This window comes from Argiope bruennichi, chromosome 6 (assembly GCF_947563725.1).
Source record: "Argiope bruennichi chromosome 6, qqArgBrue1.1, whole genome shotgun sequence".
NCBI classification, from domain to species: Eukaryota; Metazoa; Arthropoda; class Arachnida; order Araneae; family Araneidae; genus Argiope; species Argiope bruennichi.
Genome location: NC_079156.1, coordinates 130,880,722 through 131,024,900, shown reverse-complemented (window position 1 = coordinate 131,024,900; position 144,179 = coordinate 130,880,722). Strand labels below are relative to the sequence as shown.

The 144,179-nt window shown below is 29.8% G+C and overlaps 3 protein-coding genes across 11 annotated transcripts; 2 read left to right on the top strand and 1 right to left on the bottom strand.

Annotated features, from left to right (window-relative positions):
• Window positions 1–28,604: 28,604 nt before the first annotated feature.
• On the bottom strand, window positions 28,605–55,358 carry LOC129972510 (segmentation protein even-skipped-like). Its single transcript, XM_056086665.1, has 3 exons — window positions 55,195–55,358; window positions 32,150–32,301; window positions 28,605–29,752 (listed from the first exon to the last, which is right to left on the bottom strand). The coding sequence occupies exons 1-3, from the start codon at window positions 55,355–55,357 to the stop codon at window positions 29,276–29,278; spliced, it is 792 nt and encodes a 263-aa protein (XP_055942640.1). The 5' UTR covers window position 55,358; the 3' UTR covers window positions 28,605–29,275.
• Window positions 55,359–76,715: 21,357 nt separating this feature from the next.
• On the top strand, window positions 76,716–79,851 carry LOC129972067 (uncharacterized). The gene is made up of 2 exons (XM_056086047.1): window positions 76,716–77,236; window positions 79,701–79,851. Exons 1-2 carry the CDS (start codon window positions 76,716–76,718, stop codon window positions 79,849–79,851), a joined length of 672 nt encoding a protein of 223 aa, XP_055942022.1.
• Window positions 79,852–105,693: 25,842 nt separating this feature from the next.
• On the top strand, window positions 105,694–129,244 carry LOC129971516 (CUGBP Elav-like family member 4). Of its 9 annotated transcripts, none has more exons than XM_056085351.1 (15): window positions 105,694–105,967; window positions 108,826–108,908; window positions 110,888–110,936; window positions 111,128–111,253; window positions 112,089–112,168; window positions 112,605–112,748; window positions 114,301–114,427; window positions 114,508–114,555; window positions 118,181–118,288; window positions 120,552–120,605; window positions 120,682–120,744; window positions 120,823–120,903; window positions 124,384–124,527; window positions 124,968–125,104; window positions 126,609–129,244. In XM_056085351.1, exons 1-14 carry the CDS (start codon window positions 105,742–105,744, stop codon window positions 125,093–125,095), a joined length of 1,461 nt encoding a protein of 486 aa, XP_055941326.1. In that variant the 5' UTR covers window positions 105,694–105,741; the 3' UTR covers window positions 125,096–125,104; window positions 126,609–129,244. The 9 variants fall into 9 exon arrangements, with proteins under 9 accessions (XP_055941326.1, XP_055941325.1, XP_055941329.1 ...); XM_056085350.1 differs by having other exon boundaries at window positions 124,354–124,527; XM_056085359.1 differs by lacking the exon at window positions 105,694–105,967 and adding an exon at window positions 106,086–106,183 and having other exon boundaries at window positions 124,354–124,527.
• Window positions 129,245–144,179: the final 14,935 nt, after the last annotated feature.

Sequence of the window (144,179 nt, the reverse complement as noted above, 5' to 3'; positions counted from 1 at the left end):
CCAACCTGTATTTAGAAGTCAGTTCAGATTTGTGTTAGGATATCATTTATTTATTAATCATCTTTCGCTACTATCTAGTTGGCTGGAGATATTGACTGCCCTTCATTTCGGTGAAATCGTTTAGACAAAAACTTCATGGCATGGTTCTTTCAAATAGTCAGACATTAAAATTATGTGATTTTAATAGTCTTGCATATGCTCTGTTCATTATATATATATGCATGAACTTTTCTAACGGAGACCCATTTCATGAGATTACAGCTGTATAATGTTGTAACTTCATTTTGTTTTTATTCATTCTGTAAATTACTTGTGTTAATGTTAAACACAATTCTTCTTTAGCTTTCAGCAATGGAAAGAAATCATGTGATCAAAAATTTGATGAAATAGTAAAAGCGATTTCGATTTCATTCACAACAATGAAAATATTGTTGCGAAATATCTAGGCTTAGCTGCTAAATTGCATCATTGAAAAGATAACTCTTTTTACTTTAAAACGGTATAAAAGTCATTTTTGTGTGGGAATATTTTCAAAAGTTAAATCGACAAACTATCAAAATCTCGTTTACTTTTTAATTAATTAAAATCTCAGAAAACCGCCACGATGTGCACATTCCCACTCTCAAAAGTATATCGAAACCAAATTTGGTAGCTCTAAGTCAAACAGTCTGGCCTGTTGAGAACTCTTACACACTCATACATACATTTATCTTTATTATAAGCAGAAGAGTTTTAAGAAAGAAGAAACAATGCTTAAGAAACATGAAGGAAGAGCTTTATTCACAGTTAATACAACTTTAGTGTGATACAATACAGTTCGATTATCCGTAGCAGATAAGACTAAAAGAAAGTATCCAAAAATAAAAGATTAATTTTTTTTGGTCAAAAATTTCCAGAAAATTAACAGATAAACTAACTTGGGGTAACGTATGCTATCAGAATTTTTTTTTATTTCAATTTTCTCATATACTAATATAATGAAGCATGGTTTGTGTTTAGAATCGTTATATAATGAGTATGCCCTTGGGATAAAAAAATCTTGGGCCTTACTTCATCGGCTGTTTGGGTCCAACATTTAATATTTCATATAACAACATTTCCGTTGTCAAAATCTTATCGAATCTCGTATATCAAGCTGTCTTCGTTTTAAATATTGGCTGGCACATATTTTAAATATTGGCACATGCACTGCTAAAACATGCAGATAGACAATCAATTGTTTTGGCATAATTGCTCTAAAATGATATCGATTCACATTTCTGATGAAACCATATACCAAATGTCATCCACCTATTTGGTTCCTTGAAATAGTTCACATATACACGGAAGGCCCGAAACACATATTTCATTAAAGATTGCATCCAGAATTTTTCCTAATTCTGATTCTATAATTTTGCGTTGATCAAATAGTGTTGGTGGCCAAGTAGTAAGGTCTCTGCTTCAGGACCGGAGGGTTCTAGGTTAGAGACTCCTCTTCTCCGAAGGATCTTCATGTTATGGGTCTGGGACGCGTTGAATCCACTAAGGTTTATAGTCCTCCAGTTAGTGGGTGTGGAGGTTGTCAGCACATGTGTCCTGCTCCTCATCTGATGGCCTTCAAAGTAACAAAGTGTGTCCTGAAATAGCCTTAGTGTTGCTTTAAGGCATGACGTTAATATGCCTAAACTAAATTTTCCTAAGATAAAAAATGGGATTTGATTAGAATGCCGTTCAATTTCACAGTATTCAAATGTTCTTGTGACTGTCTTATAACGAACATAAAAAACTATGGGGTTAGAGGAAACTATATATAGTTATAGTATTATGAATCCCAGTCGCATAAGCCACTGTATCTAGTTTCTTTTAATATCGTTTTAATGATGATCAAGTGAGTCATGGAATGAGCTATTCAGTTACTTAATTACTCTGAACTTTAAAGAAAACCGGTGGTTTGATGTAAAAAGCGAATTTCAAGTTTCACCAGCCGAACTTACTGCACTTTTGTAATCTTGTTTTCGCATAAAGCCATAATGTTAAAGTTGTTAATTTCGGACTCAAGGGAACATATATCATATACATTCATCAAAATCTCTTTTATTTTTTTAATGGTGATTGTAATACATTTTCTTTGTATACGAGGTGCAGAAATGCGTTTCGTATACAAAGTATTCCTGAAGTAAGATAAAAGAAGAAAGATGAATACAAATCAACTTTTTTATCAATACCATGATTAAATTTCAAGATTTGTCTTCTGGACTGCATATTCTTTAATTTGATATTTTCATGCACTGGTAACCTCACATCCATGTCAGAAACGTGTCATCAAAATCAGTCTATGTTAAAAAGGCATAACAAGCGTTAGAATACTTTTGACGCATGGAGAGCAATATACTGATAAAGATATTTCAGCGCCGAGAGCATACAAAAGCAGTTTGTGTACAGAGGATAAGAGAAGGCGGCTCAGATGCTCAAAATCTCAAACATTTGGACAATTCATTAAAAAAGCAAGAGTCACTGTCAAAGATTTATTTATTATTCATTCTATAAAATAAACTGTGCTTTTATAGGAAGCAGCAGGATTCTCAATACAAATAGATCCAAAAGCACCCATTCCAAAGAAAACGAATCGTGCGGATAAATGTCTAATAACGACATCCTCTGGCAATATTTGCAGTCCACGTTGTCCGTGCCTCTGCCACATTTCACACTCTTTTGTCCAAGAAAACGAAGCCATCCTGAATTCTTTGAAGAAGGGGGAGGTTTGTTTGGGGGTGGACGATGAAGAGCTCCACGCGCCATCGGCCATTGTCCGTCCGACGGATTGCGTGACCACTGGTCATTGTGGGTGCGCAGATGGCCCGTGCAGCTGTGATAAGGGTGTGAAATTGAGATCTCCACGGCCATTGTTGCTGTGTTTGCTCACTCCTTCCCACTCTGCTGATGGCGCAACCACTTCCTCTTTGTGCGCGCGCCCCTACAGCATGAATCGGATAATCGGGTCGACCCCTCCCAGCGATACGCATTTACCAAGTACAATCGCTTAAAGATTTGTGCAATTTTGCGGGTGGACAAGTCTTTTAATTCAATGGGAAATAAGATCTCCGTGCAAAGATTTTATTTCTTCCAACTCTGGTTGCAGATGACAACCAACTACTAAAACCAGTACTCGTGCAAAGCTAGTATTAGATTCTATAAGTAAGATAATCCTTCCAGTTAGTATTTTTCGACACATCAGCATTCATTTTCAGATATGGGGGCACAAGACAAAGAAATGGCCTTTAAATTTTCCAGAGTTTTTTTCATTTTTTTATTGAATGGCACTTTAAGCCTGAAAGTATTATTTACCAAATAATAGAGGGCACATAGATATTAATAGCTCTCAACATTTAAAGAATTAAAACTTAGGGGGTCATGTTGGGTCCACTAGTTCTTCAAGCAAGTTGACAACCTTGCCAGTTCGCCACAGTCCTCATCCTTCTTTTGATTTCAATAAATATAGTCAAGCCATCATGTATCCGTATTGGCAACATGGATGTAACCTATAAACAAATAACATACAGGAGGTAATGAAATCAATTATTTGAACATGAATACCTTATCTAGGAAGTTTCTATGTAATTTTAACAAGATTAGATTTTTCCATATGAGCTTTACTCATTATTGGAGAACTTGCCTTCTTTTTTTCCTGATATATGATATTCTTTATCATCCAAATACTTCTTGATTAAATGTTCAAACTTTAAACAATAACGCATAGAACATTTTAAAACTGAATTCTATTACCAGGACGAAGCTCCTACAGAAAAATGTGAGTATGTAGGTTGCTAAATTTTGGAGATATTGCTATCTCTAATAAAAATTTTGTGACTTTTTAGCGTTTTTCCAGATATAACTTTCGAAAATATTTCAATTCAAAAACACATGATTTTAAGATTGTCACATTATTTTAAAATTTTAAAAAAAGATTATATTTTCAATTGTACCAATTTTTTTGCTCTGCAATATTTTATTTAATTTTTATATAATTTCAAATATATATCTAGCGCATTTTATAACGCATATTTCGCAATTGAATTAAAACTCGAATCATTTTCTTTTCTGTTGTTAATATTTCAATCTTTCTTTTATACCTTTGTTGATGATGTGTAGTTTCGGCTTATTTTTCCATGTTAAATAAATTTCAATATAAGGTATACCTATAACTTTTTTTTTGTACTTACAATTTAGACTTAACTTCAGAAACAAGTGAGAATAAAAATTTATAGTGTATGGCCATTATTAAATATCGCTTTTCTTTCTTGTGATATAATTCGATGCATAAAGATATTGACAGAAAATTAGGTTAATATATATAACACATTGAACAGTACAAAGCTCCCAAAAATGTATGAGTTATACATCCATCAACAAATATTGTCTATTTATTGATGAGATTAATGCATATAATATCTAAAAAAAATTGATATCTACTTTTAATGACAATATAGCAAATGTAGCATGGTGTAAAAAATTATTTTTCAACTTTATCGAAAAATGGCTGTAAATATTTTACTATCCATCCGATTCCGCAAACCAAAATAGATATATATATTACTCCAAAAATGTTGTTCTACGATTTTAGACAGTATTAGAGTGGTACAGTTTTCAGAAAAAAGTAGTGAAAATTAAATTCCGATGGAGAATTTTTCCACTGATTTTTATTAAAATGCAATTTAGAAAGAAAACATTTGTAACTAAGGGCGGACAAATTTAATTTGAATGGAAGGATTTTAAAAGCAGTACAAATATGCATTTACACATTTCGAATTAATAATCATTACGTTTTAAAATATTACGATTTAGAATATTTTAACTGCTTTATTTTAACCCTTTAAAGGGCCATTTTTTTTTCTAGTCATATTATGTTAAAATATTTTGAGGCTTGAAATTAGAATAAGAAAAGGGATTCATTTAGCTTATTAGATAAATTTAATTTGATTAATTAATTAATTTGGTTAATTAATAATTAAGTACAAATCAAGACACATCATTTTGTGTGAGAAAAAGAACTAAAGTATCTTAGTTTCTGGTTTACTAAAAAAAATTGTCAGAACTTATGCCAACCTACAAAATTTCATACAAAGATTGATAAATTTGGCGGGAAGCATACTTCCCAAGGCCCTAGAAAGGGTAAATCATAATAATTCCATTTTCCATCACGATAACTCCTATATTATTGAATTTCTGTAGTTAGTCTAGTTATTCTTTGTTAATGATTTACGAACTTTAAATGTAGAAGTTTTATTTTTATACTTTATATATGAGTATATTTGAAAAATGTTAAAGACTCACTGTAAGAAAAAAATGCCATTGGTTCTTTTAAAAAAATAATTTTGTTTCCTACTATTGAATACGTAATCATTATTCAATAAATAATATTTAATGAGTCAATAATGTTAGATATAAAGTTAATTTAGTACTAAATATTGAAATATGACAATTTATAAGTAATAAAATAAAATAAATGTTTTAAAAAAATCTCTTATTTTGGGGATCCTTTTTCTGCATAGATCCCATGGTACAAATCTACATAGACTTGCTTTTAATCTGCATGTGATGGCTAGACTGGACGCTTCAGATAATTTTTTGTGACTGTATGTGTTCGGCGTTTCTGTTAACAGACGTCACTTTCAAGTGAATCTACTAATTTGTTTGTAGTTTCTTACTTTTAAATGATTCATTTCGCTCTTCCAAGAGTCATGAAACTCTTACATCTCTGCAAATCTGTATTTTGATGAGGAAGTTGAAAGTAACCTGCAAGAAATGTCAAGCAATTTGAAAATGTTTAAGTGGAATATTCTAGGAGCTCTTGTATGTGTGGTAAAATCCAAAGAAAATAATGCAACTTGATTTTAAAATTATATCCTAATATTTACAAAAATATTTGCAAGGGTTTTTTTTTTTTTTTTGAGAAACAGTTACAATGTGATAATTGTTAAGTGTTAGATTATAAAGCGGTTACAAAAAAAAATCGTTAACAAGTAAATAAATATAAGTAGCAAATTGCAAGATTTGCGAAGATAAAACTGAAATGCAGTTAAAAAAAAAAAAAAGGATAGCCTCTTGATTTTTGGTTTCTCGTGATCTTATTTTTAAATTAATTATTTAAAAGTAAGAAATTGTAAACAGATTAATCACTTCCCCTGAAAGTGGCGTCATTTCACAGGAACGCTGAAGAGCAAATATATCAATTAAACAGAATGTGTGTCGTGTATTCTTATTCAGCCCTTGCTTGCATGATGCTGAAAGATCGTGCAAGTGCGTAACCCCTAGCAACAATCGTAATCTTTTTTGATTTGATTTATGCGTATACTCTTCTTGACTATGTGAACCTATGGAGGTGGTCTCCCTAAACTTTCTCATAAGCTCTTTAATAAAAAGATTTTCTTTCTTCGCCTGACACTACATAAAACTGTGGACCTCAGGCAAGGACATGAACGCCAGAAGTGCTCAGATTTTTATTTTGAATCCTACACATGAAAATTCGTTAAACAGTAAAGAAAGCAGATAAATAAGCTTTTTAAATGGCATTTTCAAACAATAGTTATGAAACATCGATCTTTAACATAAATCTAGAGGTTTTAATGAACTTAGTGAAAGATATTTCTTTATGTTTTTGGTGATAAATCTCTGTCATGCAGTTAATACTCAAGTAACATAAAATCAAATGTATATTTTGGATACTTTTTTCCAGTCGGTTGAAATTAAAATTTGAGCAGAGCTACAATCGCAACCAGACGACAACATACCAAATTCCCCTTATTAATATCTTTCCATTTTTACGTCATCTCATTTACATTCGTATAAGAAATAGATATACAGACTTTCGATTCTTCGACGGATTTGTTATTAAATTTAATATGGGTTTACAGTTTAGATTTTTAAATTTATTTATTAAGTTTTATCCATCTAGCTCTCTACGTTCTTTCAGCCATTTGTTCATTTATACTCGGGCAGCCGGCCAGATAGATTTCCTGCAAATAGATCGTTTAAAATTTAAAGGAAATCTACAAATTTGGAATGAAGTCGTGTTAAGTCACAGAAAGATAGACATAATTCCATAAATGTGTTTTACAAGGTCAGGGAGTTGTGAAATGTAAAGATTCGTCAAAATTTCGAGTTCGAATTTTTTAATGCTTACAATATTTTCTCTTTGCATGCTTCGAATATGAGAAAATAATAAAGCCATAATTTGTGCATAGAATCACAAATTTCAACTAAATAAATATTTTGAATGTAAAATGAAAGGTCATCTGCTAAATTGTCCTTCTCTTTAGCACATCGTTTTGCTGTCGATCTCATTTAAATGTTGTTAATGCTTTTTTTTATTAGATTTAAAATAATCTTTATAAGACATTCGATCTACATGTGCCCAGCCTACATTGAAAATGAATGACTTTGATCTTCCATTTTTGGGCATAAATAAGTTGGAAAGATTGAGAATACATACATTATTTCTAACATTAATTACGGATTTCTAACATTAAACTATAATTTAGAACACAAACTTAGATTATATGATTTTAAATTTATAACAACAAACAAATTTATATGATTTAATTTCGTATTTTTTTCAATTAAAATGAGAAAAAAAAAAGATATTTGGAAATTTATCGAAATGTAATTTTAAATCTAACTACGGAAGTTACTTAGAGAAGGACTTTGGAACATACATGCTGTTAAAGGCTAAACTAGTTTTGAAGTAGCAAGAAAAGACTTCAAGCAAAATAAGAAAGAAAAAATAATAAATTCTTAGAATAATTGTGAAAAGCAAACTACCCTAAAACGAAAAAATAACGATTAAGTTGAGTAATTATCAAAAGGAAACTACTCTAGAGAGAATGACCTAAAAAGAATGAGCGACTAAAAATGACTTGATAATCATTTTTAAATTCTATCTCAATTTTCAGAAAATATATTTTATTCAAAAAATGAGAATGATATTTTTTTACAATAAGATCCTTGAAAATATTTCAAGAAAGAAAGAACATGTATGTAAAATACCATTCATTTTTTTTCAGCTACATAAAAGGTGAATTTTTTTTATTGCTTAGATAAATAATAAATATATTATTAATCTAAGAAAATATATTGATTAGATAATTATATATTATTTGCCATTTCAAGAATAATAAATTGCTTTAATCATTATTAATAAAACTTATTTAAAAATAGACCAATTGTATTACAGTACTGTTAAAATGCTTCAAAACATTTTGAACCAAGATTCGATATTACGTTTTCTTGACAATTCTTTATTTTGGAGAATTTCTTTGAACCACTTAATAAAGAAGTTTTATAGTTATTTTTTCCTTTGATTTTTCACCATATTATTGCAATTTTTGTTGACATAACATTGCATAGAACATAGCAATGCGTATAGATAATTAGTTTGACAATTACAACGAGACAAACTCAATAAATATTAATAACGAATGTACAATCTAAACAAAGAAAAAGAAAGGGAATTGGAAAAATGCAACACTGGCAATGGTTTTTTTTCTGTAATATATGAAAGAAATATTTAAATCAAACTATTAATAAGTTTTGCTCCAAAATGTGATTATTAGACGAATAAAAATTCCTTCAATGGAGTATATTTTGCTAATCATAGACGTTGTGATGTATTAACGAGAGAGCATAAAAGAAATTTAAAGCGCTTTCCATAAAACGCCTCGCTAGTGGAACAGCAAAAAGAAAGGTCATTTTCCCGAAGCTTTTAAAATAAGTGATACTTAAAAGACTTTCATTAAATAAAGGAGAGAAAATTCTTCCAATTTTTAAACTTTTCCAACTTGGCAGCCAGAAAAATGATGGGCAATAAGTTTTAAGTTTATCTCAAATCATGAGAAATTACGCAGCGGAGAGACTGCGTCTTCTGCGCATGCGCCTGCCTCATTGATCCGGAGAGCTTCGCAATGGATGGAGTGCGGCGGAATGGGATGCGGGCGTCTCTATGGCAACGCTCCGCCCACAGGCCCCGCCCTAGGGGAAGGGAGAATGATGCGGAAGATCATCGACAGAAATTCTTGTAGAACCGCAGCGTCTTAAGCTCCATTGTTATAGGGAAATTTCGCTCTGAAAAGGCGGAAAAGAAGGAAAAAGAACATTTTGTTTCTGAAAACAAAAGATATTTCCATTTCTATATCTTTTTCACCTGTTACAAAGTCACACTTTTATAATGGTGTCTTTCGTATGATACTTTTTTGTCTTTTTATCTGGAAATTGTCTTATTGTGTCAGGAAATAATCGAAGGGTTCTTTTATTAATTTAACGTAATAATAGTAAGATTTTGGTCTATTGTTTTAGAAATGGAATACAAAAACGCATTCTAATTCAATGATTAGAATTGTGTTTATTCACGAATCAAATAATGAATTATTATACAATAGAAAACACTAATTTTTTCGTCACTAGGAATGTATAAATTTATCACAGAATGATGTTTCTGCTTTCTAGATTATATATAGTTTTGAAATTTTAACATTTATTTCGCTTTATTTGACTTTTCTCGAAAAGGCAGGGAATCTTGAAACATTTTGTGAAATAATAAACATCCATGATAAAATTTTAAAAGTATAACAGAATGAAAATGTTTATTTAGTGAAGGCTAACATATCTAAGTCTGAGTTTATTTAGTAAAGCTAACTTATATCTATATTAAATCTGAGTTTATTTAGTAAAGTTAACTTATATCTAAGTTAAATCTGAGTTTATTTAGTAAAGGTAACTTATATGGGTTTATTTAGTAAAGCTAACTTATATTTAAAATTAAATTTTCTTAAATTCTTTCATGAAATCTAGTTCTATTGGAAGCTTTATGATTTTTAAAATAATAATGGAAACGAGAGTAAAAGCTTTACATATTTTTCACTTTCAGAAAAGATGTTTTGAATCAGAGATAGGATTAAAGCTCTAAGAATTAAATGACATTTGTTCAAAAATGAGCGATCATTTTGATTGCTTGTTTTATATTCACAAATGTTTCCTTTGTAGCGTGATAGATAATTTCATGAAAGTATTTAACCCATTAACTGCCACCAACCCCGTTTGGAAATTTTGGCATTTTACTTACGCTACTTGATTCCAAAAACACTACTTGATGACAATTTAGATTCATCCTATAAATATCAGTCAATATTGGGTACAGCAAAAAGTGTGTATTCTGTATTTCGTTTCTTGCAAAAAGCGGCCAAATTTGAAATAAGTCTGTAAATTGAACGCAACAGAATTGTCAGATTTGAAACACAATATTTTTGTTTTGGTTTTTATATTATAAGGAAATACCGTACATAAGTATGCAATTTAGAGATTATAATAACGATCTGTTACTTTCTCGGTCTTTTGTTTTTGTATTGAAATGATTTTATTGATCATTTTATAAAGATACCCTTTTTCAAAAGTGTCAAATATTTTGAAAAAAAAAACATACGTTGAATATAATTGTACTGTTATAATGTAAGTTAGCTGTAAGTATATGCTTTTCCTGGATATATACAGCTATTCCGGCCAAAAAATATCCAAATAAGTGGGCAGTTAATGCGTTAATGGAGTCTATTACTTTGGATCTTTATTCTATTATTTCATCTTAGTTGCATTCAAATTAAAACTTTTTTAATTGTGCTGATTAAAAAAATCCTAGTAATTTAAGTTGTCAATTCTTCGTCCGTGTGAAACAAGTTAAGTCATTAAGATCTTAATTTGACAATACACAGAAAGCTACGAAGGAGATACGCAGAAAGCCAACCGTATCCCAGATAAGTCAGTTTACAAACTGGATAAAAGTTACAAATTATTTGCAATTTCATTTTAAGTACAAAGTTACATTATCAATAATAAAGAAGTTTGAAATTAATTTTTTTTCAATTGATTTTTATATACACTTTTATTTATATGAAAACATTTTCATTATCATTCAATTATCTTTTCAAATTCATTATTTCATCAATTATTTGATGACAGGATTTTCTTCCATTGTTGTAAGTTAAAAAGAAATGATTTAGTTTGTGTCGTTTCGAGACGTGTAAAAACGTAAAGCTACAATATTGTAAAATTTATAAGATAAATGAATCACTTATTGAAATTTTTGATACCGTTATGATCTTACGAGACTGTCCCCATTAGACGAGTTCAGGTTCACAAAAATAATTAAGACAATTAAGATAACATAATTTTAATGTCAGACAGTTTGGACAGTCAGTCATGGACATGAAATTATATCTAAACGTTTTATCTAAAATCAAATATAATCAATATTCCCAGCAAGTCAGGTAGTCGCCTGAGACGACTAGCTCTGCAATAAATGTGGAATTCGCTACAAGCTTTGAATAAGTTTTAGAAAAATAAATGCAAAGCATGTTTTAAAGATCGGAAAAGTTCAGAAATTCAGTACAGTTCAAGGAGATCGCTTTGAAGGAAATGTAATAAATACAGGTCATTAGATTGATATCTTTTGATATGACAATATTGCAAATACTTTTTTATCTTAATAGTAATAATTAATACGGAGAAATGCATCAATGGAAATTTTTCTGTAATATACAGAGAAAATAATTATTTTAAAATGTATCCTCAGAGGCTGGTTCTTAATGGCATATTACTCCATTTGGCATTCGTATTATCCTCCTTGCATGCAAACTTGGAAGGGAAAAATTTATTCTTGCCTATTTGGCGACGTAAACTGATAAGAAAACAAAATTGGAAAAGGAATATAAGAAGCCTTAATGTTCACAAATCGCCAATTCGTAAGTCTGAATCCTCTGAATTTTAATTTCTTCAGTTCTTAAGAAGACTGAATCTCATCAAATCATCCATTGTGAGCACTGCTTTAATGAATTACCGACCAAAAGGTACTTCTATTGTTCGAAACTGAAAGAAGGAAAAGGGAGGAAAAAGCGTGGCAACATTCTATCGTTTGGAGATGATCGATCTTCCTTTCGCATGCCGAAGGAGGGTGCACTGGAGGGTGTTTGCGGGCGATGAAAAGCTGCTGATCGTCCGATGACAACGGATTAGGAGGGAGTTAATTGTGCTGGAGGGACGCTCTGATCCAATAAACGTCGTTTTTATTTCCCCAGGGAGGATCCTTTGTCATGGTAATGCGCCTTTTTGCGCCTCCTGTAATCCTCCGACGGAGGCTTTTATGAGCCGCCTCCAACATCGGCTTCGGGCTCAAAAAACGGCTGGCAACAAGTTGTAGATGCAGATCAGGTAGGTTTTAAAGGACTGAAGACTTAAGAATCGCACGGATTTTAGAGGCTTTTTCTATTAGACTTGAAGAATAATAAACTTGGTCAGATTTAGAAACATCGGAAGCTTTCTTAAGATTTCGCTTACTGAATTATTTAAAGGTGGAAAGAGCAGAAGTAATGTATTTTTTTCCAATTGTCAAGGGAATTTAATACGAATTGGATTTTAACCCAAAAAAATACATCATGATTTTCTGTTAAGGGCATAATAAATGTTAAATTTCTTTCAACTGTGTAATTGACGTTTATATAATGCTATCAATAAAATCATGTGCGATAAAATTCACATAATCCTTTAAGAGAGACGTCAGAGAGTTCATAACTGTTCAAGCGAGGAACTACGGTGACTCAGCGATAAGGTCGAGGTCGAAGAGCTCCAATCTAATTTCACTGCTGATCTCTCATGTATGCGTACATGGTGGACACCACCTATCTCCCCACTGGTGTAGTGAAGAAGCTTGGTAAAGAGGTGATAGCTCAGGTGTCGATCCCGTTCTCTGTTCGTGGTTCAAAATCATGAAGTCTTTTACAAAGTAGCTCTAGTGTTGTTTCCAAATGGATGTTAATATAACTAAATTAAACCTAATTATTCTACTCACATGATTATTTCTTAGGACCTATGTAACGTACAGATGATAGAAAGGCTATAAAAATTTGACTTTATTATGCAGCTTGAAAATGATTTCGTCTGATGTCAACAAAAATGCTGAAGGCTAATTTTTAGTTGTACTGGCTCAATATGCTACGTTAAGTTTCAGAATATAATGGCGAATGCCTTTTTATGATTGTGCAATTTTTACCTATTATTTTTAAAATGTGTCTACGAAAATTTCATACTAATATACAATTTTGGCATCGAGGTACGCAATCCTAATTTTATATCCATGATTGCTAGTTACCACATTCACGATTAGGTAATCGTTCAAGTTTTTTTGGCAGTTTCATTCCAAAATTAGGTATAAATATACAATTTTGATTATAAAATTACCTGCCAAATATAATCCATCTTTACTGTCCCCGTATGCATTTTCCATTGACTAATAATTCTCTAAAATTTGATGAAAAGTCGATAATTTAAGCGTAAAAACTGCTTAAATGTCATCTTTTTTTTACTCCCTATATGGCTGAGTTTTATATTCACTAATAGTGGTTATCAGTGATATCCAAAAATGGTTATGCAGATCTAAAACTTGCAGATTCTTTAAAGTCTTTTTTTTTTTTTTAATATTTGCAATATTTTTTTTAGAACACTTTAAGCAATAGAAAATAAATGCAAAGCATTTATTTCTTTGAAGCAATTTTTTGCTCCTCATGTAACAAAATAATTTTTTGCAATTAAAATTTACTAAAAAATATTCATGTCTTATTTTCCATTGAGCACATTTCAGATACAAAACAGAGCCCACGGAAGCGCAAATTTATAAGAATGCCGGAGAACTGGAGTAAATGAATTACCTAGAAATTTGGTTGGCAAACAAATCAAGAAAAGTTCTCTAGTGAATTATTTTTATCTTCTGGCAACAATCTCCACATGACAAAAGCTTCATTTTTAGAACTGCGTTCCGTCATGTCGACTATTGCCACAACAGAAAAAATGAGCACAAAATTAAAATATCAATGAATTTGTCAGGCGAGCAGAAATAACAAAGTAGCAATTAAATATTAAAAAGTGGATTGATTTTTTTTAAATACCATCTCGTATACGAAATATAAAGTAGTGTGATCATCAAAAATTTCGGACATGAGACTTTGATGAATCTCTAAGTTTGAGACCTCCTTGAGCTCGAGAAACATATTTTTAGCATTATGTCTGTCTGTTTGTCTTTGAACACAATAATTCAAAAACGCTGTGAAAGAGACAGTTGAAATAAAGAACTGCGATCAAATTTGTGAATTTCTGTCACATATTGAACGAAATCCATTCACAAAAAATTGTCTGTCCGATTGTTTGAGTACAAATGAACTGAATAACTCCAGAATAAAGAACACTGATATACAGATTAGCTTATAAAATATGAATGTCTATCATATTTTCAATCAAATCCTTCAAAAGGTTGACCGTCTATTGGTCTATGCTTTCGCATGCATGTAAAAGTAATACCCAAAAACACAATGCCTTAAATAAATGAAATTCAATATATTTTCTTGTGAATATAATTGTAGTTATGTGTCCAATTTTGGGGCCAATTGGCCTACAGAAAAAAGAGTCAGAAATATCTGTTATCGCAACAGATTCAGTTAAAGTGCTAAATGCACGCCAAGGATCTGTCGTTCACCACTGCAATGCAGCTTATTCGCTGCCTTATCCAAGATCCGTATTTTTATGTGAAGGAAGATGGATACCTTTGTAAGAGATATGCATGAGAGTTTGGGAGAAGATAACTCCTGTTTGTTTGTATAGTTGTGAATAGCTTCTAGAAAAAAACAACAAAAAAAACTCCTGATAATTACCAAGATATTGCTATACAGTTTATTTGTGTTCTCTAGATATTTGACAGCTAAAGCAGACCTCAAAAGTTAGTCAAATGCAACTCTCCCTAACGTAGGGAAAAATTCTTAAACTTAATAGCTTTTTTTCACCACAGTTTTATAAGGCATTTAACAATTACGAATTTTTTTAAGTTAGGGAAAAAAATTATTATTTAAAATATATGTGCCAAAAAAAATCCCACATTCCATATAAACATGAAATCCCACATTTCATTGTCGGAGACAAAATTTGCTTGCGAGCAAAATTTTTGAGAATATAAGCAACTGTACTAACAAATGTTACACCAATTTACTGCCAAAGAACATGATAAATGATGATTAATGATAAATATTCTAATAGATTTACCGGAGTTTTTTTTTTTTTTTTTACTTACTTTACTTTACTTTTTTTTATGTTGTTAAAATATAATAACAATTTAAAAAAAAACATTTTTAGCATGTTAGCAAGTACTCTGAAAATGCAGTATTAAGAAAAAAATGGCTTTAAAGTTTAAAAAAAAAAAAAAAACCTCAATTAAATTTTTTTATTCACGAATACCACAGTCAAATACCACTGACCTTCAAAGTGAATAATGACCTTTACGTTTCTGAACAGAAAGTAGACAGTGACCTTTCTGATTAAAACGTCAGCAGCGACTTTCACGTTTTTGACTATATCTTTTAAACTAATTAGCATACACACATGTGCAATACCTTAAAACGTTTAGAGGGGTTTTGATTATCAAATGAAATCATAAAACGATTTCGAAAAATTGAGAGATTAAAGGTCTTATAGCTCCTTAAAAAAGAAAGAAAGAAAAGAAAACTGCAATGATATGAGCCCTAAAAATTTTGTAAAAACATATTTACCATAAAAAAACGTGGTAATAACGAGAAAAAAGATAAATATAATTTGTTTTCTTATAAAATAAAGATAATTTGTGTTGTTATAACTTTGCGAAAGATGGGTAAAGAAGTTCGTTATTGAACAGATTTTGCTCCGTCACTAATTGACCGTTTTATAAGATATTTGAACTAGCTCAACATTAACTAAAATTATTTAATGTTTGTTTACAATATTTTTACATGTATCATTACAGTTCAAGGTTTGAGACATTCATCAGGCTCGAATGTGCAGATAGAGAAGGTAATAGTAAATAGAAAAGGTTCAAATAATCGAGCTTTGTCGCAAGTTTGTGAGTTGTAATTAACGCGTAGATTAGTTCTCTCTAACAACAACGAATAATCTTCACATTATGATTGCGTTTTGGTCTGAAGAGAAAGAAAATAATTTAATCATCAAATTAAAACTCCCTTTAAAAGCCAAGTTTTAAGTAAACAGCATTACGTTAGAAATCTATGCTCCTTCGTCAACAAATCCATAAAAACAAAGGCAGAATCCCTTATAATCCACATGTTATTTCCATCCTAAACAGAAGGGTGATTATTCACTCTACCGCCGACTTTTCGAAAAGCAAAATCTCCCCATTTTCCAGAGTTAAAACTGAAAGTCTAAGCAGGAAACTAGAATCATCCGCACCCTGAACACAGGCGACGAAGCCAATAATAACAGCGAAGAAAGAAAAAACGGCAGCAGCAAGACGCTCATAATCAGGGAGCTTCTCTAATCCGTCATTAGGAGGCTCGACTAATTAATTAGTCTCTTAATTAACCATGTCGTTAATGAGCAATTAAGGGCATTGAGAGGGCAAATTTGCATTTCCTTCGGCGCCTTCCTTTGTCTCGGGTAATGAGAGGGAAGCACCGAAACAATGCTTCGGCGCGGAAATAATTGACACTGGGATCAGGGCTGCTTCGCCGTGTTCCATTCGCCTCTTTTCTTCTTCGCAACGTTTGAACTTTTGGGGAACCTGGATTTCAGTGCACGTGTGGACTCATTATAATGAATTTATAACCCCCACTTCGAATCTTGGCCCTTTTTTAATGCATAATTAATTAGAATTGCAATTTATTCGCAATTAAGGTAATAGATGATTTGGTAAAAAAATCTCATTCGCTTTTCTTTATATATATATAGATGTATTAATAAAATCGTCAGAAAAATAATGATGCCTTTATATGTATATTTTTTAGAAAGAAACTGATTTAAAGAAAATTAATTCGGTTTGGTTCGATAAAGGGGAATGGTATGTTTTAATTCATTCTGTATCTTAGTAGGTAAAAATGTATACTAATCAGTTTGCTTTTATTCTCTAAGCAAGAAATAATTGGTTTATAAAAAACAACACATTTTTATGTTTTCATATTTATTATAATATTGTTTTGAATAAATCAATAATCAATCAATATTTTGACTAATTTTGTTTTCAAAGAAATATTCGAATCAAAAGGGAAACTATTTTTAAATGAATTAATGAAACTAAAGCCAAAATAAGAATCTTTGAATGCACTCAGAAAAAACACATTTTATCAAATTCTATTTTTATCATCACAGAAAAATAAAATAAAATCATAATTTATGATATCTCATTCAGAAGTATTTATTCGAAAATTCTACTTGATGGCAGTAAAGATTTGTTTTCATACAGGGAAGACAAATCATTAAAAAAAAAAAGAAAATAAAGGCAATTGCACTTTTTATTTGAAGTTACACGATTTTCTGTTTTCCTCCTTTTAATTTAAAATTTTCAATTTTCAGTATAATAAAAATGGAGCAAATTTAGAAACAAAAGGCAAATTTATTCACTCTTTTCCAAAAAGTAACCGAAAAAAATGCTAAAAATGGATCAAGTTGTTTGAGTGATTGCAGAAACTGTCGATCTCACTTGAAGATTAGATTTGGAAAGTTGATGATATTGATATCAATGCACTATTCGGCTTTCGTGGTTCGATGAGCTCATTAATCTGCATAAGTAAATCGCCAATACAGAATCCCTTGCTTCAGATCTAAATCCGTCAAACAAAAATTGTAAGCCCGACAGAAGGTTTCAGTTAGTTAGAAAAAAGTTACAAGTTTTGGAGGCAAAAGATTTTAAGAAAAGAGCGTATTCTAGTTTCAAACCGAGATAACCAAGGCGAAGAAATCTGACCAATCCAATGCAATATAAAGCAGAGATACATTTGAGCCACTCCAACTCACCCGAAAGCAGGCGATTAAATTGAATGATGGGACCACCGAGACTATGCCTGAGTCATAATAGCCATTACCGTCTTCGGCACAACCTCTCCGTAGAAGACATGTCCGGTTATCGACAAGAAGTGACTCGGCCCTACACCGTTTTCTATACCCACCAGAGAGACAAGAACCAACCATCGTACCAAAACCATCCCATCCCCATTTTTTAAGTGCCCACAGATGAGATTTATACAAGCCAAAATATAAAAAGTACGAAATTCTTAAGAAAATTTTGCCTTTTGTTTTATTTATTTATATTCATATTACTTTGAAAAACATTATTTTACACACCCTTTTCTCTAATTAAAATTCGCATGCATGTATTTTCAAAATTAGACTTCGATTCATATTCTTCCTGTCGGCCTACATTTCACGTAATTTGAAGTACGCTGTGTATGTCTTTCATGACATTCAAAACGGACCGGAAAACGTAACTGAAGTTCCGTAAAGAATTTTTTTTTTAAATAATTTTTAAAAAAAGGTATTCTGAGCACCTGAAAGCAATCAACTTCATAGCATGAACTATACCTTTGCTGGAAATAATTTTATGGGTTTCCGCAATTTTATGCAGATCTGCTATTTTAGTGTTCATACCATAAGCTGAATTTCATCCAAACAATTTTTCACTTTTTTAACTTTTGTGCTCATGTAAGTATTCTCACAGACAAGCATAAGACTTCTAGAGCAGCGCAAGACTCACAGACAAGCATAAGATTTCTAGAGCAGCGTAAGACTCACAGACAAGCATAAGACTTCTAGAGCAGTATGGAACTCACAGACAAATAAGATTTCTATAGCAACGCAAGACTCACAGACAAGCATAAGACTTCTAGAGCAGCGCAAGACTCACAGACAAGCATAAGACTTCTAGAGCAGCGCAAGACTCACAGACAAGCATAAGATTTCTATAGCAACGTAAGACTCACAGACAAGCATAAGACTTCTAGAGCAGCGCAAGACCCACAGACAAGCATAAGACTTCTAGAGCAGCATAAAATCACAGACAAGCATTTTTAAGTCTGAAGAATTATGCTAATTCCGAGAACATATGTATCAAACTATACTATAAGGGGGCGGGGGTAGACGTTAGTCTTACGATATCTATATCAAGCCATACATATACTACATACACTGAAGAAAAGAAAGCTGTTATAGCTTCTGTAACACTCATGAGGGAAAAACTGAAGCAACCATCTCCAAATTATAAATAAATTCATCCTCTTTCGATAAGGGACTTAACCCTTCAGCACGTGCACTTTTTCTTAACATACACACCTTGTATTTAGACATTTTGACCTCAAATTGTCAGGCACTTACTCTTTATCTTATTGGCTATTTGTACAGAAATAAAATATGATTCAAAGAAGAGGAATATTTTTTCATGCAAAGATGTTCTATTTAGAAAGCTAATGCGATTTTTAATACAAAAACCAAAATTGAACCTAGCCCCTTTTCTCTATATATTTTCTGTATTTATTTCTTTTTTCCGCATTATATTCATAAAAAAACTTATTATTTTCAAAGTAGGTAGCTCTTTCTGTATAAAAATATTGAAAGTATAAGAAAACCGATATTTTACATATAATTTGAATTTGAAATTTTTTGGAAAAAGAAGTTGAAACATACAACTTTGAAAATTCATAACTTTTGTCCTTCACTTTTATATACATATTCAAAAACAAACGCTTTTATCGTTCCTCTTTTGGGATAAAATGAATTTTTAACATAAATTTCAAAACAAATTATTCATATTATAAGAAAATGCATTTCATTAAAAGATTTGCTACTTTTTCTAACGAGCAAGAAACGACTTTCGATCAAATTTTTTACAGTATTCAGAATCTGCGTTTTGTTCCAATTCTGTATCATGATCACTTTCTAAAATTTCATCAAAATCTTGCCGAATCTGAGTTGTCATCATTTTGTCTGTCAATAAGAATACTCGCGTGAAAATATCTGAATCTCTGTCGCTCGTGTTCGTACGTTGTCATTGCCATAACATTAAATCAACATGAAGCGCTAGCCCACGCAGGGGTCAATTTGACCCCAACCCTAGCGTAAAAAAGGATGAGATGCATTGTTCCATTGATTTCAGGTGTTCAAATCTTCTTATAGCTCTACCATGAGGACATAGGAAGTAACAAGTGCAAACTTTTATAAAATTCTTAAAATTTCTAAGCAAAAAAGAAATGATGGAGCCAAAAAGACCCCTTGCTTGTGTTGGCATGGTTCGTTCTCCTCACTGTTTAGGACTAGGACGAATCGACATGGCTGACCGGAAAGATGCCGAAGTGAACCAGGAACCAACTGGGGGGATCACACTCCAGCGGCGGAATTCACCCCATCGATCTATCCTCTCGCCAACGGCGGGGGCACTTGTTGATGGGGGACAAGGAGAAAAGCGCATCCGATAATCCCCCTCCCTGCCCAGATGGGGCTCTTCCGCCCCGACACACATCCCGGAGGGTCCATTAAGCAGAACGGGGAAGGGAGACAAATTATTTAATGGGATTAGGGGTGTCGTTTAGCGCCCCTGCCTGGCGCCTCGCGAGAGATTAATAGAATATCAGGCCCATCCTGACGTTTATGAAGTCTCAGCACTCCCCCCTTTTAGCTCGGATTCATTCAAAATTCAGCTAGGAGGATTGGAGAACCCCCTCTAATGCGAGCTCATCCGAAGTTTTTTTAAAGGGAAGATTACACATGTGATTTATACTAATCACTGCCATTGAAAAGTCGGTTCGAGGCAGAATAATCGATTACTTCAATAAATCTCATCGATGCATCTTATGGAGACCTATAAATACAGAAGTCACTCATGTTTTCTGAACAGATGTCTGTATAATTTTTTTTTTTTTAATTACAGAACTAGCACATTACTAAAAACAACAGGGGTTATTGTGACTAGCTGTTATGTTCATTAACTATCCAAATTTTGCATGAGAAAAAAACAACGTCCAACTAAATTTCAAAGAATCTTCAAACTGTTAGTAAAAGGCTAGAAATCTTTCCCATCATTTCTTTTAATATTTTTATATTCCCAGTGTCTTGTAATATTGTGTTAAAATTACTGTTCATAATGAGTCTTCCTCTAATTTCTTCGACACATTCTGTCATGTAGTGCTGGACAGAGCCTATTTCCCCACATATACATGTGTTGTCTTGCATCCTTCCGAATCTGAAGAAGTATTCAGGAAACCTTCCATGTCCCGATATAACTTGCACCATCAATGGGTGAAATGTTCGTTTTATAGTTTTTGGTTCCGGTTTTAATTTTCGTATGTTATGCGTCCTTTGCTCGATATGATCCATCTAAATCTGCCAATGCATAGTCATCTCTCTTCTAATTTGCATCTTAAATATTTGAAATCATTTTGGAACTACGATAACTATATCTTTCTGTGCAGCTTTTTTAGCATATTTCATCTGCTTTCTGGTTTCCACATATTTAGATGTAAGCCTTAATCCAATTTAATCTAATCCATTTGTTCTCTTTAGCCTTTCTCAAGTTTTCTTTCATTTTCCAGATTTCTCTATTTTTGGTGTTCGTGGATTGTATTGTCTGAAGGGCTGATATAGAGTATGTCTGTACAGATTACAGGATTTTTTTTTCAATTTTCAGTGCTGATAAACTGTAGCTCACAGCAGCTGAAGACGACGAATGATAAGGGATGTATCAAACATGCAATTAAATAATTCTGAATTTTTAAGGAATTGAAAATTATTACAATCCTAACTTGCTAATAAGTAACTGAAATATTGCAATAAAATTTAATTTTGAATACCAAATTATAAAAAAATTCTGCTTTATGAGAAAAGTGCACATGAAAATTGCTAGATACCAATGCTCAGCTAAAAGCTTACCGGTGTAGAAAGACACGTTATATTATTCATCGATTAAGCGTCAATTTGCAGCCTTTTCTATACTATTAATATCAATTGTCATTTACATAGAAGCATTCTCTGTTGACGTCATATAAAAGCAATGAAAAAAAAATCTGAAAATGGTATGGTACAAAACCTATTTTTGTTTAGCTTTCACTATTTTTTCAAAAATTTTGGAAAAATGTCTTCACAAAACGTTATTTTAGAACAAAATTTAAGAATAGAGGAATAATAAAAATCAATACAAAATGACATCTTATAATGAATTTCAAGAATAATAGTTGAGAAACTGGAGAAGGGAATAATAGTTTACAATTATTTAGAATAAGGGAGTAATGGTTTAGAATAAGTGAATAATACTTTAGAAAAAAGGAATAATAGTTTAGAATAAGGGAATAATAGTTCAAAATAAGAGAACAGTTTATAAGGGAATAATAGTTTAGAATAAGAGAATAATGGTTTTGAATAAGGGAATAATAGTTTGGAATAAGGGAATAATGGTTTAGAATAAGGGAATAATAGTTTGGAATAAGGGAATAATAGTTTAGAATAAGGGAATAATAGTTTGGAATAAGGGAATAATAGTTTAGCTATGGTACAAAACAAAGCGCCTGCGAAATTAGGGGAATCATAGAACAAAATGGGGATAATTAGTTATAAAGAAAAAAAAATGATTAAATAATTTTTCAAGAAAAGACAACAATTTAATAGAGAAAAAAACAATTTACTATAGGCCAAGAGGTCTTTTAGCATTTGAAGATCAATTTTTTTCATCAAACTCCACTACGAGAAGCAAAAATTTCAAGTGATGTTCAAAAGTGTTGATAAGAACCATGTAATGAAATTTATAAATATTTCTCAATTAAGAACAGCAATTACATACGACACATTTTTTTAAAAAGCCCAAATTCCAAAATGATAAAAGAGCAAGGTCAGAGGATGATGTCTCAACTAGTAAGACATGGTCTCTGTTAATTATACTCAGTTTTATACCAAAGTTGAAATGATTTAATTGGCATTTATATACCATGTATGTGATGAAAATTGATTTAATCCCAGTATTTCTCTATATTATAATAACAATTTATTAATATTTAATTAGTAAGCAAATTATCTTTACAGAATTTTAAAAACAGCGATGATTAATAAATTATATACCAGAAGTTTTTATTTCTTCAGCCTCGAAATAATAATTAACGAAATTTGGATGGGTTAATTGTTGAGCAGTATTTTTCCCCCTTCTTTATTTTGGACAAGTAACCTCATATAAGAAGGGTTTTAGGTTGTAGTTCTCTGTAATATGAAATAAAGAATTAGATAATAAAGACCTAGGATTTTTAAATATAAGTTTAATATTGCATATAATTCGGTAGCTACAGTAAGCAACTCGAAGAAACTATAGATCTAAATGAGTAGATAGCATTTATATTAAATCATATTTAACTTCAAAAATAGTCTTGTAATCAATTATTCGCCATTTTTGAAAAGTGTTACTTTCTTTTTTCAAGCCTGAGCTTAGAATTTAACTAATTATAACAATCAGATTTGTCTTCACTATTCCGAATAATGCTCTAGAATGATTTTTAAAAATAAAAGTTTTTACGTCATATAACGTAATTAATAAAGTTTTATTTTAAACTAGTACACTAACAAAAAAATGAGCAATTAGAACAATGAGAAACATGACACTTTTAAAAATGACTTTTGAGTCATTTTTAATTGGATCTTCATTTTTTTTTTTAACGATTGATATCTTTGAAAAACAGCAACAAATATTGATATCTAAAATAATCATTTCATTTTAGATAACTTTTTCGATGTATCTACGTGACAGGTAAAAACGCCTACATATCATTGAATGTTATACGGTCGTTCGTGGCTTTGATCGTAACATTAACTTGTATGCCTCTGTTAACAGTATATGGCATTACAGTATGTTGTAGTTTTCTTTGGGGAGAGAAAAATTTCCATAAAATGATAATCATAAAAATTATTAGTAGAAACCATAGATTGTTCTTTAGTATGATAACGTTTATTGTGAGCCATATAAGCAGAAATTGCATTAGGAAACGTACAATATGCAAAAATTATTCAAATTTTCTAAAGTGAAGACCGGTTATATCCAGAGTTACAAAATTTGACAAGTATGTTTTTCTTGGATATTAAATGCTCACTAAGAAAGTTGTATTCAAGTTTAATTAAGAATTAAACCAACTTTTAACATCTTTCCTCAAAGACGTCTTGGCATATATTTGTAAAAAAAGCCATTCCTGCACAGTTTTAAAATTCAAAAAGATGAACTTTTCTGCAATCTAAATTTTATTTCCGTACATTTTTTTCTTTAATTTTAATAATCTTTTAAAAATATTTTTACAATTTTCAATTCTGCTTTTCATTGTTTTGATCACTACATTGCCAGGATTTTGAATATATATATATTGTGCATCCATCAATGTTACATAATTAAGAGCAAGTTTTAATATCTATATATATTTCTGATTTCTCCTGTTTTGATTTCAAATTATTTGATAATTTACAAAGGAAAACAAGCTTTTTCATACAAAAATCACAAAACTAATTTTCCTGAATGAATAGTTAAAACGTTATAACAGAAAGGTATTTATTTATGAATTATGCCAACCAAACATTAAACGAAAAAAATATCCTAAAGAGAATTTCTGTCTTGCTTTTATTCATTTAAATTCATGTTTTCATTCGTTGTGACACTTTTTTTTTTTTTTTTTTTTTTTTTTTTTTTTTTTTTTTTGATAATCGTATCTTGAGTCATTGAAAATTTCATATAATTCTGTGTGTGTATATAAGTCAGAAGTAAAAAATGAAAATACAAAGATGCCTATCGCACTTTCACTCATAGAATTTTTATGAGACTTCATTCATAAAATGGTAACTACCTTTGGTTTTTAAACCCTTTGCACTTGAAAAAGTAATTCGATGTATAATTGTTCACCTAATACAAAGGCTTTGTAAATCGAATTTCCCCGAAAAATTAATCAACATCTTTTTTAACATTCTGTAGGTGTTTTAAACAATCAAAATTGGAAAATAAATAAATAAAACGTGAGAAAGATGCACCGTCTTGAATGGGAGGCACTCTCCGAGTGCAAAGGGTTAACTCATTCATGCAAGACTTCGAAATTTAAAACCAGCTTCAGATGCAATTTTATAGATGAAAGATTCAGATATTCGAAAGGATCCCTAATTGTACCATCATTCAAATTATTCAAATCTGAATTTTCTCACATTTCAGATGTCATTATTAGTTCACCAAGTATTGCAAGTGAACCAAGAGTAAAAAGATTGACTAGTGCCTTCTTCCGTACATCTCTTCTCAAACATAAGTGCTTTGACCCTATCTATTTTCCAGATTTACCTCATAAATTCTTCAACTGCAACGATAATAAAATATCAGTTATAAGCTCATTATGATGTTAAAATAAAAAAGAGGGTTACTTTGAAGGTCGCGGTCTTATTTAAATGAAAACATCTCCCGCCAGGATCAGTTTTGTTCGAATGAAGTGTCAGGCCTATAGCGGCAAAACTTTCTCATGTTCAACATGTATTCTCAGTATCTTCACATCTACATGTTATAATGTTTTCATTTATCTTTTTTCTAAGAAAATCTTTTGGAAAATGAATCCCATTAAGTGTAACTTAAGAAAAATTAATGATAGCTCTTGAAGTTTAAAAAAGAACGTTATTAACAGATATGAGTCAACTTTATCAAAAAATGCAAATTTATTTCTTCAGCTGCTTAAATTAAATAAGAACAATATTTGCAATTTTTTCCAATTTTATTAAGGGTAAAATTAACATTATTAAAATTGTAATTAATTTTACTTGTATACGAATATATAAAAACATGTAAAATCGACTCGAAAGTTTACCAAGATACTGTCGGTTATTGGTGCATTGAAATCTTTCAACTTAGATTGTTTAAAATACAATTTTTTTTTCATTAATAAAGTTTTAAATCCCATCAGCATTATTGATATTTTTTTCAAAACACTTATTAATGCTCATCATTTTCCCAAGAAACTATCGAAAAGAAAAACTAAATCTCATAACTCTATAAAACAACATAAGATGTGCCTTGTTTTCTTTTAAATTACCGTTGAAAGAAATCCTATTATCAGTTTGTTATTTATTTCATTGAAATATTAATAACTGCTAAAAAAGATCGTTTAAAATAATAATTTAGCTAATACTGACGATATCTTTCCAGAGAAGATTCTATCTTTGTCTCTCACTTTGCTTATAAATATTAATGAAAGAAGATGCCCACTGGAAGATTACTGAAAGATAAGAAATTTCGTGATCCTAATACTTTTCAGTAGATTCTACAAGACTATTGACTCAAATTTAAAAAGTAATATTTTAGAATACACTATTACACGTAACTCGAATAATTGAAAATGTTGCACAAAAATTGAGATATAACTTTATAAAATAACTATGCTTTGTGTTTTTACAAGAATGGAATTTCAAAACAGAAGGAATGTCAAATAATTTTAGAAATAAAAATTTAATCCGAATAAAGTGAAAATCAAGATGGAATGATCTCCCTGAAACTTTCTCGCATATTCTACAATACAAGTCTTATCCCTCTTACTCTACATAAAATCGTGGACCGTGGATAAGGGCATGATTTGTAAAGACAATTACCTTCATCACTGCTTAACATTAGTGAACAATAGTAACGAAATATATATCTTTAGCATGAATCAAGCCTTTTTTTTTTATTTAATCTGTTGAGATAATACATATTTTCAACGAATTTTTGCCTGCAGGTTGACAAAAACCTAAAACTGTAGTCATAAAATGGCATATCAAATTCCATTCATTGAGTTATTATACTTAAGTGTGTACGAAAGTATAGACCAATAAAAGAACAACCATTTGAAGGATTTGGTTCAAAATTTGATATCTGTATTTCAGATATTAAACCGTGCACTAAATTTTATTAACCAAAATCATTGCATTTTGTACCTATCGAATTTATTTTTAGTCGAATAGCCAGGCAGATTCTCTGGATTTGAATGGTTTCCGTTCAAAATTTGAACAAATTTGTTCGTAATTCTGCATTCCAAATTTTAACTGTCAAGCTCAAAGCATTTATGAGATCATTTTCGCAGACGTAATGCCAAAAATGTTGCGCTTTTCTTAAACTTAGGGAGGTTTGAAACATGAAGATTCGTCAAGATTCGTCATGGAGATTCGTCGAGTTCGAATTTTCAACCAATTACAACATTTCCTTTATACTTCGTGTAAGAGAAAATAAAAGGCAATCATTTCAATCGAAATGTATAAAATAAACAAATGTACAAAATAACGAATGGTTAATTATTTACATTGACTATTCTTTTTGTTTCCTCGTATGCTACGTATACGAGAAAGTATAGCAATCGTCAGAAAATTCGAAATCGAAATTTCGACAAAAATCCAAATTCTAGACCTTAATGAGTTCGACAAACACGTTTTTGAAAAATGCCCATCTGTCTGTGACAAAGATAACCCCAAAACGCTTTGAATCAAATGACTGAAATTTAGCCAAATTTTTTATTTGATTTCGGAATTGATATATAAAGCTTTTTTTTTTCCAAGTCCAGGTTTTATTCTGTAGAAACATATCATGTCAATCAAGATGATGTACTAAAACATTATTTAAGTGCACTATTCCACTTCCTGATGGCAAAAATCGAATTTTCGAAATTTTCTCAGCAGTTAAATTTTTAAGTTCTAAAATAATAATTTAACATTAAATAAGTTGTCTACACATTCATTTTGTCCCAGACATTCTAATATATAAAAAGTACGACAAGCCACTAAATACTGAATTTCTAGCATGATCTAAGTTTCCAAGTACATTTAATAAATGCTTTGAGAAATATCTTAAGTTATTTTATTTATCTCAGCAACATTACTTTTCCTGACTCTATTTTATTTTTCAACCATGAGCATTCACGTGAAAGAATATTATTGTTTAAAGTGTCGTTTAATAAACATTTCTTCAAATGACGTTTAATTACTTGTGGTTAAACAAATTGGTAACGAATTTAAAGAAATAAAAATCAAAAAGGGTTTTTTTTTTATGTTTATATTTTAATCGTTTAAAATAGTCTTCAGCGCCTTTTCTAATACTATTCATGTTAGATATAACAATGTATCTTTAGAAAAGATATGTTACAGAAATACACTCTTAAATATGTTTTTAACTAGGAAAATGTTTTTACACCCTAACTTATTATAAGTAAATAGAATCTCAAAAAGTAAATAATGATGATGTAATTAGTTGCTCAAGATGGAAAACTATAAAAAAAACTTATGTGAACACATCGCTGGTTAATACCTGAATATGTGTTTCTTTGCACGTCTGATCCATGAAATGAGCTACAAGAAATAAAATAATTTTTTGCTTTAATTAGCCTTATCCCTCAAAATACTGATTAATGGTATAAATTCTTTTCAAACATGTCAAATATTTGCATTATTATAAAATTTAGATTTATTTGATTAGATGCAATGATTAAGTGCAGAGTTTTAGTTTCCCTCTCGCCAGCACGAATTCCCAATTTTCGATTGCAATTAGATTCCCGGTTGATGTATAAAGAAGCAAAAAATCATTATGAATAAAACAACTTTTATTGGGTGCAAATGAAGACAGGAATACTTTCAGAGATGTACAGTATTTACAACCGACTCACCATTCCGGTCGATCCACCATGTGAGTTGACTAGGAAAACACTCTTTCTTGGGGGACGACCTCGTGAGATGACAAAAAGAGTTATTTGATACCAACAGGGAGCGAAGCAAATGAAAGAATTGTTGCCTACCAGGCATCGCGCTCAATCCTTACTGTTCCTAAAGGGACTGTTGGAAAGCTCGATTCAATAAAAGAAGATGCTAGAAGATAAGACGGAATTGAGGCTTAAGCTTCCCTTGTGTAATTGGAAATATAGACATCAGTCTTGCACAAGGCCTTTCTTCCCAAAAGAACTATTTTGGCAGATTCTCGTTACTTCTTCTCTAAAGGACGATTTACAGAAAGTCTGGCAAAATGAAAAGTTTGGAATAGTTAGACAGTAGAAGTCATTGTGTCTCAACATGCCCACTGAAGCAGTTAATTTCATCAGCTAAGTTATTAAAATCTGTCGTTTCCTTTCTAATATCTGTAGAAAATTCACAACTGCATTCAGGTTTGATTAAGATACACTAACTTCAAATTTCTGTTCAAATTCCTGAACTTCTCTTTCACACCCATTTTGCTTAAAACGTTATGTAAACCTTCTGTGGTCTGCGGAATACAGTATTAATTTTTGTACCAACTATGTTCGGTGTCCATGTGTCTTTTAGGAGAATGAGTAATCATCTGAAAGGGCACATGGCACGTTCTCGATTGTGATGACTTAACACACGGGGTGGTGTGACACACCTGCCTCCCCTCTGAGTCCTTACAGTCTTTTAGGAGATCATTAAATGGAAGAGTCCATCAGTGTCATCTTCAAGGTCTGTCGAGATCAGTCTTGTAGGGCTGGAAGAGCTGTGTTCTTTGCTGGGTGGTAACAGTGGTGCGAGGAGGCGTATCACCAAGGGGAGGGGTTGGCGTACCTTGAGGTGGTGCTACAGGTGGACGAGGTTGGGTGAAACCCACCAAATGGCACCTACATGGATCAACGCAAGGTCCAAAGAAGGGTGGACTACCATCTGCTCGGATGTATGTGCCAGTGGCAAGCAAAGGTGGTTGTGTCGGAGGTGGAGGCGGTGGTTGCGTCAGTTGTGGCCTGGCGAGATAAGCTGGGGTGCTGGGTGGTGCCGGATATCTTGCAGCGGCATAGTAGGAGGCGGCAAATGGTGGAGGCAAGGGATATCCGGCGTAGGCTGCATTTATGAGGTAAGCAGCAAAATGTGGGTCAGTATAGGGCCAGGAGAGAGCCATTCTTTGTCGTTTGTCCTTCATACGCCGATTTTGGAACCAAACCTGAGAAGAAAAAGATAAGATATCAATAAAGGTGCCAGTGTGGTATTGCTTCTCTTTACATTGAAAATTCAATGATGAATGAAGGACAATTTTTAAGTTATTATAACTAATAAAAATGGCTCAATATCGCCCATATTGATAGAATATCTTAACAACTTCCAATACATAGATGATACAATGATGATACTTCCAATACAATGATTTTTGCCTTAAAAAAATTTCAAAGAGCATATATAGTATCTTATTATTGACTGTTATTATCAACAATTGACAGTATCGAAGTTGGAAAGATTTGGAAGAATAAGTAGCATTTACACATTTACGTGCGTTAAGGGCGATTTAGTAAATGGCAATTAAGCAAAACTCCTTATATGCCTATTTTTAAAAATTCAAATGATTTTTACCGCTTTTTTTGTATATAATATTTAAAACAAAAATTAATTTATAATGCAAGAATAATAATGTTACTGTCCGACAATTGCCAGAAATAATGTCATTGGTAATTCCGGAACGATATATGTTGGTAGAAATTTCAACAATCTGTTAACTCCTTATATTAAGAATTCCTTTATACTCTTAATTCGATTCCACATTCTTTTCTGGATATTCTTGAAGTTCCAATAAATGCATTATTCTTACAATCCATGTCGGAACTTAAGGAATACCCGAAATGCTTTAGTGTCCGAGTCATTTGTCTTTTAAATTAATTATTGCTGATGATTCAAATATCAGAAATTCAATGCGTGACTCTTTCCATATTATTATAGACGAAGATAATTTAAAATTACATTGCTCTTTCGAATATCCTATGAGAGTTATTTTTGCAAATGTTCCAGGTTTTTCTAAGAGGAACCCTTTCGTAGAGCGCCAGAAATGAAATACTAACAGAAACAATATAACTACAATACCAATTCAATACAAATATACGTTTTTACAATACCAATATACATTTTACAATTTTTGCAATTAACAACTTTTGTATTACAGTAATTAATAAAGATCTTAATATAATTATTACTTTATTATATAATTATTATTATTCAAATAATATACCTTATTGACCCATTATTTACCTAATTATTTTACCATCAATTTTTCAAATTTATTTTTGAACCATAAATTAAGTTTTGGTACTGAATTAACACAGGAAGAAGAAAGAAAAAACTTTTTTTAATTAATAAAAATAATTTAATTAATAATAACAGATTTTTTAACTTTATTTTTAGTTGATATCTACTGTTTTCTATTGAAAATACGCTCTTCGTGTTCTTTCAAATACTGTTAGAAAAAATAATGATATTGTGAAGATATCAGCCGGATTTAAGCGGTACTTTAAAGTACCGTCGGTAAATAAAGGGTTAACATGCTGAATGCCATGAAGGTCACCGATGACCACCACTGAGTTCGTTCATAGCACCACGTTGCTTTTTGGTGACCAACGAAGCCAAGTTTATCAGAAACACACAGAGTAACTGCTCAATATTTATAACATGTTCAATTTTATCGTCACTATTAACACTAGGTTTACCAAGGGATCATTTTGACCCTTCTGAGAAAACTTTTCATTAATTTTCTTCAAGAAAATTATTACCGTATTTTATGAGGATATTTAAATTCATTTTTACTTACATTTATAAAACATATAATCGTAAATATTATCTTTTTCTTTTTTGAGTTTCAGAGGTATGCATGTAGTATAATACCTACTTTTACCTAAAGGGTCAATTTGAAGATTCGAATAAACATTGTTGAGAATACATACATTTATAGTTAAATACGTAACATCTTGATAAGGGCGCCCATAGATATAGGTATAAACGTAGAAATAAATATGTGTGAGTAAAATATATGTATACAAGAAGCAAGAAGATGTGTGAGTCAGCGTTTTGGTAGAAGAATAGATGATCTTGAAGACCTGGATTAGAAAATAAGCACTTTTTTAGTAACTAAACACAGAGGAATTACTTTCCATCACACAACACCTCAACAAATATATTGAAATTATAAAAGTTTTTTCTGCTTTAACTTCATAATGGATAGATCAATTGATATTTCGTTTTTAATTAAATACCGAAAGGGGTCCTTTAGACCCCTCTCAAGAAAATAGGTATATGCCAACTTATGGTAAAACTAGTGTTAAGAAGGTGTGAAGAAATGAATGCGATGCAGAACATACAAACATAACATACGACTGCATTTCAGCGCTATGGAGGATGAGGAAATCATCGGTGACCTCAGTAAGACGATTGCACAAATTAATTTGTCTGTTGCAATTAATATTTCACCAAAATATTCAACCCATAATGCTGGAGCACGCCGTATGGAATCAAAATGATATTCAATAAGTTAAATCAATCCAATATCTTGTAAATGATTAAACGAATCAATCATACTCACCTTGATGGTGGATTCGGGCAAGTTGAGAGCGGACGCAAGCTCGCACCTCCGCGGCCGGGAAACGTAGTTTTCGCGGCAGAACTCTTTCTCCAGCCTCGCCAGTTGCTCCCGAGTGAAGGCCGTGCGGTACCGTCGGATGGAGCTCAGATCGTCTGAAACACACACACAACCGTCAATATTCTTGCCTAACAACGATGAGTTTTCAAAACTAATGAGAAATTATGATAAGAAGATCTTCTCTGTTACAGTAATTACGGCAGATGATTTTCATAATTAATCAACAGTCAACCTTATTACATCTTGTTTTTAATCGAATTTTGATTAGGCACTGGCTATTTTCCATATATTGACAATGGTGCAAAAAATGACTATGATGAATGATTGATTTCGAATTTTTTGAAAACTCAGTTTTTGTTTAGATGAATTATGGTTCACTGGGGTGTGGTGATAGTTGACATTAAACAAGATATTCACTAAATTTACGGTTATATAATTTTATTCTTTTACTTTTTATAGTATTCATTACTTTATAGGTTTATTATAGTTTTATCTTATAAGTTATTTATTATTTTCAGTACTTTTTGGAAAGCTCTGTACTCTTTCTGTTAAAGAATGACAGTTAATTGGGATATGATGGCACTTAAAATTTTTTTCAAGAAATTGTATTGTTATATGAACTTTCCTTTTATTCTTTTAGTTTTTATAGTATTTATTATTTTATAGATTTATTATAGTTTTATCTTATAATTTGTGCTTTATCTTTGTGCTGGCGAATGTCAGTTAATTTGGATATGATGACATTAAACCAGATAATTCCGAAATTGCACAGTTATATGAAACTGCCTGTAATAGAAATTAAAAGTTTTCTTCAGTCAACAAGATGAAAAGTGTCCTATACTGCTATTAAAGTAAAACTCTCATTAATTGGGAAGTATTGAGCAAACTGGTTAATTCTGATTTATTACACCAGATTAATTTGCTTTTTGATATATACAAATTTGCGTGTTGATTCTTATGGCCATCGTCTATTTTTTCCACCCATTTTTACGTTTCTTTTTCCTTCTTTTTATTTCACTGATGTATTCTGTGTGTATGCTGGTCTGTATTATGTTATTGCCATGCTTATACGAGTACCTCTGAATTTTTATGAGCATTTACTCCAGATTAATGAGTATTTTTTTACTTTTGTATTTCATTTAGGTGAGATACCTAATCGAAAGAGGAATATTCAAGCACTATATCGAGCATTTTTTTTTTTTTTTTTGCCTTTACCATAACCAACAAATATGCATCTATATTTTCATCTTCATCTTTGGTCTGAAAAGAGCACATGATTCTTTTAAAAAAAGGATCTTAATGGTAAGAAAATGACTATTAATGAATTTGATTCAAATGTTTCTCTAATGTCCTTGAATCGGCTTGGCGCCATTTCTGCCAACCTCCAAATTATCATCAACCTTACTATTACTGTTTTTCGCAGCTTGTTAGACTCTTTAATACAAGAAATTCAAACCCTTACCTCCCCTAAAACACTGCATACGAGTAACAAATTTTCATAAAAAAAAGAAAAATGGAATATTCCTCTTTCAATTTAATAACTTGACAACATGATATTGACATAGCATGACTTAAAAGCAAATCCTTTAATTTTCCAATCGAGCTTTTATGTGGCACAATTTCCACTGTGTTGAGAATTTCTGTTTTACTTAGTACGGTTTCGATACAACACCATTAGAATTCATTTTGCTACAAAAGTTATTCAATATTTAACCAACCCAGCATTTTAAAAGTTCATAACTAATTTATATGGAAATTTTAGTGTAATACTTTTAAATAAATTATTATGTGCATGCCAGAATAAGCCCTGTAAGAGCTCTGAATCTTTACAAGTTTTGTAATCCTCTTTCGCCTCAACCCAACCACCAAAACTAGACATTGTTTTAATTGATCTTTACATAAATAACAAAGTAACTAATATGAAAAGCTAAAAAAAAAACTTTTACTAAAGATCAGTATTAAAAGAATTCAATCCAGTAAATTCGCATGTAACATTTGTAAGTATTTTTTTAAACTAATTTAATTTTTTTTTCATACTTTTAGCACAGTTTAAATATACTAATACAAAGTTTGCCAGCGCATTTGATTTGTGAATCAGTCAGTTTTTGACTGATTACATTGATATATATAAGCAAATTTGAAATATATTGATATATATAAGCGAATTGAAGTAAGCGAATTTGAAAACATACGAGAAAAAAATCCCAAGAAAAATATTCTGTAATTTAAATGGTTCTTATTTTAAATTTGAATAATCTCGAGTACATGGCACTTGTAAATACAATGTAAGCACAACATTAGATTATCCAAAAAAGCACTGCAATCAAAAAAACTTTCAAAACATATCAGGGCTCCTCTAATTCTAATTCTTCATTTATTGTTATGGATATTAAAGCTTTTTTTTTCTGACTAATTGATCCTGATAATGATATCTTTATGCATTTGTTTATGATACAAACATTCAATATTTACTTATTAAACATACTTGAATGTTGGAAATATATTCTAAGAATAGAAAACAAATAATTATCTTTTCCCTATACCACTAAAAAGTCCACTTACACTTCATATTCCGAAGCAGGAAAACTGCTAAGTAAACTAAAATATCAAATGTTTTATATGATACAAAAAAAATTGTAAACAATAATATTTTTAAAATTTTAAAATTTTTTTAAGTGATCTAAATAATTTTAAAAGCTTACCTTACTGTACTCTATACCGAATAGGTAATCAAATATTTAATTTTCATTTTAAATTTATCTATATTTTTTTAAAAAATATTTCTGTTTTTTGGTTTTTGCTACATATGAGACAAGTAGAATTAAAATAGTTTTTAATGATAGATTGTACGATTAGGGATATTAAAACATCGTCTCTTTATCCACATAAATTTTTAAAATCTCATTTATTCATTTATTTATTTTTATTTTTTATTACATCTCCATAGTGACTTTATTAAAAACAATCGCAAATTCGAATTGTCGAAAACAACATATTAATTTGACTCTTTAGTAAAAATATTATAATTTTAAAATCAGAAAGGGTTGTTCAAAAGAATTACCTAATTGAAAAGAAAATTTCAATATTATGGGGATGAAAAATTTTAGAATCATTGCGGTACGAGGTGGGGCAGTTTACGATAAAGTTTTAATGCAAAATATTTATGACAGGTTTTCCTGTACATCATTATTCAAATTATATATAATTAAAGAGCTGATTAAAAGGCAATTCGTACACTAAACATCCTTAATTTTAGTATTTAGTATCTTTATATGATAAAAAAGTGACACCAATTAATGATTTGTATAATATAAATGATAATTTCTACCCCTACACATCTCAATGTCTTTTTTAGAATATTTCAAGTGTGTTTTTAAGAAAAATATTTATACACTATAATTCCTCTAAAAAAATTTGAATGATAATTAATGGATTGAAATGCGCACATTCATGAGTGATGGAAATAAGAAACTGCTCATTGAAATAGAATAGTTCCAGAAACGTAAATTATTTCAAAGTTCCCTACTATTTATTAAATTAATCTGTATCAATGAGGTGTTGAGGAGAACTTTCAGGATTAAAGAAATGAGTTATATACATTTTTAAAATGAGAATAAATAATACAGTACACTCCTGAGTATCCGGCCTAATGTGGCGGAATGGCAGGCCGGATAACAAAAAAGCCGATAAGCCGGAGATCTATGAACTCATTCCTTTGCCCACCAATGCCAGAAGACAAAATTTTTATACCAAAACTCAATGTTATAAGATGTATTTTCTCATTTCTTAGTGAGGACTAGGCTCTCCATTTATCTCATTTTAGCCGTAGAAGCCACGTAGAATGTGAACGCGGCCGCGGCACGGTGAATCATAGAAGCAGTTGCCGATAACGTGTCGACTTAAAATGGAAGGCTCTGTACTGATAGTTTATATATGTTTATATAAACTAGCACGTTTGAAGAATTCATTAGAGAAAAAGTAAGTTAAAGGAAATAAACTTTTCACATCTTAATATCAATTCTATAATGCTGAACTTAAATGCAGGAAACATAAACGAAACATTAGCATAAATCGTAGGCCTAGTTCTTAAAAAAATTGACTCAAATTGATTTTATTTTTCACTGATAAAAGATACACAGATATGAAAAGGTAACCCAAAGATAAGAATCAAAACTTACAGTTTTTAGTCTGAAAAATTAGGCCGGATAATACAGAAGCCGGGTAGTCGCGAACAGGATACTTTGGAGTATATTGTATTTCATATCACCATCTTAGATATCATTAATTTATATTCTATTATAGAATTTTTTTCATTCTACCATAAAAATCATCCTTATTAATCTTGATGCTAGAATACTATATTTATTTTAAAGTGGAAGTCGAGAAATATTCTTAGTTTACACCTCAGAAATTTGGAAATTTCGGACAGGCACATTTTACTCTCTTTCCCCTCTCTTGTGTTTTCCGGGGTTCTTTTATATATGTTCATTTTACTGACAATTTGCAGGAAGCTTCCGACCGAAGTCCACAATCGGAGGAGGTCATAAAATGGGTCAGTTGGCAGATTCACGACCCTATCCATAACACTAACAGGCCGTCGGAACAAGGCTTAACACCGCTGCTAATTCCAATTTTCTTATTTTTAAGAATAAACGTTGATACTCGTAGTAAAATTTAAATTGTTGTAAGAACAATGACTGATTTTGAAGTTCAAAAGTTTGCCAGCTTCACAGTATGCAATTGCAACACTTCTCCCATCCTTCAGATTCATAAAACTGAAACTCCCACGAAAAAAAAAAGGGGGGGGGCGAATGGAACAGTGGATGTGCAGGGTCGGGTGCAGTTTTATCTCGCAACGGAAGCAGACGATAAAAGGGGGATCTTCTTTCCGAAATTCTGGAGATGCATTTTACCAGATCGCCTAATTGAAGACGACAGCAAATGTCCTAGTCGGGCGTCGGATAGATTTGCATCTCCTTTTTTTTCTACACGGCTTTTTCTTCCGGGGAAAAGGGAGTATTTCCGGACAGACATGCAATGAAACCCCTAAATTATACGGTAGCATTATGAGGTATGCTATATTCAATTCATCTATCGGACATTACTTTTTTTTAAAGTAAAAACCGAATTTTCCTCCATTTTTGAATTTTAATGGATTTATGAAGTTGACGGTTTTTTAAATTTTTCCCCCCTAGCCTTCAATCAGATGTAAAGAATTCTAGCTACTATTCAGACAAGCAAATTTTTACAGAAGACAAAATTTTTATACCAAAACTCAATGTTATAAGATGTATTTTCTCATTTCTTAGTGAGGACTAGGCTCTCCATTTATCTCATTTTAGCCGTAGAAGCCACGTAGAATGTGAACGCGGCCGCGGCACGGTGAATCATAGAAGCAGTTGCCGATAACGTGTCGACTTAAAATGGAAGGCTCTGTACTGATAGTTTATATATGTTTATATAAACTAGCACGTTTGAAGAATTCATTAGAGAAAAAGTAAGTTAAAGGAAATAAACTTTTCACATCTTAATATCAATTCTATAATGCTGAACTTAAATGCAGGAAACATAAACGAAACATTAGCATAAATCGTAGGCCTAGTTCTTAAAAAAATTGACTCAAATTGATTTTATTTTTCACTGATAAAAGATACACAGATATGAAAAGGTAACCCAAAGATAAGAATCAAAACTTACAGTTTTTAGTCTGAAAAATTAGGCCGGATAATACAGAAGCCGGGTAGTCGCGAACAGGATACTTTGGAGTATATTGTATTTCATATCACCATCTTAGATATCATTAATTTATATTCTATTATAGAATTTTTTTCATTCTACCATAAAAATCATCCTTATTAATCTTGATGCTAGAATACTATATTTATTTTAAAGTGGAAGTCGAGAAATATTCTTAGTTTACACCTCAGAAATTTGGAAATTTCGGACAGGCACATTTTACTCTCTTTCCCCTCTCTTGTGTTTTCCGGGGTTCTTTTATATATGTTCATTTTACTGACAATTTGCAGGAAGCTTCCGACCGAAGTCCACAATCGGAGGAGGTCATAAAATGGGTCAGTTGGCAGATTCACGACCCTATCCATAACACTAACAGGCCGTCGGAACAAGGCTTAACACCGCTGCTAATTCCAATTTTCTTATTTTTAAGAATAAACGTTGATACTCGTAGTAAAATTTAAATTGTTGTAAGAACAATGACTGATTTTGAAGTTCAAAAGTTTGCCAGCTTCACAGTATGCAATTGCAACACTTCTCCCATCCTTCAGATTCATAAAACTGAAACTCCCACGAAAAAAAAAAGGGGGGGGGGGCGAATGGAACAGTGGATGTGCAGGGTCGGGTGCAGTTTTATCTCGCAACGGAAGCAGACGATAAAAGGGGGATCTTCTTTCCGAAATTCTGGAGATGCATTTTACCAGATCGCCTAATTGAAGACGACAGCAAATGTCCTAGTCGGGCGTCGGATAGATTTGCATCTCCTTTTTTTTCTACACGGCTTTTTCTTCCGGGGAAAAGGGAGTATTTCCGGACAGACATGCAATGAAACCCCTAAATTATACGGTAGCATTATGAGGTATGCTATATTCAATTCATCTATCGGACATTACTTTTTTTTAAAGTAAAAACCGAATTTTCCTCCATTTTTGAATTTTAATGGATTTATGAAGTTGACGGTTTTTTAAATTTTTCCCCCCTAGCCTTCAATCAGATGTAAAGAATTCTAGCTACTATTCAGACAAGCAAATTTTTACTCTGTAACTCCAATCCGCATATAAATTTGAATATATATATATATATATATATATATATATATATATATATATATATATATATATATATATATATATATATATATATATATATATATATATATATATATATATATTATTTCAATGAAGCAATAATTAAGGATAAACAAAAAAAATCAAGTGCATATAACTTTTACCTTCCCGTATACGAACTAAAAAAATATAGTAACCGTCGAAAAATTCGGACTCGAAATTTTGACGAATCACCACGTTTTAGACCTACCTGAATTCGACAAACACATTTTTGGAAAATGTCCGTCTAAAATTCTTTGAGCAAGATAACTCAAAAATTCGTTTAGCTAGATGTATGAAATTTGGTATACTGTCTTTACACCAAATTTACAGATTTCCATCAAATTTTAAGCAAAAATTCGTGCAGGGGAAGTCTGGTGTCCAGCTATTCGAATATAAGTTAACGTGATAATGACGAAACAAAGAGAGCTAGATAGATAAAATTCGGTACACAGATTTACCATTTATAGTACAGACATATATAAAAGTTTGATCCAAATCCAATATGGCGTTGACCGTCTGTCTTTCTGTTCTTTTAGAAACATGCAAACGTGATAGCTCAAATGCGCAAAGAATTAAATATATCAGATACGATTTAGGATGTTCATAGATGTGCCGAATAGATTGGGTAAAACGCTTCTGAAACACGAATTAAATTTTTGGATATTCATAACCTCATGCCAGGGATTAATCACCAAATAACTTGCCAAGGATGACACGTTAGATTCAGCAAAAATGCTATATTCGCACCCAAGGTTTATATTGTATGCCAACGCCATGCAAGGCGTTCTCTAAGATAATATCTTTATTAGAGAGTATGAGAAAAAGTTCTTATTAGACCACTTCTGCTGTTTGAAATGCCTTTGCTTGGTATAACTAATAACAATTCTAATTGACTATACATTGAAAACTGAGTATGGCCTAATCTGAAATTAATAATTTGATACTTCTAAGCGACTCATAGAAATAGAAAAGGGTTTAATTTTAATACTTTTAATATCAATGTAGGGTTACAATAATTTAATTTTGTTTGAATATAGAAACTATTTTTAAATATGTTAGGATCATATTTAGCATTTGACGTAATGATATTTTCCTGAGCTTTGGGACAATTGTGTGTGCTGATTGAGTAATTTCGTGAGCCTAAAATTTATATTCATTTCTCTGACGTGACAAGAAAAGAAAATAAACTTCTCTGGCAACAGTTTTAGGGAGAGCAGAAAAAGCATTATTTTTGTGTAAATTAAAACTTCAAACGTCAGAAGTTAATAGAAGTTCAAAAAAATTAATATTGTGCCTGTGGTGTCATTTGTCCTCTCTATACCATAGACATTGTCTAATTAAAATTTGGTACCGATGCCTTATGAAGTACAGCCACAGTAAAATTACTTCAGATTTAAAAAGAATATTATGTGATTACTGATATGAATATTAAAAAGTGGCATGCGAAAAAGTTTCTAATCTGCAGTAGAATTTCGTTTATTTGAATTTATTGAATAGCCAGTCTTGTAAGAAAGCAAATTTTTAAAAATGTTCTCTACTTTTTCTGACCTTAATATCTGAGAATTCTTTGAAATATGTAAATCCTAAAATGAACTTATTTAACAAGATAATGCCTATTTATAGGGCAGTTACATTTTACTTTTATGAGTAACCAAATCATCCATCCCCCCCCCTTTTTTTTTCTGCTTTGTATAGGAAGTGAATATACAATGTAAAGTTTTTAAACAATTTTCAACTGACGCGCATTACCCAAATAACAATATTTTGAAGTCAAAATATTGTCATTGTGAAATTCCTCCACCCCCCCCCCTTTCTTTTTCTTTGATTTGATTCTGTAACAATAAGAAATTAACCGTTATTTATTTATAATTTTGATATTTTATTATATATTTATAATTATATTTTTCATGATTTTTTAACCAATTTTTCAATATTTCTTAAAATTTTAAAAATGGTATTGTTCGAAAATATTATTTCTAACCCTTTATGATAAAAGTTCACATTTAGCATCTATATAAAGTAATGAAGCTGATTAATTCATTGCACTTTTATAAGTCAAATATATTAACTTAAACAAGTTTTAAAAGTTGATATTATTAACTAAAAATTAATAATTAAATTAAATATTATTGATTAAAATGTATTAATACATCAACTTTATTGATTAAAATTGCATTAAATGATAATTACTGGCAAATGCAAATAAATTTAATGAAGTTTTTAGGTTGAAATAATTTTATATACTAATTTTATTGAATTAAAGTAAGTTTTATGATTTTTTAAAATGAATTTTGATTAATAAATACCACTTGAGATAGCTGCTAAAAAACCCTTTTATCTATTATCTCAGAACTGCCCTTATTCTTAGTAATATAATATATCTCGAGCATAAAGAAATAAGTCATACTCTCTCTGCCCTAAAATAACATTAGCAAGTGAATATTTAAACTGGGATTATTTTGTCAATGCAAATGCAAACTATGCTTTAGCGCACAATTACGAAGCCTTCAATCAAAACTAATGTCTCTTGACGGCTGTCATTTGTCTTAGCACATATTTTTTAATTTTTGATTGATTTAATTTTTGATTATTTTTTAATTTTGATTTTTTGATCGTACATTATAACTATTTTCCTAATATTATCAAATGGATCAAAATCAATTGTTTTATTTCAATTGAATATTAATGCAGTGTAAAAGCAAAATAAAAAAAGTTTTTTTCAAGCAAAGATCAAATTGCGCACTTGTCCAGTTCCTGATAGATCAAAAGTAAAACGAAAATTTGCAGAAAAATTCAATGACATCAACTGCAAAACAATGCAAGTGCAGTGAAAAAAATCATATAAAGAATTTAAAAACATTTTCCCGAAAATAATTACAGACTAAATTTTATGTTAATGTTAATTTTTTACAAAAAAAAAAAAAAAAAAACTATAAAAGGTAAGTTGCAAAGATTATTAAGAATAACTTGAGAAACTTTGACTCATTGATGTTGTCGGTAAACTGGATAAACATCAAAGCACCCCAGAAAACCGCAAGAGGGGTCGTAAGGGAAATACGTGGCCCGCCTGCCGTCCGGACCGGTCGTGGGACCGCCGCTTTAGCAGAAAAGGCACCATAAGGTTAGCAGCTCATACCAGTGAAGTTCTCAAATCTGCATTATTCCGAATTTCGAAAAAGCGAAAGGAAAAATCATAAAGCGGCTATCATTCACTATCAAATAATTTCTCACAAAAAAGAATAAGCAAAGCAAAGCTCCGCAGACATGGGATTTTATCTTGGCCTTACAAGTTTAAAATCCAGTAACGAAATTATTAAAAAAAATCTATAAAAACTATCTGAACCCTCAAAATAAAAATTAGGAGTAATTTTTTAAATTTCTTGCTTAATTTAATCTAGTTTTTGATAAAAATATCGTATTTTATATTCATTTTCTTTTGCTACTTTTATTATGAAACAAATTAAATTTATCCATTAGCACTATTGTAGTGGTCTTGAATAGGGACCTAATGTATTTTAAAGTTATTGATGCGTCTAAACATACTTAACATTAAGTATCAATAATTGATGGAAGTTAAAATTTAACTCTACATTTAAAATAAAATTTGTTAAATTTTATGGAACCTAAAAATGTTTAAAAATCTTTATTATGGGATTCTGAACCAATAAACCGTCTTTTGACAGTTCGGTTTCCTCTTTCTGTAAATAAATCTGCCACGGCTTGGAGGATGAATGTATTGAAAACGAGTTGAGAATATTAGTTAGGTATACTAGTTAATAATTATCACTCCTATGCTCGATCTGACAACCATTGTGCATGGTGCATCATTTTCACATTCTTAAAAATAATGATAGTATAAAAGGCGTTTAATAGCCAAAACTTTCACATTAATTTTTAGAAATTATAGCAAACTTACAACTATTTTTGAGATTTCTAAGCAACAAAAGAAATTCTTTTACTCACACATATATAATAATGCCTCTCATTACTTTTCGGAATTCTAAGGATTGGATACCCTCATGTATAATATTTTTAATGTATAAACTAATTATGTGTAATTAATATAATACACACAATTCTTTTGTTACACCACATCACTTTATTAAATGCCTTTGGGTCTTGGTTATTTAGATTCATTTGAAAATGAAAGGAATATCTGTTGCTTCTTTTAGTCCTTTTAAGCTCTAAAATAATTTAAACTTTATAATATATTCTCTAATAATATGCTTTCTAATAAATACTTTAACCCAATAAAAACAATTCCAAAAGAATGAAATATAAATTCCAAAAAATAGTGTTTGAATAGATCATAGTCTTGCTGCTACTATATTTGAAAATCATCTGAATTAAATTTTAAAAGAATTAATAAAAATCGAAAAAAAATTCCACATGTAGGAATTTGGTAATCACAGAAAAGGTAAAATTTTGAATTTTTACATAAATTAAAATATTTATAATAAAATAATTTGCTCCGAAGTTACTACAGGAAAGCAGCCAAATAATTTCTAATTGTAAACATCTTTACCTTTCATCTTTCCTCTCATCCGTAATTTGTCGAGTTAAACCCATCTTAACGCATGCGCAAAAGCTATTATATATATAGGCACGATGACTTTTATTATGATGAAAAGCATGTCAAAGTGTCCTATTGTATTGCATTGATTTCAGAGAGGCGTAACTTCTAGGCGGGGGGGGAGGTATCTCAAAGTTGCCACTTGTTGATAGACTTGAAAGCTGAACTACGGTACTGTTCAGTACAAGAAAGTTGTAAGAAAACAAAGCAAAGAAGGTGGGTCTGTCATGAAGAGCGATTTCAAGAACTGGAGTAAGAACAAACATTATGATTTAAGAACTTTAAAAATCCCCCCAAAAGCATTGCACTTGGAGCCTCAGGGTTTTAGCGCTAAGAATGCTTTTCGGGGAAAGTGCTCAAACAACATAAATTCCTGAGCCGAAATTCTACCTACCTGTACTCCATACTGACCACGCAACGTATTCAATGAACTCAGTGGGTGTATTTTTATGGCTCCTTGCGCTGCATTTCCTACTCCAGAGCTGACCAGCGGTCTGTGGCCAAAAACCACAAAAATCGTGACCACCCACTTTGAGATGACTCCCCTTTTGGTATTTACAACTACTTTTAGTGGGGTTGTAAAAAGATCAGAGCGTATAATTGCGCGAGGGGTATTGTGTTACGACAAATTGTTCAATTCTTTTCTTTATCCATAGTGACTTCGACTTTCCTCCTCTTACCCCTCCTGAGGGAATCGGCAGAAAATTGGTTCTTAACAACTATGATAGGGAAGGAGTGTAAATTTTCAGAAAAGAATGACAGTATTTGCGGTTTCTTGAATGGGAAGATTATGTGACAGGCGGCATCCTGCGTCGCATGCGACCTTGACGGATGGCTACAAACTGGGATGGGATGATGGCGTGTTACTCACAAATTCTGTTTTTGCAGATAACGAAACTATGCATTGAAGAACTATGCAAAAATCTAAACATATAATATTTCATGCATGAGTTTGTATTTCGTGCAATAAGTTAAAAAAAAAAAAAAACAGATATTGTCTACAGTTTAACAATACAGAAGTAGTTCAAAAACTTAATAAAATTATTCTTAATATATGCTAAATGCGTTTCTTAAAACCTTTGCATGCAATCCTCGTATTAAAGTTTAGTTATCCTAATTATCTAATTGTTACAAACTTTAAATTCGATCAATTAAACAGAATGATCAAAATAAACTTCCCAAATAAACAAAAGTTGTAATGATGTTAATAATTCGATAAATGTTTTGTATATTTGCTGTTAAAGCATACTCAGTATCTTGCCATTTATTGCTCTTTTTTCAGTAAGTTGCTTCTTTTTTTATAAATGTATCAACGATATATTTATTTAGTTTCTGCTAAAAATATATTTCTAAAAAAATGTAGCTTTGTTGGGCGTATTATTTACTCACAAGGGAGATGGATTTATATTTTTTGGTTGGGGGTGGGGGTAATTATATATCCAGACCTAATGTTTACATAAGGTTTAAAATATTTCAGCTTTTATATTAATAAATAGCATTTTAATTTGCATATAGTCACCTTAAAATCCAAGCAAAATGCCTCAAATTATAACATGTAGTAAAATAACATAAAAAATGAATTTTGGATAATAAGAATTGATTTTGATGTTATTCAATTGATTTGGAGAGCTCTGATACAGTTAAAGTTGTGTTTTCATCAAAAGTAAGAAATTTTACAAAAATATAAAAGTAAGAATTTTACATGAAAGGCTTGATTTGAAAAAACATATTTAACTCTAGATCAGATATGTGACTTGACATCAGTTCATATACGATTCTTCTAAGAATTATTGCAGTTATTTATTTAAGAATTAACGCAGTATCTCGCGAATAAGTGGATTCAAATGGAAACATTATGCCAGCAATTTCATGGGCTTATAAAAACGCCACTATACACATACACGTGGATATATATTCTTATAATTTTTTTAAGCAAAAGTGAGATAATTCGCCTGAATTATTTGCAATCTAATATCTTCACATTCCTTAGTATTGAGTTCATTCAAGTGTGTAATAAATTATTGCAGTTTATTTTAAATGATATAAATGCATTTAAAAAGCTGAATCCATTTCTCTTGAAAATGAAACTATGTGTTTTAAGTTGGAAATAAATTGTCTCCTTGATTTTTTTTTTTTTTTTTTTTTTTTTTTCCACATTCATATGACAATGTCATTCGAAACCTACCGTCAAAAATAATTCGTGTGTTGAGTTTGATTGTTTTTTTTTGTTTGTTTGTTTGTTTTTTTGACAAAAATAAATAATAATAATAATAATTTAAAATGACGATACGAATTCAAAATAAGAACTGTCTCTCAGAAAGATTAGCAAATATAGTTTTATTAGTCTACAGTAATAATTATTGTACTAATTCAATTTGGTATGCTTTGGTTCAATTTGGTATTTTGTAATATATGCTCTTTCTTTTCAGATAATAGAGTCCTTTTATGGCAAAAGTTTGACTGAACTTTAAACCACCATTTTACCGGTTACATGTGTCAGTGTAACTATTCAAAAAGATAAACAGCAGTGGCATGGAATTTGCAAGTCATTCTAAAATCCTCTTAGAAGTCAGCTGAATCAATTATTTTCAACTTTTAAAAGCGAATACCATTAAAGATATTTCAAAAGTAAGAAAAAGGAATACGACAATTTCTAAATAAAACTAGGAGAAGTTTCCTCGAAACGTTTTGTAAGCTTTCTATTCTAATACATTCCACATCTCCTTGCCTTCGCATAAAATTGCAGACCAAGAGTAGGGTCACCTTGCATGGCATTGGTGAACAATAGTTACGAAATATAGATCTTTGGTGTGAATCTAGCATTTTTACTGAATCTTTCTTCGAGAGTATGTATTTTGTAAGCCTTTTTGCCGACAAAATTTGAGACGAAATTACAATTACAGACACAATAAAGTACACCAAATTGGTTTATATTATTGCGTTTACATTTACTCTAAAGTACAGACGTACAGACTTATAGACAGCCTACAATTTGATGGATTTAGTTCAAACTTTGACAAGTATGAATAATTTAATATTAAACTTTTGTACCAAATTTTATGTACCCAGCTCTGTATTTTGTCATCGAATTCTCTTGTACTTGAACAGCTCGATATTCAAAACTTTCTGTCAATAGATTTCATTTAAAATTTAAGAGAAATTTTCAAATTTGGTTGTAAATTCATACACCAAATGTCAACCACCTAGCTCAAAGTGATTTTGAGTTATCGTGTTGACAGACATAAGGCCAAAAATATGTTTTTAGGGCTGAAACCTGGAAATTCGTAAAAATCTCAAGCTCTATTTTATTTATTTATTTACGATGGTTCAATAATTCGTGTACGAAAAAGTAAATATCAATATTTAAATGAATTAAAAATACGATAATCATTGCTTAATAGTTATATTTTCGAACATTATAACAATATAGGTTTGTAATAACAGACAATTAAATTAAATTTATTGATTAAAGTATGAGTTTGAAATTATCCCGAGCAAAACCTGGTGATAAAGATGGCCTATGAATTTTACAATATGAATTCAATGTGTCTTCACTTAAAACAAAATAAATGATTTCAAGCGGAAACAAAGCAACTTCAGTCTAGCCTCAATTGGACATTATAATTTTACTTTTTATTCCTCATTTACCGCAATCGATAGAAGTTATAAGCGCCGCTTATGAATATCATGAAGGAGTGGAGTGTATCATTACGCAATTAAGGGATGTATCACTCACACACAAACGGTTGTGTACACGAAAAGAACGTTTTTATTGCACGAAAAAAAATCCGGGTGGGGGTGGATGGAAGTGTTCGGCGAGGCAAAGTGAGACGTCAAGGGCGAAAAGGCAGCTGAAAGGCGTCAAGAGGTTAAGTAGGCGATTAAGCCGAGGGCTCTCCAGATAAAAACCGCTTCTTCTGAAAAGAAGTGTCCCGCACGCGCCCTTCCCCTTTCTATTTGGACAGTCCTCAGATGTATTTATATTTATGACACAGCTGCAGAAACGGAGCCCGGGGGCGGACGAGGCCCTCTTGCGAAGCCGCACAGCTTTTCTTCGGAGATAATTGGTATTGTGGAGCATCAGGTGGTTTCTTCTTTGCATGTATGCAATATGAATAAGAAGTGATGATATTGTTACTATTATAAAAGGAGTACTGAATCGATTCCTATAAGGAAAATCGATCTAGATTCAAACAAAAGATGATTTTTTTTTTTTTTTTTTTGAAAAAGCTACTTAAACTTAAGATTAGCAAGAAACAAACTGCTTTTTACAGGAAAAATATTATGAGTATTAATTAGTTTTTTATAACTTAACTGTTATTTTTAGTGACAATACCAATCCTCTAAATTGAAAACTTTTTCTTCATTATGTAATTCGAGTTTTTTTCATAGGTTTTCACTACAAATCATTAAAACCTTCTCTTAATCGGATTATTTATCGAACTTTCTCAAAAGAAAAAAATTTGTATTTATTTATTTAATAGCATTGGAAACGATCTGGTATTTTTAAAATAAAAGTCATATGATTTAAAATGAATCGATTTCTACCGAAATTCTATGTCGTAAAAATAGCCAAATATTACTGAAAAATTACGATTACGATATTACGATTAATTAATCGTATTGTTATCGTATCTTATCGATATCGTAATTAAGAAATTACGATTTTTGCAACTAATAACATTTTCGAAGTTATGTAAAAAAAAATATAATAATACAAGAAAAATTATTGCAATCTAAAAATTTTTCAACTTATTATAAAAAAAATATCATTGAATTTTTTTAGGAGATCAAGAGAAAATTTGATTGAAATGTTAAAGAAATAACGTAACAACCAGTACTGAATAGTCAACTTATTATATATAAACCCTATTACAAATTATTATCATTCCGCTTTCATATGAAGCAATTTACAGCGACAAAAATGGGAGGAAAAAAAAAACAATATTAGCAAAGGAATTGAGGAAAAAATAAAAAATATAAATGATGATACGTAGAAGAGAAACAACACTAAATATTTGTTTGAAAATTTTTAAAGTAATTCATATCAAGGCTATCTTTTAGATTTCGCAGGATTTGACGAAATCTGGTTTTGAACTCATTTGAAAATATTTAGGGAAATATATTACGAAGGATTTCTCACTCTGTATGTGGCAGCACTGGTCAAAAAGAATTCATTAAATATTATCATCGGCTTCTATTTCCTAATTTATTTTCCTAATTATACGTGGATTGCAGTTATTATTGTTCATTTCATGTGAAATCATGACATGGTTAACTGGGAATGGACCAATCTGTACCGCTAATTAAAATAGATATACGTGATCAAAAGAGATTTAAGAATCATCAATGCAATTTTTTAAGAACTTCTATGACTATGTGTATTTCTATTCTTCTTCTAGTAAAAAAGATTTAATGGGTCTCTAGAAAACATTTTCCACATCCCAAAGTTGGAAAATAAATAATTTGATAAAGCATCATGCAATGAAAAATAAAACTAAATTAAATTAAAATTATCTACTCTAATTAGATTTTAATGTAAAGTTATAAATCAAAGTGGTTCGCATATTATTTTTGTTTTAAATTGATGAATCTCATTTGATAACCAGCAGGATATAACTTTTACCACCTGGATCTTCAAACAGGTTCCAGGCATAATTAAAAACCATTTTGTTTAAGTAAATCTTACATTGAAATATTGTATCCATTATTATTATGTATAAAATGTCTTGGAATTAAAAATATAACGGTTCATTTGTCATGCATCATTCTTTTGAAAGGATTCTTAACTGTGGAACGATTGTTTTTAGATACAAATTTAGTATTCTAAATTGAATCATTAAGAACTCTGAATTAGATAGTATGTCTATTTCTAAATAAAATTATTCAGCTCAGCTGTTATTTTATTGATGAGAAATATTAATTCAAGTTTATGGTATCAACCCCTTGATTGGTAATGTCCAACCGACCTTTGAAAGAATAGGAGAGAGGAGACAGAGCAAAAGTTAGTTGCTTTTTGCTATTAAAAGATAACATTTCGACAGAATACATCTTTTATAATAATAATATCATTATATTTTTAAAGATTTTTCCAACATTACGATTAAAATGTATCACATTGTTTTCAGCATTTCTAGCTCAAAGTGCAAATGTAAAACAGAACTGTCTTAAGTTGTTTCGTGCTTTTTTTTTTTTTTTTTTTTGTATTATGTTTCAAATCAGCTAACAGAATCTGTATTGTGCAATAGAATCAAGAACTTTTAGTTTAAATTGACAAGCCTATATGCACGCATTTAGGCATTAAGTTTTTAATTTACTTTTAAATATTCCAGAAGTGAAATTAAAATTTCCGGTAATATATAAAAGTATCATTTTGACTATTTTAAAAATAAAGTGTCCGACATTTCCGATCTGATCTGATATTTATTTGATTTATAAAAAGATAGGAATTAAATTTAAAAGAATATGTATCTCATTATTGAATAAACAGAAACAACTCAAAAAATTCAGTTTTCAAATAAAATTAAAAAATTTCTTTTTAAAATGTATTCCAGTTTTCGTTTTAGAACTTCAGTTAGAGAATTGGGCATAATTCAGAAACACAAATTACTAAAATATATATATATATAAATAAGTATGCCATAGAAAAAAAATGCCTTTTATAATAAATGCCATTTTTATACCTTACTTAAAATAAAAATATTAATGTATCTAATAACAGGATAATAATCTTTTATTTAATTTAATTTCAATAATGTATCCCGTTTTAATAATTATCAGTTTTAGAAAGCAATGATAATAACATGGATTGCCCATTTAAAAATCATTTAATCAATACATCACTTTGAATATCAGTTAAAAAGAAGCTTAGAGTTAAAAACAGATAATTTTAAAATTAAGTTGAAGGATATTTGTCCTTCTTTAAGTATATTATCTCTACAAACAAAAGAATAAAAAATTTTAAATATGCATTTAATAAAAACTATACACATTTTTTCAAGATACTATAAAGGACACATTTTCAATTATTTACAAGGATTAACATTAAAACATAAACTCTATAACCATTTAAATCGCAGGAAAAGAGGAGAAAGAGTTACTTTTCAGAGAACGAGTATTATTATTGTCACTTTGAGAAGTTACATATACATTAGTAGGTTTGCAATCATCAGGCCTTACATCTGCATTCTTTTCATTAGTCAATATTTAGAGTCACTTGCACAAGAAAAAAAAGTATTTCCCATATTGTATGCAGCTTTGCGGTACATTGCCCATATGCTACAAATAAGAAATATATCGTTTGAAAACGAGTTTGAACCATCTGGTTAACAATTGTTTTTGATAATATAATTAGGGATAAAACTAAAAAGCAAGACACAGACTTCTCACTATTATTTGTCTAAATGTGCTAAAGGATAGAAAACTCGCCAAATATCTGTTAAATAATACAGTTAACTTATTATATTTGGAGTTTCAAAAATTACAGCTTAGTGATTGTACCGTATTCTTTAGTTTAGCACCTTTAAGAATGTAGAGTGAATGAGAAAGTAGAAATGCTGGTGACAACTGTGAAAAGCTTTATTTAAATTCTTAAAAAATAAATGCATAAACTTTTGTTTTTATGTCAAGTGAAAAAATAAAATATCGAATATATATTTTCAGAAAGCTACTTAGCAAAGCACCAATGTTGCATATATTACGCAACGTAACAAATGTTCCGATTTTTTAAATTTTCCACATTTTACTGACGATAAAAAAAGGAAATAAAGATGATAATAAAGAATTAATAAATAATAAAGTTCCGAAATGAAAGAAATAAAGACCTCAATTACAAATTTGTTCGCCAAGGTGTGAAGTATCTCATGATAATTCACTAATGAAATGCGAAGATCAAATGAATTATATTCTTCGCTTCTTCCATAAAGAGCATAATTATCACATAAAGTATTACAAATACCGAAAATCTTCAATTAATCTTAGTAATTACTATTCCATGCAGCAAAAAATTATACCCGTCCTTCAAGCAAATTTCTTTTTCAATTAGTGTAATTAAGTAAAAAAAATAAAGGCTAAAGGATGTCAAATAATTATCAAGATTCTTGCAAGTAAATTTGATTTAAAAATTAGAAAGTTAACTAGTTAAATTTACTAATTAGTTACTAGTTAAAATTACTAGTTAAATTTGAAAGCAAAAATACAAATTCTGATATTAGAAAATGGCATGCTAATAAGGTTTATTTTCGGGCAGAAGTTAGGAAAGTTCCTTAAATGGAGATGAAAATAAAAATTCTGTGAGCCAGAAATCTGTAAAAATCTCCTTTTTGGGACAACTTTTTCTCCTTTTAAAAAAGAAATGCAGCAAACAAAGGTGAAAAACAAAAAACTTAACACGACAAGGACTGCATATCACATCTTCTGAAGTCAAAATAACAAATCTTTGGCTGACATTTTTATAAAGGTACATTACAAAATGTGTAATATATTTTAAGACATTAAGAAATATAAAAAAAAATAATAGACCGTAGCAGGTAATTAAAACGAATTGTTTCATTTTTCTTTATCATTATCATTACTTTAAAACTCTACAATTTTCTATTGTCCGTTGGTTAAACGCAGGGCTTCGTCAGAGAACGCCTCAATTCGATTATTGAAGAGGCAAAAAACAAATTTGATAACATTCTTTTATCGTTTCGATTATAAAAAATATTGATTTTCAGAAGATAACGGAATTGATGCTCTAACAAATCCCATCGGTCGCTTATAGAACTGAACAACAATTTTGCGAGTAGCAGGTAGTTTATCAAATTTTGTGTCACTCATTGGTGATACGAAAAAAGTAAAAAATAATTGAACGTGTCTATTTGTAAAATTTCAAGTAATGACTTGAAAATTAAGATAGAATTGTTTTCATTGACTAATATTGAAAAATCTAACAAAAGCAATTGCTGCAAAGACTTATCGCGATCCTTCTGAGGATCGGGGTCCGAAGTTTATGAAATTCTAATCGAAATTTTTACAAGCTAGCATAATTAGAAAATGCATCATCTGTGGTGTTAAAACTTCCAGGGCTATGGTTTGTATGGCTTCTTTAGACAAGAACAATTCTAAAAATTAGCCGGATTAACCCCTGTAAGAATTCTTAGGCATACACGTTTCATGCAGCTTCAAAAATAAAAAATTAAAATGTATTGATGTTCTTGTAAACTATCTGAAGAGTTAAACTAACTGATTAAAACTAACTGAAGTAAAACGAATTTAATTGAGGTCACCTTCAAGACAAATGGATTCAGTAACTGTAAGTTTCAGTAGGATTCAAGGGACTGCAAGTTTCAGTAACAAACAAAAAACTGAATATAAAAATAATTTTTAAAAAACTGTTAAAGGATTATAAAATATTTTGGGAATAATCTAATTAGCCTAATGCAAAGTTTGCCCGAACTATTGACGTGTGAGTCAATGAATCAACTGCAAAAAAGTTTATATCACACTAATAGAGATTCAAAAGCATGAAAAAAAAATTATTGCTTTTAATTTGAATAAGTTTGAATAAAAGATATCAAATGAAAGCATGCAGTTAAATTATCCTGAAAATACTATATCCAAAATAATTCCATATATCCATGGGGCCTACAAAAGTCGGGAGTGTCCTAGGTATTTATCTACTTTATTATTGATATCCGGTTCCTATATGAATTCGATTTGGTGGTATCATAAAATTCGTTAAATATCAAACAGATTTTATGATTAGTTATGTTCATTTCTGCAATATAAATAAAGTATTTTATTAATAAAATATTCGAAAAGATAAGAGAAAATTTTAGATGACGAACATATTCATTTTACTCTGACACTGGTTCCACATCTCTTTAACTCCCCCTCCCCCCTATCTATTTCTGCAAATGATGTCTTTTATTTCTAAAATAAATACTTTCATTTGATGTTTACAGCGCACTTAAATTTAAAGTAATAGGAAGATATAACAACATGAAATATACATATCACAGACATAATTTAACACAATTCGAAACACAAAAAACAGCGATTTTTTCTTATTGAATATTTATAATTGATATATCGTTTTTAAAATCTTTTTGATTATTATGCAACTGAACAGCAGAATAAGACATAGTTTATTATGAAAGGTCATATTAAATTCATAAAATGGATTTGAACAAGTATAAATATCGCCTTGGTTTCAGATTAACAATAAATATTGATAGTTCATACAAAGAAAGGCAATAACAGCATTCTGGGGTATTATGTGAAAATTTCAGATATTTGCATTACTTTTCATTGAAGATACGCTGCTATAATATATCTGCAGAAACGAAAGAATGCTGGAGACTTCAGTACACACCATGAAAAAAAGAACTTTAATCTGTCTGAGATATCCAATTGTAATTCCGTAGGTTAACTTATGTCATTCAAAAATTCTCGGATTCCAGTTCTATACGGGCTCACGCGAAATACTTCAAACATCATGAAAATTCTGACAATATCTTCATTTTTCAGAAATTAGACAGCCATCTTTTAATTTGAAAAAGTTCGTTAACGTTTAACAAATACATTTTTTAATACTTAATTACATAAATCAAGGAATAGTTTTTTTTCCAAATGAAGTGGAATCGCAGGAGAAATTTGTAAGTTTATTTTATTTTATTTATTTATTTTGCTATGACATTATATTTTTCATATAATGACACAAACGGACCATTATAATATTTAACTAAATAATTCTATGAAAAAAGGAAAGAATTTGCAGTGGAAAAAAAACATGAAAAATTAACCATTTTAACAACAATTTTTAAAATGACCTTCATTCTCATACCATCGATTCACATTAATTAGTTATTAAAATTTTCTTAATTTGTAAATGGGTCATTATAATAATTGGATTATGTTAAAAATGAATCACCATCCCTCATCTAATTTGCGAATGGTGTATAACTGATGCAACCCTTTCAAGGGCCATGGGAAGCATGTTTTACACCAAATTCACTAATCTTTGTATAAAGAAGTTATGTGGGTTCGCATAAATTCTGACAAAATTTTCAATAAGATGGATACAAATTGTTTTATTATAAAAATTCTCAGTCCTAAAAATACTTCATTCCTTTATCTCACTCAAAATGGTGTGTCTTATTTCATTACTTAATTATTAATTAATGAAATCGATTAATTAATCAAATTAAATTTATATAAGCTAAATGAATCACTTTTCTTAAGAGATTCACAGTTCTAAAACTATTTTAATATACTGTGGTTAGAAAAATATGGTCTTTTAAAGGGTTAACTGCTAACTTTTCCGCGCTTCTACTGATGTAATATAATTGTACATCCTTTAAGCTAGATCTAGTCATCTCTGACCATCTTTTAAACTCGAATGCACATAATTCCAAGGGTCTTTTTTATACAAAGAATTATTTATTAAAATTGTATAGAACTCTAAAAACTTTCGTTATGTCTAGTAGCAACAAAAAACAAAACAAAAAAAGAAACATATGATATCTCATCGTGCATTTGCATTTCTTATACATTTCTTGTCATTCATAAATTCCACTCTAAAAACTTACCTTTTCTAGGTTTGTCATCTTTAGGATCATCCTTTATGGGAGAGGACTTTCTGTCATCTGTTCTGAACCCGGTTTCGGGCCGGTGCCTCATCCTGAGCTCGAACTTGGGTTTCTCGAGGTCCTCATCCACGAGGCAAGCGTCCCCTCGCAACCCCTGCTGCATGGTGTTGCTGTGGTTTCTTTTTTTAAAAGTCAGAAAGGAAGGCTACGTTCGCGGGACGATTTGCCGGTTAGTGATCTGACGATCCGAGTGATGTTTCTGGTCCTCGCCTCCTGCTGTCACGCCCTTTCTCCTGACTCCGCCTCTCCAGAAATTGGCGTCGATATCTCGTCGCCAAAAATGGCGTTACTCCCCTCAGCACTTCGATCACACTGCATTCCATGACAATAAAATTTCTGTTTCGTTCAAAACACTGCTTTTAATAATAATTAATTCTATTATTTTTTATGTTAAATATATTTTGTTTTTAAATGTGCCATAATTTTTATTCTTATATTTATTTATTAAGGATGGTTTTATGCTCAATGTTGACAATAATTAATGATAAAAATGGCAAGGAATAAAATATGATATCTGTTTATTGTGAAAAAAATGATAATTTTGAAAAAAAAATCTTTTTGCTGTGATGAATATTAAGCAAATAGTTTTGAATTTTTTTATGTCAATTATAATAAAAATGGATGGAATATACGTAAAAGAACATGAAAAATTTTATAATATTCTAATCTCAGCAAACATTTAAATATCTCCGAACTTTTAAATATCTTCTGCATTATTGAAGTGATTTTTCAAATTATACAAACTCAACTTCATTGGAATTAATCCTTTCTTTTTGCCTCAAGTTGTTTTCATTCATTTTTGGCAATATTCAAAACTCTTGAGACTAAAAATAAATCATGACAGAAGATAAATTTGCAAATAATGATTGCACGGGAAGAAATTAGAGTTATAAGCAGAGATACTGTTGGTCATTAACGGAAAGAATAACTCCCCATCGTTTTCTTTTCATAATCAGATCGTGAAGTAAATTTCTGAACAAAGAAACTCTCGTTAAAGAATAAATTGCCCCACTGCTTCTCGACTTATTTTAGAGTGGAAGTGTTTACCCTTTACTGAAACTATGACCTAAATTGAAAAATGTTATCTTTCGGAGCCTTAACAGCTTTAAATAAGCCTTTACTATCTTTTTAATTGTTTGTTTGTTTACTTTTTCATAGAAAACTCTTTTAAAGCCAATGAGATAAGCTTTATTTAATATGTCATTTTGTTTTGAGTGATGCTTCATAGTAAATATTTCAATGATCCATTTCTCTTCAGTTCCGTAAGCTGACCGAGCTCAGATAGAGAATGAAATGCACGCGAAAGACTTTTATATATCGAAATGTGAGATCGCGTTACCTGTTTAATCAAATAAAAAAGCAGCATTTTAATTTTACTACGACGCCTTGCACTTGTTTTTTTTTTCAGAGTAACGAGATTTTTAATCAAAATGCGGCAATACTCTGTAACCAATTTCTTATTAGGCATTTTTCTCTGATCTTTATTATTTTTGCATTCATTTTGACAAAATTCTCTGCTTATTTATTATTTTTGCAATGAATCGAAACCTGGATCACTGCAACTTTTCCATACAGTTGAGAGAAATACACAGATTTAAAAATTGGTTTTAATTGAAATTAGGCAGAGATATTAAAAAATAACTAAATCCCCGCATTATTCTTTCTTCATAAAACATATTTTCTGTCATGGAAGCGTATTTGTAAAATTGATGGGATAGTAAATTTCTACCAACATCTTTAAAAACAATTTTTTAATGAACAGAATTAGAACAAGACAGAATTTCTAATTTAAATTTTTACATTGCGAACAACTAAGTTTACATAAAATCGTGGTCTGAATATTTCTAATTTGGAAAGCATACTCTTAAACAGGAATTCTTTTTTATGTCACTTATAATTGCAAAATGGGACATTAATAATCAGTTTTATGAAAACGATTTTGCAGACTTTCATAAGATTAAAATTTTACTAAAAGTGAATTGATGAAATAATTTTTTCAATAAGGCATTGCTGTGTAGTTAGATTTCTTAGCATCTATTGCAGAGCACTGGAAGAATGAAAATTAATCTCATTTATTGAACCAGCTATGAATGGTATCACTACTAATAGTTTAGAATCCGTTATGATCTTCAAGGAACTGCAATGTAAAATGTATTTTTCTTCCTTGCCTCATAAATGGAAATAACTGAAAACACATGATTAACCTTAACCGTAAACCAGTCCCAAAAACAACAACGGAAATGTGCCAATGAGGCACTGAAACTGAGTTTTGACCTGTCACATGCTTCCTAATTGAGAAAGATATCTCATATATATGTATATAAATATATATCTCTAGGATTCCCTGTCGGTTGAAAGGATATACGTGGGAGTACTTCAGATATACCACCTCGGTGGGTATAGAAATGGTGTGGGGCCAGCTAGCTCCTACCGATGAGGGGAAGTGCCTCCAACGGATGGGGTTGTACTGTGGCCGGTGATGTCCCTTAAAACTCAAATTCAGTTTCAACTGTGCTGTCATTAAGATTTATCGTTATGTGTTTTAAAAAAATCTTTGATAAATTTTATTATTATCCATTAATTATGTTTGAATAGTACTATTATTGCATAATATTACTTAAGCTCTACTGTTTGTGCCATTCAGACCTCCTCTAATTTTTTTTTTTTTTTTTTTTTTATGGGGAAGAGGAGCTATTTTCAGCTTCTTTTGCACCTAGCACATATGTGTATAAAAGTTCTTTTTGAATGGCTAGTCTTTTGACAGTAAATTATGTTCTATTTTTTTTTAATTTTAAATAATTAGTTATTTACAATACTTTTTGTACACACTTAATTATTATTATATTACTTAAGTAAAACATTCTTTTTAAAAAAGGCAATGAGGTATTTAAAAAAAAATTATTATTTATAGTTTTAAAGAAACAGTTTTTATCTTTTTCAAAGCCATGATGAGGGCAGTGCAGAGAGCCGATTAGGAAGGTAGAAAACAAGAAAATTGACCATGCAAGAGCATTTTGAACTTATATAATTTTAGAAGGGAATTTGTCTGCACAGCGTTTAAGTTCTATGGGAAAATAGTAGCCCACGCAGCATAGAAGTTACAATTATAAGGAAGCCGTAGTTCGAGTGATTAGAAAGTTATTTTCAAAATTTAGATGAATTCAAAATCATTATTATTCTCCCTCTCCTTGTTTTAATAACAGCTTGACCTTTGTTCGCATAAGATTCTACGAAGACGAACAACTTGAAAATATTTAAACTAAATAAATAAATAAATAAAAAAGCTAGTTATGGCTTGAGACAATTATTTCAATATGCAAAAATACAGCAAAATATTTACGAATGTACAAAAATTCAAATGAAATTGTATGAATATCATGAAGAAATATTATAACAATTAAAACATAACATTCTATAAAATATTTTGATTTTAATAAGATTTACTTAATATAATGCCCTACAATAATTTAGCTAAATTATACGATTGTGAGAAAAAGATAATGTTCACTATTGTAACTATTTGATGCCAATAATTTTTTTTGATGAAAATCAGTGATAAGCTGTATACAAATCGCTTCTTGATTTTAAAATTGACTTTATGTCATAGAAGTTTGTTTTATGAACAGGAATTGTCAATAAATCTAAACAAAAAGGGAACATTGGCATTGTGTTTTGGGCCTTGCACTCTTATAAAAGAGATTATACAGGAGCGAAATCACGAACTGCACAGAGTCAATGGAATTTTTCTAAAAAGTTTTACAATTTTTCTTCTCTGAGCAATATCATCAACAGAAATAATCAAGTAACAATCAGTTGCCAAAGGGGAAATAATTTTGAATAGACTGATTCTTAAAAAAGGGTAAATAATGAAATGATATTTTATGAGTTTGGTGCGTTATTTTTTAATATTATTTTTTCATGACTTTATTCGTGGCCCAGTTTCAATTTTCCTGGTTAATGCATTATTTGATTAGGTTGTTAAGCCAATAATGATTAATTTTCATAAACATCTTCAAACATTATTTAATTTAATTTGTTTTTATCTTTAATCTATACATATTTTCTGGGACCATTTGAGGTATGAAATTTTTCCACTCACAGCTTTGAGAAAAAAGGAAGTTAACATTTTTATTTTAAGAATTATGCAAAAAATATTTTTATTTATGGCTGCCATTTTTCCAAATACTTAATTTTTTTTTTCTTTTTTTCATAATTAGAAGGTTGCACCTCCTACTCACATAGCTCCGCACTTCAAGAATCAAGAAATGATTCCTTTAAAATCACTAGAATCCCAATTTTCTTCGTCGCTCGCCATTAATTATGCCTTTTTGACATAATAAAAAATTATAAAGCAAGTTTACATTTTTTAAAATTGCCCGAATTTTCTGGTAGCAAAGAAATACACTCCAGAATATCCAGCCTAATGTGGCGGGAAAGTAAGTCGGATTGGCTGGAGTTCTATGAACTTATTCTTTGGCCACCAATACCAGAAAGCGAAGTTTTTATAGCAAAACTTACTATTATAATATGTATTTCCTCTCTTCTTATTGAGTGGTAAGCCCTCCTTTAATCTCGAGCCACGTTGAATGTGAACGCGGCCCGGTAAATCATAGAAGCCGTCGCCGGAGTCGAGTTAAAATAGAAAGTTCTGTACTGGCAGTTTATATTTGTTTATATACGGCACTGAAAGAATTTTTTAGGGATAAAGTAACTTAAAAAATATAAACTGTTCACATTTTAACATGAATTCTGTACACTTCACTGTGATATACTTAAAAAAACATTAAGCTTTATCCAAGAACATTTTACGAATACTGTACGTAATGTGCAGTTATAATCAGGAACAACTGAAATCCGTTACACACTGACGAAACAATGAACAACCAGCAGAACGCTGCTCTTTTCCTGTCACAACTTGTATTTTGTACAAGACATGCAGGAGTAGCAGACGGCTGTTTCTAATGCCTTGGTAATGTTGCCAATGCAACACCTTGCCTTCCTCATTTGATTACGATAAAAGAAAATCAGGCCGTAAGTACGGAAGCCGGATATTCTCGAATCGGATACTCGAGATTGTATGTATATTTAAATGCTAGGAAGCAAAAATATTGTTACAAATTTGTAGTTTTGCTTGCCGGAATAGATAGTTTCATCGTAAAGAAAATAATTTAACAGATAGTTCTGACAGTTGGTGTATGGATGATGTGAATTGATCGGTTGCTGTTGCACCTGATCAATGTCTCCCGATTTTGGTGACAAACTTGGCTACCATTCGGTGCTCTGAGACGAATTTGGCGATTTTGGAAACAAAATAGAAAATTTTGGAATCTTCAGGAATCTTTTTTGGAATCTGAAATGGACCCCTTAATCGAACTACAATCAGATGATGTGGAAGGCACTGGTGCTGGCAGGACCTCTTCAAATTTCAGACAGACAGAGGAATTTCATCAAAAATTTGCTAGAAATTAACAAATTTGATGTCAGGGATATAAACCAAATTTCATTCTTCTAGATCATAAGTTTTTCATTTATCATGTTCCTAAAGAGAGACAGAAAAAGCAATAGAGAGACAAGCCGACAAATTGTTGATGGATATCTTCTATCTTGATGTAAAGGGGACATATAAAACTTCATTCATTTAATACTACTGTCACATGAATCCGCGATCTTCGACGAAGCGAGTAACAACTCAACTCCGTATTGAAACAACAACAACTTGGAATCAAACTTGAAAAACGGAACAGCGTTGTGATCAGCAGCTGAAAAGATACTGAACTGTTTACTTTCGGAAATGCAGTCATTTAAACTTAATATTTATATAGAATAGCTTGTCTTGACGTAGAAATAAATGTTATAGTTTATTTTTTGAAGGAGAGTAGTTTTTTTCAATCACAGTAAAAGAACCCGTGTACCATAGGCGAGTACACGACAACTACTTTGAGGTTCTTGTTCTCAGACATAATTCTAAACACAGATAGGCATGATTCGAAAAATGAGCTTTTCGGTTTTAGAATTATCTAAAACGAAGAGATATATGAAAATCTCGAGGCTGAATTTACATGATTACAATGTTTTCTCTTCGTATAATCGTACAAGAGAAAGAAGAAAAAAAATGCTGCACGTTTATATTAGAAACTAGTCGCTTCAGTCAGTCACTTGATTGGCCGAAAATATTATTTGATTTCATATAAATCCTTTAGATATAACTTCATGTCCATGATTTCGCTAAACTGTCTATCATGAACACCATGTTATTTTAATTGTCATACTAAGTTTTAGTTATTGTGTAAATGAACTAACGGAGACAGTAACTTAAAATTATAGTACTATTAAAGATGCAAATATCGGGTTCATCTATCTTCTGAATTTCGCGATACAATCACTTTTTTATTTGTCTTGGAAACGTGCAGACATCAGTAGGTTCTTCTTTTGCTTTTAACAATGGTAGAAAATCACGTGATTGTCTACTTCATTAGATAATGAAAGCGGCTTTTGAATTTCTGGGCAACAGCGTAATCTATTGTTGAAAACTGAGGAAAAAATATTTTTTTAATTACCAAAATTCTGGAAAAACTTTCATGACTATTTTGTTAGTATTATTAAAAAATATATTTTTTTTAATTTAAAAAAGTTGTAAAGTTTATTTCTGTGTCGTGATTTTTTCAGAAGCTATCGGGAAAAAAGTGGTAAAATTTTGCTTCATTTTTAATGTATTAAAATTTCAAAAAAAAATCAATCCGAAGTACGTATTACCACCTTCCTATGTGTATATATGCTTCATTTGGTAGCTGTAGGTCAAACACTCTGATCTATACACCGCCAGTACACATACATATTCATCTTTATTATTGGTAAAGATAAATCGTTCCAGTGATCATTTTTATAAAATTTAATAAAGCCTGAAATTCATTAAATACGCATAATTCTAATGTCGCAAGTTATTCAAACAAAATTCTGCAGCTGTAATATATTTATTAATATATTTCTTGCACTTTTTATACTTTCTTTTTACAAAGTACTGAAATTTTTAAGAATTTCGACCCCAGAATCTCCTTGTTTTAGGCATAAATAAGTCTGATAAAAACAATTCTTGGAATTGGTGTGTCTAGATGTCTGTGAGGACATTAATACTAGAATAGAACAAATAAGGTGAATGAAATTTGGTATGTATGCCTTCATGCTAAATCTACAGATTTGCATGAACAAAATACACTGTTGAAACATTTTTGATCTGTTGATTCGTGTACCAGTGGAAATGAAACAGTAACTCAAAAATGTAACAGTTAAGTGAAATTTAGTGTTCGTTTTCATAATCAGAATTGCATATCTGTGCCAAATTTTGAAACCGTTCACCTGTTACCTATCTATGGGTCTATCTATACATGTATGTGAGAATACTAACTTAGAAATACAACAAAGTAGAAAGAATGGTCCTATTATCAAAATTAGAAAATCTAGAAACAGTTGAAAGAGGAAAAATCTAAAATACGCTCTTTGCAATACGACGAAGCTAAACAAAAATTTTTTTCCATATCGTGGAAGTGTACAAGTCGATTGGAAAGCACTTCTGCTGGTTGCGGGTTCACTTAGGTATTTGAAAGTTAGAACTAGTGTTACAATTTTTATATGTACTTATTCAGTGAAAAAATCTTCAGCATGGAGAAGAGTTTAAAGAATCTTATAATAATGCTTAAGCTGCACCAAAAAGTTCTCTGACTAACATATCGCTTCAACTTTATTTCGTCATCTATGCTTAATTTGGTTAAATTATATTTTTTGATTATCAGAACTTTCTATTCTGACAAGAACTTAGAGCTTGAAAATAATAAATGGAAATGAATTGTGTTCACTAAACAGATTCGAAAATGTGTCGCGCCTTTTGGATTTTCGAATCCATTGTTGCGCAGCTTATAAGAAGAAAAACAGCATAGTGTGACTACATAGAATTAAAGATTTCAAGACATGCAAATAGATCTCATGGATTCATGCAAATTCACTCTATTGTAAACTGTTCTCTTAATGCAAAGATTTATATCAATGAATGATAATGCATTGACTTATCAAAAATAATCATTCAAATACTTATGAAATATACTTGCTGTACATTTTTTATTTTGTTACTGCGTTATAAAAGAACGCGTTATTTTTAAAATTTTTAAATGTGTTACTTTTCTTATCGATAAAATGATACCTACTTTAATTTCTACAAATAAATAATGATATTTTTTTAGAGAACAAAGAATTATCGAAACAAAATGACACATATACCGCATCGATCCACTGTCTTCATAGCACTAGCGTATGGCGAGAATATATCCAATTAAATACTTCTCTTCTCGCCAAAAGGGATGATTAAGCGCCAAATCAAAACAAGCATCATCTCTGCTTCTCTAACAGCAAATGCTCTTCTCTCATTGGCTAACGTTGATGGGCGGATTCGGGAGGCTGTGGCGACCGAATGGCGAGAGAGGACGATGATAACTCTCTGATGAGAAAGGGAGGGTTCTTAATGGTGCGTGGGGGGGGATTCAATATCGGCGTGCGGTGGGATAGGGATGAGGAGGAGGGGGAGGATAGTTTATGAGCATCCCCATTAAAGAGTGGGGAAAAGCTGGCGCTGGGCAATTTCGAGGGAGCCATTGTTCGGGGAGTGATTGTAAGAGAATGGCATAATGAAATCGTTACGATCCCCACTCTCCGCCTCCCCACCCCTCTTGCAGATGAGCTCTCGGCGCAGAAGGGATGTCATTGCATCGGCCATCTGAGACAAATAAGCCGTTATCGAAGAGAATCGAGATGGCGGTAGCATAATGAAGTTTGGAGGGGGAAGGAGCGATATCCCAAGCCGAAAATAACCGGCATTTTCTCACTCAAAAAGTCACCATTATGTGATATAAGCGCACAATGGCTTCGGACTGGGAATTTAGTGGAACGAAATTGATAACTACTGAACAAGACCCACAAGTGCCTTGATATGACAGCGTTTTTAGTTACAATAAACTAGCCATATTTTTTGGAGTTAATGTTCTCTTCAGTGAATTCATTTCTTCCCGGGTTGCAAAGGATGTTTTAAGAATGATTTAATATTTATATCCTTCCTTTAATATGAAAATAAAATATAAAATCTGTATACGGTTTCCTTCGTTAGTGCTCATAATATTTTTATGATGAAAATAATAAATGTCTTTTAGCCCTCTCATTCCTATAATCATTTTAGTTTAGGTACCTCAGAATATTGGAGCACTTGAGATTCTCTTCAGCCGCATTTTGATGGCCTGTGTCCTTTACGTTTATGGTCCTAAATCTGCCATCTGACCTACTGTTGGAACACCCCTGCCTGTGAGCGTCGATCGGGAACTTCCCGCAATTTGTCGTTAAAATGAACAGGCATTAAAGAACAGTGGAAAACCACAATAGAGGGCAAAGAAGACAAATGCGTCGGTCTCAAGGTGCGCATAGATCGTTGCAACGTGGCTTTTCAAGTATAATAAAAATTCTCCATTTCCACTAAATTTGCATTGACAGCTGACGTTCTTAAGAGAGTGTTATATAAAAGAGATCTCCGCTTAGCTGATATCTATCAAACAAATGCATATTTGGATATTCTTCGAATGTTCTGAGAAAATCTCTCTGTCCTTCAAATTCATCTGGGTGAGCGTCTCTAACGAACAAAGCACGTGCCACGGGTATTCAAACACTTAATGAAAAGGCAAGAAATATTAAGACTGCTCGGGCGGCTTCCGGAACATTATTGAGCCATCACTTGCGGCTTTTTCATATTGATAGAGTTTTTTAAAAAAAAACGGCATTAATTTTTGTAAGTTTTCTTATTTTAAGAATTGCTCATATTTTGAATTATGTCTGTTAGTATTGAATAGATAGAATTCGTCACAATCCGTTATTAAAATTATGTAAATTTGGAGTGGCGTAAGGTTTAGTATGCAAGAATTTGATAAAGATTGGTCAATATCCATAAGTGCTTGATATGGCAGCAGCTTTAGCAATAAGTCTCAGTAATCTTTTACTATTAACTCTCTTTCTGTAATGTCCTTATTTATGAAATTATTGTCCTTCCGCACGAAAAGGAATGATAGAAACTACTGATATAGTTTTCTGAATTTGTATTCTTTTTATTTACTGAATAGATATCTGCTCAATTATCATCAAGGATACCTAGAAATTAAGTTTTGTTGTCAATTATCAAACCTTCCAACAGCTACGGATTTGTGTAGTTGCTACGGAAATTAGGTGAAAATGAGTGGAAAACTACAGTGAAATACAAAAATTACCGAAAATATCCTATTCCCGAATCTTCTCGCTCACAGCAGTGCTGATGATAAGTGAAAACATTTTTAACATGGTTAAGGGAGAGAAAAAAAAGCGGAAGCGTGTTAAACTGAACAGTACTGATTTAAAAGATGTTCAATTGCTTGCTATTTATTTAAAAAAATGCAAACGTCTAACAGACAGTGTTCATTTGTTAGATTAACAAAACAGTATTGTGGGTTTTTTTAAGTAAAATTTTTTCACCTATATATTTAGTCAATAATAAATGTCTATTAAATAATTTTAAGTAATATTTTAATTAATTAATTTTTTTGGAAACATATATTCTTCAGTAATTTGTGGATATTCGTTATATGTAAATATATCTGTAAGAAGTGATACGGATGATTAGGTAACTAATGTTGATGAGCATAAATTTTTGTAGTGAGAACGTCACGCTAATGATTTCACATACGCATGTGCACTTTGTTAATTCGGTGGCAAACAGTAAAAGTAATTTTTTTTAAAAATCTATAAGTATTGCATCAGCTGTATGTTGAGTATTTAAAATGTTTAAAAACATTGAATATCTCGCCACAGGTGAGTTACGCTCTGTCATCCGCTTTCTTAATGCTGGAAACACAAAACCGATTGAAATTCACAGACAAAGATGTGAAGTTAACGAACAAAGATGAATGATTCGGTAGTACGAAATTGGGTGCGAAGTTTCAATGTAGGACAGGAAAATGTTCATGATGAAGGAAAAAGTGAGCGAGGTTCTCGTATTGATGATTATTTGTTTATAGAATATTAAAGAGAATCAAAGATTCACCATTACTTCATTGCCAATCCGTTTTCCTCACATTTCCCATGCACATCTTCATCATCGCAGCGGCATCTTTCTACGACAAGGGTATAATAAAGCTTGTATCCTGCTAAGATAAATGTTTCAACAATGGTTACAACTATGTATGTGTGGGGGGGAGTCTTATCATTGCATTTCATTATGCAATAAAAATAATTTTCTAATATTAATTTCCTTTTTCTTAATCCCTCAACGGAACTCTGTTCCTTGACATCCCCAGAATAAATATTATTTCGAATTTCTTTTATTTACTCAAAAGAGCCCTTTCCTTTCATATAAAATGAAGTTTTAGAGAGGTGGAAGTTGGCCTAAGTGTCAAGTTCACAAAATTGGTCCTAAAATAGTTCTTCGTTGCTTCAAAATGGGATTAAATAATATTAAACAAAATTCAAAAACAAAGTAAATAGACCTTTGAAATTTGGCACCAGATGTTTAGTTTACACTTAAACATTATAATTTATATCGAATCCTAGAAGAATCTACATCAAAGTTTCGGACCTTTTTGAGTTTCCCAAAAATTTTTTGGCATTATGTCTGCCTGCTTCTATGTGAATTCGGCAATTCAAAAACACTTCGAGTTCAAAGATTGACATTTTGTATAAAGACTTTTAAACAAATCAAGTTTTGAACTATATTTCTATCAAATTTTGAACGAAATCCATTCACAAATAGTCTGTCTTTTGACTTTTCGAGTACAATAGAATTTGATAACTACAAAATACAAAGAGCTAGTAAGAAAAAATTTAGCACACCTGTTTAACATCTAAAATACAGGGTGTCCCAAAAAAATGTATACACATTTTAGCCGCTGATAACTAAGTTATTTCTTCTTTCATAACAGACTGAACCCATTGAACCGAGTGATGGCAGACAGACTTGAATTTGAAGAAAGGAAATTTATTCTAAAATGCTACTGGAAGTATGAAAATGCAGTAGAAGTGCAAAGACAATTTAAGAGGGAGTTTAACAAAGAACCACCTACACGAGTTACCATCACTCGAATTAGAGATAAGTTTGAAGCTGATGGAACTGTTCAGGACGTCCATAAAACTGCAACAGTTATTCAATTGAGGGCAACCATTGAACATGAATGTACGAATATCCCAAGGGAATTTTTCCATCATGTGTGCTATTCCATCGCTTCGCATTGTCAGCAGTGTCTGGAGCAGAACGGACATCAGTTTGAGAACATGCTTTAACAAGACAATAGAATGATATTTGTAGAATCTTTTACATGTTGAAAATTATTCGAATTATAATAAACCCCAAATTTACAATTATTTAAAGTGTGTATACATTTTTTTGGGACACCCTGTATATATGCTTATCAAATTTTGAACCACAGCCATTGATCGTCTGTCGGTCTGTGTATTTTCGCATGCATGTAAACTCTATATTACTCAAAGATGCAGCGATTTAAATAATTTAAATTTGGCATGTTGTTTTGTGATAACAACTCTAATTTCGTGTCCAATTTTTTTGTTAATCGGCTGATAAAAAGATAATCATAATGGCTGATATTCACGCTATATATTCAGTCAAAATGCTAGATTTCTGCCAAAGATCTTTATTTCTTAACCATCGTTCACCAATGCCATTCAAAGCACTCTTAGCCTTATTCAAGGACCACAATTTTACGGCAGAAGGATTCGAGTTTTACTAGAGAATAAGAAAGAAAGTTCCCAGGATATCCTCTCGGTAGTTGTGAGAAAGTATTCTTGAAAACAGAATCGGCTAAACAATTCGTATTTGTTATATAAATTAATTGTTAATTATCAATTTCAATAGTTAACCCTTCTTTGGGTGATAATGGAAATTTTCATCATAACATTTAAGGAACAAAAAAATTGTACTCTAAACAGGTATACTGAAAATGGGTTGTTTCTAGCAACTTTTTTGGCGACTATTGCGTATTAAGGAACATATCTGTCAAAAAAAAAAAAAAAAAAATCAAATGTCACAATCATTGTAGCGGATTTTGAAATGATCATTCCTCTGTTTGTTGTGGTTGAAAGAAATGGCGATTTCTTGAATATTTTTTAAAACAAAACCGACATTTTTTTTGCTAATAAAAGCGATAATGAGCTGAGAAATTTAGAAGAGAGGAACATTGAAGATTTTGTACTGACCTTAATATGCAAATTTGCATTATGATGGATATTTCCATCAAACTGTTTTTTAATTATTTCATATATTATATATTTTTACTAGAATTTTTTAAAACATTTTTCCTTTAATCTAAAGCATGAATTATATCACCCTGCTTTATTTCATAAAAAAAAAAAAAAAAATCATGCAAAGAAGGATTAAGTCATAAGACAAACAGTTTATTTCTAAAATCTCTTTACCCTTAAATCTCTGTATTGCTATTGAGTATCATAAAGGAGACGGTGAGGAGACGCGGACATTGCAAGGGTTTTTGGTGGTTCCCATTCACGTTGTTTTCAATGATTGTCCATAAAAAGCCCCCCTGAAGAAGCACAGATATAAAACGCTTTGTGAGCCCCTTTGCGGTGAGTCGCCGTCTTGAACAGGGGAGGGGAGAGCGATTCACTTTCTACCTCGAATGGGACCTTTAATCCCCTGTATTGCTGGGCCATAAATCACTCTGCGGACGGTCAGTTCTCTTGCGAATGATTGCATCTCTCTGATGCAAAATGTTCACTGTCAGCGCACGAAGACGCTTACAATCTGAATAAAATAAATAATTATTATAAATATGATTTAGAGGCTTTCGAAGATTTTTTTTTACTTTCTGGTACACGAAGTTTAGAGAAAGTATTATAATTATCAAAAAGTCTCTGTGTACGGAAAACAAATTTTTGGCGTTGTGTCTGATTGTCTGGGAACACAATAACTGAAAAAGGCTTGAGTTAGATGGCTGAAGTTTGGTATATAGAATTACAACCAAGTTTGTAGATTTATGTCATATTTCGAAAGGCATTCATTCACAAAAGGTATGTCTGTCTAGCTATTCGAATACAAGTGAACTCAATAATAACAAAAGGAAAAAAGCTAAATAGATGAAATTTGTTACACAGGTTTAATATCTAAAATCTATATACTTATCAAATTTTAAACCACATTCATCGAACGGTTGACCATCTGTCGGTCTGCATTTTGGTATGCATGTAAATGCAAACATTCATAAACGCAATGGCTTACATAAATCAAGGAAATTCGGTGCTTTCACGTGATTACAATACAATTACATGTCTCATTTTGATGTAAATCGGTTGGCAAAAAAGGACTTCCGAAATGCATATTCTCGCATTAAATTCGGTAAAAAGGCTAGATTCACGCCAGAAATCTATATTTCTTAACTATTGTTTGGCAATACCATGCAAGATATTCGCGAGCTTACTCAAAGTCCCCAATTTCATCCGAAGGAAGGGGCATTAAAACTTTATTAGACAGTATGAGAAAGAAAAGAGGGAAGATCACTCCTGTTGGTTTTTTAAAAGAAATACAGGATAATTCAAAACAATTACAACGATTATAAATTGTTGCAATTGCTTTGTAAACAGCGGAAGAAAGAAAATTTTTGAACATAATGAAGAAATAAACTTAAAAATTGTTTTCAAGTAAGTAAAAATTGCTCATTTTGGTTCCTCCAGTATGGCTCCTTATGGGTAACACCGATATAGCATTACAAGTTAAATACTGTGAATATGTTTAGAAGCCGTTGATTCGCGTTTGATACGCACGTTCTGTATATAATTAATTATTTAAACCTTCTGAAATAACTGCTTATGTCTACCTCGAATGGAACCTTTATTTGAGACGAGTCGTCTTTGGAGACCAGCGGGTTCACTGACTACATTAATTATATTTCATTTTAGTTAAAACGTTTCTATAAAATGTAATACCCATGAATCCGTCAGGCTTTAAAGCCGAATTAGTTTAATTTTCTTATGTATATTTAGGTCATTATGTATATATGCTATTAAAAATGTAAATATCATGTTCTTCTAACTTTCGCAGTGTTTCTTTTTCTTTTTTTTACTTCATGTTTTTATGTTTCTTGTGAACCGCACAAATATTAAATATAGTCCTTCTTTTATAGTGGTCAACAATGGTAAAAAATCACGTCATTAAATATTTGATGAGGTAATGAAAATGGTTTAAATCGCAGGGCAGTGATGTAATCTGATCAGGAATCTCTAATTTTGTAAAATATGGATATCTTTCAAAATGTCGGAGCGAACTTTTTGATGATTAATAGGCTGTTTTATTATTCTACTACATCTAAGCTTCTATCTGTATGAGAAAATAAATATTGCCGCATTGAAAAGCGACAGTCGACTCTCCATGGCCGAATGGTCATAGCACTGGTCTCATAATCAAGAGATCGGAAGTTCGAATCTCGCTAGAGACAATGCGATTCACAGTTTGGGTAAACATTTAATTCCTTAATTTTATGTTTTCCTTTACTTCATGTTCCAGAAGATTCTGGACATTGCATTAGTTTACAAGTCAAGTGTTCTGGACTTTTCTTACTGTCTCCAGAAAAGTATTCTGTAACTTTCCCTGCTTGTATAAAAGCAGACGATCTGTTAGTCACTGTGTTCAGAGTTGAGTTAATAAATTGGTTTAGCTCTACTTCTTGTGTGTGTGTTATTGAGTTCCACACTAGAGTACCTACGTGGCAATATTAATTCAACTTGTTTATTTAGAGATGATAAAAAGCATTGCCATGCTAAATGATTTAAAAATACAGAAGTCAATGGTGTCTTGCAGAAAATTCATTTATCCACAAAATTTTAGATTCAACAGAATTTAATAGTTTCATATGAACATATATTCAACCAAAGAAAAATGAGCGGATAAACTAGGCATTCTCGGAATTTTTGAAAAGAACTAGAAACATTAGTCACGAAATTAAAGGGAATTTTCAAAACATAATTGATTGATTGATATGAGGAAGAAGAAACGCAAGATATGTTCAGAAGCTGATAATATGGAGGTGGTGGGGGTGTTGGGGGACCCTCGGCATCGTTCTTTTCTCCAAAGAGCAACATTTTTCTTCTATAAATGAATGAAATAATGGGTTCCAGTTCTATTACAAGAATAAATTCAAAAGCATTTCGAATAACAGAAATTCGAATTTTTGAGCTCGCACTACATAATTTGAAGAATAGAAGAAAATTCAAAATAATTTTATCTAAAGAGGGTTTGTTCGCAATAATTATATTCATCTAGAATCAGTTGCGATCAATATGAAAAACCAAAATCGTACCTTTGCTTTCAAACATGCCATGGATTTTGAAAAAAAGGCCGAATTTTATTATCCTTGCTTTTCCCCGGCCACCCCCGTCTAAGTAGTGAGGCTTATCTCGGCTTTAAATCACATGACACCAAACACATGATGGTCGAGCCAACAACCGAGTATCCCTTCTGGTAACTTTGGGCTAAGAACTTGAGCGCTTCTTCTATCCCCGAAGATGATCTTGTCCGGCCCCCTCCGTTGCCATCCCGCGGTGTCCGTCAAGTACCATAAAAGTCACCACTTCGGGCGGCTAGGTTAAAATCTTTTTGTGTGAGTTGACCACTAATGAGAAAGCAATTAGAAAGTCGTTTGTCACCAGTGTCTGGGTGGTCTCGACGCCTTCGGGAGGGGGGAGGGGAGCTGTAAAAAACACTTCAAGTGGCTCGTGCAATGATTCGCAATTGAATAGGAGATCGAAATCGAATTATATGATGCCGGTACAAAGCAAAATAAGATTTGTATGATGGTAAAAATTTGACTGAAATGCTAAAGGGCAGCTTTCCAAATTTTTTCCCAGTTGTAAAGATGTAAATGTTCCAAAGTTTTTGGAACATTATCTTCTGACATTTGATCTGTTATTCCCAATGTATAAAATAGAAATTATTCCAAAATGTATTAATCTAAATGGAACAAAAATTTTAAATCAAATTTTGAATTCAATTCTTCAATGAGAAAGATGCTTTTCTTAAACATAACTTTAAATTTTCTACACTGTAAGAAATTTAAGAAATTCAAGAGGAGTCAGACCTTTATTGGAAATATGCAAGAAAGTTTCTTGTAGATCACTCTCTCAGGTTCAATTTCGATATAAATTATAAACCTTTAAATTGCATTAGCTAAAGTTATTGACAGAAAATATAAAATTTGCGAATAAAATAACAACAACGTGCAGGATTTGAAATAAATATCCTTTTGAATGAAATTATTTTTTATTAAGAGCAATCAATATCCGAGCAAAACTCTTCTTTTTATCACAATTTTCATGCAATATCTTAAGCGGAAATCTGCGAGAAAAGTCAGAAAGAATAATGAAAATAAATATTAAAAATTTGATTCTAATCATACGTATGTTGTCTCAAGTTACCTGGTTTTTTTTTTGAAAAAAATATTAGTCATTAAATATTTTGTCTTAAATAATATAGAATGAATTGTAATTATCTTTCAAAAAAGTATGAAAACATAAGCAGAAACAAAAAAATTAAAAAATGACGTAGTTTATTAGCATAAAAAGGCTCATTTGAAATATGTAGTTTACAATATATCGTTTATCGTTGCTTAATGGAGGTTTTAACAATGATCCATCATTAAAAATGCGGCGTGGAATCAATGAATTTTGGTATTAAAAACTGAGTAAAATCATTTTTTTTATATAAAAGTAGGTAAATTATCAGTATGTATAAGTAGTGTTAGTAATGACAGAAAGATGCACGGAACAAGGTTTGTTTGAAATATTTATTAAAATTTATAATAAACATGTTAAAGTTAATTTTATTTTATTTCCCACTAACAATGTTTCACTTGTTTATTTTATTGTTCTATACAAAAAATTGCTAAATTTTTTTAAAATTTATTGCTCTAAATTTAAAAATTATTTTTAAAATTTTAATATTCTATATAGAGGAATAAAGTTATTTTTAAAAATTTTATTGTTCTAAATAATGAAAACTTATTAAAATGAAAAGATATCTTTAAAATTTTTATTGCTTCATGTAATCAAAAAATGTTCTTTTTATAAATGAAAAAGATTACAAGAATCCTTGTTGTACGAAACCTGGAAGAAAAGTTTGAGGTTAAAAGAATATATTTTTCGCTGTTTTTTGTTTTTTTTATGTGTGTGTGTGTGTGTTTTTCCTCCCTTTTTTTTTTTTTTTTTTTTTTTTTTTTTTTTCATGAACACGTTATTATGCTTTAAATTAAATTTAGTTAACTATAATTTTCCTTCAATAGCGCTCAGAAGATAATAAAATTTAAAGGAAAAAATGGCGAATATATTTTTTAAAAGTAAAAAAAAAAAAAAAAAAAAAAAAAAAAAACATGAAGTAAACTGCTCAGTGGATGCATAAATTCCTTTGAAAAATTATTTGAGCTATTTTGTTGAATGTATGAGCTTTAAGTCATACATTTTTCGCATTCGGTTTGAATTATGAAACTTAGATATAGAAAATGACAATTCTTATTTATTTGTCGATATTCTTGATATTTATAACTTTTGAGTCCTCTGAAGACAGATAATATCAAATTAATAACAATAAATCATATTTTTCTTAAATATAAGCAAAATATTACATAATAAATTACCATTTAAAATTATGAAATAACCATCCACCTTTATCGATCAATTAGTTCGCCTAAATTATGGTTGTTAAAATTTTTTATTAAATATTTTATTTACTGTATCGTAATGGCTTATTCAGCAAAATATCATTAAACTTCAAACTTTGATAGTCACGCAACTCATATTATTTTAGGAACCTTATATTGCTCTGTTCATTGTGCTATGCTGTACGCATTTCCTCTACACATCCAATTACATTATATGAAAGAGCAACAGCGTTTAGAAAAGAGTGCACTTTAAAACTTATTTTCTTGATTCTACAATTAAGCCTTCATTTTAAATACTATAAATTTACAAAAATGTTATTAAAAATATATCTTAAACAGAAAATCTCAGCGTGGAAAAATAAACCGAATCTTCATATCAACAATGGAAAAAAAGAGTCAGGTTGAAAATGTTAGAAACAACCAGGAAAACGATTTGAATTTCACTTCAAACGAGCAATATATTGTTGTAAAATCTACATAAAAGTTCTTGAATAATTGATTAAAAATAAAAAAAAATTATACGACAAAGAAAAGGAATATCACCAAAAATATAATTTTTTAAACTTTAAGATGATGTAAAAATCATTTTTATTCAGCAATACTTTCTGAAATGATCACGGAAAAACGCCAATATTTCATTTACAGTCTATTTAATAAAATTTTAAATTTTAAAGCATCGCTCTTAGGTACATATTTCCATCTTTAAAAGCATATATTCGGAAACTCTGGTAGCTCTACGTCAAAAGATTTGGCCTGTTCAACAAAAACGCGCATGCATTTTCCTTAAAGTTCTTGTGAGTATAAGAAAAAAAACTTTTTTTTCTAATCTTTTGTTCCTGAGTATAGACTCTACTTTAGACTAAGCCAATGTATATACTTATTATTTTTTCCCCATAATATTACTTCTTTTTTCTTTTCTTTTTTTTTTCATTTATTTATTTATATTTTTTTTTCTTTTACATTTTTTTTCTATTTATTTTTCAGTTTTTTTAAGCTTAAATTGTCTATATTTGGTAAATTTTACTATTTATAACTATGTTCAAATGATTCGATTCCTATGAAATATTATGTAGGCTCTTATGCTTGAGCCATTTAGAACTTCTCAAAATTTTCCTTTTATGCTTGCTCCTTTATTTTTTGTTCTGGCTTTTTTATTTCCTTTGACAGTCTTGAGTGCTTTTTGCATCTAGCACATTTGCGAATGAAAGGTTTTTTTCTTCTTTTGGGTGGCTTGTCCTTTGATAGCTATTTTCTTATTATAATCATGAGCTTTTTACTGGTCTAACGCCATTTTTAGCACACATTTAATCATCATCAGAATACATCAAAATCCATTTTCCTTTATTATTAGTAGAGAAAAAATGCTGTTGAAATAAATGCTATTATTTTTTTTAATTGCTTTCACTAAATCTTGAAACATTTAGATAGATTATTAGCTTGTATTAACTTGTTAAAAATTGTTCAACTGCGACTGTACCTTATCAAGGTTTCATAAGTTTTAGATTTAAGGAGCAAAATGGATCTGATAGAGCAATTTCCGAAATTACAAAAACTATGACCTTCTTTAACATCTGCAAACAAGAATTATTAAGACGAGCATTTTGATTTATGGCATCACAAAAAAAATCAATTTGAATGGAATTTCTTTGACTAAGTATAATCAACTAATAAATTCTAAATTATTTGTCTCTAAATTTAAGAAACTGTTACGGAAGAAGATGGGGTCGTTAAATCCCCCCCCTAATTTAGACTGCAACTGAAAGCATTTTAAGAATGTATTGGATTATTTCATGACCCCATTATTGAGCATAGTTTTCATTATATCATGTAGTCGGGACAGTCATGCATCCAGAACATAAAGATAATTAAAAGTTATAAACAGTGTATTAAGCAAGCGTAATAAACAAGAGTAAAAAGAGTTAAAAAGAAATTTAATTTCATCCAATTATATATTAAATTTAAAAAAAAATTTAATCAATATTATTTCCTCGCTAAATTTGCTTATTTATCCTGAGCAATTGGCTAGGAGCACTTCAAACCTCATTTTAAAGACCCCATTTAGTAGAAAATTGTTAAAGAAGACTTGTTATATTCCCGAATTACAAAACCGTGAATATCTACATATATAAAACGCTAAAGTGGACGAAAAATCAGGCCAAATTTGTTATTCGCCGTTTGGCAACACTTCGACCTCATTCGGAAACATCAACACGCAGTTTGATAAGATTTCAAGCGAATGCTATTCTTGCATCAGTTTGAAAAAATTTTAAACAAAAAATTAACGGTCAAAAAACGAGAAAAAAAAATTTTACGATGAGTTTAAGTCGTGTCGTATCGATTTTAAAACGAAATCGTCGTAAAAGGGAAGACAGGTCGAATACAAATGCTCAAGAATCTTTCATAAGAAGATCCAATCGTAATGAACGAGATAGGGTTAAGCGTTTATGTGTACGGAGCGAAATTTCCGAACTGAAGGAGCAATAGTTGTGGGACTATGTCATGACTCTGTCCTTTTTGCCAGGCACGTTACTGGGGAAAAGAAGTAAATTCAAGTGACAAATACACAAAATGTTGCCATGATAAAAAAAAAAAAAAAAAAAAGAAAAAAAAAAAAAAGTTTTGGAACATCTGTTGAATCCACCGGAACTATTGAAAGATTTGCTGATCAGTGATTCAGTCGAAGGAAGAAACTATCGAAGGCATATAAGAGAATATAATTCTGCTTTAGCTTTTGCTTCCATGGGAGCTCAAATGAAACCTCCTCCTGGAATAGGGTCATATTGTTATAGGATTCATAGTAAGATATACCACATGGTTTCTCCTTTATACAGTGGTCATAACAAACCAGGTTATGGTCAGTTATATGTGTTTGATAGCAGTGAAGCCAATGAAAAACGCATGGAGAGAAATGAAGGATGTTTGTTCTCTGTGATGGAAAGATTGGATTTTATGTTGACAGCAATCAATCCGTTTATCGATTGTTATCTGCAGATGCATCGTATAATTGAAGAAAATCATGCTGCAAATATCAGGATGGTTTTCAGGGAGACAAGAAATTTAGATATACGGAGATATAAACAACATATTACAAAAACAGAAATTGCTGCGATATTTGCCGGAGATAATGGCGTACCACCTGTTAATCGAGACATCTGTATTTATCCTGTAGGTAATAGCAGTAATGGTAAAAATATTTCTCCATTAAACCAATGTTGTGATCCCATAGTCTATCCCTTACTGTTTCCAAGAGGAGAATTAGGGTGAATTTTCGAGAGTAATTTTTACTTCACGTTTTTTATTTCTTTCATTGTTTTAACTTATTTTGGAATGGACTGAATTTGAATATGGCTGCTTTCAGGCAATTTATTGTTTTGTAAATATCAAATTCTTATTCTGTTTTTGTTGTGTAGCTTCTAAATTTGAGCGATTGTGAGAAAAGCACGATTTTTTTAAATTTGTTTCTTTGTAAATATCAATTTTTCATTCTGTTCTCGAATTCGAAAAACTGTGAGGAAAGCACAATTTTTTTTTAATTTGTTTTTTTGGTGGATGTATATAGATTTTTAAATGAAAAGTTATTTGTGTTAACAAAGAACTTTGATGCAGGACATTTTTGGGAGTTTTCTTTACATTTTTTTTTTTATTTCTTTCAATGTTTTATCATATTTTGGAATAAATTGAATCTGAATATATCTGCTACTAGACTAAAGTGATTTAGAAGATGGCGAGCAAAGCAAGCTAGGATCGCGAAGCGATCCAAGAGGAACTACATTTCCTGAGGGGATTGGAGAGCACAAGCGAGCAGGGAACGAAGCCAACCCCCTGGTGGTTAAAAATTCCTCCAAGTCTAGGCGTCAGAAAAGACCAATGAACAGATGGGCTTTATCAATTGGTGAGCGCCATCTGTCGGAGGTTCCCACATCCCTTCAGTCATGTCATTATCTACCCTTTATCTTGTCCCTTTTACTGAAACTCACTCAGTTTGTGATGGCTGAGATATTTTGGATATCTAACAAGTGTCTCATAAGATGCACAAAACATCTCTTCTGCTAGATTTCGGGTATATTCAGTTTATAGGATAGTTGAAATTTATTTAATTTTAATAAGATTAATTCATTGTTTCAACCATTGATCAGACATTGATGGATTGGTCCCTTTCAGCATACAAAAATATTGGATCTCAGAAGAAAATATTTTTTAATAATCTTATTTATTATTTGTTGAATGCAGGTCATAGTAAATGCTTTTGATCCGGCTTGTGTTTGTTTTTTAATTCTATTTACTCTTTTCGTATATTGCAGTCAACTATTTTTCGATTGAATCGTAAAAAGGAATAAAAAAAAAAAGATCAATATTTTTTTAAAAAATGAATTATAAATGACTCTATATCAAAAGATCGTAATAATATCAAAAGGTCCTTATCAAAATAATATCATAATAATATCAGAGATTTTAATAATATCAATATCTCAAAAGATCGAAATAAACTTTTCTTTTCATATATTACAGTTAAGTACTTTTCAGTTGAATTGTAAAAAGGAATATTAAAAAAAGATAAATATTTTTTTAAAAAATGAATTATAAATGACTCTATATCAAAAGATCGTAATAATATCAAAAGGTCCTTATCAAAATAATGTCATAATAATATCAGAGGTTTTGATAATATCAATATCTCAAAAGATCGAAATAAACTTTTTTTTTCATATATTACAGTTAAGTACTTTTCAGTTGAATTGTAAAAAGGAATATTAAAAAAAGTAAGAAAAAAAAAAGATGAATAGTAAGAAAAAAGTTTCATATATCAGGACTATTATTTTAGTTGGTTTACACATATCTTTGAGTTTTATGCAATTCGTTTCAAAATAAAATTGAAGAGATTAAAAATATCATCAACCAAGAACCTGGTCAAATATATAAATAATGTGGATTCAACAAATGAATTAATATCTTTATATAAACTGCTTAGAGCTTGAAACAAGGAAAATGAAGCGGCTTTTTGTCAACATAATAGAACCTGTCTGTTATCATTTCGAAGAATTTTCGAAAGTGATTAGTTTTTTTTTTTTTTTTAATTACAGCCAGTCATCCCATTCATACAGAACTAAGCCGTATAAAGAGGACTTAAGTGATTAAATTATTGGGAATATTTTTGGAAAACTTTGTTCACATTTTTGAAGAATGAAGCAAATTAAGCCTGATACATTTCTGCAAAATATTTTTACTGACAGATATTAGTTACAGTGAACGCCACTTGTAGTGATCACTGAGGTCCAGATCAAAGTAACCAATACATCCGAATGATCAGTACAACCGAAATGACTACAAAAGAATAGAATTCTGTACGAATACAAGGACACCGGAAAAAAACAGCCGCAGACATTATTCGTATTATTCCTTTATTTTAATTAAAAAGAGAAAAATCGATCCAGTGCACAAGATAGAAAAAATTCATACGTATTTAGTTTTGTTTAACCGTCTTTAAAAAATATCCAGACTATTGAGTGAATGCATACTAAGAAGCCGTGATTAATGAGAAGCATACGCTAGATGTACAGCGAAAGATTCAGCATGGCATTTGATTTAGTTTTTAAGAGTCCAAGAAGTTGCAGAGTTTCATGGTTTGGTGATGGTTTCTTTTCTAGTTCAAATTCATTGTCATTGTCTTCGTGGTGCATGCCTCTCTTCGATTCATCAGTGCATGATAAATTGTTCCTTTTGTAGTTGTCTTCCAGTTACGTCCACTTTGAATCAGGCATCACAATCTTCTTCTGGATGGTCTGCTGACTTTTTAATCAGGGCCATCTTCTTGATTTGTCCTTATAAAGCATTCGTGCCAAACCACCGAGACATCGAAAGTGATCACTGCAAATGAATTGTTGATCACTAGAACCGGGGGATTTCTTTTTTATGTTTTTTGAGACAGGGGATCCGTTCATCGTTATTTTGATAAACTGAATGATCGTCACAAGAAAAGTCTACTGTATTTCAATGCGAATACTACAATTACTTATTAAGCATTTAAAAAAAAGCTACACTTCGTGATTTTTCCCCTTTCATAAACTTGTTTTTATGATTCATTTATTATGAAAAGAAAATCTTCAATTTTCAAATTAAATCATTTAGAAGCAAAACTGCTGGGACAGCTTTTCCTTCTCTATTATAAATCAATAGACTCATGAACAAATCATAAAATACAATGGAATTGATGAATGCTCGCGTGATATCCATAAAGTTTAAAGTGAGATCAGGTCGTCATGTCGTCTATTTCACTTTAGAATTTATTGCTCATGATTCATTTAGATCTCGTAACATTAAGAACTACTCCTTTGCTGTTTGAAATAATTCTTTACTTTGTGCTTTATAATCTTCTTTGGATAGAAAGTTCGTCTTACCGGAGAATACCTCAGACATGGGGATGAGAAGTTATTGTATAATAGTTGGTTCTTTCTAGTGATAACAGAAATATTGTAGAATCATCTACCCACTACGGATGACGGACAGTTCAACCCCTCCCATAGGAGTGTCTCCTATGGGAGGGGTTGTACTGTAGCCTGTGATGGCCTTTAGGTCTCAACCTTAGTTCTCGCCTATCCAATCGTGGCAATCATTCAAGTTTATGCCTTCAATGTGCTTTCGGGTGAATCTTAGTGGCTGCCAATGTAAGAAGCTCCAAAATCTATTCCATGGAATATAAGCCAAATATATGTACTTAGTGCACGTTAAATCTGTTTAGAGGCTGCTATCCTGCTACTGGTATGGAATGGAAACTTGAAAATCAGGTGCCATATGAGATGTAAAAAAAAAAAAAATTTTTTTTAATGCAAGATCAGTTACAAAAATTGTCCTTGTGTAACTTCAAGATGGGACTATAGTTTGTTTAAATTAAACAAAGTTTTATAAAAATCTAGCATCAGAATTTTTGTTTTCTATTGCTTTTTAATTTATACTTAATCTGATCATCGTCGTTTCTTATTTAGATTATATCAATTTGTACACTTTTGTATTAATTATAATAACTTAATGCAAGTTGTACTTCTATTTTAGATATGTATTGTATGCTTTGTTAATTTTATTTTATTATAAGTAAGTTAATAAATATGTAACCAAACGTGATTAATATACAGTGCAATGGGTCGTAAGTTTAAAATGTACCTTAGAAATTTTTAAAATCCATTTTTACAATAAATCTGGATTCTTGCGACGGAACTTGAAGAACATTTTGATACACCAAGAGTCTCTCGATTACAGCCAAGAGCCAAATATTAATAATTTATTTGTCTATTCGAATAATGCAGAATAATAGAATAGTATCAAAATATCTTTTCATATCCATAATCAGCTATCATACACAGTTTGCCCACTAATAGTTATGCTTTCAAAAGTCTGCGATGTCGAATGGACGACTCAATTATGTTACTCCTAAATATCTATTCTCTTCCCTTTTAAATACATATTATGGTCCTTTCAATTCTTTATGTTGCAAAAAACACGTAGAAAAATCGCTAACGAAAAATTCATATTTTTAAAATAAAGAAAACTCGATTACCCAAACGAATTTCGAAAATCGCTGCTGTGCAACTAATCTCCTCTTTATGGAAACTTCATTCACATCTTCTTTCCAAGGGACGAATGATTCGGATCGGACGGTAATGAATCAATCGGGATCAAAATGAACAGACCACTGTCACTGAGAATCAGTCGTAATGTCTGAAAGAAAAGGTCGCGGAGGATACAAAGGGGCAGCCTCCAGCTGACGGTCAGGTGCCTCGTAAATCACGCCTCGGGGAACCCTCTAACCCTTTGGGGCCCCTGGACCGTAACGGCATCTGCCGGGGACTTCTGCACTGACCAGAAAGAGTCCATCAATGTTTGCAGATGCTTTCCGTTCTTATTCTGCGAATGTTAGAGCTTCTAAATTTTAATTTGGGATTTTCATTATCTGAATTGTGGGCTTTTTAAACTGCAGGCTGAGATGTCGAATGATAAAGGACATAGAGCATAATATTTTTTTATTAGCCCTTCTGTGCCTTATTAGGCTCCAAAAAGAGTTAAAACGCATTTTCCTTGGCGACTTCCAAGGTTAATCCACGAAATTTTTATCTCTTTTTTACTTTCTCGTATGCGTACTATAGAGAAAATATTGTAATCGTCAAAAAATTCGAACTCGGAATTTTAATGAATCTCCACGTTTTAGACCGTCCTGAGTTAGAAAAAGACATTTTTGGAAAATGTCCGTCAGTCTGTCTGTGACAAAGATAACTCAAAAATGTTTTAAGCTAGAAGGATGAAATTTGGTATACTGTTTTTACAACTAATTCGCAGATTTCTATCAAATTTTAAATCAGATCTGTTCAGAGGAAGTTCGACTGTCCGACTGTTCCAATATAACACGATAACTACATAATGAAGAGAGCTAGATAGATAAAATTTGGTACACAGATTGTAAATGTATAATGTAGACACCTGTTAAATTTTCAGCTAAATCCAACAATGGTCTCCGGTATATACTTTCGGAAACATGTAAACGTGATAATTCAATAACGCAATGACTTAAATATATCAAATCTAATAAGGGATTTTGTGACTGCAAGTGCAATTTTGTGCCAATTTTTTTATTTCAGTCGATTGGGAAAAACATGTCTAAATCACATATTCGATTTTCGAATGCTGTTAATGGCATTGGAATAAATACCCCCCCCCCCATAAAAATATCGCCGAGGACCAGACGATAGAATCAGTGAAATCGCCAAATTCACGCCAAATTTAATATTTCCTAACTATTGTACTCCAATGTTATCCAAGGCGTTCCCTGTCATGACAACTTTATTTGAAAGTATGCGAGAGAGTTTTAGGGAGACCACAGCCCCTGGTCAATATCTATGCCTCTACGCCTCCAATTGCGTATTACCAAAGCAGTCGCAGAATTGTCACCCTCCTCTTCATAAAAACCATTGTGATCTAATAGCAAGGTCTTGAATTTAGAACCAGATGGTTCCAGATTCGAAACATGCTTTTGCTGAAGAATCGTTTTGTAGACATATAAGCCAATTGTGCATTAAATTTGATGTTGAGGATCAAACACTTTATGGCCGGGGTGATAGAAACGTTTAAATAAAGAACTTACACAAATTCCATTATCATCATCTGATCATCTTCCATCGGACATAACAAGGTCCGATTAAAATAACGCTTATCGGAATGGGACGCTATTAAATCTAGAATAAACTTCAAATTTTTAAGGGCTCATGAAAAAGTAATAGTTTGTGTCATCACAAAAAGTAAGCACATTTTTTTTAAATATAAATGTAGAAGCATTGGTGGTATCCAAATGATTTTTAGCGAATGAATATTTATAAATGTATTGGGAACTGTATTTACAATTAGGTAATTCCAGGGGATCGCCTTGAGCCGCGTAACAGTGAAGCATTTGTCAATCAAACAACACTAACATTTATTCGTCGGGCTAAAATCTCCTCATGATAAATATTTAATTTCAAGACTTATTTAACTCTGCAATATATATATTTAACTATATTATGCATTGTTATTTATATCAATGAAATGTTGATGCTTTAAAATGCAAATACTAAAAATCATTTTGCCCTTCTCCTTAATATAAATATTTCATTGGAATAACAAGGTTCAATAAATTTTTTTATATCAAATGTGTTTATATTGAACTCCGTTATCTTTGGCTATTCGTACGTTAGTACATATTGATAAGGTATATATTTTTTTTTCTACTTTTTTCAAGCAGGTTCTCTCTGCACCGACTCTATTTGTATTAAAGGTATTATCTTTTCCTTCAAATGCTTTATTTCATATTGCTAATATAATAAACTGAATGTGTGTGTGCGTGTGTGTGTGTGTGTGTGTGTGTGTGTGTGTGTGTGTGTGTGTGTGTGTGTGTGTGTGTGTGTGTGTGTGTGTGTGTGTGTGTTAGTGCTCTATAGAATAGACTGTTTGAACTTAGAGCCACCAAAATATGTAGCACAGACATACTTTGGAAGATATGAATTTGAATTTCGGAACTGTTTTTTAATTTTAATTAATTAATAATTGAACGAATTTTTGGCTTTTTTCCACGTTAATTTTCAAAAACGTTATGATTGATTTTTTACAAAAATGGCGTTTATTGACATCATCTTAAAATTCAAAAAATCATCAATCTTATAATAATAAAATTTTTTGCTCTATAAAATTTTCTATTTTTTAAAAATCAATTTTTAAAAAAGATATTTAAAGTATGCTTTCCAACAACATAGTTCATATAAAATTTTAAAAAATTGACCTCCACAAGAACATTACGCATGCCTGAAAAAAAATGAGCACTTAGCAACATGCTACCATTACGCCGACAAAAGATAAAATTAAAAGATTGAATTAACTCGCTGCAAACTAAACCTAGAAAAGAGCAATTTTTAAATGCGTTTGAACAAAAGGGATTAATTATGAAACATATTTACTAGAAAAATGAATGCAACAAAAACTTTTCTATGACCTTCTGAAACATCTTTTTGACTGATCCAATAATTCTGCGTTATTTAAGGCAAACATTTGCTAACATATAAGAGATATCCACTCTAAACCGGGCCCAATTCTATGAGGCCAATCTAATAATATATTTTTGCGATATTTATATAGATATATATATTTTGAGATATATATATATATATATTAAATTTCTTTTCATCACAATATGATTTGAGTTATGAGAATCTGAATGCCACTATTTTATAGAAGCGTACAGTTTTCAGCCACTTCATTGATGGTCTAGAGGAAAATAAGCCAATCAACACTTGGAATTTTTCCAAATCTTATTGGTCTGAAACGAGGAAACTGCTGATTGTTTTAACCTAGCGATATTCAAAGCAGGATGGCAGAAAATTGAAATGTTTTTTTTAATTTTTCTGAATATAATTCAGAAGATCGAAAGAAAAAAAAATCGACTTTATAATTTTTTCAGAAGGTCATTTATTGACAAACAAAATGAAATATTATTATTTACAACATTCAAATGCTTTTGGAGGTAAAATTGAATTTTGCGATAAACCAGAGAAATTTTTACTGCATAATTTTTGAGATATCCCATAAATTATAAAACATATTCTATAGCACACATAAGAGGTCAATGATGAATAATTTTATTTTCTCACTCATATTTTTTTTTAAAAATATATTTGATTTCAGTAAGAGATTTTTTGTATCAACTGAAGTTTATTCCGTTTCAATTAGCTCAAGGAGATGGAAAGTTTAGTACTACAGAAAATTAGTAGATGTACAAAATATAGTAAGACTTCAAAATATAGTAAGACTTCAAAATAATATAAGTTATATATCTATCAAAATTAGAGAATCTTAGCATTTCTGAATATAATCCAAGATTTACTAGTTCTACTGTGAAGTTGATATTACCATATGTCAAATTTCATGTATATGGTTTATAGCATTTTCAGTCAATCAGATTCATATTTATAAGAACAGACTGACAGACTTCCCACAGACGAATTTCTTCCAAAATGAGATTTAAATAAATCCTACAATATTAGTATTTATACTGTATTCAAGATTCAACTGTCTTGTTCGCTGCATTTTTGATTTATCTTACTCACAAACAGACATAATTCCAAAAATGGTATTTTCGAATTCGAGGCCGATCTATTTCACATTTGTTTTTTGCTTTTTGCTCAACCTGCATTTTAAGGTAAGGCTTTCTTATAGCTTATGATTGAGTTTATTTAGAGGAATTTTAATTCCCCTTTTTTTTTAATTGTATTCATATTGTCAAAGTTTCAGTAATAGTTCAAAATTGTAAGTAGTAATTTGTGTGATCGGTGATAGATGGCAGCACCGTTCCCACATATAAGTTGAAACTAAAGACAAATTTTCCTAGGTAGCGGTTTTTTTTTTTTTTTTTTTCCCCTGTCGTCTTTGTATTTTTGTAATTTTCCCCAGAAGAAAGCATACAAAGAAAAAATGGATTTCTCTGATTCACTCCACTGTTAGAATGATATCTGTTGACCTATGAGCACGATAATTCAAAGATGGAATAAATAAAACAATTGAAATTTGGTATGTAATCTTTTTATTAAAATAATAGATTTCTTTCATATTTTGAATAAATGTGTCAGCCGTAGTTCATGTCTAATTTTTCGATGATTTCTGTATTTTCTCTTTATATTCCAAATAGAATTATAAAGATGAATGTGTGTGTGTCTCAATATATATTGGCGCTTTCCAGACGATCCACTTGACTTACAACCTCCCAATTTAGCTCATGTAATTTCGAAGGAAGTGCGCTACTCGAAACATTATTTGTAGTTTTAATTAAAATTTTGATAAATTAAAAATTAAGCGAAATTTTGAAGTGACTCCTTGATAACTTCCAAAAATATTGCAGCACGAAATTTTTTTTTTACATAATCTGAAAATTCTAAAAATTATCATTTTAATTATAAGGATTTTATTAGGTATAGTTTTTTTCTCCATTTTAATCAATTTTTAAAATATATTTTAAGCATATTTGACAAAAAATATTTGAATGTTTAAGAGAAATTCAAATTGTTTTCATTGTTGCAATTAATATTTCAGCCTGACTTCTTCATCCATCGTTCATGATCAAGATATTAAGATTCGGCTTAATTTAAAATTGAAAAAAGCATTTAAGCATTTACAAATAGAATAATGCGGTTTTGCATCCATTCCTAGCTATGAAATGATACATTTCGGATTGCAAAAAAAAAAAAAAAAATAAATAAATAAATAAGTACAGTATTTTAGTTTAAAAACTTTCCGGAAGCAGTTACAAACCTGAAAATGATGATACATAATTTCATAATGAATCTTCTTTAATAAACCATCCTTTGATTATCTTAATATAATTTTTTATTAATTATTCGTATAATAGATAGTTAATAAAAACACTAATTTTTATTTTCTATGTTTACCAATGCATCTAGATAAAAATTAAAATGAAATCTACGATCGCAAATTTCAAGTTATCATGTGAGAACATTATTATTTTTAAGTCATTATTTGTCTTAATTAATTTAAGTCATTAACCAGTTTGAAACAATCATGAGACTTTTCTATCGGTCTCTAACCCTATATATATATATGTGTGTGTGTGTGTGTGTGTGTGCGTGCGTGCGTGTGTATATAATGATAAAACTTTTAAACTTTTGTTTTCAATTTTTCTAGCTGGCAAACAAAGTTTTGGAGCTCGACCGAATAACAGCTATGATGTCATAGTTCTTCGCCAACCTTTTAAAAACGCATCTGCTGTCAAAGACGCATACGCAATAACAAAGCAGTACTGGTAAAAGCAGGTCAACCTTTTAAAAACGCGTATGCTTTCAAAGAAGCGTACATAATAATAATGCAATACTGGTAAAAGCAAGGTAAAAAAATATATGCGATTAAAAGATGATGATGAAAATTGCCATTTATACTTTATTCATTGCCTACGCGATTTCGAGCTTCAAAACCCCCTAACCAAAACAACATCAGGTTGTCACATGATAAAAAAGTACGTTAACTATAATAAATAAATATGGGCAAACTTGTTATGCTTTTCTGGAAAGTATGTTGAATTAATTCATGATAATAGTAGGTCCTAATTACAGTAGCTTAGTTGAGTTCAGTTTTGTAGATACATTTTATCAGACGTTTTTACTATGTGATGCAAATCCAATTTTCTTCACCTGGTGCTATGCACTCCCAATATCATAAGGCTTTGAAACGATATATGTGGTAACTAGATGCATTGTTTTATACATCAAAACTCATTTTATATCCTAAAATAACCTATAGATGTCGCCACGAAGTCAATATTATAGCTATTTACAAATTGAGAGATGAGCAGAAGTCAAAATGAGAACTTTTTGAATCACGGGAAGAATAATAAGAAAGTTTGAAAATATATGTTTAAGAATATCAAAAAAAAAAAAAAAAAATTATTCTAACTTATCACTTTTTCTTTTATTGTTATCCATTTGTATTACTATATTTGAATTAATACATAATAAGTTGGATTTATATGCTAATTTATCTTCCATTTAACAATCATATCAAATACTGTCAACATTGCTCCAAAGTATTTCTTCATATAACTTGTACATTTATATATTTATCAGACGATGACAGAACATATGACAACTTTAGAAGGATAAAATCTGCAAGGATGAACATCCGGTCACGAATATTTAAGACAGTATATTTGCTCGATACGTTGTTCAGGGTCGTGATATTCTGATTTGAATGCTTATTTATGCAAATTTCGTAATTTTAGAATTATTGAGTAAAATAATTTAACAGTATCAACAATTGTAGTTGTCTAACGACTCATTATAATATTAAAAGTTTATCTGTAATTCGGTTCAATTTAGCTGATTCGGACGTTTAAATTCAAATTCATCGATAATTCCGATGCATATTTATTGATATTATTATTACGAATTACAGTATCAAAAGGCGTAAGTGGCATGCTTGTATTCCTTTTCTCATTATATAATCTCGTACTCTTTTTACTCACTTTTGTAAATAACTTCAGTTAACACGAAGTTATTTACAAAAGTATAGTTCAAATGTATCCGTTCTTAATATAAATAAAGTGAAAACGCAGGACTTCTGCAGAGTGTGTATCTCCTTCAATTGTTTATCTAAAATATATTTTTAAAAATAGAGAGTCTGAAAAGTGGAGATTCGTCCAAATCTAGAGTTTGGATTTTTTTTTTTTTTTTTTCGATTTTGATATTTTCTTATTGTAACTTTGTAAACGAGAACTGTATTGTAACTTATTATAACTTTGTAAACGAGAAAGTAAAAGTTATAAACAACAATATTCAAATCACATTACGTGAGTTTATGGAAAGGAGCTCATATTATCTGGAAACAGATTGCGTCGAAATATGAAACAGAATGTAGTGTCTGTTTTCAGATCCGGAAATCCACTTTTGCGCATGCGTCAGTCGTCATTTATTTTACCAAAATAATGGTGAGTCGAAAGATGCAAGAGGTGGTATTAGTTTTCGCTAAGTAAAATATAGGTATTATACAATTTTCGAACTAAAACAAAATAATAATATTGGAAATAAATTGGAAAATAATATGAAAAAAAAAATCAGGATTAACAAATAACTTTGTAAAAGCGCCCTTCTTATTCACTGCATATCACCCCCTTCCGGAATAAAATAGTCCGAAAGTGTTAGGAGCGGGTTTCATAAACGAAGTGTATATTAAAAAAATCTGATTTTCTCAAATTTATCAATAAAGCGAGCCTCACAAATGACACCTGTTAAAATCCTTTTCATAGCCTACATAAAAGAAGAAAATAAATTGAATTGGTGAGGTGAGAAAACATATATGTAACTATTTTGTATGTATGAGCTGGAATTAAGCAGGAATTATTCAGCATACGTTGCCCTCTTCAAACGCCCTTGTATCTAAATGCAAAGAATTTTCAAACGCAGAATTTCCATTCCGATGCTTCTTTTTGTAGTAACTATCGAAAGAGGAATTATCCAATGCCTCCTTTTGTAGTAACTATCGAAAGAGGAATTAAAAGAGCCGCGTAAATAATTACAAAATATACAAAATCAGCCAACTTGCGCGACCAGCTTGTCTGCCCAAAATATTGGCTTTTAAACTATTAATATGAAGTGCATTTATTTAAAATTTCATTTTGTTATCTTATAAGATTAAAAATATTGATTCAGTACACATCAGAAATTAATGCGCGTGCAAATTAAAAAGCCTATACATAACGAAATAACTTAATTGAAATCTTATGTCGGAATTAATATTCAAAGTAAGCAATTTATTATTTTATTTCTAACAATTGTCAAAAGTAGGCTATTGAATCATTTGAAGGAAATATGTAATTAATTGACTTACATTATAACAATAAAATCATCATTATAGATTATACATTAAATTATACTTTAAAATTCTTTAAATGGTAAAAATGTTATATGAAACGAAAATGGTATCATAAAAAAGTAATATTTTGAATTTTGAAATAAGGCAAAAACCTTTTTCGTGAAACTGCATTTTCGAAAGAAATATATATAAAAAATAAATTAATTAAATTTAAAAAATAAACAAATAAACTTGCTTAATTTTTTATTGTTATATTTTAAATAACTTCTGAACTTTAAAAAAAATCAGCAGGTAACTTTTGTTTTAGATACATATATATATAATATGCATAATGACGGATCAAATTATTTACATTTTAACCCCTTAACCATCATGCCCGTGTCTCGTACCTCGAATTATTGCATCTTAAACATATGAGTTGAGATTAAATTCACTATGAAAATTATGCATAGTCCACTAACACCTCAAGTATTTTATGGAATCAATAAGATTGAAATATATAAAATGGAATTTGTAATCTTATCAGATTAAAAAAGGCAAAGCAATTAGAGAATTAAGCAACTTCATCCAACTGAAAGAGTTTAATAATAACCACCTAATATTTCTCCGAGTACAAGACAGAGATCTCCACCCCCCCTTCTCCCACCCAACTCTAATCCTTACAATATCATCCGATGAATTCTGCGTGTATCTTCTCACGGAAACCAAAATACTGCATGGCAAGTCTATTTAGTTCCAATGTAATGACATTACATTTGTTTCCCCTTAAAATATCCCTATCCTTGCAAATATTGACATATCCAAGTCAACTTTCTGAACTTTCCTATGATTGAACTGAAAGTATTTTTTTTTCCCACATGTTATTTTTTTTTTTTCAGCAATGAGGTTTTTTTGTTCTCTTTGCGCGTTTTAAAAGCGAAGCCTTGAAGCTAGCCTTGAAGTGGAAGTCTAAGGAATCGTTACCAAATAAAAACATTATTTCATTTAAAGTAAAACATGCTTTTCACTTATTATTTAGATACAGTACCGAGAAAAACGAGCTCCGCTAGGCAATATTTTTTTCTATAAAATTGAAAATAAAATCCTATCTTATGGTTCGTTTAAAGTTATAAGCGAAATCTAATTGAATTACAAACGCGGTATCGAGCATAAGAAAAAAATGCATGGGAGTTCGAAGTCCTAACCATCACCCATCACTGATACGCTTATGCGGGGCATGCATAGCCACAAGTGAATATTTAATTATAAAAACAAAAAAAATGTGTGTTTTTGTGTGTGTAAAATCGCGTTTTTTCAGGATAGATCTATATAGATAAGCTTGAAAAGAAAAATCTTATCTAACTATAAAATTTGTTACAAATCGTAAGAGCCGTTACCGAGATACACGAAATAAATTTTTATATATACCAGAATTTCTCGTTTAAAGTTATAAGATATGTGGTTTATAAACACATGCATTTCATTCCTGAAATTTTATCATTTTATTTACATCTTAGTAACGTTTAAAGCTAAAAATAATTGATCACTTAAAAAAGAAATAATTACTATATTTTAAGTTCTTAAATCGCTTAACTATTGCATTTCAAGAATATCTTGTATAAAATTAATCATTAATTATTTATATGAGAAATAAATATTAAATAATATTAAAAAAATTAAATCATGATATTAATTTTTAATTTATTTCGATTGTTTGTACAATTCTGTATAAAATGAACCGAGCAATAATACATAGATTCAATGTGAATAATTGTATTTACTTGATCACATATAAATTTTATTTATTTCAATCACTGCGTTTTGAGTTGTGCGAAATGACATACAGACACATGGTCAGACAGACATTGGGTTTAAAATTGGATATGAATCGACATTTGAAACGCTAAACCAGTGCACCCATTTTTATCTATTAGTTCTTTACATTTTATAGCTATCGAAGTCACTTGTAATCAGACAACCGGATAAACACATTTAGTTTGAACGCATTTCATTCAAAATTCAATGGATATCTACAGATTTAGTATAAAGTCCATCTATCGCATTTCATCCATCAAACTCAAAGCGATTTTGAGTTATGCTCACAGACAGATAAAAAAAAAAAAAAATCAGGCTCGTGGAAGTTAAATAATTTTTTTTTTCCTCTTTTTTACGATTAAAATAACATATGGAATAAAACAACATAACTGTCTGTGAACAATATTATGAGATAAAGTAAAAGAGGGAATTTGAACTTCCAGTTCGAAATATCGAAATGTAATAATGTTTTATGCTTCTTTTTTATGCTTCTTTTGCCTTTATAACATTTTTTTAAAATTACTTTTGATTGTAACAACGATAATACACGACTAAAAAATAAATAAAAATAATATTATTGCAATGATTGAGTAAGTCAACACGGTTACTAAAATAAGAAAAAATATGGTAATTTATGATCATAAATATATTTAAAAAACAAATTAGAGAAACAAATTATACGGGGAAAAACTGTATCACTGAAAAGGTTTTTTTTTTTTTCTCTCCCATTTTTAAAATGGAATAAAAATATTTTTGTGGATTTTATTGATATATTTCAAATTTATGAAGGAAAAAAACGTAACAAATTGGTTTTTCGTGAGAAATCTGATTAAAATTTTGCAATCTATGCACCCTTTTACTGCTATATATCAAATCTGATAGATTTCTGTTCAACGTTATTCCCTGTGGAGCATTTTGGACGACATTTTCATCATGCATATGGCGATTTATAAATAATATGCTCTCCTATAAATGTTATCATGTTAAAAATATCGATTTATCAGTTCTCCATCATTCTCTTGTTTCCAACGATAACCTATATATAACTGTAACGATAACCTATATATAACTGTACATAGTATTGGTATAGCGTGTTTTGTCAGTGTTTTCAATAAACATCTGATTGGTTTCCCATCAGATATTTATCGTTTAACTACTATCGATATTTACTTATTTATAGATTATCGTTATTTCAAAATCGTTTGCTCAAATAAGTTTGATTCTTTACTAGTCGTTTTTGGCGATCGACTGGTTAACAAAAAGTGTCGATTGCATTTACTTTCAATTAAATTTGTTTTATATATATATATATATATATATATATATATATATATATATATATATATATATATATATATATATATATATATATATATATAACAAATCTATATCTAACAAAATTTAAACAGATTCCTTCTCTTCCTTAGCTTTTAATAAGGAAAGAAAATCACGCAATTAAATATTTAATGAAACAATGAAAACGATTTGAATTTCAGGGCAGCAATATAAACTACTAGCAGACCCGGCCACTCGTTGCTGTGGCTAAGGTTTTTATTATATTACATAGTAGTAAACTATTCAAGGGAAACGGTAGGAGAACGCCAATCATGGGGACCACCATGCTTTTTTACACAGATGCCATTTGTAAAAAAAAACATGGGGACCTCCATGATTGATTTTCTACTACCGTTGATATTGAACAAAAATCAATACAAAAAAATAAATTTAAATTTCTTTATTTTTTGTTTTCAAGTTTGTAACAAATGAGTACATTACAAAGTTGTTAGTAAAAAACACGTAACACTTAAACTTATAAATGAGGTAGGTAGGGTAGATAGTTTTAAATCTTTTATTAATGTTTATTAATAAAAGATTTAAAACTATCTTAATGTTTATTATTTTGAATTATAAATACTTTTAATTTCAATTTAATTTAGCCCTAATCAGTGCACAATATTTTTGGTTAACCTGTCTTTAGCTAACTCAAATAGATTTGACGGTTTTCCTACACGTGAACATGCAACATATAGTTGCCCATGAAAAAAACATGGAATTTCCAAATCTAAACTACAAATGGACATTGTTTGGCCTTGAGACTTATTTATAGACATGGCAAAAGCTAAACGAATTGGAAACTGTAACCTTTTGAAGGGTATCGTAGATTCTGATGGTATCATCCGAACACGTGACAACAGGACCACTTCTCCTTTAAACTTTCCAGTTAAAATGGTAGCTTCAAGTATATTTCCGGTGATGTTTTTGATGGCTAAACGCGTACCGTTGCATAATCGAGATGGATTCAAATTACGCAGGAGAATAATAGGTGAACCAATCTTTAATCGAAGGTTATGTGGTTAATTTCGTCAACATCAACATTTTTGGCTGCCAAAATAGCCCGATAACTGAGCCAGTTATGATACAAGTAATTACTCTGTATATCCAGAAAAATACTCTGAATCAATTCATTTTTCCCTGAAGAACAGTGCAGAAATTGTCTGGCAGTTTAATGCATTGCGTATTTGGTTGCAGTTCTATTTTACCGTTCCCAATATCTAGTAATTGTTCAGAAAATATTTGTGCTGATGGATCATTTTGCAATTGTACGCTCATGTTTATGGTCAATCGAAGTGTTTCAACACTTCGCCATAAGGATGATTGTTTTAAACATGCATTTTAATTAAAGATTGTTGAACAATGAAGCACTAATAATTAAAAAGCAAGAAGAATTGCACTGTATTACTTTTACTATAATATGAATTCAATTTATACTTCAGTCTAAATAACACGTGGTCGGCTATGCTAATACCAAAAATTGAAAAAGAACAATTGAATTTCATTGTATTGCGTTTACTACGAAATAAATTTAACTTATACTTTAGCCTCAGCAGCACGTGGTGGTTATGCCATTAAATTGTAGCTTATGTGAAACGTTGGTACTTTTAACACAGCGCCATCTGTTAGAATACTTACTCAATCCAGTCAACAGATACCGCCATCTGTTAGAATCGCTTGGAGCTAACAGATAATTGTGACTGTCAAATAATGAACAAATAATTTGTTCCTTCTTAAAACCTTCCTTCTTAGTATAAACCCTTTATGATGTATAATAAATCCTCTAACTTCAGTGATACCGATTCTGGCTTCCTCAGCTTAAAGGAAAGATTCAAAAAAAAAAATTCAATATTCCACACATGAAGTTGCCATGAGATTTATTCCGTCATTGATACATTTGTCTGTTGCAATAATTCAGAATTCATTTACAAAATGAAATCAGTTTCAGAAACATTTATTAAATAATGATAAGCATTGTAGCTGAAGTGAATGATAGCTGAGTTGATGATAGCTGACGTAACTTGATACGTACATGCAGTTTATTAGTAAAGAAATGAAAAACTGAAACGATTATTGTAACCATTTTTTATTATCATATCTTCAATAATTTATATAAAAAAGATTAAATTTCATTTAGCATACAAATGAGTTAATATTTTTTTATTATCCGATTAGAGGAACTTATTATTGGCTCGTTCACTTACCTTTTTTACGATATGCTTAACAGAAGAAATAAAATCATTTAATTGAAAATTCAATGAAGGTAACAAATGTTATTGACGTACATTTTTCTTAGTAAACAGTCAAATAAAGAATCGGAATTCATTCAAAACGAAAAGTAATAATTATCCGTGTGCACCTCCAAGTATTTTTCCAAACTTCTTTATAATTAAAAAAAAAGCAGAATTTTAGTATGTTATATTAATCAGTGATCCGTTAAAACGTTTGTAATTAATCATTTTCAAATAAAACATCTTATTTCTGAGAATTGCCACCGGGCACAGTGATACAAAATTCAAACATAAGATCGTGATACTTTATCCGTTGCAACGTATCAAATTTATTGTATGCATTAAAAAGTAATTGTGGAAAATGATATCTTATTCCTGAGAAACGTTTTTGGATAGGATCATAAATAATTCGAACATTCGAAACGTAACGCAAATGCGTGAGTTTTTCTACGCCAGTTTTGGTAACGCTATGCAGATTAGAAATTTTTAATTTCCTTTATTCTGTTTTATTTTAATTCAAAAGTACTTAAGAATGAATGTGAAAGATCGATTCATTAACAATGTTTAATTTTAAATGCATCAAACATTAAAAAAGTAAATAGAATCGTTTTAAATAATCAGCCGAAAAATCTTAAGCCTAGCCTCATGACTGTTGGGGAAAAAAAACTGAAACCGTACTCATTTGGCGGTGGGGAAAATGAAACGATTTTTTTGGCGGGAAAGTTAGTTTTTAATTAATAATTAAAATTCTAATTAAAAATTCAAAAAAGGGCTATCCTATCTTTTAAGTTAGATCAAACTGCACACGGTGTGCAAATTTGATTCCAATCGGTTGAGTAGTTTAGGAGTCCATCGCGGACAAACAACGTGACACGTAATTTATATATATTAAGATTGTTGATTTAGTTTAGTTTAGCTCAGTTATATTAACGTCCCGTTTTAAAGCAACACTTGGGCTATTTTGGGACGGACCTTGTAATTTTGAATCATATTCAGATGATGAGGACGACACCTGAGCTGCTAAAATTAAAAATACATTATTTTGAATTTTAAACTGAAGTAAAAAATAGATTTTATTCAATAATATTTTTCGAAATGATCACAAGAAATAAACTTTACTCATTAAAATCCCAATTAAAAAAAAAAAAACGTTTCTAGGCACATATCCTAGTACCTTTGGAAAGTATCCACCAAAGTATATTTGTTCCAAATTTTGAAGCTTTAGGTCGGTTTTAGAGAACAAACATGCACAGACATACACACAGTTTCTTTTATTATTAGTACAGATTATATAGAACCAAGATATAAATAATCTTGCTTAATGGAGACACAGAAAAAATTTTTGGTTTTAAGTTTAGAGGTATTGCATTAGCTGTTACATTCAATGAGATGACGTCGAGATATAATAATGTTATAAAATTATAATAGTAACATTTCAAAATTAGGCAATTCAAATTTCTATTTTTCAAAATTATTAAAAAAATTTATATATTTAAAAATTTGTTAAATTTATGAGAAAAAATATAAAAAAATTGATATCATTAAAAAGACAATATTTTGAATTTTAATCTTGTGTAAAAATAGTTTTTATTCAATAATAGTTTTCGAAATAATCACAACAAAACTCCAAAATTTCACTCAATGTTTTATTCATTAAAATCTTAATTAAATCTCAGAAATTTCAGATGAATGTTCTCAACCTCCAAAGTATATATATCTATATCTATATATATACCAAATTTTATAGCTTTAGGTCTGTTTTAGAGAACTAATATAAGCAGACAGGCACACAGTCTCTTTTTTTACTTTTTCATATACGCAATACAAAAAGCATAATAATCGTCAAAAGATTTGAACTCGAAATGTTGACGAATCTCCACGTTTTAGACATCTCTGAGTTCGAGAAACACATTTTTGAAAAATGTCTGTTCGTTCGTCTGTCTGTCTATCTGAGATGAAGATAACTCTAAAAAGCTTTGAGCTAGACGATTGAAATTTGGCCTGCGGTCTTTACACCAAATTCACAGATTTCTATCAAACTTTGGATAAAATCTGTTCAGAGGAAGTCCGGACTTAACAAGATAATTACAAAATGAAAAGAGCTAGGTAGATAAGATTCGGTAAACAGATTCCACACCTATAATGTAGACACCTTGCAAAATTTGAACCAAAATCAACAATGGGTTGACAGTCTGTCGGTCCGTTCTTTCAAAAATGAGATATTCAAAAACGCTAAGCCTAAATATATCAAATTAGGTATAGGATTTCATGACTAGAAAGGACAGTTTTGTTTCAAATCTTTGTTCCAATCGATTGGGAAAAGCATATCTAACGAACAAATTCTATTTTCGGATACTATTAACCACATGCCAAGGATGACGTGATAGGTTAAATAAAACTACTAAATTCACACAAAACGTTAATATTTTGTAACTGTTGTATGCCAGTGCCATGCCAGGCGTTCTCTGAAATGACAAGTCTTATAACAGAAGTTTTTAGGATTTATTAGGAGCAGGGTTGGCCATTTGGAGCGGAAGGGGATACAGCGGATGCTATGTACTGGTGTCCCGCCGTTGTGGGGGCCCCAACACAATCAAGTAGTAAAATAATGTTCTGAATAATAATAGCGGGTTGGAAAGAAGAGTGAAAAAATTTAACTGAAAAAATTGACGGGTTTGTAACTATATGAAGTTTATAGATAATTTATTACAAGTGTGCAACATAAGGTAAGTACATGTACGGTCATTTACCTAACCGAATAAATTAGGTTACATGTAGCATTTTGAAAATTCACACGATAAAATGCTTGATAGTGTTACGTCTTATCATGTCCCTGCCAGGAAAAATCCCTGTAGGTGTCAAAAAAAAAAGAAAATTAGTAAAAAAGGAAAAAAAATGAAGAAAAAAACGAAATTTTACTAGGTCGTTCAAAAAGTAAGTTACACTCAAACATTTAGGTCATAAATTCTTTATTGACAAGTCCTCTATAATGCAATATAACACACATACTAGCTCATTATTTCTCTACGTAATCTCCTAGTCTCTGGAGACATTTGTCGGAACGTAGCACTAATCGTTCGATGCTCTGATTACAGAAAATCGCTCCTTCTCCATCGGAATAAGGAACCCATCGTGAATACAATTTATGATAATCCAGTTGGTGACAAACGACGGAATGAGCACTGCCAACGGATATTCCCAAGTCATGTGCGATGTGTGTGATACTCACTCTGCGATTGCGGAGAATAATGTCTTCCACCCGTTGCACCATGTCTGATGTGCTTACCATTGTTGGCCTTCCTTGCCTTTCCACATCGGTTAAGTCTGTGCGCCGTCTTCGAACTGCTAACACATTTTCACAATGGATGGACGTGACATTGCATGTGGCCCATACACTCCCAATATTTCACAATGAATCTCCGTACACGTTAAAAGTTTTGCCTTCAAAAAACGTACTGTTCCGCAACATTGGAGTAAGTTTCCAGCTGACACGCCGTTTTTTTCTCGTACAAGCAGCAACGGTTTTCACTATTTGAATGAAATTGCTGCAGTTGTAAGTCGTAGAACTCAATTATCATCTGAGTGAACTTAGTTTTTGCTTCGCCATGATGTCATCTGTGAGGGAACAAGTGTAACTTATTTTTTTGAACGCCCTTTGTAAGAAATCATGAGTAGGTCTGTTTTCTTGTCTCCGAAGTAAAGTTTGGCAATGAATGACTTCAGAAATTACAGTTCAAGCTTCAACTGAACAAATTCCACAATTTTACAATAAAAATGTGGAAACTGAAATTTGTTGAAGAACTGTAAGTTTATACAAATATGATAGAATTAGAAAATAACGACGAAAATGACAATAATAGATATGGTCAAGTGAAGCCAGGTTTATGACCAAAAATTATAACCGATAAGTTTAGAATGTTTTGTGTTAAAACCGGATCTATACAATACAAAGGAATTTTTGCTAAGAATGTTGAATGTAGACCATTTTCCACTACATGCTGCTTTAAAAAAATGCCAAATGGTGAAATCCAGCTTCGCAACTGGTTCAAAATTACAAGATTTCATATTTTGGTTTTGCTGTATGCTATTTTGCAAAAGAAAAGGAAATGAAAATCTGCACGACTTATATGCGGCTAGAATAGCTGGGAAAAGTTGCTAACTGTAATTCGAGATCATGAGATTTCTATTTCACTTTTATTCGTTTATTGATTGGAAAGAATTATTAAAAGATTAAATTTATGTTCGATTATAGATAAAACAAATCAAGTTAATACAAGTAAGGAAACGGTATGGCTCAAATTACTACTTCAAAGAATTGTAGATGTGATTCTATTTTTAGCGTGTAATAATCTTCCACTTCGAGGAACCCACAAAATAATAGGTACGCCTAATAAAGGAAATGTTTTAAGTTTAATCGAATTATTAAGTAAATACGATCCTGAGCTAATGGATCATATAAACAAAATCATAAATTCTAAAAATAGAATTGTGCATCATTTAGCACACAGGTCACAAGAACAAATCATTTCTGCGTTAGTAAATGAAGTCATTAACGAAATTAGAGACGATATGATAGTACCATAGTACCCAGATACAAGGATCAAACTTCAGTCGTAATTAAGCATGCAATTTTTGAAGAGAAAAGATGAACTATAAATGAGTTATTCATAGGGTTTATTGAAATAACTGACGAAAGAGTAGCAAAGACTCTATTGAAAAGGTTAAAAGAATTTGATCTAGATATTATAGAAAAATGAATTTTTGAGGGAAGGCACAAGGCTATGGTAGCAGCATGGAAGGGAAATACAAAGGTGTACAATCTAGAATAATTGCTCTAAACCTTGAAGCAATTTATGTGCCTTGCCTATTAGATGTTATTTTTTTTAACATTGTAATTAATTGTAATCTGTTATTGTACAGATAGAAAATAGATTTAAAAGTATTTCAAATCACTAATAAGAAAGAACTTTAAAAAAATAGGAATTAGAAAAATTTCCCAAAAACTTTGCAAAGTATATAACAAGGATATAAATGAAAATCTAACCGAACAAATTGGTTTGCTAGGGAGTTAGATTTTAAATGAAAGGAATGTAAATAACGCACAAGACATACTGTAATACTCACTAAAAAAACTATAATGAATTATTTCTAAATGTATTAACTGTGTTAAAACTTTTCTTTACGTTGCCAGTTACTATAGCAAGTGCTGAGCGACCTTTCAGCAAATTAAAATGAACAAAGAAATGTGTTAGGTCAAGTTAAGTAAAGAACGCTTAAATGCACTTGCTATTATATTAAGTACCCAAAAAGAAATTGCTAGAAATTGTAATTTTTCTTAATATTTTTCTGTGATTAGTAACAAAAACAAAATCACGCATTAAATAAACATGCAATAGTAATATATCTTCGTGTTTGGTTTTTTTTTTTTTTTCCTTATCAAAAATTTATGGCCCCAAATGGTTTCTTTCACCCAGGCCCCTTTATAAATAAGGCCCGGATCTGATTAGGAGGTTATATGGAATCAAGAAATAAATATTCTTTTTTTTTTTTTTCATGAACAGACATAAATAGTTTTGGTTTTAAGTTTAGAGATATTGCATTAGATGTTACGTTCTGTGCGAAAATATTCAAGTAACTAAAGTTAGCCCAAAATAGTATCGTTTTAGTAACATTCTAATAGTAACTTCATTTTTTGAAGAAAAAAAAATGGGATGTCAATATTAGTAGTAATTAAACTTGTATGGTCAGTATTTATTCACTCCAAGAACAACAACAAAAAAACCTTTTATCTGTTAATTTAATTTGTGGAAAATATTAATAATTTGCTTTGAAAAAAAGAAAAGAAAGAAAAGGGAATTCTATCAATCTTCCTGAAAACGGTTCCGCATTTTACAATTTTTACGAAATGAATTTTAATGAATAAGGAATGAAATATTAAATATTTATTCCATTTTATCAGATACAATCATGGTTTCATGTGTATCGAATTAATCTGAGCTAACACTTTTACCTTTCTCCCATGATGCCAAGGGCGAAATCGAAAGACATCGACGAAAACACTGCACGTAGGAATATCAGTTAGTTATCGTGAAGCTATTTAGTAACCTGTATGATTTATTGAGGCACGTGCGGCTGAAGTCCTGAGCAGATTTGATTCGTTTTTTTTATTATTTTTTTTTCTCCCTCAACAGTTTGAATGTTTTGATATGCCCGTGCCTAGGTGGAACCACAATTTAATATTAATTATAGTATATAGATAATTCAAAATTCTCCGAAAATTTTACAAACTTTGAAAAAGTTTCGCTCTTATCTTTCATTTACACGTTAAGATTCGGTTTTGTGAGGTAATGGAGATAATGTGCTAGTGATAATATGAACTACTTCATTTTCATAGAAAATGGACTCTAAAATTTGATACCGATCTATAATTCTGAAGTCAAAATGACATATTAAATTTCATTTATATAGTTTATGGCAATTTTTCTTGAGTTCATATTAATACAAATAGACAGATTGACAAGCAATCAAAGAATGATGCGATTCACATTTCTACTGATAAAGTCATGTGTTTAATTTCCCGCATCTATCTCGTAGAAATTTCAGAGTTCACTCGCGAACGAATAAATAAACAGAGTCATCTTTGAGGGATTTCGTCCAAAATTCGATAACAGTCTACAGTTTGGTGTAAAAGTCGAACATATCTCCACCCTGATGAGTTGGAGTTTGGCTTTCGACTACAAGCAGCCGAGTCCATTTGCTGAAAGGGGGAGAAGTATGAACCGGAGGGCGAGTAGTGGAGAAATAAGAGATTCTAATAAATATAATTACATTGAATTCAGCGACTGGCATCATACAATTCTTATGTCATACTCTCCAATTCGCCAAAATCAGATTATGCATACTTTCATTTATCCAGCTCGGTCAATTTTTGAGTTAACATACAGGTGATTATCAAAATAATGGAAACACCTGTGAATAAAAGTGACGTTTTTGAATGCGCTTCGTAAGCATCAAAATATAATAATAGCCACCAGTTTATAAATAGCAATGTATATATTCTGGTAGTCTGTGTTACCTTTATTGAAGTTCTGTAATTCTTGGATTTTTTTTAAAAGCTTAAAATGTTGGACCTCTCAGATTTTCGAAGAGTACAAATTGTAGGATTCCCTCTTCCTGGGGCAGTGTGACCTAAACATCCCAACTTTTAGGCATTTCTAGAGGTACGGTGTCTAACGTCATGACAGCATACACACAGCGTGGCAAGACAAGGTTGGCAAAGCAAAATAGTGGGTGGAAAGAGAAACTCCGTGAAAGAAAACGACGAGTATTGAAATGGATTATAATGTCTAAAAAACGAGCAACTGCAGCAAAAGTGACCGCAGAACTCAATACCCATCTGGATTCTCCAGTGTCAGTGATTACAGTTAGAAGAAACCATCATAAATAGAACATTTATGGGCGAGCAGCAATTCCCAAGCCACGTTTCACATATGTTAATGATAAACGTCGTCTACAGTGATGTCACACTCATAAAACCTGGTCGATTGATAAGTGGAAGAAAGTAATATGGTCTGACGAATCGTGTTTCACACTTTTCCCTACAACAGAACGGATGTACATTTGGAGGACACCTGCACAAACTTATGATCGTGATTGTCTCCTTCCAACTTCGAAGCATGGAGATGGATCTGTCATGATATGGGAAGTGATGTCGTGGTTTTCTGCTGAACCAATCGTAAACCTGAAAGGAAGGATCACTGGGAAGAAGTATAGAGAAATTTTAGCTGACCAGGTCCATTCTATGATGTAAACTTTGTTTCTTGCAAGAGATGGAATTTTCCAGGTTGATAATGTCTGTAGTCCATGTAGCGAAACTTGTCCAATCATGGTTTGATGAACACGAGGAGGAAGTTAAACATCTGCCTTGGCTCGCACAGTCACCAGACTTATATATAATTGAATAGTTATGGTCTATTTCAGAGCGTTCAATATGGAATCGATATCCTCCACCGGCATCTCTCCCAGAACTTTCACAATATCTACAGAAAGAATGGTACAATATTCCTCTAAACACTATTCAACACTTGTACGAATCGATTCCTAGGTTAATGCAAGCTATATTACATGCCAAAGGTAGTCCTACATCATACTAATAAAGGATTCTTTATAAATCTAAGGTGTTTCCATTATTTTGATAACCACCTGTAACAAGATTGGCCGAATTCTTAAACTACACTCCCTTCGATTTTTCCATATACTTACACAGATTGATTCGTTTTATGTTTAGTTTCGTCTTGAAAGGAAGAAAATGGAGTATGGTTTTGAAGCTTTCCCATTGACTAATCAGATCTAAATATGATATAAATTTACAGTAATGATAGCAAGATAACATACCAGATTTTATGTATCTAACTTATTCTATTCCCAATTTGTCGCGTGTATATCACATGGACAGGAAACACGCGAAAAAAAATTGATTCATATCTGCAATTTTGATATAAAAATCACATATTGAAATTTATCTCTCATGTCCAAAACATTTTCAAATTATAAGAATAGAGAAAACTAAAAGCAGTTAACCAGTTAACAAATTTGAGCCGAAATAAGTTAATTAATGAATCAATTCTGAATAATCTTTTAGAAATTTTTAAATAGTCTTTTAGAAATTCGTGTTTATATAAAATTAAATTGCCTGATGTCAGACTCAAGACCGGAGGCTCTAGGATCGAAACTCTATTCCATTGAAAAACTACCAAGGTCAGTTTCAGAGGGTCAAGAGTTTCTTAAATCCATCAAAACAAAGTCTCCTCTCGATGGTGTGGTGCGAAAGTTTGGAGAGGAAGGTATCCCCTTCATCCGAAGATTAAACTAAAGAAGTCTTTATAAAAAAATAACTTGCATTGTTTTAAAATAAGACGTTAATTTATTAAAACTTTAGAACAGAAGTACTGCCTTCTTCTGTAATATTACAAAATTTTATTTGAAAATGGATTCAAAAAGGAAAAAAAAAAAAAAAAAAATGCATAACATTTAATATTGCACTCATTCTAAAAGATAAAAAAAAGATAAAGCAAATTCGAACCCGTAATTTGAAACATGATAGCTGGTTAATGCTTTAAACTCGAACCGTCTATTGTTATTAGTTTTTAAAATTTACTGTTTACTTTATTACATAACAGTGATGACATGAACACACACACACTCAAAAATGTTAATACAGTCGCAATGTTATAAATGCAGGGATTTATAAACACAATTACTAAAACAATATTGTGTAAAATATTTATTAATATATATATATATATATATTTAAAAGTATTTAAACTTAACGAGTCACATGTATGGAAATAAAATTAATATCATTAAAAGGTTTTTTTTAAATTTTAAAATGACGTAATAATAGCTACTAAGTGACATTATGTTTTGAAATTATTAAAAAAAAATTTGAAATTTCTATTAATTTATTATTAAAATTTTTGAAAAAATCTTTTTTAATGATCATTTATTAAACAAAAAGTAATTATTTGAAACCTTCGCTAGGCTCAGCGTTTTAATCTGTAGAGCGTTTTGAATGATTTTTACATCACACATATCGCATGATGTAATTTACACAAGCCTATAAATATCATCTTTAATAAAAACTATAAATATCATCATTAAAAAAACATTTATCATTTCATTAATTGGAAACTTTGCATTAAAAACAAGGCACACTTTTCTATAAAAAATTAGGAAATGAAAGAAATTAAAAGTAAATTAAAAAATTTGTGTCTAAGTTATTTATAAGTATAAAAAAAACACTTTCTTTTTTATAATTACTGCAACCTATGTAATGCAGTATAAATTTATACTCTTGTGCATAGTAACAATGAAATAAAGTATATGTTATTTTCAATTCAAAATGAATTAAAAATTTTAAATTCTTATCGTATAAAATTCACTATAGGATGAAATACCTTTGTTGATATAAACATATATTGCAGCATTTATTGATTTTCTGTAGAAAGTTCTAATATATTGGAGCTCTCTTTAACTGTTGCGCCCTCTATAGAATTTTATATTCAATAAAACACGTTCTTTCCTTCATTTTCGAATATATTCCTTTCAATAACAAACCCTTTTTTGATATTTGCGGAATGAAGTACCTTTACAAAAATATCAGAAAGTATTGCGCTTCCCGTAAATATTTAGGAAAAAGTAAATAAATTATTATGTATTGTTTCAAAAACAAGTATTTCCACTCTTGAAATTTCGAAAAAATTTCAAACTTTCTGAATTCTTTAGCTTTTTAATCTCCCTGTCTACATTTTTATTATTATTTTTATTTTAATGTGTGTTCTCCGTTTTTCAATTGAAAAGTGAAACTGAAAACAAAAGTTTTCCATCTCTTTTTCTTTTGATTTATCGCAGGCTCGATCCAGCAGCATCTTCGATGGGCGGAGTTTGGTCTTCAGCCAATGGATGCGGTTGACGTGCAATCGGCGTGTGTTGGGTGACAGCTCGAACAGAAAGCGTGCTGGATCAACATGGCTACGCTCGTCAATGGATTTGTTGATCCTGTGTCCAGACAATTGAGCGTGGGGCAAGACAATGGAGATCAGCATCTCAGCAAAGATCATGATGCAATCAAGCTCTTCATCGGCCAGATCCCTCGGAATCTGGAAGAAAAGGAACTGAAACCGCTTTTCGAAAACTTCGGCAAGATCTACGAACTCACTGTTCTCAAAGATAAATACACTGGGATGCACAAAGGTAACAATGAATCATGCATTTTCTCCGTACAGTTTTTCCTCTTCCTTGTATTTGTTTTTGCTGACTTCGTAAGAGTCCATCTGATCATGTCATAATGTTTGTTTGCAAACGAAAAATCCCGAGTGTATGACTCACGAGTCGATTCCATTGTCCAGTTTCTGCATCTGCCATAGCGTCTGGCACAGCTGTTTTACTTTTCTTTCATCTATTTAAAATGTGACTATTTATTATTATTATTATTAAGCTTTGTGTTTTCATTTGGATAGTTATGAGTTTTATATAAAAAAAGCTTAAAAGTGCCTGATAGACATAATTAAGTGTTTATGTTAACGAGCATTTTCTTATTTTATTGATAGAAACGAAACAAAAAACATTTTGTTCGTTTCAGTGTGATGTTTTTAATTTTTACTGTATATTAGTTTATAGTAAGTTTATTTATAGTTAAATGCAACTTCCTGTGTTTTTCTTTGAGCTTTGCTTATTTTTGCTTTGTGTGGTGTTCCCCCATTGATAGCTCGATATTGTGTAAACATGATTGGCTAATGATATGCTCGTTTTTTCTTTCTACTAACATTTCATCGATCAGCATTTTCATTTCTTTAATTGCAACTTTTTAAAAAGTTTTTATTGATACATATATATTATCATGAGTTTCGTCACTATTGAAATCTCATTCAACAAATGTGCATATTATGTACCGATTCTATCACAATTTTATCTATGTTTACATATACTTTTTTTTTTTTTTGTTCTTAATTCAAATATTATAAATTATTTTTACACGCATGTGTAGATTTGTATAAATGATTTTTGCAATTGCTTATAGTTTTCTCATTCGTTCATGTAAAGTTTTTACAAGTTGATGTTGCAAAAAATTTCATTGTTTTATTATTGAATTATTATCTCATTTACATTATGAATCATTACTGATTAAGCAGTTTTTAAAGTTTGTTAGTTTTTTTTATCCTGAATTTTTTAAAAATAATTTTGATTACCATGTATGGAACTTTCATCTATTCATCTGAAAACCAATAATGAATATATACTTCAGTAGTAAATAATATAAGCTTTTATCCTTTATTTGATTATTACCTAATTAACTGCTTTATTAATAAGGCATAAAACAATTAAAATTCTGAAATATACATGAATGCAATATTTATTACTGAATGTTTTATATTATAAAACCTTTATGAAAAGGTATCATAAGATATAAAGATAAAGGAAATAAATTACATGTAGGCATTACATTACAACAATTACATTCAACGTATATTGTATGTTGAAAATAAAATTATTTTCAACATACAATATTGCATTTTCAACAAACATTATTGCTTAGTTGGAAATATGTATTTTACATACACAGTATCATTTCATTGTTTGTGAATATATTTTATTATAATGATAGTGCCATTTGAGATAATATGGTAAACGGTCCTTTACAAGCAAAAATAATTAATCATTTAGAAAATAAATAATATTATCTAAAAGACATTAAAACTTATCTTAAAAGGATTGGTCAATTAACTGTAATGTATTAAATGGAAACTAAAGATTTTTGAAACTGAAGTCATTTAAATTTTAATTCCTATGATTAAAAATATTTTAAATCATTTTTGCATTTTGTGTTCAGTCATTACTCTTCAATGACATTTTTCCTCAAACTTAAATTTTATCTTGGAATTCCACTTTTCTGGTGAGAGAAGAACCATTAGATATATGGTAAGTGCAACAACCCTAAAGTTTGCTTGAAATTACAAACTTTGTGCCATAAAATGCAGTCTGTACATGTATTTTGCACTATTATTGAGTTGCAACATGTATTTTATTACTGCATATTGTTGAGCTATTACAAAAATGCCTGAAACTAAATTTTGACTCCATACTTATGTGACTGAACAATAACAGAAATGTAACAGTACATTCATTTTTCTTTTCTTTACTAAAAATTTATTTGTAGTTCCAATTTTAAGCACACAGTGAATTTATGTTTCTAGCAAAACACTGAAAATAGTTACAATAAATTAAGAAATAAAATTCCAGAGTATTGTTTTTAACTTGAAAGTAATTTATATTATGGGTATAACCAGTATTTATCATATTCTTCTGAAGTTCAAGTTACATAAATTGCCTTTCTTTGCTGTCACTATCAAAAGAAAAAATATTCATAAGTGACAGAAAAAAAAAATTCTTGGATATTTTATTTATCCCTGTTTTACTTTCTCGCATGAAAAAAAAAATTAATAAATTTGCATATTTTAGACCTCCCTGAGGGGAGCGTTTTTGAAACTATACCCTTCTACGTGTGTAAACCTGATAACTAGAAACACAACAAGTTGGATAGATAAAATTTGGTATGCTGCCTTTACACAAAAGTTGAAAATGTCTATCAAATTTTAGACAAATTATATCTGCAGGATCTACCATTCATCTGCATGTAAACATAATAATCAAAAAGCTAGATAAAGGAAATTTAGTGCATGGTTTTATCATTAAAATTTATCTACATTAAAAAATACAATTAATCAAGATTTTGACCATCTATTGATTTGTATATTTGTGTAGCAAAATGCTATGGTGAATCAAATATGATATAGTCACTAAGATATCCGAATTGCATTCTCGATTTTCTTTTCAATATTATGAAGCACAAAATTTGACATGTTCTTTTATATATGAGAAACTCAAAGGGGAGGTGCAACAGAACTGTTTGCTTTAATTTTTAGGAATTTGATATCTCATCTACTATCTTCATAATAATATTATCATAATAAAGCAATATAGTTTGATTTTTTGAATATCTAAATCCTCCCATTCCTTAAAATTTTGAATTAAAATTAAAATCTCTTTTCCAGGATGTGCTTTTCTTACTTACTGTGCAAGAGAAAGTGCCATCAAAGCACAAAATGCTCTTCATGAACAGAAAACACTACCAGGGGTGAGTTTTTAAGATAAAATTTGTTTTCCCTTCCTTTTACATTCTAAACAGCATATTAAATTTTCTATGAGGAAGAATATTTTTTTAACCTGTAAACAACTATTTATAAGGCCCATCATGCTCTCAACAAGTGTAACTGAGTGATTAAAATGCAATCCAATAAAAATTAAAAGATATCTTCTGGATCCACATCAGTGGGGATAAATAGTGAAACTTGACCCACTTAGTTTTAAAAAAAAAATCAATTAGTTCACCTTTAAAAAAAAAATATCTTAAAATAACAATAATTAAGTAACAACTAGCAAAATTAAAAAAAAAAAAAAAAAAAAAAAACATATTTTATTCATAGATGTTTTTATAATGATTTATTATATTTTCATAGTTACTAATAAAAAGTGTAGGCAGTGAGTCTAGAAACAGTGTTAACTGTATAAATTTTAATTAAACATAATGAATAAAAGTGAACACATAAATTGCACAGTTTCAATAAGTTATATAGATTGTAGAAATCATTAGTAGCATCTAGTGACATAAAAGTAGAGTATATTTTAAGTTTAAAACAATATCCAGACCAGAAGGATTCAAAATGATAGATTTTAAAAAAGTAAAATTCAAATAATAGCATAATGTGTACCAATATTTTGGGCATGGATGATGAATTAGTTTTATTATAAGGTGATGGTTCCTAATCTTTATTGGTCTATTTTTCTAGACAAAAAGATTAAACTTGATCATAGTCATTTGGATTAACTGTATCCTAAAATAGCATGTGCTAATATAATTTCACTTAAATACTAGTCAACTAATAAAATAGTAGAATAAATTTTATAAGACAAGATTAAAATATTTAGGAATGTTCATTATATTCTAAAAGGGTGACACTTAAATATACAAGTAGATGACTAAGTTATAGTTATAAATACAAATTGTTCAAACCATTTTAAGAAGAAAAAAAATCTTTCTAACAAAAATATAAAGATTTTTTTAATTGCTGAAAATTGTGTTATTTTTATATTACATTTATTGTGTGCATATCATTTTTCAATTGAAAACATATGATATAACAATGTGTTTCCGTATTTTGCTAGGATCTCTTGAAATTAGAACTGTATTTTAATCGATAGCAGAGTCTACACATTCTGAAATTGAAATTATTGTTGCATGGGATTTATTTACAAAATAGTTATTGCATGCATATATATATATATTAGCATAATGCAGCAGACATGGCAGTGAGCATTAGTAATTCAAAAAAGAAATGCTATAATGGTAAATGAGAATTTTTATTTTGTCAGTGTAGAAATTTCTGTCTTGTATTGGTAAAGAAACTGTCACTGGGAACTTGAAGATATTTTAAAAATTATTTCATGTCTTGATTTATGAATAATGAATTTGCATGGATGACTGCTTTTTACCTGCTGCATCTTCATAATGTTTCTAATTTGAGGTCGTTTTAATTGAGTTTTTAGAGTTTTTTTATTCAGAACTATTGCTTGCTGCTTTTGCTGTTGTGATTTTCCAAATGAATATTGGAAAAAGTTTATTATTTGATTTTATCCCTCCATACTGTATTTATTGTGATTTAATCTACTAAATAAAATACATTTAATGGTAAAAAGATAAACTGCAATAAAATTCTTGAAAAAATATTGTTTTTATGTAACCAATAAGATTTATACTGCGTCTTTTTTTTTAATATTAATTTGATAACATTTGTATAGATAAAAATTATCAGATATTCTATAGAATTCAACACAGAATTAGAGTTTACATTTATATTAATGATATATCTATCTATCTTTATAGCCTATTTAACAGTATAGTAGAGTACACTTTTGTTCTATGAAAAAAGAGGCACTCAAATTACGTCATCCTATATTAAAATTTTATATTAGGACCCTTTTATTTGCTGTACAATGTATCCATCCTTCGATGTCCTTTCTCATTATATACCTATGCATATTCTTTCTATTTTTCAGATGTCACGTCCCATTCAAGTCAAACCAGCTGATAGTGAAAACAAAGGAGGTATTTATTTTGTCTTCAAATATTATTTATTAAAATATTGAAAAATATCATTTTTATTTTATAAGATACAGATATTTTTATATCATGTCTTTTTGATTTTCTATGCAATATCAGAAATAGCAGTTTTCAACTTTTTTGTTGATAATATTATTTATAGCTAATTTGTTTCATTATCTCTTTTATCTGTGAAGACCGTAAACTCTTTGTGGGTATGTTAAGCAAACAACAAACAGATGAAGATGTGCTAAAGTTATTTCAGCCATTTGGAACCATTGAAGAATGCACAATCTTAAGAGGACCAGATGGCCAAAGCAAAGGTTTCTCATATGTTCATTTCTTTTTTTAAAATAGAGTATCTTTACTATGTTGTAATCTAGATTGCTTTTAGCCATACTTTTATCTCATTTAGGATATTGTATTACTTTTTAATAAAAGGCATATAATTTTCAGTAAACTTTGTATTCTGAGATATTTTCTTATTAAAATATTTATCTAAATATATCTTCTTAATCTGCTTATAAAAAATTCTTTCAAAATATCAAACATAGTATTAAAAACAATTTTTATTTAATCTATTATATTTTACAAATTATTTTTTCAAGCTTTTATAATTATTATTCAAGTTTTATGTAGAAAATGGGATTTCATTGCTTTTTTATAAATAACTTATTTTTAATTCATATTTTTTTCTTGGAACTGAAATTATGATTTAGATGTGATCCATGGGAGGGCATTAAACAATTTTAGGATCGTAAAATCTTTCGTTATTTTCTCCTTTTTGCAGATTTTCCAGTATTGATCCCTGGTTGATAGTTGCATGCATTTGTTCTAATTGTAGTTATCATATGTATAATTGATGAAATATATATGTATATATTTTGCAACTGTGATTGTTTTTTTTTCTTTGTTAACTTTTCCCCGAAATTATGCAAAATTAAATATTTTTTATTTGCCATTTTTGAATAATCTTATAAATTTATCCAAATATTATTTGAAGCAAATTTGAATCTGTACCTACATTTTTCACTTTCCTTGTTAATTTTTCTATAACTGTTTTATTTGTTGTTTAACAGTCTTTAATGTTTTATTTTTCATTACATTTATAACTTATTTTGTTATATTTTATAAAACTCAATAAAATTTCTTTTACAGGTTGTGCTTTTGTTAAATTTGAAAATCCTTCTGATGCCCATTCTGCCATCCGAGCCCTGCATGGAAGTCAGACAATGCAAGTATGTTTTTTTCATTGATTTTGGTGAAGGCTTCTTAAATTTTTTGTTGCCCCCTCCCCTCCTCCTCCAAAGTGAAGCCATTGAAACATTTTTAGGGTCACAAAATCTTTCATTATGTCTCTTTTTTTGCAGACAAGTGTGATCCCTAGTGTTGATTCCTCAGGTTGATAATTGCATGCATTTGTTCAACTTATGGAATAAGCATATTTCATTATTATCAATATTTTCATTGCATTCTGAAAGTTTCTTGAGTATCTTTGGCTGTTAAAAGGAATTTTTATTTATTTATTCTAAATTGATGAAATCATTTTACTTTTTTCATCATTATCAAGTTTTGAAAACTGTTTATCAGAACTTTTCCATTTCATTATGCTTTTGTGTAAAAAGTTGTTATCAATAAGTTTAGTTCAGATGATTTTTACCTCTTGTATACTAGGGTGCTTCATCTAGTCTAGTCGTAAAATTTGCGGATACCGAGAAGGAGCGTCAGATGAGAAAGATGCAGCAGTTGTCTGGAAATGTCAATCTCCTCAGTCCCTTTACCTTTAGCCACTTAGGTCTCTATGGAGCATATACGCAGGTTGGTACAATGTCAAAAAAGAAGAAAAAAAAGGAAGTATTGAGAAGAATTTAATTATGTTTAACTTTTTTAGTTTTTAAATGCTATTTATAACTATGATGAATGTAATATAACTATGATGAATCTAACATATGTGTGTAAAGACATATTTTTTAAGCAGTTTCATGGCTCAATAGAGCAGATACTTTTGAATTTTTAAACTTTGATTTATTCCATCCAGGAGGCGTATTATATACAAAAAGCGCTGATGAAATTGATGTCCGTTCACATCGAGATATAAGTGCAAAAGAACTATAGAGACCAAAATTTTTTCCTCAATGATTTTATACTATAAGATTTTAATAGGGATTTCTTTGACACGTGTCAGTTTAGGAAAGGGAAATATAGGTATCTTTAAAAAAAATTTGCTAAGCATGGCAGATTTTTATCCCTTTAGCCAGAGCTTGAGAACCTTGCTGATTAAAGTTGTTAATAAAAAAGGTGGAATTTGATTAGGAAATAAGAGAATATTTTAAAATGAAGTTAATAGGGATTAAATTAAGACAAAAATTAGAAATTTAATTAAGTTTGAATTAGATTTAAAAATATCATTACACATATATATAATAGAGGGAGAGAGAGAATTAATACATTATAGTCATACACTAAAAGATGTTTCTTTTAATGTATGATTATAAAATATTTATATTATTGTTCCTTTCCTTTATAAAAAATATATTGTCTCAAATAAATAGAAAAAGGTTTGATAAAATAAGGTTTAGATATAATAAAAAGGTTTAAAAAAATAAGGTTTGATAAAATAAGGTTTACATATAATTTGTTATCCATAACGACTCAAGCTGACAGTTATGTAGAAAGCTATTAGTGACTCTATCAACATTTGCTGCTTTTGATTTCTAAGGTTATGGGAGCTCCATACAATTAATAAATATTTTAAATATAGAATTTCATTGCAGAGAAAAAAAATTGACGGCAAGTTTTTTCCAGACTAATTCTTTTTAATTTTTATCAATTGTTTTTGTATTAGAATTGAAAAGTAATAATTTAATTGGGTATAATTATCGAGCACATAGCTTTTTCTTTATTTTCAGTTCATTGGTCAATGGCCATAGTAACATTACAAATTAAATTGAAATATTCAAAGTCCTTCTTTGTATGAGATTTCAAATTCTTTTAGATTTATATTAAAAGTAATAATTTATTTTTCCTCTATAATTAATTTTAGAATAAAACGAGATTATTTATTTTATGAAACCATTTTCCACTTCAGTAAAAATTTGGATCATAATATATTTTAGTAAGTATTATTACAAATTAAATGTTAATAATTATTAATAATTAATTTGTCATTAGTCATCTTCTGTAATTGCAATTAATAATTATTATTAAAGATTTTACTGTTATGTTTATTAGTGGCTATGGTTTAACAAGCAATTTTATTTTATTCAATTTCTTAGTCAAATGTTTTATTTAAGATTTTATAAAAAAACCTTTTACATTTATACTTTAAAAAATATATTATAGATATAATTTATATTTTAATTTATTATAGATACTGAATCAGCAGGCTTTAGCTGTTGCCCATCAGGGCTATGTCAGTTCCCTATCTCCTCCTCTTGGTCAACTACAGCTGCCTCCCATCAGTCCTGCCTCTAGCCCAACCCTTCCACCCAGTCAGTGTGAGTAATTTTAGTTATGTTATTGTTCATAATCATATATTTCATTGTCATCAGTAATTCACTTAAAATTTTGTTTCTAGCTTGCACACCCACTGGATTATATGGATCCAATGTAACTGATAAAATGGGTAAGTTTTAATGCTACATTATTTTGAAATTAAACTGGGTTTGTTAAATCAGAGCTTCTTAAACTGCATGTCAATAATGAAATAATGTATATTTTCACAGTGTCCTTGAAATTTCTGAATATTTATAAATGGTAATTATTGAAAAACTGTTTTATTGAGAAGCATTTCAATAAAAGTTGCTACATTGCTATTTCAAGTCAAGTTTGTTCATTTTATCATTAATTAATTCTTCCTTTTATTATTAGGATTTTAAAAAAAAATCAAAATTTGGTTGATATACTAAAAAATTATATCAGATGTTTTTTTTTATTAATTTTTATAAGTGCAGTGGCATGAAAATCTTTCCTTATCAAAAGGATCATGATTGGAGAAAGTTTTAAAAGCCCTCCTTTATACTAGTGTAGACATTTAATTTATTTATCTTTATAGTAACTTAATCAGTTTAACACCCTTCTGATTTGCATTTTGCACTGAAAATTGACTAAGCTTTTATTATAATTGGTATTCATGTTCTCCTGCTTGGTAACTTGGAAACATGATTGGATTTGTGTAGGCAAAGGGCTAATTATAAGGTTATGTTAATTATATGAAAACAAGGTAATTTTGTTACTGAACATAGGTAATGAAACATAATGAGAAGAACCTTATAGTAGTTCTTTAGTGAATTAAATTAAAAGATCAAGATATATCAGATAAAATGTATAGCCAAAATTAAGGAATGCAAATGTATAATCTTACAACAAGCCAATAACAGAAATAGGCGTTACAACAACCCACTTATAGAAATAGGTATTACAGATCATATGCAATATAACATGTGGTGTGTAGGGCCCAGATTAATAACAAATTTGTGGAGTAATCTCTATTTCTATTAACATTAAAAATAAAAGTATATATTTTGGTGCTCTATTAGCCAAGCCATTTGATTTAGAGCAACCAAACTGTATTGCTCCTAAAACTTTTTCTTTTGTGTGTGTGTGAAATTTTTATTAAAATTTTTAATCAAACTGAAGCAAAATTTTGGCATTTTTTTTTCATGGTTACTTCAAAAAATATTATAGTGCAAGAAATACTTTTACACCATTTAAAAATTTGTCTTTATAATGATACCAATTTAATAGTTGTGCTTTTATTTTAAAAAAAAAAATTGGAAATATTTGGAATATATTTTTTTTTTATCTAATCTTTCACAAAGTATTTCATTGCTGCCCTGAAATTCAAACCATTTTCATTACTTTATCATGTGTGTTTCTTCCAAAGAAAGGAAGATTATTTTATATCTATGTAGTTGCAAAATGGGGGAGGGATGAAGTTACAGTTATATGAAAATTTGATGCTAAATGAACCAGATACTTGCATTTTAATAGTGCTCCGATGTCTAAGACTAGTTTCCATTTGGAAGATTCATGTATACAATAAACAAAACATATGTAAGATGAATAAAATAGCATAGATTAAATGTCCAACAATATGATAATTAAAAGTAGTTTGCTGAAGAATCATATTTAAAAGAAATTATAAAAAAGAATTAAAATTAAAAGTTCATAGTAAAAGAAATCATACTTAAAAGATTTCATTGAAATTATATACAACATCTTTGAGGAACTGAATGGCAACATCCATTTGGCTAATTTTTAGTCTCCAAGAACTTAATATTGTAAGTATAAAAAAAATGTGTTTTGCATGTTGTTTTTCAAGAAACTGTAATATACATTTTATCTGGTGTATCATTTTTCTGTACTTAATTCACTGAGCCATCTGCAGAAACCACCTTCAAGCTTTTAATCCCATATTTAGTAAAAATGACTCATTTGTGACTACCTGTTCTTTTGGAAACCCTGTAGAAATAATCTAGGATTCAATACTTATTAAATACGTATCAACTGCAATAAGGCATCAAATATATATTTTGATGGATTAAGTGGTGTAAAATGAAAAACAATTGACTAAAAAAACAATTTGAATAATAATTCAGCTTAGAATGGATACATTTTACCAGTGAGAAGAAAACTTTATATAATTATGCTGAAACTTGTTTCAAGTTATAATTTAAAATTGTATGTTCAGAAAATTGGTATTATTTTCAAGCTTTAATACTTTCTCGCATTGTTGACCACAAGGCTCATTATTTCTAATAAAGTAACTTGATAATTTGGATTTGTTATTACATTTAAAATATTTTCTCTTAACTGATGGGGTAATAAACAAAGATAGAATCTAAGTTCAATATAATACAAGTTTATTTCTTGAATTAATATATTGCATATAATATTGAATTAATATAATCAAAAAATTGTTATATATAAATTTAATTGTTAATCATTATGTAAGATTATATATCTTATATAGTATGGTGCCAGAGGCAGGTTAATCTTTGTAGAAGCAGTATTTGGATAGAGCAAATGTTTGAATATCATTTCCAAAACCATATATTTTTTATAGATTTTATTTTAATTCTAACCGAAGAAGTTTTTATTTGTCAAACTAAAATAACTAATCATCGAATTGCAGATTACCTTTATAAAATTGTTGGGGTTTTTTATGCATAAAATTTTTTATTTAAAAGTAATTTTACACTGTTGTTGTTATTGTTGTCTGCAATAGGATTAGATCTGTGTAAAACAGCTTTGGCCACATCAATAACCTCAGTAGAGTAGAGGAGTTGATGCGGTGAATCGAGATGGATCTTGAAGAGCTTTGCCAAAATGCTGGGCAATCAAAGATATGGTCGGGGAAGAGTTCAGTATCAATGCAGTGAGGACAACTTCTGTAGCTTCGATGGCCATCGGAAGATATTTTCATTTCCCTGAAGTGTTTAGTCCTCAATCTAGTAATGGTTGTGGAGATAGTACGATCACAATTTAGGCAGGGATGGAGTGCTTCTGCAAAGAAGCAGAAAGTAGTCTGCGGCTGGCTATTGCATCAGCATCAGTCAGGGTCAGGCTGTAAGAAAGTTGAGGGTTTTCTCGGACCACCTTGGCCAGGATATCAGCCTTCTCATTACCCTTGATATCAACTTGTGCCGGAATCCATTGAAGAATGCAGGTTCTTTGAGCATTAAGACTAGACAATAATATTACACTACTCATGGAAGAGGGGGGTTGCCAGAGCCTCTGGGGAGGTTGGACTTCTGTCGGTTGGTCTGTGGAAGGTATTTTATTTCCCTTCTACCACCCAAAGGAAAAACCAATGGAGGCATTCCCCAATCCGTCACCTGGGGACGCGCCCTCTAGAGGTTATAGGCTCCCCCGAGAGAATTTTACACTAAATATTGCAAAAAAATAATAAAAAAATCACAAGCTTTTTGAAAGATTTTGGATATTTAAATACAAAATTGTTCACTTGTGTAATCACCTCAACTGAAAAAAAAATGTGAAGATTCCTAAGCATAATTTTTCAAAATGTGAAAGATATCTGATTTTAATTGGAATATCTTCAAATGTATGTTCTTTGTAAGTTGAATGAAAGTACAAATTTAGATTACTCAAAAAACAGTGCTAAAATAGCTCAGTGCTCTCCTTTCCCACCTAGAAAAATTGCAGGGTTCCTAGGCATTTGCCTGCTTTTTAAATTTGATTATTTTGTCCTGCATGGAGTATTAGCAATCCTTTTTTTTTCCCTCTAGGCATGACTGCCCCTGCCCTACCTCCTTGCCCTCAATTGCCAAATTTTGCTCTGGGAGATGTACCTTCCCAATCAGATATTTATGCCAATGATATATCTAGTCTGTCAAGTAAGTGTATTTGTCTGAATTAGACTTGCACCTCACATTTAAAATTTTTGCAGCTTTAAATCAGTTTTCTAATAGTATTTTTTTTTTTTTTTTAAAATTAGAAGCCCATTTTTTCCCCTGCTTAAAATCTGAGTACAGTATTACCCCACTTTTACGCTTTTCAATTGATCAGGGTATTAATGATGTAAATCAAACGAAACCATTTATACAGGTAAAAAAGCCTAGGAAAAAATCAGTACATGTTCCATAAATGCACATTGTTAATAACAGTATACATTGTGTTCTTATTCCTTTTATATACATCACATAAACATCCAATACAAAGGAATTACTGGCACTTCTCCATTTTTTTAGTTCTGCTTATTTACCTTCTAGAAGAAGGGTAGAGATAGATAAATGCTACAAATGTTCTTTCTTTCTATGAAAATTAAAGTTTTAATAATTGGTATCAGATTTACAGTAATAAATTACTTTTTATCCAATACAGACTTCTGCTTCTATCTCTTATTTCTAATATCTTCTATTTGTCTTTCAAGTTCATGAAGATAATCAAAATTCTTTATATTCTTCTTCACAGATGATGTCATGTTAGTTGAAAAGTTTCTTTTTAGGCTTCATCATCTGTGAAGAAGAGTGAAAAGGCTTCTGCCTGCTTCTCTTATTCCTTCAATTAAATATTACATCATTCTTCATCTAACTATGGCATCGTTTGTGAAAAAAGAATACAGAAACTTCTTCTTTCATAGCTTCTATTTGTCTTTCAAATTCAGGATTATTGAAATTCTTTTCATTGTCCTTTAAAGATGATACATGATTAGTTTAAACAATTTTTTTCACTATTTTTTGTCATGGCATCATCTGTGAAGAAGATTGAAAAGCTTCTTCTTGCATCTCTTAATTCCATCTAGCTTCTATTTGTTTTTCAGATCCATGAATATTATTAAAATTCTATGCATTCTCCTTCACAGATTATATCAAAAATTGTTTAATTTTTTCTGATTGATTATGGCATCATTTTACTTTCTTTCCCATTCAAACTAGTATAACTGGTTACGTTATGAAAATGGAAAGCATAAAATGACATTAATGTAAACTTGAGAGCTCCCATATATTTAGAATAAAAGAAATTTGTAGGGACTTAGAAAAAGTTTTGTAAATGAAATCAGCATGTTAAAGACAAGAACATAGAAGTGGGGTAGTACTATTATGTTAGAAAATAATAAAATATATGCTTATTATAATCATATGCTTGTATGCATCTGATATATTAATCAATAATCATAAGAATGCATTTTTTAAATGTTAATAAGCATCCATTGTTAGGAATACACAGCACTTTTCATTCTGCTGTTTTTACCTTTATAATCTTGGAACATTGCTTTACATTAGATTTTATTTTATTGAATATTTTTTTACTTTTATATATAATACCAAATATTAAAGATTTTTTTTAGAGTTTATTATTTTTACTTTATTGAAAATTTGTTTTTGTATCTATTTGGTTATGATTTGATTAATTTTATTCTGCCATGCCTTAATTAAAAATAAGTTTATTTGTTTGGGACATTGATTTACTATTTTTATATAGATGAAAGGAATTATTGGATTTTTTTTTCCATCTCAGTTTTTGAATAACTTATTGCATATAACACTGTAAATATATGCTTTTAAAGGCTTTTTCATTTTCTGCCATGAATTGAATTTTAATACAATGGATGCTTAAATTCACTTCATCACAACTGTACAAAAATAAAGTTTATTTTAAAATAAAAATTTTACTCTTAAAATTTTTATAACACTGATGTACCAATGAATCATACATGAGATATTAAACCTTTTTGCTTAAATTGTATATTAGTCTACGGGTCCAGAAAATAAGAGCATTTTTTAAATATTAAATCTTTATTTTAGTCACATTTTAGGAAAGTTTTATGAAACTTAAAGAAACAAAGCAAAGCAACCAGCTCAATGCATGTCTGCATAATATGAAGTATACAACAGAAAAAGGAAGTACTATAACAAGATTCATTAACCAAAATTGAAAATGCTGAATCTGCATTTTTACAACTATGAAAACAGAAGACTGCATTTGGTAATGCATTGAAAAATAAATCCTATTTTGAGTAATTCCTCAGTTTATATCCTCTAATGGCACAAAGCCCAAATGCACTTAGAATACTTTCTTTTCATTTTGCCTATCTATTAGAAAATAGTAACTATACATCACACACACATAGTAGTAATACATAATTTTTGCCCTTAGGCAATCCTGTATTGTTATTCTATCCCACTGATTATACTGAAGCCCTTGAGAAAGGTAAATAAATCTTTTTATTCCCTGAGACTTGTTTTATGTGTTCAAAACTTATTACCACCTCCTTGCCCTCCTCCAGGCACTCCTCTGGCGAGTACTGAGCAGCCCTACCCTAGTCTTCCCTCAGCCTATCCTTGTGTTTGTGAGTACTTCGATTCTTTTTTTCGCCCCCAATTCGGTGTTGCACCAACACATCAGATGACCATATTTTCTCTTTTAGCCTCATATCCTGCAACCTTTGGCCAGTATGCACCCACCTTATGTCAGTCACCACCCCTCGCTTCTCCTGTGCAGAAAGAGGGTAAGATTATATTTTCATGAACATTAAAATCCAAAATTCTATTTTCGATCTTTGAGCTAATTTAGCCAATTCACATTATGAGACAGTCAGATGAACATTAATTACAAAACTTCACCATTAATTAATTGTTTCATGCTGTGATATTTACATCCTTTTATCTACTAAAACAAAATGTAAGAGATTCCAAAAATTAAATTATCATTGGGCATTTGACCTGCATTGCATCTATGTGAATTGATTCTTTTGCGAGTTTGTCTTTTTGAGGTTAATTAAGGCAAATTCATCACAATTTGATTTAATAAATTTTTAATATTTCATCAAAATAAAAATTCTTCATCCTCGAGGTGCATATGGATTTAAATATTAATAAGATCAGCCTTAAAGGGTGGAGGTCCATTTTGGAAAAATATTAATTAGCCATTCTGGTTTGGTTCAGCAGGGTTTTTTTTCCCCCTTCTTTATGCATTTGCAAAGCTATGATGAACTTTTAAGCTACATACATTAAAAATTTCTTTGGCATATTTATTTTTATGATTCTTAAAAAAATGTGACCAAATTTTTAATTTTTTTTATCATTTTATTTTTAATATAATCTGTGTGAATTCTTTGACTTTTTCTATTAATAGTGTGAAAATGTATTTCAACTTTTAAAAAATCTGAGCAGAATTCAAGATCAAGTTGTTAAGAAAAAAATTGTATGTAATAATTCGCTTTTTTTAAAGATTCCGAGAACTTTGAACTGAACAATATATATATATATATATATATATATATATATATATATATATATATATATATATATATATATATATATATATAATCTTGACAGTTTTAGCTTATTGTATGATATCCAGATCACATGTCCTGCCTGCCTATCCTAGTTACATCATTGAATTGAACTAAGAATGTATTCTCTAATGCAGGGCCTAACTTAGGGTAATCATCCAGTTAGCTAAAATCCAATTGTGTATTAGTTTCATTGTCATGTTTATACATTACATGATTTTAATTTAATAATATCTCAAGCCAGGATTAAAAAAATAAATTGAAGAAGATTGAAGCTTATTTCCATTATTTAAAAAATTAAATCATGAAAAAGTTTTAGATTATTATAGCTAGGTATAAATTGCATTTCTCTTAGTCATTGCACTCTGCTCATTTTTATTCTCATACTTTATGCTTTTTTGTTGAATGAATGATTTTAAAAAAAATGATCTGTTTTTCTGGAAAAAAGAATGAAATAGTTTTGGACTTGGATTAGATCAAAATAAAGCTAAATAATCTGTCTTTAATTTAGACCTGTCTTAAAAAATGATTCTGTGCTGAATATTCCTGTATGAATTACTTTTTATAAATTGAAAATGGAAGTTAATTCATGCAAAGAGTTTAGTGCACCTTTGTGCAAATATACAACACGATATTTTTTTCCCTGATATGTTCAAAGATATAGTTTTCCAAAGCATGTAAGAAATAGTGGCAAATATTAACTGCTTATATTTCAGATTTAGAGCTACTTCTGTCTCTGTTGACATCATATAAAAGAAATTAGCCTGTTGTTTACATCATATAAAATAAACTGTCTGTGTGGTTTTATCTTATTCAGAGCTCTCAACAATGAGCATTTTAGTGTAGAATATATTTGTTTAAAAAATAGCAATTTTTTGTAATTTGAAGGATTGATTATTTTGTAATTTGAAGGATTATTATTATAATTTGAAAAGTTAAAAAAACTCTTTATAAATAAAACTTAAATGCTTTTTTTCTTGTCATATAAAAATCTAAACTACTAAATAAATTTTCTTCATATTTAGCTCTTGACTAGTACTATGAAGTGTAAGAAACAGTTTTAATGAAAGTTTCATAGTCATTAATTAAATAATTGATTTCTTATTAATTAAAAACTGTGTTTTCAATGTGCATGCATAACATTGTAAGAAACCTTAAAACAAATGTCAGCACCATGTTGCTGATTTTGAAATAAAGTTTATTTATATTATAAATTGTTTTAAGGTTTTCTTAGAGATAAAAATTGATTCAAAACTTGATTACTTGCTCCTAACAGTTGATTTAGGTTGGAATTTCCTTTTTGAAAAAGATTCCTTCATATTCCATACTGTAAGCATATATTTAAGTTGGCACTTAAATATGTGCTTACAATAGGAAAATAATAGTACATGTTTAATTAAATATTATATTATTTACTAAGAATTATTAATTTTTTACAGAAAACAAAAATATTTTTTTTGGAATGGGCTATTAAAAATTGGGACAGACTAAGTTAATCTCATTCTCAATAAGATTCTTACTTTTTAGAATGGAAATTATTGCATAGTTGAATTTATTTAATATTTATAGTAATTGGATAAGCAAAGAATCTTTTCGCTTTTTGTTCCTTAAATATAATATAATTGCTTTTATTATTTACATTGCAGATTTCAAAAGCAGGGGTGCAAATATATTTAATTATCTAAAATAAGTACTAAATATTGCCAAAGAAGAACTTATTTATTGTTCTGCATTATCCATACTACTACTTTTTTAAATACAAAATCATTATAATTATTTGCACAATCAATTAAAGAAAACATATGTTGTTTTTTTAAAATTTTATTAATACATTTAAGAAATTGAAACATTTTTTACCTTGAATTTAAATTACATCATAAGAATCTAATATACATATACCCACTGTATATTAAAAATTGCTTTAGTGCCAAAAGGAATATATAAGTAAAATTATTATTATTATTTGTTTTTATGATTTATTATGATTTATAAATTTACCGGTTTTGATTTTGTAAATAGGTTACAAACTTTTATTTATCAAAAAAGTATGTATCTGACTTAATTACAAGCAACTTCAAAATGTTTGTTAGTGAACTTAATTTTATGTCATATGCATCTTTTATTATTACAAGTTTATTTTTATTTTATTTTGCTCTCTTTAAAAATTATCTCTTGATTACTATTGATTATTTATAAATGACTGCTTAGGAATTTTTTAATAACTAATAATTAAAAGATAATGAGTTGTGTCATTTAATTCATTATTGAAGTTTTATGCACTTCAATGTGTATAATTGGAATATAATGTGTTTATTTTAAATTTTATTTTGGTGATTCATACAAGTGATATACAATGTTTTTAAAGAATGCAGTGGAAGGCTTTATCTTGAATTATAATTGTGGCATTGGCATTGCATGCAATTACCACTGTTCAGCCTTTTTAATGGTTTTAAAAATAATAAATGCTGTTTATTTAATGGAATTTTGCTATTTTTATAAGCATTCCTTAAAAAGCCCCCCCCCTTTTTTTTGTTAATGTTAACACTTTATAAATTCAGTTTGAATAACTTTTTTTTAATTCAAATATTGCATTGGGTTGGGTACTATTAATAACTAATTTGTCTGGAATCAAAATGTGTGCAAGTTCAAACCCATTGTTTCCAGGACTGAATTGGAAGTTTTCGATGCGTTTAGGTCCTGATGGATGCAACCTCTTTATCTACCACATCCCCCAAGAATTTGGAGATGTTGAACTGATGCAGATCTTTATGCCATTTGGAAACATTGTCAGCGCCAAAGTTTTTGTTGATAGACTTACCCATCAAAGCAAGTGTTTTGGTAAGTTAAACTTTTCATTTCCAGTGACATTTGACTCATTGCTTCGTAAATTCTATTCTACTTCCCTCCCCATCCCCACAAAAAAAGAATGTTTTGAAACATTGCATCTAAATAGTGATTTTAAAGAATTACGCAGCCAGAGGGTTAACTCATATTCTGAAATGTGTGAAGCTATCTCATGATGGTCTGTCTCTGAACTTATGATAGTGTATAATTTTATGCAAGTAAATAGCCTTAAGGATTTTATCTAGCTATAATTGAACAGTCTTAATAAAATTTGATATGCCTTTTTATTAATAACCCTATTTGACCCTATTTTGAAATTGACCAATAAGGATGTAATTAGTGGATATTTTTAATGTTTTATTTTACAACCAAAGTTGAAATGTTTTTAAAAGGAAAAGTTATGGACAAATTTTAATGGATTGGTATTTTTACAGGTTTTGTGAGCTATGATAACCCTCAGAGTGCTCATGCTGCTATTCAAGCTATGAATGGATTCCAAGTTGGAACAAAAAGACTCAAAGTACAGCTCAAGCGACCCAGGGAATCAGGGCGACCTTATTGAGCTAAAAAGGTAATTTTCTTTTATGCAGATTTTTATCAATTGTGCATTCAACCACTATTTAAATGTGAGGCTTGAAGTAAGCCCAAATTTAGCATCTACTAACAAACCAAATAATAGAATTGTAGCAGAAGAATATTTAATATATTGAGAGAAGTATGTTCTAGTGTGTGTAGTAGTATCTGTGGAAATATAAGCAATAAAGAGGTTTGACTATAGAAAATAAACTAGCTTCTAATCTATTTAAACCATGGGCTAATTAACTTCAGAATTATTTTTCTTTCTCGTGCATATCTCATATAATCCATAAAATCAAGTTTACAAATGCGAAAAATGTTGGATTTTTTTTAAGGCAAATACAGCATTAATTGTGCTTTGACAGTGAATCATAACTAAAAGAAAGCAAACTTGAGAATAAAAATAAATAAAATAAATGCAAGTTCAGGTATTGGTTAGCAAAATGTGTATTCATTATTTACTCATGAAAAAATTAATTTTTTAAAATATAAATTACAGATTCATAATTTAATATATTGACTTCTAGCATTTAAAAAATGATTGATTGTAAGTAAAATTGAAGATAAATTGTCATGAAATTTATATATCATATTCAAATACGATGAAATTATATTTTAAGACAATTTAATTGGTTCTAATAATATGCATCACCAAAATATAATTATTTTTATTCACATTATGCATACAGTTTATAGAAGTATTTTAATTAAATATTTATGCTAGGATTCAGTATTCTAAAATTAAATTTTTGAATATAGGCAGTTTATATGATGTCATAGTCACATGATAGATCGAAGTGCCTTTGCATAAATTGACTGCATTTCCATTAAGTTTTCAGTGCTAAATTCTTTCTTGTGCAGATACTGTGTCATTTAGTTTTTGAATTTTTCAAACACCAGATTATGCTATATGATACAGTGTATGTGCCCTGTCAGCTAGCATCTTGCTCTTTGTTATTTCACTGTGCTTACATTTTGGCAAACTTTTTGATTAAAAAAAGTGTATTATTACTGATCTTTTGTAACTATAATCTTTAAATGTAATGTAAAAGAGAGAGAGATGATGGTTGTTGGAATAAATTTGTAAATTTTCTCAAATTTATTCGAAATAAGTTTGAGTCGTCAAAAATATTGGCTATCAAAATTTCAAGTAAAGATTGCAAAATCTAATATAACTTCAAAAAAGTATTGGTAACAAATACAAATTATTCTATTGTAAATAGAAAGTAATTTTAAATAAATTAAATGGTGTTTAATATCTAATGAAAACCTTGGGAACTTGGATTTAAAATAAGAGCTAAACTTATACTGCGGAAAATATACAGCAATAAAATAGACAATTTTTTAAATGATAAAGGATTTTTTTTTACATTACTAAATGTAATTACAAGATATACTGTGAAATCCAAACATAAATTGATGGAATGCACTTTTACATAAACATAAATTAAATTTATTATTTATTTGTTTTCATTGATTGGTGTTTTTTTATCTTGCAGGTGCCAAAGTGAATCATCCAAAGACCTCCCACCTGTCACTGGAGGAAGTCATATCACCCAGACTATCAGATGGGATTATTTATTGGAGAGCCCTTGTATATATCGTCTTCCTCTCCTTGTGAATACATTGGCGTAATATACACATATATCTTTAGATAAACTTTTATGAATATTATATTGCACTATGTCATTTTGCATATCATACTTGGCAACTAACTCATAAGTCATTGCATGTTTAAATTTTTTATTTTTTTATCAAGAACTTTCATTGGTAAGTTGCTTATTTCTCTTTTCCTTTCTTTCTTTCTTTCTTTTTCTTTTTTTTTTTTTTTTTGCAACTTATTTTTAAAGGAGAGAATTTTAATGTATACCCAGCAAACAAAAAAGCTGGATATTTTAAAATACCAGGGAAAAGAAAGAAATATGTATTTTGTAGAATATTCCTAGAACTATATATCTCTTGTACAAAAAAGTTTTTTATTGTGTCTTTTGTTTTAAATTATTATAGTCATATTACTAAAAAAAAATATTTCTGTACAGAAACATATCTATTGTACTTTTATATGCCATTTAATATTTGAAGTAAATGGTAAGGATATTTTGAAATGTGTCAAAGATTCAGTTAAAACTTTAAGAAGAATAAATTTTAATCAAGTGAATTTTTTAAAAAAAATCTCAGGTAGCTTTGAAAAACAAAATTTTTTAAGACATCCATAATTTAATTGGCCTTTACAAATTGATAATATAAATCATTTTTTTTTGATAAAAGGCTATAAAATTGCATGTACATTATATATACATGCCACCTAATTGTGGAAATCTTATAAATCTTTAAACTAAATTTCATCAAGAATTTTTTTTAATAAATTTTAAATCTTTTTAATGAAGTATGAATAAGAATCCAACGAAAGTTTCTGAAAAGTGTGCCATGTAAATATCTAAAGCTGAATCATCTCTTTTGGATTCATTCCAAAAGAATTACTTTTTGCTTAGTTGACCCATTTGAGTGTCACATACATTTCTGATGCATACATAACTGGCATCCAGTCTATGCAAGCCATAAAGAAGTAGAAGCAAATTGCCATGCCTCTATTATCCTCTTGTGCTAGTCTTTTTGTTTTTGCTCGAAAAGTAATTTTATAAGATTTTAGCGTCCCTTGTAAAACCCTCACTGCAAACTATCTATTTTAATACAAGTAAAGCTGACTCTCTGCTTATGTAGAAAATAGTCAATGAAATATATGAGCTTTGAAAGAGGGTCTTGAAGCAGTCAAAGAATTTTATATTCTTTTTAAGAGATTTACAGCTATCATCCAAGGAATGTCAAGCATTTAACTGTCCTTTTCATGAAATTCCATATTTTTCCAATTCCATGATTATAAACATTTTTTTTTAACTCTTGTAAACAAAAATTCATGTTGAAAGCCAACACTTTTGATAATTAACAAATTGATATTTCAAAAAATATAGTATTCAATATATGTGGGATAGCTGAAATGACTCCAAAAGTCCATGAAGGTGCTATGTTTTCTCTGCATTTCCTTTGTAGATATTGTACTTCTCCAAACGCACATTGCCAGCCCTTAAGAACACTCCTTGTTGTTGAGGATAGATAAAAGTACTTGGATTCATCCTTTTAAAAAGGAATAATAAAATGCTTTAATAAAGCAGATAATTTTTCTTTTTGATACAAATCCAGATAACATATCTTGGTAATCAGACAAAAATAAATGAAAGAAAGATGGACACTTAGCTGTTAGTCAGTTTGCTGGGATAAATTTCCAATGGCAAAAAAGGATTTCTGTGGTTGCGATGAAATCCAATTTATATTGAAAGAATTTTCTGAGCTTAGTAAAATCCAAGAATGTATAGTCCTAACACAATTCAAAGTTTCTAAAGTCTTAGAAAAGTTTTGTACTCTTTGAATTCATACAGTCATTTTTACCTGAAATACAAATCTCAACTTGCTACATACAGGAAATGAAATATTTTCCTCTGTATATATATTATAAATTTTCATAGTGCTCCTCACTATTTTTAATAACATAAAACAAATCTAAAGAAATGTATAAAGGGAATTTTAATTTAAAACTCTGTGTCGTTTTTCTTTTGAAAGTGGCGGCTCATACATCATAACTATGTGGGTGCTATGTAAAATATACTAGGAAGTGTTGCATTTCTATGTAATTTAAATTTTGTTCTTTTAATTAATTTTGAATAAGTTAATTAATAATTTAGTATTTTGAATAGTTTAATATTTTTTAATACAGTAATTTAATTATTAAATTTTGACTTGATGGTAAATTTTTAATTACTAACCAATCATGAAATTTTAATTAAATATTTAAATTCAGACTAAATTTTCTGTGTTATTTTTCCTGCATTTTTACTGTGATTTTTAATGATCACTTAACTGAAGTTGAACAAAAAAAAAATCATAAAATCTAATACATATAATAATAATAGTTTTCATAACACATTCATGTGATAAGTATTATTTTTATATGTATTTATTTCCTTGAAAGAATTTGCTGTATAATATTTTTTTATTATAATTGAATTTTCTATTATTTGAAAATTTTCTTTTGTGGAAAAATTGTGTAACCACGTAAGTGTTCAAATATACTTTTTCCTATTTCCATGCTCAATTCATTAATTTATATATATATAACTTCAAAGGTTTTAAAAATCTGTAAAATTGATTATATATATATATATATATATATATATATATATATATATATATATATATATATATATATATTGCTTTAAATGTTAATTTATCAGGCTAAAGTAAAAGTATATGAATACTGAGAGGATTAAAACTAACTGTTGAAAATTTCTTTCTTTAAAACTACATCAATGAAAAAAGCAATATACTATTGCTAATCAGAGTTGGGGTGTTTTTTGTGAAGGAAAATATGCCATTTTAGTCTATGTCTGGAAACTGCTAAAGGAAAATTGTGTTAGATTTTTGACAGGTTTATGTATTATAGAAAATATAAAATACAGATTAAATTAATGCATTGAAAAAAGTTCTTCAGTGCCTACACAAGAGCCACCCGTGTTTCAATAAAATTAAGAACTTTCCTTTGCTTGAAAATAATTTCCTATTAACTCAGTTTCTAGTAAAAAGAACGTATGATATAAATTTTTATAACTTGAGTAGTAAATGTTACTGTAAAATAGTTATCTATTTTGACTTGCCTTTTATTTAAAATGGCTTTTTAAATAAAAGGCAAGTCAAAATAAAAGGCCATAAAATTGGGAGTGCTCTTTTAAGTGCTGGCTGTAAGCTATCTTAAACCTTATAATCGAAGATACGATGAATATTTACTATAAAGATTGATGGATTTTTTTTAATGAAGTGTTTTTGCATAAAGGAAGTTTTTCATTCAAACTTCTGCACAATTTTTTAATGAATATCATTCCATGCACAAATCACACTTGAGGCAAACCTAATCATTAGACATTGATTGCATTTCTAGAAAGAGAAAAGAATGTTTTTATAAAAATAAAACAATATATGCAACTGATTATAGACAATGACTACTCATTTTGATAGTTTGTAGAAATTTAAAAATGTTTATATTACTGGTTACATTACAGGATTTGAAAGTTGAAGAACTTCTCCATAAAATTAAAATGGGAAAACGAATAGTTTGTGTATGATGTAGCTTTTTCTGTATTGTATCCTTGATTTGCCTGAAGAAGCTATAGAAGAATTATAAGAAAACAGTTTATTTATAAGGAAGGTGCTACTTTTCAGTTAAAAATTTTTATGCTATTTATTTTTAAAAATAGAATTGCTCACTTTCTAAAAGTCTACTCAATAACTTTTTAGATTAAATGTATTCAAAAAAGTTTTTTGATGCAATTTTATGAATTAATATTCTATTTTTCAATATTATGCTCAATTTCTAGTAAAAAGAACATAAGATATAAATTTGTATAACTTGAATAGTTTTTAATGTTTTTGGTTTAGGTTTGTCTCAAGTCATTGAAATGTAATTTATATTATTTGAAAACAGTTTTCAAAATATGTGTCTCATTTGTTTTGAAAATTTTATATGTAAACTCCTATGCCCAAAGAAGAGCAAAGATACAGTGATATTGCATATGAATGACCCTCCAACTGTATATAAAGCTCTAGATTTTGCCATTTTGATAAAATATATATATTATATATATATCATTGATAAACTGTCAATCATGTATTTTGAATATTCAACCATTTGGCATCTGTAATTCAATTACTCTGAAATTAAAATTTGCTGTAAAATCCTTATTTGAGCGTAATTCTTTTGTACTTTTGTGTCTGCTTTCTTGTCAATATATTGAATTTGCTTTCATTTAAAAGCAAACTATTAGAAATTTATCCAATCAAAAATCTACATTTTTTTTAATTTGAAACAGTATACTCACATTGAAATTTATATATTTACAGACATCATATGAATATATATCTTTAAATAAAGATATATGTTCAAATAATATAATAATTAATAATATGATAATGCCAAATAATATAAATAACATTGATTTATTGAAATAGGAATAAAAACTCAATATTCACAATATCATTATTAAATTCATAGAATTATTAAAACTTTTTGAAATAAAATCTATAACGTATAAACAAAAAAAATTCTATTTGAATCTATTTTTATTCATTTATAATTTAAATTCATACAACATACTAACGTCTTTAAATAAAAAAAAAAATTACAATATTCAGAATTATTATTTCTCTGATAGAATAAAAAATGTGTAATCTTTTATAATATGCTAAAAAACTTTACAAAATTTCATAAAGTTTAAATATTTCGATAATTATTTTTTCAACATACAATAAAAGCATTAGTGCATCTCATTAAAAATGCAAAAATTGTTCCTTTCCAAAATATGATGGCTATACACTATCACTGGTCAACTTGATATTAAAAGAAATCTGAATAATAACAATACATCCATCTAAATCAAATATAATTCAATGTGATACAATAAAGAAGAAACAGAAATAAAAGATGATTATGAGTACTTTTTACAATAAAACAATTATATTGGAATTTGATTGATTAAAAACTGATGTATATTTATATATAAATATGGGTCTAAATATGAGTTAAAATAAAACAAAAAAATTAAATATAAAACTGCAATAAAAATGCTTCATATTTAGCACTTTTAATAAAAAAAATCATGATAAATTTTAATGATTAATTTGATTTTAATTATTTGCATTTTTAATTTGAAATATTTCTATAGTTTTAAACATAATTTCAATAAATAATGTTAAATTAACATACAACAATTTGAATACAACAATAGTACAAAATGTTCTTAAAAAATTGAGTTGAATACATTGTACAGTAATAAAATCCCCAAATCATTTAAAGCATTATTCATTGCAGACACAAGGTTGGAACATTAATAAATTAGTAAAAACAGTTTTTAACTAGCAAACTAATAAAAACTGTGTAATTAGTAAAAAAAGATTTTTGATTTTGTATTAACCACAATAAATTCAAATTATAGAATATTTTAACATTACTTTAATGACAAATTCAACCAGAGAAAATGTTCAAATTAACCAAAATCTATTATATGAACAAAACTTATCATTTTTCATTGTTTGTTGATACTTGGATTTAAAAAAAAATTGACTTAAAAAACAAATTAAAATATTTGTAATACTGAAAAAAGTAAAAAAGCAAAGGATGCATAATTTTAAAAAAGCTTCCAGGTACTATAAATCTAATCAGTAGCAAAATTCCATACATTTCCTTAATTTACCTCTTAAATAGCTCCTTGCAGAGTTTTGAATTGAATTGCTTTATCTTATACAATAAGAAATTTAAAAATAATTTAAATTTGAATTGGAGATAATATAAAATTTAGATTTATATCAGAAAAAGAAATAAATGTTAGTTATTAAATTTAGATTATGAATTGCTTTAAAATAAAATCCAGCAAATTATAAAATTTAATATATTTATAAATAGATATCTAAATCAAAAATAATTTTGAGAAATGTGTACCTAATTATTTGATATGTTTAAATGTATAAAGAGGGTTTAAATAAGATTGTTTCTAAAATATTACTCAGTGGCATAAGTAGAATGGGGCAATTACTAAGGGAGCTATTACTAGGCGGCACAAAATTGAGGAGTCAGTTATATACATTTTTTCTAGAAAAGTACATTTTATAAAATTTATTTTGTAATTTTTAAAAATTAAAATTTTTTTAATCAAGTGTTGAAGAATGCAAAATTCTTTTACAACTAGGAGACCAACTAGGTTTTCGAGAGAAAATAATAATTCTATATTAAAGAGAGGTAATAAAAATAAAAAATAAATCAATTTTTTTTTTAAGGAGAAGTTCATTGAAAGAAAGTTAATTTTTCAAAGATTTATGTCTCATTGGAAAAGGGAGAGGGTATACGAAAAAAAAAACTAGTTTTATTTTTATTATTATTTTTTTATGGGAAAAAAAACAGGCACTATATTAACTAACTTCTCTGGTTTCCTCACAAGAGAAACATTGAGATAAAATATTTCAACTTTTATATTCTAATTCAATATCGATCTCTTCTGAAGTTTATGACAAAAAAAAAAAATAAGGAATGAAGTATTTTTTTTATTATAACAAATGTATGCAACTCAACTCACAAAAAAGAAGACGATAAGAATTATTGATGCACAGCGAAAATGTAATTTATTTTTAGATTTTACTTTATTATTCAAAATTTTACTTTTAAATCGCCAAACGCTGGTAATGAAATATATTTTTGTAGAAATAAAAAATTATATTGAGCTGTGAGAACTTTCTCTTTTTATTAACGTACATTTCAATCTGTTGCTCTAGATCTGATTTGAACTTTCAATCTTCTAATCTGATGGCCTCGGTGGCGTAGCTGTTTTGGGACTAGAAAGTTCTAAATTCGAGACTCAATTCCACGGAGGACCCGTCATGTAAGAGAGGCTGGTGTTTGTTAAGTCCGTCAGGACTAAATGTCTTCCTGCTGGTGCTGAAATTTAGAAAGGGGTCACGAGCCCAACTTTCGTCCGTGTTATCTGACCGCGATTCGAAATTCCGAAATCTGTCTCAAAATTAACCTAGTAATTTTTTTAAAAACGGAATGTAAAATAACTAAACCAAATCTAATCTGGGGAATGATCAAAATACATATTTTTAAAGTTCTGATCTAATAATTTATCTCAGAATAATATTTATCTCTTCTAAATATTTATCTCAGAACTCCCATATCTCAAAGAGCAGAACAAAGTAGAGAAAGAAAAGCATCTACTTGTTTGATAAAGTGTAAAGGGAGTCCATTCCCAGTTTTCAATATTTAGAGTTTCTATAGTAAGTAAAAGTAATATGTAAAACATATGGATATTGTCATTGTTATTGGAATTTATGATTTTTTTTAATTATCAATCAATTAAGTAGTTTGAATATAGTTTAGCCTACCTTTTTTATGTATAAAAATGATGAAATGCATCATTTTTTATGTTTCCTAAATGAATCAAATTTCCGCCCAATTTTCGTGAATTTCCTATTTAAAAATTTCTAAATTGTTAAAGTAATACACTATCAATTTTTCTAATCACAAACGTTTAGAACAATTTTATTAAAACCTTTTTTCGAGACTATTAAAAAAATTTTTTAAATTTTTTTAATGCCTGTATGATGATTTTAAGTTTGTCCGTTTTTAATCCCATTGTGCAGTGATGATTATCAATAATAAAAGCAAACGTAAGTATCTGGTGCCTGCTTCTTCATTGGCGCATTGCATGACAGATTTTTTTGATTAAAGTTACCAAATTTAGTCCAAATAATTTTTAGGGAAGGAAGGAGAAATATGCACCTCGAAACAAATTTGTTCGAAATATTGATTAGAATTTTAATTAATTATAAAGTAAACGAAATTTCGCGTGTGAATAATTCAGCAAATATTATTACACGAGAATAATTTTTATCCCTGCTTAAAATTCCACAAATCATTTTTTTTAATATATAATTTTTTGTTTTTATATAATTATTATTATATAATTAATTTAAAAAAATTAAAAAAAAAACATTTTTGCCTATGATTTGTAGTGTTGTTTTCATAGATGAAATTTCAATCAAATCTATTTCACCGTTTTATCAAACCTTTATATCATTGTCTTATACGAAGTATTGAGAAAATATAATCGTCAAAAAATTCGAACTCGAGATTTTGACGCATCTCTTCTTTTCAGGCCAACTTAAATTCGGAAAACATATTTTTACATGATGTCTGTCTGTATGTTCATCTGTATGCGACAAGGATAACTCAAAAGCGTTTTGAGCTAGATGGGTGAAATTTGGTATACGGCTTTTACACCAAATTTGTAGATTTCTTTTAAATTTTGAACAAAATCTGTTCAGAGGATATCTGCCTATCCGGCAGTTTGAATATAAGCTAACATGATAACTACAAAATGAAAGAGAGCTAGACGAATAAAATTAGGTATGTAAATTTATCATCTATAGTGTAGATACTTATCAAATTGTGAGCCAAATCTAACAAGGAGTTGACAGTCTGTCTGTCTGTACTTTCAAAAGCATGTAAACACTAGTTCAAAAACGAAATGATTTAAATATATCAAGTTTGGCATGCGATTACAATTGTAGAGTTCTATATCAAATTTTGTCTTCAATAGATTCTAGGAAAAAACACATATAAAACACAAATTCTATTTTCGGTGACTATTAACTGCATATCAAGGGTTAATAAAAACAAACTTGGCCAAAGATCACACGATGGATTCAGTAAATATAATTGATGCCAAAGGTTAATGCTTCGTAATTATTGTACGCCACTGCCATGCCTTGGCGTTCTCTGGGATAACACCTAGAGAGTATGCTAGAAAATTTTGAGGAGATCCTTCTCGCTTGTATCTTTTTGTCGTAAAAGATAATTATATCTCAAATGACTGTTTTAATCAAGAATTTCACTTTAGAATTAAGCTATGTAATGATGAATAGGTGATATTGTAGCTTTCGACTATTGGCTTTTCTTTCCTTCTTTCTCTCTGCATAAGATTTCAAGCATAAGGTAATTTCATGTTTAATTAAATTTTTCATGTAATATTTGCATTATTTAAGAAGCTTTCGTAACTTTTAAAGCTATAAATATTTTTACTGAATTTCATAAGGAAACAATAATTCTCTTTATTTTAAGAATTAAAGCATCTGTAATGATTCATTTATGTCACTTATTTATAGAATTTAATTAGATTAAATATGCAGTTTCTATTCGCCTAATAAATGCAATTATTGAAATAATTATTACATCTTATATGACTTTAATTGCTTACAAATCAAATCCATCTTTTCCGACAAGATTTTAACTTTTTTTTTTTTTTTGAAGATATTTTGCAGTTTATAAATACTACCTGAGGCTCATTAAAGATACAAGGACTGCCAATTGACGAATGACATATTTTTCAAGTTATTATTTTAAAATAATCAGCTACCTCATAATTTCCGAGATTCTATTCTAATTTTATACTCAAACTACGTCAATGACGCTGTTTTCGAGTCTTGAACACCCTGCAATATTTTGGGTTAATAAGCACGGACGATGTATAGCCGTAATATAAGCTAACCATACGAACGATATTTGATAAAAAAAAAAAAAATTTTTCTAGTACCGCAGTTTAAATCGGAGCAGAAGTGGGGGGGGGGAAACGTCACAACGTGACACCGAACTTGATACATCACTCCAAAGATCTATTTTTATTCAATGAAAATTCAGTCAATTACTATTCTATTTTCAGGGAAAAAATAATGAATATTTTATAGAAAACTAGCTGGCTTTTTTTCCCGTATGATTGCAAGGAAAAATATAATTAGAAGAGCCAAAGATAAATTTCTGGGGGGGGAAAAAAAAAAGAAGACATAAAAAAAATTACGAACTATAAAGAACTATTCTATAATGGTAGATAATATGGATGTAAAATGAGCTATGATTCCGATATTTTTATCGATTCTTGGAGCTGGATTATTTCACTGTAAGTTTGAATTACAGAATAAAAGAGAAAGAAAACCTTGTTATTTTTTTTTTTTTGACTATTTATATAAAAACATCATAGCAAGATTTGTAAACGAATTCTTTGCTGAAATTATAGCTCTATTTTAAGAGATAATTCAATTTGAGAAAATTTTATAAACTTCCAAAAATATAAATAATTTAAAAATATAATTTATTTAAATGCATCCTTTAAATGTTCCATAGAAGTTAAAAACAAAAAATAAAAAAGTTCCTTGAGTTCCTGGAAAGAAATAAAAGCTGAGAAATTTCATGATATTTCAAAATATTTTTATATACTGAAATTTAGTTCCAGTTTCTTGGCTTTCGTTAAAAAAATAAAGTATTCTTATGTTATGGTCTTAATAATTTATCAAAATATTTTTTAATTTTTAAAAAATAGTTTAAATTTAGTTTATTTATTATTAAGCTTGAAATTTTACATTAATGTTCTGTTTTCATTTTTTTTTTCTTTTTGCAACGATTGTAACTCGATTATTGAATTATTTTTATAGAGTTAATTCAATGAAAAGAAAATTACATCGAATTCTTGAAGTACATTTTCTTCGAAAATAAAACATCATTGTTCCAGTGAAAGTTTCTCTGAGTTAATATATTAAGTGCATTTTTAAAATTATTAAAATTCAAAATCTATAATAAATTTTATATTACTAGTTGTTAATTTTAATTAAAAAGAATACGTAATGATGATTTTTTTTTAAAAAAAGGATGCTCTTGCAATGGATCTTTCATTCTTTTATTCAATATACTCTTTGGGCAACGGTGGCCTGGTGGTAAGGTCTCGGCTTCGGACCGGAGAGTTTCAGGTTCGAGACCCGATTCGCTGAAGAATCATCGTGTAAACTGGTCTGGTGCCCCTTCAATCCGTCGGGGCCAAACGTCCTCCCGATGGTGTGGTGTGGAAGTTTGGAAAGGGGTATCAGCTCAGGTGTAATCCTTGTCATCTGACCACGGTTCAAAATTAGTAGGTTCGTCCCAAAATAGCCCTAGTGTTGGCTTTAAAACAGGATGTTAATTAAACTAAATTCAGTGTATTTCTTCTTTTAAAATCAAAAGGTTATCTTCGTAGAATTACTTTCTATAACCCGGCTTAAAAAAATATCATTTTATTTAAATTTCCATTTTTGAAGTTGAACTAAGTCATCTCTGTTTGTAAAATTCTTTTTTAAAAAATGTACCATGCCTTTCTTGAATTCAAAAAACGCAATTTTGGCATTATGTCTTCCTGTCTATTTTACCGTCTGTGACAAATCAACTCAAAAATGCTTTGAGTAAAAGTATGAAATTTAATCTATGAATTTTACATCAAATTTGTAGATTTCTATCAAATTTTGAACAAAATCCATTCAGAGGAAGTCTGTTTGGTTGTTCGAATATAGGTTACCATAACTGCAGAAATTACAGAGTTATATAGATAAAATTCGGTACACAGTTTTAACATCAATAATGTAGACAATTATCAAATTTTGGGCCGAATCTATCGAAACATGTATCGTCCATCGGTCTATACTTTCAAAAGCGTGTAAACGCGATAGCTCAAAAATGCAGAGATTTAAATATATCAAAATCCTTGCATGTGATGAATAGTATCTTAAATATATTGATATGTGATTTTGTGACTAGAGTTGTCGTTCTAAGTCAAATTTTGATTTCAATCTATTAAGAAAAACATATTTAAAACCCAAATTCGACTTCCGGATACTATTAATCACATACCAGAGATTTATCGCCGAAAAACTGACCAAGGATCACATAACAGATTGAGTAAAAACGCTAAATTCCACCCAAAGATTAATAATTCAGAACTGTACGCCAATGCCTTGCAAGACGCCCTCTGCCTTATCCACGTTTTCCAATTTTTTTGCGGGCTGTTCATGATAATATCTCCATTAAAGAGTATGTGAAAAAGTTTTAAAACCACTCCTGCTGGTTAAATATCTATATTAATCTATCTATGTATCTCTATTTATCTTTGCCAAATATCTATATTAATCATTAAAAATATCCAAGCATATTAAAAACAAATTACATTTTTTTTTTTTTTGCTATAGGTAAAACGCAGTGTTGATATCATATATATATACATAATACAGTGTTGATATATATATACATACATTATGAAATTAAAACCTATTTCCGAAACAATCTAAATTTAAATTATTTCGGAATCAAACTAAAAAAACTAAAAACTAAAAAAAGTAGAAAAAGCACCATTGTATTTAGAGAGTGCAAATGCAGCTACTTCTAAAACACAGATGAATCTAGACTAATTAGTAAAAAAATTACTAATTAGTTTATTACTAGTTATTACTAATTAGTCTCTCTCTCTATATATATATATACTTTATATACTATATTTATATACTTTATTATATATATACCTATATATTATATTAGTATATATATTATACTTTGTAAATGTTTATAAATCCGAATTACATGGATATATTTATTAAAAATTGCTGAATTTTATGCATCCTAATTACTTAAACAGGTAAATTAAACCTAGACTAAAAATAAATACTGCAGCAATTATAAAATGCAATTGTTATAAATAAAAATATAATTAAAATATATAAAAGCATTTGGAATTATATTTTAAAACGTGATACTTCAAGTCGAAATGTACGTGGATAAATGTTGAATGATTTCTTAGAGTACTCAATAAGTCTAAACTATCCTTGGATACTATAATTTTATTCGCCCTGTGTGTTATTCTAAGCATATGACAATTTATATGCCCGAATTATGTACGGCATGCATTTTTTTTTTTTTTTTTTATGCAGATGAATGATACAGATGGTTACGAGATTATTTTTTTATTTTCTATATTATTAAATTATGCATTTCATAATGAGACAATTTCGCATAAGATTGTAACTTGGTTTTATTCAGTGTAAAAGACTCTGAAGCAATAAATTTGTTATTATTTGACGCGTTTTTAAATATTTATTTTGTAATGAAGTAATAAGGAATTATTAAAATTTCAAAGAAATTACTTTTTATCAAGATGATAAATAATTTTAGTTAAATCCCATATTTTTTAGAAAGTCATTCAGCATAATGATTTTTTTTTAATAGTGAAATACACTCATGTCCAAAATTAAGGTCACAAACATAAAATCTACGAAAAATGAAAAACTATTCACTGTGTTGCCACGAAATTTGGCACAGAGATACTCTACAATGAAAGAAAGAACATAGACACATAACAACATGGAAAAGATTTTAATTGGGAATTAAGAAACAGAATATATCAAAAAGTGTTACATTATGAATCAGAGACAAAGCATTTATCTCGGGAAAAGCCTGTCTAATATGGAGTGTGACCACCGTGCACTGCTATACAGGCTTCACAACGAGCTTTCATACTGTTTATGAGGGTGTCAATAAATGCTTGGGGCAACAAAGCCCATTATTCCAAAAGCAGGGCTTTTAACTCTTGGAGGGTATTAGGAGGGAGTTACGCTGTGCAATGGCTCTTCCGAGACCATCCCAAACATGTTCAATAAGATTGTCATCCGGAGACCTCGAGGGCCAGTCCATACGTCGAATATCCTCTTCCTCAAGAAAATCATCAACGATCTGGGCTCTGTGTGGAAGCGCATTATTGTCCATAAACATGAAGTCTGGGCAAAAACCACCCCGCAATAACCTCACATAGGCTTCAAGGATCTCATTCCTATAGCTATGTGCATTGACAATACCGGCATCGAAGACGTGCAGTGGTGTACGACTGCCCAACATTATGCCTCCCGAGACAAGGATTCCTCTGCCACCAAATCTGTCGATTTCTTTTACATAGGAGGGATGATAGCGAGTTCCTCGCTCTCTCCAGATGAAGATTCGACGAGTGTCACTCTGTGTGGTAAATATCGACTCATCACTGAAAAGAACTCGCACCCATTCTTGCTGTGCCCAAGACTGATGTGTTCGGCACCAAAACAACCGAGCTTTTCTGTTTGATGGGACCGAGTCAAAGGGACGCACTCAACTGGTCGCCGGGTATAAAGGGCCCTCTCTGCTAGACGTCTGTATACTATTTATCTAGAAATTCTTATTCCAGACGCAGTAGCAAGGTCACAAGCAAGTTGAGGAGCCGTTGTCAGTCTATGCCGTAGTGCGCTTAGTGCCAACTAGCGATCCTGTGCAGGCTTCGTTGCTCTGTGGCGGCCATGGCCGGTCTTCCTGGTTACAGTACGACTTATTTGGAATTACCACTTTCGGTGCCAATGGTAGCCATCGAGCCACTTCCGCTTGCGACCGCCCAGCTTCAAGCCAGCCAACGGCTCTCCATCTCAAGGAATCATCTAAACGATTATGAGAACTCATTCTCACTGGAAACTAGTTAAATTGTCTGTTTTAATGCAATATTCATAAAATTGCAGGCAAAAATTCCAGATGCCTAAACGGTCTAATTTCAGTAGTTCCTCAAAAACTAATGCTAAACAACATTTTTTCCCACAACAAAGGTTAATATCGTGTTACAGGTCCTTCACAATATATAAAATACAAATTGTTTAAATTTTACTGGTAGCCATTTAGAATTACTTTGAAAAACATTTTTGTGACCTTAATTTTGGACATGAGTGTATATATAGGCCTAAATTATATATTATTATTATTATATATTATATTATTATATATTATTAATACATAAATTATATAAATATTATTCATTAGCAGCAAACATTCCATACATTTTTCTTTTGTTTATATATTAAAATTTAATTCAAAGGTTAACACATTTTTTTCCCTCAGAGTTTATCTTTTCTTTCCCCTCTCTTCTTATTTTCTAATTTATTTCTTTGATGTTTGTAGGAATTAATGCTTTTAGCATACCAAAATAAAATAAGTTTATTAGTTAAATTTAAATGAATTGACATTACAAACATAACACAATTAATTGTATGAGTGAAATAGCCTCACGCCATAAGCAATAAGGTCATTTTAGTTCTAAAATACTTTTATACAATTTTAATGTTGGCACACTTTGGCGTCAAGTTTAGAGAAAAGTGGATGTAATAGAGAGATTGCAGTTTAAAAAAAAGGAGAGGGGGAGAAGAGCATTATTTTGATATTTGCTCTGAATACAATTTTAAATAGGTACGCTTCTATTTACTCTATATCATTTTTTAATTTCCATTTCTAGTCAAGGAAACATAAATAATAAGTAAAAGGCTTGGTATCTTTTTAAATCATTTTTATAGACATTTTATAAAGTAATAATACAAATACATATGTAATGAGACCTCTTAATCTAATTTAAATTTTAATTAATTTCGTACTTTTATTCATATTAATTTAGCCCATATTATATACTATAAATTTTTCTTATTTCCTAATCCAAACTTTTTTTTTATTTAAATATTTCTAACATGTGCTTTAAAAAAACTGCTGATACTGTAATTCTCATGCCGCACACAAAGAATAAAAGTCCCTAAAATTCAAGGCATAATTTCCAAAGATACTTAAAATTCCCTTTCCTGAATCGACACATGTCAAAGAAATCTCTACATGAATCTCTTAGTAAAAGCACTAAGGGAAAAACTTCACTATCTTTAACTCTGTAGTTCTAGTGCGAACAGACGTGTTTCACCTTTGTCTCTATTATTAATTATGCTCTCCCGTGGGCAAATAAATTGAATTTAATTCCCGATTTGTCTTATCGGGCACTCATTTTCAAACTTATATATATATATACAGTTTAATCCAAATTAATTTTCTAAATTTTTTGCCTAATTCGGCTCATTCTAAAGTGTTCTCTTGTTTCCTGATACCATTCCACGTATGAAGCTGTGTAAAAATTACTGCGCAATCAGTTCTACGTATCAAGTGAAAATGATCCCTCCGTTGCCTTTGTCAAAGGTCAACACGTGTATTCAATCGCAACGTGGCCGGAAATCCCATTTTAAAAAAACTAGTGATCATTTATTTCGAGCCCTCCCTTTTCTTACTTCTGCTTTTGTGACGGACATGCCTTGTCCGCCTCAAAAGCATATATATATATATATATATATATATATACATGAGAGTGACAGTAAACTATTTAACCTAAGTGAAAGAAAATATATTAACAAATAAAGAAAGCTAACTTTGGTAAATTATATGGAAATCTATGCGAAAATTAGACATCTTTTAGTTTGAAACCATATAAATCATTTAATTTTAGCAAAGCTATATCGATGATAAAATATACTCAGAGATGAACTGCAATTGCAACTGAAAATCCGATTTCTAAATTTAGATTTTAAAAGAAGAACTTTTCTCTGTATATTTTATGAATTTCCTTTTCAAAAAAAATACTGATGAGAATTGTCTCAAACTTGTTTCCCTCTAGAATGCAATCTTTGTTAGGTTCATATTTTATCATCAATGCTGACTTAAAAAAGTCTGTTGTTTTTTAGCATACTTAGATCATGAAATACAAAATTCACATACTATGATTCAACACGTTAACTGTCAAGTGACTCATACGTGGTTCACATCTGCTATCTAATTGTACTGAATCATTTATTTAATTACATGACCCTCCCCCCATTCTCTACAGTAGTTAAGAAACAGCAAAAAGGGATATTTTAATTAAATAAGTTGGTCCAAATATAAGACATGAGTTGTGAGGGACAAAATATTAGGTAATTATTTCATCCTATTAATGTATATAGCATTAAAGTGTTAACTGGTATTGTTAATCCCACTTCTTAGCATTAGTTATTATAATACAATAAATAGGATGATTTAGGTTCTGAATTTCCAAAGCTGCAAAAAACAATGATTAAAAAAAATTATAAAATGTACTTGTGTCACAAAAATGTATTTGTTTTAGAAATAATGTTCTATACAATTCTTATTTATGCTATTTTAATAATATCTGTTGCAATTAATGATTTCGATATGCTTTTGAATAAATTATTAGTTCAGGTGTTAGCAGTCTTTGTGGAATTGTTTATTTTACAGTTTAACTATTTATCATTAATAGTTAATAGCATAAGTTATTTCACAGAAATATCTAATTAATGTGTAGGAATATCATCTTAACTGATTTGTTCAGTTATTCTAAGAAACAACTATTCTATGAATTAACTAATTAATAGACTCAACAATCAATTTACATTTCACGTGCAGATTATGGATATATAATTATTCACACACAAGAATATATTTTAATCCTTCAATAGTTGATAATCAATATATATATATATATGATGTCAAAAATATATAACTTGATAAAAATATAATTTTTGGTAGATTTAATTTCTAACGGATAATCTGTTTCTTTAAAAGATTCTGTGATTATTATGATTAAACTCTATCAAAAATGTTGAAAAGATGCATAATTCATTTCAATTTAAATGATTATTTGAAAACTGAAGATTATTATAACTGAATGAGGGCTAATATAGATTTTTAAACCATTATGAGACAGATGAAATCTGTTTCTTTTTTGGCATAATTATGAAAGAATAAAAAAATCTCAAACAATTTA

Bases quoted from the DNA above. Each gene is read 5' to 3' on its own strand.
- LOC129972510 (XM_056086665.1), bottom strand. From the start codon at position 55,357: ATGCAGCAGGGGTTGCGAGGGGACGCTTGCCTCGTGGATGAGGACCTC. The intron at 32,302-55,194 runs GTAAGTTTTTAG...TGTGTGTTTCAG, and splicing joins AGATGACAAACCTAGAAAAG to ACGATCTGAGCTCCATCCGA. The intron at 29,753-32,149 runs GTGAGTATGATT...TTTTCTTCTCAG, and splicing joins TGCCCGAATCCACCATCAAG to GTTTGGTTCCAAAATCGGCG.
- LOC129972067 (XM_056086047.1), top strand. From the start codon at position 76,716: ATGGGAGCTCAAATGAAACCTCCTCCTGGAATAGGGTCATATTGTTAT. The intron at 77,237-79,700 runs GTGAATTTTCGA...TTCCTTTTGTAG, and splicing joins TTTCCAAGAGGAGAATTAGG to TTGTCTTCCAGTTACGTCCA.
- LOC129971516 (XM_056085350.1), top strand. From the start codon at position 105,742: ATGGCTACGCTCGTCAATGGATTTGTTGATCCTGTGTCCAGACAATTG. The intron at 105,968-108,825 runs GTAACAATGAAT...TCTCTTTTCCAG, and splicing joins ATACACTGGGATGCACAAAG to GATGTGCTTTTCTTACTTAC. The intron at 118,289-120,551 runs GTAAGTGTATTT...TTTTGCCCTTAG, and splicing joins TGATATATCTAGTCTGTCAA to GCAATCCTGTATTGTTATTC.